The sequence below is a fragment of the Squalius cephalus genome (genome assembly GCF_949319135.1).
Source record: "Squalius cephalus genome assembly, chromosome: 19".
Lineage (NCBI taxonomy): Eukaryota > Metazoa > Chordata > Actinopteri > Cypriniformes > Leuciscidae > Squalius > Squalius cephalus.
Window position 1 is genome coordinate 30,065,264 of NC_137140.1, and position 144,179 is coordinate 30,209,442.

Below are 144,179 nucleotides of genomic sequence, written 5' to 3' on the forward strand. Positions count from 1 at the left end.
CAGAAGAGAGCACCACACACATGACCAGCATTGATTCAAGCCTGCCCTCAGGTATTTTTGAAACTTTTTTTTTTTTTTTGGGAAAAGGCCACTAAAAAAGTTGGACAATCACTTTTGCGCTTTGTAGAAATATCAGAGTTGGCATGTAAAATGAAAAAAATTAAAATTAAATACATTTATTTTCCCTTTACAGAAGAGAGCACCACACACATGACCAGCATTGATTCAAGCCTGCCCCCAGGTATTTTTTAAACTATTTTTTTTTTGGGAAAAGGCCACTAAAAAAGTTGGACAATCACTTTTGCGCTTTGTAGACATATCAGAGTTGGCATGTAAATTGAAAAAAATGAATAATTAAATACATTTATTTTCCCTTTATAGAAGAGAGCACCACACACATGACCACCACCAGTTCAAGTTCTCCCTCAGGTATTTTTGAAACAATTTTGGGCGGGAAAAAGGGCACTGAAAAGGTGGACAATCACTGTTGTCCTCTGTAGGCAAATCAGAGTTGGCATGTGAAATAAAATAAAAAAAATAAAAAAAAAATATATATATTTATTTTCCCTTTACAGAAGAGAGCACCACACACATGACCAGCATTGATTCAAGCCTTCCCTCAGGTATTTTTGAAATCTTTTTTTTCTTTTTTTTTGGGGGGGGAAAAGGCCACTAGAAAAGTTGGACAATCACTTTTGCGCTTTGTAGACATATCAGAGTTGGCATGTAAAATGAAAAAAAAAAATATTAAATACATTTATTTTCCCTTTACAGAAGAGAGCACCACACACATGACCACCACCAGTTCAAGTTCTCCCTCAGGTATTTTTGAAACAATTTTGGGTGGGAAAAGGCCATTGAAAGGGTGGACGATCACTTCTGTGCTCTGTAGACATATCAGAGTTGGCATGTAAAATGAAAAAATAAATAAATAAATACATTGATTTTCCCTTTACAGAAGAGAGCACCACACACATGACCAGCATTGATTCAAGCCTGCCCTCAGGTATTTTTGAAACTATTTTTTTTTTTGGGAAAAGGCCACTAAAAAAGTTGGACAATGACTTTTGCGCTTTGTAGACATATCAGAGTTGGCATGTAAAATGAAAAAAAAAAAAAAAAATTAAATACATTTATTTTCCCTTTACAGAAGAGAGCACCACACACATGACCACCAGCAGTTCAAGTTCTCCCTCAGGTATTTTTGAAACAATTTTGGGTGGGAAAAGGCCATTGAAAGGGTGGACAATCACTTCTGTGCTCTGTAGGCAAATCAGATTTGGCATGTGAATTAAAAAAAAAAAAATATATATATATATATATTTATTTTCCCTTTACAGAAGAGAGCACCACACACATGACCAGCATTGATTCAAGCCTGCCCTCAGGTATTTTTGAAATCTTTTTATTTTTTTTGGGAAAAGGCCACTAGAAAAGTTGGACAATCACTTTTGCGCTTTGTAGACATATCAGAGTTGGCATGTAAACTGAAAAAAATTCAAATTAAATACATTTATTTTCCCTTTATAGAAGAGAGCACCACACACATGATCACCACCAGTTCAAGTTCTCCCTCAGGTATTTTTTAAACAATTTTGGGCGGGAAAAGGCCATTGAAAGGGTGCACGATCACTTCTGTGCTCTGTAGACATATCAGAGTTGGCTTGTAAAATGAAAAAATAAATAAATAAATACATTTATTTTCCCTTTACAGAAGAGAGCACCACACACATGACCAGCATTGATTCAAGCCTTCCCTCAGGTATTTTTGAAACTTTTTTTTTTTTTTGGGAAAAGGCCACTAAAAAAGTTGGACAATCACTTTTGCGCTTTGTAGAAATATCAGAGTTGGCATGTAAAATGAAAAAAATTTAAATTAAATACATTTATTTTCCCTTTACAGAAGAGAGCACCACACACATGACCAGCATTGATTCAAGCCTGCCCCCAGGTATTTTTTAAACTATTTTTTTGGGGGGAAAAGGCCACTAAAAAAGTTGGACAATCACTTTTGCGCTTTGTAGACATATCAGAGTTGGCATGTAAATTGAAAAAAATGAATAATTAAATACATTTATTTTCCCTTTATAGAAGAGAGCACCACACACATGACCACCACCAGTTCAAGTTCTCCCTCAGGTATTTTTGAAACAATTTTGGGCGGGAAAAAGGGCACTGAAAAGGTGGACAATCACTGTTGTCCTCTGTAGGCAAATCAGAGTTGGCATGTGAAAAAAAAAAAAAATTATATATATATTTATTTTCCCTTTACAGAAGAGAGCACCACACACATGACCAGCATTGATTCAAGCCTTCCCTCAGGTATTTTTGAAATCTTTTTTTTCTTTTTTTTTTTGGGGGGAAAAGGCCACTAGAAAAGTTGGACAATCACTTTTGCGCTTTGTAGACATATCAGAGTTGGCAATGTAAAATGAAAAAAAAAAAAAATTAAATACATTTATTTTCCCTTTACAGAAGAGAGCACCACACACATGACCACCACCAGTTCAAGTTCTCCCTCAGGTATTTTTTAAACAATTTTGGGCGGGAAAAGGCCATTGAAAGGGTGGACGATCACTTCTGTGCTCTGTAGACATATCAGAGTTGGCATGTAAAATGAAAAAAAAAAAAAATAAATACATTGATTTTCCCTTTACAGAAGAGAGCACCACACACATGACCAGCATTGATTCAAGCCTGCCCTCAGGTATTTTTGAAACTATTTTTTTTTTTGGGAAAAGGCCACTAAAAAAGTTGGACAATGACTTTTGCGCTTTGTAGACATATCAGAGTTGGCATGTAAAAAAAAAAAAAAAAAAAAATTAAATACATTTATTTTCCCTTTACAGAAGAGAGCACCACACACATGACCACCACCAGTTCAAGTTCTCCCTCAGGTATTTTTGAAACAATTTTGGGCGGGGAAAAGGCCATTGAAAGGGTGGACGATCACTTCTGTGCTCTGTAGACATATCAGAGTTGGCATGTAAAATGAAAAAAAAAAAAAATAAATACATTGATTTTCCCTTTACAGAGGAGAGCACCACACACATGACCAGCATTGATTCAAGCCTTCCCTCAGGTATTTTTGAAACTATTATTTTTTTTGGGAAAAGGCCACTAAAAAAGTTGGACAATCACTTTTGCGCTTTGTAGACATATCAGAGTTGGCATGTAAATTGAAAAAAATAAATAATTAAGTACATTCATTTTCCCTTTACAGAAGAGAGCACCACACACATGACCAGCATTGATTCAAGCCTGCCCTCAGGTATTTTTGAAACTATTTTTTTTTTTGGGAAAAGGCCACTAAAAAAGTTGGACAATGACTTTTGCGCTTTGTAGACATCAGAGTTGGCATGTAAAATGAAAAAAAAAAAAAAAAATTAAATACATTTATTTTCCCTTTACAGAAGAGAGCACCACACACATGACCACCACCAGTTCAAGTTCTCCCTCAGGTATTTTTGAAACAATTTTGGGTGGGAAAAGGCCATTGAAAGGGTGGACAATCACTTCTGTGCTCTGTAGGCAAATCAGATTTGGCATGTGAATTAAAAAAAAAAATATATATATATATATATATTTATTTTCCCTTTACAGAAGAGAGCACCACACACATGACCAGCATTGATTCAAGCCTGCCCTCAGGTATTTTTGAAATCTTTTTATTTTTTTTGGGAAAAGGCCACTAGAAAAGTTGGACAATCACTTTTGCGCTTTGTAGACATATCAGAGTTGGCATGTAAACTGAAAAAAATTAAAATTAAATACATTTATTTTCCCTTTATAGAAGAGAGCACCACACACATGATCACCACCAGTTCAAGTTCTCCCTCAGGTATTTTTTAAACAATTTTGGGCGGGAAAAGGCCATTGAAAGGGTGCACGATCACTTCTGTGCTCTGTAGACATATCAGAGTTGGCTTGTAAAATGAAAAAATAAATAAATAAATACATTTATTTTCCCTTTACAGAAGAGAGCACCACACACATGACCAGCATTGATTCAAGCCTTCCCTCAGGTATTTTTGAAATCTTTTTTTTTTTTTTGGGAAAAGGCCACTAGAAAAGTTGGACAATCACTTTTGCGCTTTGTAGACATATCAGAGTTGGCTTGTAAAATGAAAAAATAAATAAATAAATACATTTATTTTCCCTTTACAGAAGAGAGCACCACACACATGACCAGCATTGATTCAAGCCTTCCCTCAGGTATTTTTGAAACTATTATTTTTTTTGGGAAAAGGCCACTAAAAAATTTGGACTATCACTTTTGCGCTTTGTAGACATATCAGAGTTGGCATGTAAATTGAAAAAAATAAATAATTAAGTACATTCATTTTCCCTTTACAGAAGAGAGCACCACACACATGACCACCACCAGTTCAAGTTCTCCCTCAGGTATTTTTTAAACAATTTTGGGCGGGAAAAAGGGCACTGAAAAGGTGGACAATCACTGTTGTCCTCTGTAGGCAAATCAGAGTTGGCATGTGAAATAAAAAAAAAAAAAAAAATAAAAATTTATATATATTTATTTTCCCTTTACAGAAGAGAGCACCACACACATGACCAGCATTGATTCAAGCCTTCCCTCAGGTATTTTTGAAACTTTTTTTTTTTTTTGGGAAAAGGCCACTAAAAAAGTTGGACAATCACTTTTGCGCTTTGTAGAAATATCAGAGTTGGCATGTAAAATGAAAAAAATTAAAATTAAATACATTTATTTTCCCTTTACAGAAGAGAGCACCACACACATGACCAGCATTGATTCAAGCCTGCCCCCAGGTATTTTTGAAACTATTTTTTTTTTGGGAAAAGGCCACTAAAAAAGTTGGACAATCACTTTTGCGCTTTGTAGACATATCAGAGTTGGCATGTAAATTGAAAAAAATAAATAATTAAGTACATTCATTTTCCCTTTACAGAAGAGAGCACCACACACATGACCACCACCAGTTCAAGTTCTCCCTCAGGTATTTTTTAAACAATTTTGGGTGGGAAAAGGCCATTGAAAGGGTGGACGATCACTTCTGTGCTCTGTAGACATATCAGAGTTGGCATGTAAAATGAAAAAAAAAACAAAAAAAAAACATTGATTTTCCCTTTACAGAAGAGAGCACCACACACATGACCAGCATTGATTCAAGCCTGCCCTCAGGTATTTTTGAAACTTTTTTTTTTTTTGGGGAAAAGGCCACTAAAAAAGTTGGACAATCACTTTTGCGCTTTGTAGAAATATCAGAGTTGGCATGTAAAATGAAAAAAATTAAAATTAAATACATTTATTTTCCCTTTACAGAAGAGAGCACCACACACATGACCAGCATTGATTCAAGCCTGCCCCCAGGTATTTTTGAAACTATTTTTTTTTGGGGAAAAGGCCACTAAAAAAGTTGGACAATCACTTTTGCGCTTTGTAGACATATCAGAGTTGGCATGTAAATTGAAAAAAATGAATAATTAAATACATTTATTTTCCCTTTATAGAAGAGAGCACCACACACATGACCACCACCAGTTCAAGTTCTCCCTCAGGTATTTTTGAAACAATTTTGGGCGGGAAAAAGGGCACTGAAAAGGTGGACAATCACTGTTGTCCTCTGTAGGCAAATCAGAGTTGGCATGTGAAATAAAAAAAAAAAAAAAAAAAAAATTTATATATATTTATTTTCCCTTTACAGAAGAGAGCACCACACACATGACCAGCATTGATTCAAGCCTTCCCTCAGGTATTTTTGAAATCTTTTTTTTCTTTTTTTTTTTTTGGGAAAAGGCCACTAGAAAAGTTGGACAATCACTTTTGCGCTTTGTAGACATATCAGAGTTGGCATGTAAAATGAAAAAAAAAAAAAAAAATTAAATACATTTATTTTCCCTTTACAGAAGAGAGCACCACACACATGACCACCACCAGTTCAAGTTCTCCCTCAGGTATTTTTGAAACAATTTTGGGCGGGGAAAAGGCCATTGAAAGGGTGGACGATCACTTCTGTGCTCTGTAGACATATCAGAGTTGGCATGTAAAATGAAAAAAAAATAAAATAAATACATTGATTTTCCCTTTACAGAAGAGAGCACCACACACATGACCAGCATTGATTCAAGCCTTCCCTCAGGTATTTTTGAAACTATAATTTTTTTTGGGAAAAGGCCACTAAAAAAGTTGGACAATCACTTTTGCGCTTTGTAGACATATCAGAGTTGGCATGTAAATTGAAAAAAATAAATAATTAAGTACATTCATTTTCCCTTTACAGAAGAGAGCACCACACACATGACCACCACCAGTTCAAGTTCTCCCTCAGGTATTTTTTAAACAATTTTGGGTGGGAAAAGGCCATTGAAAGGGTGGACGATCACTTCTGTGCTCTGTAGACATATCAGAGTTGGCATGTAAAATGAACAAAAAAAAAAAAAAAACATTGATTTTCCCTTTACAGAAGAGAGCACCACACACATGACCAGCATTGATTCAAGCCTGCCCTCAGGTATTTTTGAAACTTTTTTTTTTTTTTGGGAAAAGGCCACTAAAAAAGTTGGACAATCACTTTTGCGCTTTGTAGAAATATCAGAGTTGGCATGTAAAATGAAAAAAATTAAAGTTAAATACATTTATTTTCCCTTTACAGAAGAGAGCACCACACACATGACCAGCATTGATTCAAGCCTGCCCCCAGGTATTTTTGAAACTATTTTTTTTTTTGGGAAAAGGCCACTAAAAAAGTTGGACAATCACTTTTGCGCTTTGTAGACATATCAGAGTTGGCATGTAAATTGAAAAAAATGAATAATTAAATACATTTATTTTCCCTTTATAGAAGAGAGCACCACACACATGACCACCACCAGTTCAAGTTCTCCCTCAGGTATTTTTGAAACAATTTTGGGCGGGAAAAAGGGCACTGAAAAGGTGGACAATCACTGTTGTCCTCTGTAGGCAAATCAGAGTTGGCATGTGAAATAAAAAAATAAAAAATAAAAAAATATATATATATATTTATTTTCCCTTTACAGAAGAGAGCACCACACACATGACCAGCATTGATTCAAGCCTTCCCTCAGGTATTTTTGAAATCTTTTTTTTCTATTTTTTTTTTTGGGAAAAGGCCACTAGAAAAGTTGGACAATCACTTTTGCGCTTTGTAGACATATCAGAGTTGGCATGTAAAATGAAAAAAAAAAAATATATATTAAATACATTTATTTTCCCTTTACAGAAGAGAGCACCACACACATGACCACCACCAGTTCAAGTTCTCCCTCAGGTATTTTTTAAACAATTTTGGGCGGGAAAAGGCCATTGAAAGGGTGGACGATCACTTCTGTGCTCTGTAGACATATCAGAGTTGGCATGTAAAATGAAAAAATAAATAAATAAATACATTGATTTTCCCTTTACAGAAGAGAGCACCACACACATGACCAGCATTGATTCAAGCCTGCCCTCAGGTATTTTTGAAACTATTTTTTTTTTTGGGAAAAGGCCACTAAAAAAGTTGGACAATGACTTTTGCGCTTTGTAGACATATCAGAGTTGGCATGTAAAATGAAAAAAAAAAAAAAAAAATTTAAATACATTTATTTTCCCTTTACAGAAGAGAGCACCACACACATGACCACCACCAGTTCAAGTTCTCCCTCAGGTATTTTTGAAACAATTTTGGGCGGGAAAAGGCCATTGAAAGGGTGGACAATCACTTCTGTGCTCTGTAGGCAAATCAGATTTGGCATGTGAATTAAAAAAAAATATATATACAGTATATATATATATTTATTTTCCCTTTACAGAAGAGAGCACCACACACATGACCAGCATTGATTCAAGCCTGCCCTCAGGTATTTTTGAAATATTGTTATTTTTTTTGGGAAAAGGCCACTAGAAAAGTTGGACAATCACTTTTGCGCTTTGTAGACATATCAGAGTTGGCATGTAAACTGAAAAAAATTCAAATTAAATACATTTATTTTCCCTTTACAGAAGAGAGCACCACACACATGACCACCACCAGTTCAAGTTCTCCCTCAGGTATTTTTGAAACAATTTTGGGCGGGGAAAAGGCCATTGAAAGGGTGGACGATCACTTCTGTGCTCTGTAGACATATCAGAGTTGGCATGTAAAATTAAAAAAAATAAAAATAAATACATTGATTTTCCCTTTACAGAAGAGAGCACCACACACATGACCAGCATTGATTCAAGCCTTCCCTCAGGTATTTTTGAAACTATTATTTTTTTTGGGAAAAGGCCACTAAAAAAGTTGGACAATCACTTTTGCGCTTTGTAGACATATCAGAGTTGGCATGTAAATTGAAAAAAATAAATAATTAAGTACATTCATTTTCCCTTTACAGAAGAGAGCACCACACACATGACCACCACCAGTTCAAGTTCTCCCTCAGGTATTTTTTAAACAATTTTGGGCGGGAAAAGGCCATTGAAAGGGTGGACGATCACTTCTGTGCTCTGTAGACATATCAGAGTTGGCATGTAAAATGAAAAAAAAAAAAAAAAAAAACATTGATTTTCCCTTTACAGAAGAGAGCACCACACACATGACCAGCATTGATTCAAGCCTGCCCTCAGGTATTTTTGAAACTTTTTTTTTTTTTTGGGAAAAGGCCACTAAAAAAGTTGGACAATCACTTTTGCGCTTTGTAGAAATATCAGAGTTGGCATGTAAAATGAAAAAAATTAAAATTAAATACATTTATTTTCCCTTTACAGAAGAGAGCACCACACACATGACCAGCATTGATTCAAGCCTGCCCCCAGGTATTTTTGAAACTATTTTTTTTTTTGGGAAAAGGCCACTAAAAAAGTTGGACAATCACTTTTGCGCTTTGTAGACATATCAGAGTTGGCATGTAAATTGAAAAAAATTAATAATTAAATACATTTATTTTCCCTTTATAGAAGAGAGCACCACACACATGACCACCACCAGTTCAAGTTCTCCCTCAGGTATTTTTGAAACAATTTTGGGCGGGAAAAAGGGCACTGAAAAGGTGGACAATCACTGTTGTCCTCTGTAGGCAAATCAGAGTTGGCATGTGAAATAAAAAAAAAATAAAAAAAAAAATATATATATATATATTTATTTTCCCTTTACAGAAGAGAGCACCACACACATGACCAGCATTGATTCAAGCCTTCCCTTAGGTATTTTTGAAATTTTTTTTTTCTTTTTTTTTTTTTTGGGAAAAGGCCACTAAAAAAGTTGGACAATCACTTTTGCGCTTTGTAGAAATATCAGAGTTGGCATGTAAAATGAAACAAATTAAAATTGAATACATTTATTTTCCCTTTACAGAAGAGAGCACCACACACATGACCAGCATTGATTCAAGCCTGCCCCCAGGTATTTTTGAAACTATTTTTTTTTTTGGGAAAAGGCCACTAGAAAAGTTGGACAATCACTTTTGCGCTTTGTAGACATATCAGAGTTGGCATGTAAACTGAAAAAAAAATTAAATTAAATACATTTATTTTCCCTTTATAGAAGAGAGCACCACACACATGACCACCTCCAGTTCAAGTTCTCCCTCAGGTATTTTTGAAACAATTTTGGGCGGGGAAAAGGCCATTGAAAGGGTGGACGATCACTTCTGTGCTCTGTAGACATATCAGAGTTGGCATGTAAAATGAAAATAAATAAATACATTGATTTTCCCTTTACAGAAGAGAGCACCACACACATGACCAGCATTGATTCAAGCTTGCCCCCAGGTATTTTTTAAACTATTATTTTTTTTGGGAAAAGGCCACTAAAAAAGTTGGACAATCACTTTTGCGCTTTGTAGACATACAATATCAGAGTTGGCATGTAAATTGAAAAAAATAAATAATTAAATACATTTATTTTCCCTTTATAGAAGAGAGCACCACACACATGACCACCACCAGTTCAAGTTCTCCCTCAGGTATTTTTGAAACAATTTTGGGCGGGAAAAAGGGCACTCAAAAGGTGGACAATCACTGTTGTCCTCTGTAGGCAAATCAGAGTTGGCATGTGAAATAAAAAAAATAAAAAATAAAATATATATATATTTATTTTCCCTTTACAGAAGAGAGCACCACACACATGACCAGCATTGATTCAAGCCTTCCCTCAGGTATTTTTGAAATATTTTTTTTTTTTTTGGGAAAAGGCCACTAGAAAAGTTGGACAATCACTTTTGCGCTTTGTAGACATATCAGAGTTGGCATGTAAACTGAAAAAAATTCAAATTAAATACATTTATTTTCCCTTTACAGAAGAGAGCACCACACACATGACCACCACCAGTTCAAGTTCTCCCTCAGGTATTTTTGAAACAATTTTGGGCGGGGAAAAGGCCATTGAAAGGGTGGACGATCACTTCTGTGCTCTGTAGACATATCAGAGTTGGCATGTAAAATGAAAAAAAAAAAAAATAAATACATTGATTTTCCCTTTACAGAAGAGAGCACCACACACATGACCAGCATTGATTCAAGCCTTCCCTCAGGTATTTTTGAAACTATTATTTTTTTTGGGAAAAGGCCACTAAAAAAGTTGGACAATCACTTTTGCGCTTTGTAGACATATCAGAGTTGGCATGTAAATTGAAAAAAATAAATAATTAAGTACATTCATTTTCCCTTTACAGAAGAGAGCACCACACACATGACCACCACCAGTTCAAGTTCTCCCTCAGGTATTTTTTAAACAATTTTGGGCGGGAAAAGGCCATTGAAAGGGTGGACGATCACTTCTGTGCTCTGTAGACATATCAGAGTTGGCATGTAAAATGAAAAAAAAAAAAAAAAAAAACATTGATTTTCCCTTTACAGAAGAGAGCACCACACACATGACCAGCATTGATTCAAGCCTGCCCTCAGGTATTTTTGAGACTTTTTTTTTTTTTTTGGGAAAAGGCCACTAAAAAAGTTGGACAATCACTTTTGCGCTTTGTAGAAATATCAGAGTTGGCATGTAAAATGAAAAAAATTAAAATTAAATACATTTATTTTCCCTTTACAGAAGAGAGCACCACACACATGACCAGCATTGATTCAAGCCTGCCCCCAGGTATTTTTTAAACTTTTTTTTTTTTGGGAAAAGGCCACTAAAAAAGTTGGACAATCACTTTTGCGCTTTGTAGACATATCAGAGTTGGCATGTAAATTGAAAAAAATGAATAATTAAATACATTTATTTTCCCTTTATAGAAGAGAGCACCACACACATGACCACCACCAGTTCAAGTTCTCCCTCAGGTATTTTTGAAACAATTTTGGGCGGGAAAAAGGGCACTGAAAAGGTGGACAATCACTGTTGTCCTCTGTAGGCAAATCAGAGTTGGCATGTGAAAAAAAAAAAAAATATATATATATATATATATATATATATATATATTTATTTTCCCTTTACAGAAGAGAGCACCACACACATGACCACCACCAGTTCAAGTTCTCCCTCAGGTATTTTTTAAACAATTTTGGGCGGGAAAAGGCCATTGAAAGGGTGGACGATCACTTCTGTGCTCTGTAGACATATCAGAGTTGGCATGTAAAATGAAAAAATAAATAAATAAATACATTGATTTTCCCTTTACAGAAGAGAGCACCACACACATGACCAGCATTGATTCAAGCCTGCCCTCAGGTATTTTTGAAACTATTTTTTTTTTTGGGAAAAGGCCACTAAAAAAGTTGGACAATGACTTTTGCGCTTTGTAGACATATCAGAGTTGGCATGTAAAATGAAAAAAAAAAAAAAAATTAAATACATTTATTTTCCCTTTACAGAAGAGAGCACCACACACATGACCACCACCAGTTCAAGTTCTCCCTCAGGTATTTTTGAAACAATTTTGGGCGGGGAAAAGGCCATTGAAAGGGTGGACGATCACTTCTGTGCTCTGTAGACATATCAGAGTTGGCATGTAAAATGAAAAAAAAAAATAAATAAATACATTGATTTTCCCTTTACAGAAGAGAGCACCACACACTTGACCAGCATTGATTCAAGCCTTCCCTCAGGTATTTTTGAAACTATTATTTTTTTTGGGAAAAGGCCACTAAAAAAGTTGGACAATCACTTTTGCGCTTTGTAGACATATCAGAGTTGGCATGTAAATTGAAAAAAATAAATAATTAAGTACATTCATTTTCCCTTTACAGAAGAGAGCACCACACACATGACCACCACCAGTTCAAGTTCTCCCTCAGGTATTTTTTAAACAATTTTGGGCGGGAAAAGGCCATTGAAAGGGTGGACGATCACTTCTGTGCTCTGTAGACATATCAGAGTTGGCATGTAAAATGAAAAAAAAAAAAAAAAAAAACATTGATTTTCCCTTTACAGAAGAGAGCACCACACACATGACCAGCATTGATTCAAGCCTGCCCTCAGGTATTTTTGAAACTTTTTTTTTTTTTTTGGGAAAAGGCCACTAAAAAAGTTGGACAATCACTTTTGCGCTTTGTAGAAATATCAGAGTTGGCATGTAAAATGAAAAAAATTAAAATTAAATACATTTATTTTCCCTTTACAGAAGAGAGCACCACACACATGACCAGCATTGATTCAAGCCTGCCCCCAGGTATTTTTGAAACTATTTTTTTTTTGGGAAAAGGCCACTAAAAAAGTTGGACAATCACTTTTGCGCTTTGTAGACATATCAGAGTTGGCATGTAAATTGAAAAAAATGAATAATTAAATACATTTATTTTCCCTTTATAGAAGAGAGCACCACACACATGACCACCACCAGTTCAAGTTCTCCCTCAGGTATTTTTGAAACAATTTTGGGCGGGAAAAAGGGCACTGAAAAGGTGGACAATCACTGTTGTCCTCTGTAGGCAAATCAGAGTTGGCATGTGAAATAAAAAAAAAAAAAAAAAAAATATATATATATATTTATTTTCCCTTTACAGAAGAGAGCACCACACACATGACCAGCATTGATTCAAGCCTTCCCTCAGGTATTTTTGAAATCTTTTTTTTCTTTTTTTTGGGGGGGGGAAAAGGCCACTAGAAAAGTTGGACAATCACTTTTGCGCTTTGTAGACATATCAGAGTTGGCATGTAAAATGAAAAAAAAAAAAATATTAAATACATTTATTTTCCCTTTACAGAAGAGAGCACCACACACATGACCACCACCAGTTCAAGTTCTCCCTCAGGTATTTTTGAAACAATTTTGGGTGGGAAAAGGCCATTGAAAGGGTGGACGATCACTTCTGTGCTCTGTAGACATATCAGAGTTGGCATGTAAAATGAAAAAATGAATAAATAAATACATTGATTTTCCCTTTACAGAAGAGAGCACCACACACATGACCAGCATTGATTCAAGCCTGCCCTCAGGTATTTTTGAAACTATTTTTTTTTTTGGGAAAAGGCCACTAAAAAAGTTGGACAATGACTTTTGCGCTTTGTAGACATATCAGAGTTGGCATGTAAAATGAAAAAAAAAAAAAAAAATTAAATACATTTATTTTCCCTTTACAGAAGAGAGCACCACACACATGACCACCACCAGTTCAAGTTCTCCCTCAGGTATTTTTGAAACAATTTTGGGTGGGAAAAGGCCATTGAAAGGGTGGACAATCACTTCTGTGCTCTGTAGGCAAATCAGATTTGGCATGTGAATTAAAAAAAAATATATATATATATATTTATTTTCCCTTTACAGAAGAGAGCACCACACACATGACCAGCATTGATTCAAGCCTGCCCTCAGGTATTTTTGAAATCTTTTTATTTTTTTTGGGAAAAGGCCACTAGAAAAGTTGGACAATCACTTTTGCGCTTTGTAGACATATCAGAGTTGGCATGTAAACTGAAAAAAATTTAAATTAAATACATTTATTTTCCCTTTATAGAAGAGAGCACCACACACATGATCACCACCAGTTCAAGTTCTCCCTCAGGTATTTTTTAAACAATTTTGGGCGGGAAAAGGCCATTGAAAGGGTGCACGATCACTTCTGTGCTCTGTAGACATATCAGAGTTGGCTTGTAAAATGAAAAAATAAACAAATAAATACATTTATTTTCCCTTTACAGAAGAGAGCACCACACACATGACCAGCATTGATTCAAGCCTGCCCCCAGGTATTTTTGAAACTATTTTTTTTTTGGGAAAAGGCCACTAAAAAAGTTGGACAATCACTTTTGCGCTTTGTAGACATATCAGAGTTGGCATGTAAATTGAAAAAAATGAATAATTAAATACATTTATTTTCCCTTTATAGAAGAGAGCACCACACACATGACCACCACCAGTTCAAGTTCTCCCTCAGGTATTTTTGAAACAATTTTGGGCGGGAAAAAGGGCACTGAAAAGGTGGACAATCACTGTTGTCCTCTGTAGGCAAATCAGAGTTGGCATGTGAAATAAAATAAAAATAAAAAAATATATATATATATATATATATATTAGGGCTGCACGATTTGGGGAAAATGTCATATTGCGATAATTGAGGTCAATATTGCGATTACGATTGCGATATGCGATATAATAAACAAATGGTTTCATGAGTCAACTTGCTTGGTTCTCAAGGAAAATAAATGCACACACAGATTAGTGATAATCAGCCTAAAGAAAAAAGTTCTTTAGTCAAGAGCAGTGAGTGTTTTTCTCTGTTCCCTTTGTTCTTTGATTAACTTTAGCGACTGATTTTTTTTATTGAATTTTAACAAGAACAAAACATAATTTACATACAAGAGTACATATAACCATGCATGTCAGGGGTAAAGAAAAATAATAATAAAAAATAAAAAAATAAAAAAGAATAACTTTAGCGACATTAGTGGCTACTGTACTGTCCCTTTAAGACCAGCCGCTGTCAGAGACGCGGATCTCACACGCGCCTCATTCTTTCACGAGTCATCACAACTCTTCATGTTCATCATAAGACTACTCTTATGTTATGAAGACACTCGACAAAAATACATTTTTGCATAATTGTGTGTGTTATTGTTCGTTCAAGCTCGAAAGAGAACTGTATTCTGTCATGCTGTTTTGTGCGCACGCACGATATTAGCGCGAGTCTTTCTGTCTGTCACAGTCAGGACATTCACAGGCAGCGCGTTCATTTTGGCATACATGTGTGTTGAACGTTCTACCGCGAAAGAGAACTTGATACTGGCGCGCGTCTATCTGTGTGTGTGTGTCAGGAGGACATTCACAGGCAGCTCGTTCTTTTATGTCTTATCGCGCATGAATGGTTTAAAAGCATTTGCATTAATAAGTGCGTTAACAGCGCTAATTTGTTTATTTAATATAAAATCGCAGCATTTTGCGTCATATAATCGCGTAGGCTTGACATCGCGATTGCGATTGCGATACGATTAATCGTGCAGCACTAATATATATATTTATTTTCCCTTTACAGAAGAGAGCACCACACACATGACCAGCATTGTTTCAAGCCTTCCCTCAGGTATTTTTGAAATCTTTTTTTTCTTTTTTTTTGGGGGGGGGAAAAGGCCACTAGAAAAGTTGGACAATCACTTTTGCGCTTTGTAGACATATCAGAGTTGGCATGTAAAATGAAAAAAAAAAAAAAATTAAATACATTTATTTTCCCTTTACAGAAGAGAGCACCACACACATGACCACCACCAGTTCAAGTTCTCCCTCAGGTATTTTTTAAACAATTTTGGGCGGGAAAAGGCCATTGAAAGGGTGGACGATCACTTCTGTGCTCTGTAGACATATCAGAGTTGGCATGTAAAATGAAAAAAAAAAAAAATAAATACATTGATTTTCCCTTTACAGAAGAGAGCACCACACACATGACCAGCATTGATTCAAGCCTGCCCTCAGGTATTTTTGAAACTATTTTTTTTTTGGGGAAAAGGCCACTAAAAAAGTTGGACAATGACTTTTGCGCTTTGTAGACATATCAGAGTTGGCATGTAAAATGAAAAAAAAAAAAAAAATTAAATACATTTATTTTCCCTTTACAGAAGAGAGCACCACACACATGACCACCACCAGTTCAAGTTCTCCCTCAGGTATTTTTGAAACAATTTTGGGTGGGAAAAGGCCATTGAAAGGGTGGACAATCACTTCTGTGCTCTGTAGACAAATCAGATTTGGCATGTGAGTTAAAAAAAAAAATATATATATATATATATTTATTTTCCCTTTACAGAAGAGAGCACCACACACATGACCAGCATTGATTCAAGCCTGCCCTCAGGTATTTTTGAAATCTTTTTATTTTTTTTGGGAAAAGGCCACTAGAAAAGTTGGACAATCACTTTTGCGCTTTGTAGACATATCAGAGTTGGCATGTAAACTGAAAAAAATTAAAATTAAATACATTTATTTTCCCTTTATAGAAGAGAGCACCACACACATGACCACCACCAGTTCAAGTTCTCCCTCAGGTATTTTTTAAACAATTTTGGGCGGGAAAAGGCCATTGAAAGGGTGCACGATCACTTCTGTGCTCTGTAGACATATCAGAGTTGGCTTGTAAAATGAAAAAATAAATAAAAAAATACATTTATTTTCCCTTTACAGAAGAGAGCACCACACACATGACCAGCATTGATTCAAGCCTTCCCTCAGGTATTTTTGAAATCTTTTTTTTTTTTTTTGGGAAAAGGCCACTAGAAAAGTTGGACAATCACTTTTGCGCTTTGTAGACATATCAGAGTTGGCATGTAAATTGAAATAAATAAATAATTAAATACATTTATTTTCCCTTTATAGAACAGAGCACCACACACATGACCACCACCAGTTCAAGTTCTCCCTCAGGTATTTTTGAAACAATTTTGGGTGGGAAAAGGCCATTGAAAGGGTGGACGATCACTTCTGTGCTCTGTAGTTAAATCAGAGTTGGCATGTGAATTAAAAAAAAAAAAAAAATATATATATATATTTATTTATTTTCCCTTTACAGAAGAGAGCACCACACACATGACCAGCATTGATTCAAGCCTTCCCTCAGGTATTTTTCATATCTTTTTTTTTTTTTTGGGAAAAGGCCACTAAAAAAGTTGGACAATGACTTTTGCGCTTTGTAGACATATCAGAGTTGGCATGTAAAATGAAAAAAAAAAAAAAAATTAAATACATTTATTTTCCCTTTACAGAAGAGAGCACCACACACATGACCACCACCAGTTCAAGTTCTCCCTCAGGTATTTTTGAAACAATTTTGGGTGGGAAAAGGCCATTGAAAGGGTGGACAATCACTTCTGTGCTCTGTAGACAAATCAGATTTGGCATGTGAGTTAAAAAAAAAAATATATATATATATATATATTTATTTTCCCTTTACAGAAGAGAGCACCACACACATGACCAGCATTGATTCAAGCCTGCCCTCAGGTATTTTTGAAATCTTTTTATTTTTTTTGGGAAAAGGCCACTAGAAAAGTTGGACAATCACTTTTGCGCTTTGTAGACATATCAGAGTTGGCATGTAAACTGAAAAAAATTAAAATTAAATACATTTATTTTCCCTTTATAGAAGAGAGCACCACACACATGACCACCACCAGTTCAAGTTCTCCCTCAGGTATTTTTTAAACAATTTTGGGCGGGAAAAGGCCATTGAAAGGGTGCACGATCACTTCTGTGCTCTGTAGACATATCAGAGTTGGCTTGTAAAATGAAAAAATAAATAAAAAAATACATTTATTTTCCCTTTACAGAAGAGAGCACCACACACATGACCAGCATTGATTCAAGCCTTCCCTCAGGTATTTTTGAAATCTTTTTTTTTTTTTTTGGGAAAAGGCCACTAGAAAAGTTGGACAATCACTTTTGCGCTTTGTAGACATATCAGAGTTGGCATGTAAATTGAAATAAATAAATAATTAAATACATTTATTTTCCCTTTATAGAACAGAGCACCACACACATGACCACCACCAGTTCAAGTTCTCCCTCAGGTATTTTTGAAACAATTTTGGGTGGGAAAAGGCCATTGAAAGGGTGGACGATCACTTCTGTGCTCTGTAGTTAAATCAGAGTTGGCATGTGAATTAAAAAAAAAAAATATATATATATATATATTTATTTATTTTCCCTTTACAGAAGAGAGCACCACACACATGACCAGCATTGATTCAAGCCTTCCCTCAGGTATTTTTCATATCTTTTTTTTTTTTTTGGGAAAAGGCCACTAAAAAAGTTGGACAATCACTTTTGAGCTTTGTAGACATATCAGAGTTGGCATGTAAAATAAATAAATAATTAAATACATTTATTTTCCCTTTACAGAAGAGAGCACCACACACATGACCACCACCAGTTCAAGTTCTCCCTCAGGTATTTTTGAAACAATTTTGGGCGGGAAAAAGGCCATTGAAAGGGTGGACGATCACTTCTGTGCTCTGTAGACATATCAGAGTTGGCATGTAAAATGAAAAAAAAATAAAAATAAATACATTTATTTTCTCTTTACAGAAGAGAGCACCACACACATGACCAGCATTGATTCAAGCCTGCCCTCAGGTATTTTTGAAATCTTTTTTTTTTTTTTTGGGGAAAAGGCCACTAGAAAAGTTGGACAATCACTTTTGTGCTTTGTAGACATATCAGAGTTGGCATGCAAACTGAAAAAAATTTAAATTAAATACATTTATTTTCCCTTTACAGAAGAGAGCACCACACACATGATCACCACCAGTTCAAGTTCTCCCTCAGGTATTTTTTAAACAATTTTGGGCGGGAAAAGGCCATTGAAAGGGTGGACGATCACTTCTGTGCTCTGTAGACATATCAGAGTTGGCTTGTAAAATGAAAAAAAAAAAATAAATACATTGATTTTCCCTTTACAGAAGAGAGCACCGCACACATGACCAGCATTGATTCAAGCCTTCCCTCAGGTATTTTTGAAATCCTTTTTTTTTTTTTGGGAAAAGGCCACTAAAAAGTTGGACAATCACTTTTGAGCTTTGTAGACATATCAGAGTTGGCATGTAAAATAAATAAATAATTAAATACATTTATTTTCCCTTTACAGAAGAGAGCACCACACACATGACCACCACCAGTTCAAGTTCTCCCTCAGGTATTTTTGAAACAATTTTGGGCGGGAAAAGGCCAGACGATCACTTCTGTGCTCTGTAGACATATCAGAGTTGGCATGTAAAATGAAAAATTTTTTTTAAAAAATACATTGATTTTCCCTTTACAGAAGAGAGCACCACACACATGACCAGCATTGATTCAAGCCTGCCCCCAGGTATTTTTGAAACTATTATTTTTTGGGGGAAAAGGCCACTAAAAAAGTTGGACAATCACTTTTGCGCTTTGTAGACATATCAGAGTTGGCATGTAAATTGAAAAAAATAAATAATTAAATACATTTATTTTCCCTTTATAGAAGAGAGCACCACACACATGACCACCACCAGTTCAAGTTCTCCCTCAGGTATTTTTGAAACAATTTTGGGTGGGAAAAGGCCATTGAAAGGGTGGACAATCACTGTTGTCCTCTGTAGGCAAATCAGATTTGGCATGTGAATAAAAAAAAAAATATATATATATATATATATATATATATTTATTTTCCCTTTACAGAAGAGAGCACCACACACATGACCAGCATTGATTCAAGCCTTCCCTCAGGTATTTTTGAAATCTTTTTTTTTTTTTGGGTAAAGGCCACTAAAAAAGTTGGAAAATCACTTTTGAGCTTTGTAGACATATCAGAGTTGCCATGTAAAATAAATAAATAATTAAATACATTTATTTTCCCTTTATAGAAGAGAGCACCACACACATGACCACCAGCAGTTCAAGTTCTCCCTCAGGTACTTTTTAAACAATTTTGGGCGGGAAAAGGCCATTGAAAGGGTGGACGATCACTTCTGTGCTCTGTAGACATATCAGAGTTGGCATGTAAAATGAAAAAAAAAAAAATAATAAATACATTGATTTTCCCTTTACAGAAGAGAGCACCACACACATGACCAGCATTGATTCAAGCCTGCCCCCAGGTATTTTTGAAACTATTATTTTTTTTGGGAAAAGACCACTAAAAAAGTTGGACAATCACTTTTGCGCTTTGTAGACATATCAGAGTTGGCATGTAAATTGAAAAAAATAAATAATTAAATACATTTATTTTCCCTTTATAGAAGAGAGCACCACACACATGATCACCACCAGTTCAAGTTCTCCCTCAGGTATTTTTGAAACAATTTTGGGCTGGAAAAGGCCATTGAAAGGGTGGGCGATCACTTCTGTGCTCTGTAGGCAAATCAGAGTTGGCATGTGAATAAAATAAAAAAAAAAAAATATATATATTTATTTTCCCTTTACAGAAGAGAGCACCACACACATGACCAGCATTGATTCAAGCCTGCCCTCAGGTATTTTTGAAATTTTTTTTTTTTTTTTTTGGGAAAAGGCCAGTAAAAAAGTTGGACAATCACTTTTGAGCTTTGTAGACATATCAGAGTTGGCATGTAAAATAAATAAATAATTAAATACATTTATTTTCCCTTTACAGAAGAGAGCACCACACACATGACCACCACCAGTTCAAGTTCTCCCTCAGGTATTTTTGAAACAATTTTGGGTGGGAAAAGGCCATTGAAAGGGTGGACAATCACTTCTGTGCTCTGTAGGCAAATCAGAGTTGGCATGTGAATTAAAAAAAAAAAATATATATATATATATATTTATTTATTTTCCCTTTACAGAAGAGAGCACCACACACATGACCAGCATTGATTCAAGCCTTCCCTCAGGTATTTTTGAAATCTTTTTTTTTTTTTGGGAAAAGGCCACTAAAAAAGTTGGACAATCACTGTTGAGCTTTGTAGACATATCAGAGTTGGCATGTAAAATAAATAAATAATTAAATGCATTTATTTTCCCTTTACAGAAGAGAGCACCACACACATGACCACCATCAGTTCAAGTTCTCCCTCAGGTATTTTTGAAACAATTTTGGGTGGGAAAAGGCCATTGAAAGGGTGGACGATCACTTCTGTGCTCTGTAGACATATCAGAGTTGGCATGTAAAATGAAAAAAATAAATAAATAAATTTTATGATTTTCCCTTTACAGAAGAGAGCACCACACACATGACCAGCATTGATTCAAGCCTGCCCCCAGGTATTTTTTAAACTATTATTTTTTTTGGGAAAAGGCCACTAAAAAAGTTGGACAATCACTTTTGCGCTTTGTAGACATATCAGAGTTGGCATGTAAATTGAAAAAAATAAATAATTAAATACATTTATTTTCCCTTTATAGAAGAGAGCACCACACACATGACCACCACCAGTTCAAGTTCTCCCTCAGGTATTTTTGAAACAATTTTGGGCGGGGAAAAGGCCATTGAAAGGGTGGACGATCACTTCTGTGCTCTGTAGACATATCAGAGTTGGCATGCAAAATGAAAATAAATAAATAAATAAATACATTGATTTTCCCTTTACAGAAGAGAGCACCACACACATGACCAGCATTGATTCAAGCCTGCCCTCAGGTATTTTTGAAATCTTTTTTTTTTTTTTTTGGGAAAAGGCCACTAAAAAAGTTGGACAATCACTTTTGAGCTTTGTAGACATATCAGAGTTGGCATGTAAAAAAAATAAATAATTAAATACATTTATTTTCCCTTTATAGAAGAGAGCACCACACACATGACCACCACCAGTTCAAGTTCTCCCTCAGGTATTTTTGAAACAATTTTGGGCGGGAAATAGGGCACTGAAAAGGTGGACAATCACTGTTGTCCTCTTTAGGCAAATCAGAGTTGGCATGTGAAATAAAAAAATATATATTTATTTTCCCTTTACAGAAGAGAGCACCACACACATGACCAGCATTGATTCAAGCCTGCCCTCAGGTATTTTTTTATCTTTTTTTTTTTTTTGGGAAAAGGCCACTAAAAAAGTTGGACAATAGTTTTTGCGCTTTGTAGACATATCAGAGTTGACATGTAAATTAAAAAAAATAAATAAATAATTAAATACATTTATTTTCCCTTTATAGAAGAGAGCACCACACACATGACCACCACCAGTTCAAGTTCTCCCTCAGGTATTTTTGAAACAATTTTGGGCGGGGAAAAGGCCATTGAAAGGGTGGACGATCACTTCTGTGCTCTGTAGACATATCAGAGTTGGCATGTAAAATGAAAAAAAAAAATAAATAAATACATTGATTTTCCCTTTACAGAAGAGAGCACCACACACATGACCAGCATTGATTCAAGTCTGCCCCCAGGTATTTTTTAAACTATTATTTTTTTTGGGAAAAGGCCACTAAAAAAGTTGGACAATAACTTTTGCACTTTGTAGCCATATCAGAGTTGGCATGTAAAATAGCTAAATATAATTTTCCTTTTTTTTTTTTTTTTTTTTTTTTTACAGAAGAGAGCACCACACACATGATCACCACCAGTTCAAGTTCTCCCTCAGGTATTTTTTAAACAATTTTGGGCGGGAAAAGGCCATTGAAAGGGTGGACGATCACTTCTGTGCTCTGTAGACATATCAGAGTTGGCTTGTAAAATGAAAAAATAAATAAATAAATACATTGATTTTCCCTTTACAGAAGAGAGCACCACACACATGACCAGCATTGATTCAAGCCTGCCCCCAGGTATTTTTGAAACTATTATTGTTTTTGGGAAATGGCCACTAAAAAAGTTGGACAATCACTTTTGCGCTTTGTAGACATATCAGAGTTGGCATGTAAATTGAAAAAAATAAATAATTAAATACATTTATTTTCCCTTTATAGAAGAGAGCACCACACACATGACCACCACCACCAGTTCAAGTTCTCTCTCAGGTATTTTTGAAACAATTTTGGGCGGGAAAAAGGGCACTGAAAAGGTGGACAATCACTGTTGTCCTCTGTAGGCAAATCAGAGTTGGCATGTGAAATAAAAAAAAATAAAAAAAATATATATATATATACAGTATATATATATTTATTTTCCCTTTACAGAAGAGAGCACCACACACATGACCAGCATTGATTCAAGCCTTCCCTCAGGTATTTTTGAAATCTTTTTTTTTTTTTTGGGAAAAGGCCACTAGAAAAGTTGGACAATCACTTTTGCGCTTTGTAGACATATCAGAGTTGGCATGTAAAATGAAAAAATAAATAAATAAATACATTGATTTTCCCTTTACAGAAGAGAGCACCACACACATGACCAGCATTGATTCAAGCCTGCCCCCAGGTATTTTTGAAACTATTATTGTTTTTGGGAAAAGGCCACTAAAAAAGTTGGACGATCACTTTTGCGCTTTGTAGACATATCAGAGTTGGCATGTAAATTGAAAAAAATAAATAATTAAATACATTTATTTTCCCTTTATAGAAGAGAGCACCACACACATGACCACCACCAGTTCAAGTTCTCCCTCAGGTATTTTTGAAACAATTTTGGGCGGGAAAAAGGGCACTGAAAAGGTGGACAATCACTGTTGTCCTCTGTAGGCAAATCAGAGTTGGCATGTGAAATAAAAAAATATACATTTATTTTCCCTTTACAGAAGAGAGCACCACACACATGACCAGCATTGATTCAAGCCTGCCCTCAGGTATTTTTGAAATCTTTTTTTTTTTTTGGGAAAAGGCCACTAGAAAAGTTGGACAATCACTTTTGCGCTTTGTAGACATATCAGAGTTGGCATGTAAACTGAAATTTTTTTTAAATTAAATACATTTATTTTCCCTTTATAGAAGAGAGCACCACACACATGACCACCACCAGTTCAAGTTCTCCTTCAGGTATTTTTGAAACAATTTTGGGCGGGGAAAAGGCCATTGAAAGGGTGGACGATCACTTCTGTGCTCTGTAGACATATCAGAGTTGGCATGTAAAATGAAAAAAAAAAAAAAAAAAACATTGATTTTCCCTTTACAGAAGAGAGCACCACACACATGACCAGCATTGATTCAAGCCTGCCCTCAGGTATTTTTGAAACTATTTTTTTTTTTTGGGAAAAGGCCACTAAAAAAGTTGGACAATCACTTTTGCGCTTTGTAGAAATATCAGAGTTGGCATGTAAAATGAAAAAAATTAAAATTAAATACATTTATTTTCCCTTTACAGAAGAGAGCACCACACACATGACCAGCATTGATTCAAGCCTGCCCCCAGGTATTTTTGAAACTATTTTTTTTTTGGGAAAAGGCCACTAAAAAAGTTGGACAATCACTTTTGCGCTTTGTAGACATATCAGAGTTGGCATGTAAATTGAAAAAAATGAATAATTAAATACATTTATTTTCCCTTTATAGAAGAGAGCACCACACACATGACCACCACCAGTTCAAGTTCTCCCTCAGGTATTTTTGAAACAATTTTAGGCGGGAAAAAGGGCACTCAAAAGGTGGACAATCACTGTTGTCCTCTGTAGGCAAATCAGAGTTGGCATGTGAAATAAAAATAAATAAATTATATATATATATATATATATATATATATATATATATATTCCCTTTACAGAAGAGAGCACCACACACATGACCAGCATTGATTCAAGCCTTCCCTCAGGTATTTTTGAAATCTTTTTTTTTTTTTTTTTGGGAAAAGGCCACTAGAAAAGTTGGAAAATCACTTTTGCGCTTTGTAGACATATCAGAGTTGGCATGTAAACTGAAAAAAATTAAAATTAAATACATTTATTTTCCCTTTACAGAAGAGAGCACCACACACATGACCACCACCAGTTCAAGTTCTCCCTCAGGTATTTTTGAAACAATTTTGGGCGGGAAAAAGGGCATTGAAAGGGTGGACGATCACTTCTGTGCTCTGCAGACATATCAGAGTTGGCTTGTAAAATGAAAAAAAAAAAAATAAATACATTGATTTTCCCTTTACAGAAGAGAGCACCACACACATGACCAGCATTGATTCAAGCCTGCCCTCAGGTATTTTTGAAAAAATTTTTTTTTTTTTTTGGGAAAAGGCCACTAAAAAAGTTGGACAATCACTTTTGAGCTTTGTAGACATATCAGAGTTGGCATGTAAAAAAAATAAATAATTAAATACATTTATTTTCCCTTTATAGAAGAGATCACCACACACATGACCACCACCAGTTCACGTTCTCCCTCAGGTATTTTTGAAACAATTTTGGGCGGGAAAAGGCCATTGAAAGGGTGGACGATCACTTCTGTGCTCTGTAGACATATCAGAGTTGGCATGTGAAATAAAAAAATATATATGTATTTTCCCTTTACAGAAGAGAGCACCACACACATGACCAGCATTGATTCAAGCCTTCCCTCAGGTATTTTTGAAATCTTTTTTTTTTTTTGGGAAAAGGCCACTAGAAAAGTTGGACAATCACTTTTGCGCTTTGTAGACATATCAGAGTTGGCATGTAAATTGAAAAAAAAATAAACAATTAAATACATTTATTTTCCCTTTATAGAAGAGAGCACCACACACATGACCACCACCAGTTCAAGTTCTCCCTCAGGTATTTTTGAAACAATTTTGGGCGGGAAAAAGGGCACTGAAAAGGTGGACAATCACTGTTGTCCTCTGTAGGCAAATCAGAGTTGGCATGTGAAATAAAAAAATATATATTTATTTTCCCTTTACAGAAGAGAGCACCACACACATGACCAGCATTGATTCAAGCCTTCCCTCAGGTATTTTTTAAACCATTTTTTTTTTTTTTTTTGGGAAAAGGCCACTAAAAAAGTTGGACAATCACTGTTGAGCTTTGTAGACATATCAGAGTTGGCATGTAAAATGAAAAAATAAATAATTAAATACATTTATTTTCCCTTTATAGAAGAGAGCACCACACACATGACCACCACCAGTTCAAGTTCTCCCTCAGGTATTTTTGAAACAATTTTGGGCGGGAAAAAGGGCACTGAAAAGGTGGACAATCACTGTTGTCCTCTGTAGGCAAATCAGAGTTGGCATGTGAAATAAAAAAATATATATTTATTTTCCCTTTACAGAAGAGAGCACCACACACATGACCAGCATTGATTCAAGCCTGCCCTCAGGTATTTTTGAAACTATTTTTTTTTTTTGGGAAAAGGCCACTAAAAAAGTTGGACAATCACTTTTGCGCTTTGTAGAAATATCAGAGTTGGCATGTAAAATGAAAAAAATTAAAATTAAATACATTTATTTTCCCTTTACAGAAAAGAGCACCACACACATGACCAGCATTGATTCAAGCCTGCCCCCAGGTATTTTTGAAACTATTTTTTTTTTGGGAAAAGGCCACTAAAAAAGTTGGACAATCACTTTTGCGCTTTGTAGACATATCAGAGTTGGCATGTAAATTGAAAAAAATGAATAATTAAATACATTTATTTTCCCTTTATAGAAGAGAGCACCACACACATGACCACCACCAGTTCAAGTTCTCCCTCAGGTATTTTTGAAACAATTTTAGGCGGGAAAAAGGGCACTCAAAAGGTGGACAATCACTGTTGTCCTCTGTAGGCAAATCAGAGTTGGCATGTGAAATAAAAATAAATAAATTATATATATATATATATATATATATTCCCTTTACAGAAGAGAGCACCACACACATGACCAGCATTGATTCAAGCCTTCCCTCAGGTATTTTTGAAATCTTTTTTTTTTTTTTTTTTTTTGGGAAAAGGCCACTAGAAAAGTTGGAAAATCACTTTTGCGCTTTGTAGACATATCAGAGTTGGCATGTAAACTGAAAAAAATTAAAATTAAATACATTTATTTTCCCTTTACAGAAGAGAGCACCACACACATGATCACCACCAGTTCAAGTTCTCCCTCAGGTATTTTTGAAACAATTTTGGGCGGGAAAAAGGGCATTGAAAGGGTGGACGATCACTTCTGTGCTCTGCAGACATATCAGAGTTGGCTTGTAAAATGAAAAAAAAAAAAATAAATACATTGATTTTCCCTTTACAGAAGAGAGCACCACACACATGACCAGCATTGATTCAAGCCTGCCCTCAGGTATTTTTGAAAAAAAATTTTTTTTTTTTTGGGAAAAGGCCACTAAAAAAGTTGGACAATCACTTTTGAGCTTTGTAGACATATCAGAGTTGGCATGTAAAAAAAATAAATAATTAAATACATTTATTTTCCCTTTATAGAAGAGATCACCACACACATGACCACCACCAGTTCACGTTCTCCCTCAGGTATTTTTGAAACAATTTTGGGCGGGAAAAGGCCATTGAAAGGGTGGACGATCACTTCTGTGCTCTGTAGACATATCAGAGTTGGCATGTGAAATAAAAAAATATATATGTATTTTCCCTTTACAGAAGAGAGCACCACACACATGACCAGCATTGATTCAAGCCTTCCCTCAGGTATTTTTGAAATCTTTTTTTTTTTTTGGGAAAAGGCCACTAGAAAAGTTGGACAATCACTTTTGCGCTTTGTAGACATATCAGAGTTGGCATGTAAATTGAAAAAAAAAATAAACAATTAAATACATTTATTTTCCCTTTATAGAAGAGAGCACCACACACATGACCACCACCAGTTCAAGTTCTCCCTCAGGTATTTTTGAAACAATTTTGGGCGGGAAAAAGGGCACTGAAAAGGTGGACAATCACTGTTGTCCTCTGTAGGCAAATCAGAGTTGGCATGTGAAATAAAAAAATATATATTTATTTTCCCTTTACAGAAGAGAGCACCACACACATGACCAGCATTGATTCAAGCCTTCCCTCAGGTATTTTTTAAACCATTTTTTTTTTTTTTTTTGGGAAAAGGCCACTAAAAAAGTTGGACAATCACTGTTGAGCTTTGTAGACATATCAGAGTTGGCATGTAAAATGAAAAAATAAATAATTAAATACATTTATTTTCCCTTTATAGAAGAGAGCACCACACACATGACCACCACCAGTTCAAGTTCTCCCTCAGGTATTTTTGAAACAATTTTGGGCGGGAAAAAGGGCACTGAAAAGGTGGACAATCACTGTTGTCCTCTGTAGGCAAATCAGAGTTGGCATGTGAAATAAAAAAATATATATTTATTTTCCCTTTACAGAAGAGAGCACCACACACATGACCAGCATTGATTCAAGCCTGCCCTCAGGTATTGTTGAAATCTTTTTTTTTTTTTGGGAAAAGGCCACTAGAAAAGTTGGACAATCACTTTTGCGCTTTGTAGACATATCAGAGTTGGCATGTAAACTGAATTTTTTTTTAAATTAAATACATTTATTTTCCCTTTATAGAAGAGAGCACCACACACATGACCACCACCAGTTCAAGTTCTCCCTCAGGTATTTTTGAAACAATTTTGGGCGGGAAAAGGCCATTGAAAGGGTGGACGGTCACTTCTGTGCTCTGTAGACATATCAGAGTTGGCATGTAAAATGAAAAAAAATAAAAATAAATACATTTATTTTCCCTTTACAGAAGAGAGCACCACACACATGACCACCACCAGTTCAAGTTCTCCCTCAGGTATTTTTGAAACAATTTTGGGCGGGAAAAAGGGCACTGAAAAGGTGGACAATCACTGTTGTCCTCTGTAGGCAAATCAGAGTTGGCATGTGAAATAAAAAAAAATATATTTATTTTCCCTTTACAGAAGAGAGCACCACACACATGACCAGCATTGATTCAAGCCTTCCCTCAGGTATTTTTTAAACCATTTTTTTTTTTTTTTTTTTTGGGAAAAGGCCACTAAAAAAGTTGGACAATCACTGTTGAGCTTTGTAGACATATCAGAGTTGGCATGTAAAATGAAAAAATAAATAATTAAATACATTTATTTTCCCTTTACAGAAGAGAGCACCACACACATGACCACCACCAGTTCAAGTTCTCCCTCAGGTATTTTTGAAACAATTTTGGGCGGGGAAAAAGGGCACTGAAAAGGTGGACAATCACTGTTGTCCTCTGTAGGCAAATCAGAGTTGGCATGTTAAATTAAAAAAAATATATATATATATATGAGCACCACACACATGACCACCACCAGTTCAAGTTCTCCCTCAGGTATTTTTGAAACAATTTTGGGTGGGAAAAGGCCATTGAAAGGGTGGACGATCACTTCTGTGCTCTGTAGACATATCAGAGTTGGCATGTAAAATGAAAAAAATAAATAATTAAATACATTTATTTTCCCTTTATAGAAGAGAGCACCACACACATGACCACCACCAGTTCAAGTTCTCCCTCAGGTATTTTTGAAACAATTTTGGGTGGGAAAAGGCCATTGAAAGGGTGGACGATCACTTCTGTGCTCTGTAGACATATCAGAGTTGGCATGTAAAATGAAAAAATAAATAAATAAATACATTGATTTTCCCTTTACAGAGGAGAGCACCACACACATGACCAGCATTGATTCAAGCCAGCCCTCAGGTATTTTTGAAACTTTTTTTTTTTTTTTTGGGAAAAGGCCACTAAAAAAGTTGGACAATCACTTTTGCGCTTTGTAGACATATCAGAGTTGGCATGTAAATTGAAAAAAATAAATAATTAAATACATTTATTTCCCTTTATAGAAGAGAGCACCACACACATGACCACCACCAGTTCAAGTTCTCCCTCAGGTATTTTTTAAACAAATTTGGGCGGGAAAAAGGCCACTGAAAAGGTGGACAATCACTGTTGTCCTCTTTAGGAAAATCAGAGTTGGCATGTGAAATAAAAAAAATATATATTTATTTTCCCTTTACAGAAGAGAGCACCACACACATGACCAGCATTGATTCAAGCCTTCCCTCAGGTATTTTTGAAACCATTTTTTTGGGGGAAAAGGCCACTAAAAAAGTTGGACAATAACTTTTGCGCTTTGTAGCCATATCAGAGTTGGCATTTAAAATGTCAAAAAATCTTTTTTTCTTTCTTTTTTCCTATTTAAAGAACCACTGAAAAGGTGGACGATCACTGTTGCACTTTGTAGCCATATCAGAGTTGGCATGTAAAATAGCAAAATATAATTTTCCTTTTTTTTTTTCCTTTTTTTTTTTTTTTTTTTTTTTCACAGAAGCGAGCACCACACACATGACCACCACCAGTTCAAGTCTTCCCTCAGGTATTTTTGAAACAATTTTGGGTGGGAGAAAGGCCACTGAAAAGGTGGACAATCACTGTTGTCCTCTGTAGGCAAATCAGATTTGGCATGTGAAATAAAATAAAAAATAAAAAATATATATATATATGTATTTATTTTCCCTTTACAGAAGAGAGCACCACACACATGACCAGCATTGATTCAAGCCTTCCCTCAGGTATTTTTTAAACCATTTTTTTTTGGGGGGGAAATGCCACTAAAAAAGTTGGACAATCACTTTTGCGCTTTGTTGACATATCAGAGATGTCATGTAAAATGAAAAAAATTAAAATTAAATACATGCATTTTCCCTTCATAGAAGAGAGCACCACACACATGACCACCACCAGTTCAAGTTCTCCCTCAGGTATTTTTGAAAACATTTTTTGGGGAAAAGGCCATTGAAAGGGTGGATGATCACTTCTGTCGTTCTGTGCTCTGTAGACATATCAGAGTTGGCATGTAAAATGAAAAAAATTAAATGCATTTATTTTCCCTTTATAGAAGAGAGCACCACACACATGACCACCACCAGTTCAAGTCTTCCCTCAGGTATTTTTTAAACAAATTTGGGCGGGAAAAAGGGCACTGAAAAGGTGGACAATCACTTTTGCGCTTTGTAGACATATCAGAGTTGGCATGTAAAATGAAAAAAATTAAATACATTTATTTTCCCTTTATAGAAGAGAGCACCACACACATGACCACCACCAGTTCAAGTTCTCCCTCAGGTATTTTTGAAAACATTTTTTGGGGGAAAAGGCCATTGAAAGGGTGGACGATCACTTCTGTGCTCTGTAGACATATCAGAGTTGGCATGTAAAATGAAAAAAAATAAAAATAAATACATTGATTTTCCCTTTACAGAAGAGAGCACCACACACATGACCAGCATTGATTCAAGCCTTCCCTCAGGTATTTTTGAAACCATTTTTTTGGGGGAAAAGGCCACTAAAAAAGTTGGACAATAATTTTTGCACTTTGTAGCCATATCAGAGTTGGCATGTAAAATAGCAAAATATAATTTTCCTTTTTTTTTTTTTTTTACAGAAGAGAGCACCACACACATGACCACCACCAGTTCAAGTTCTCCCTCAGGTATTTTTGAAACAATTTTGGGTGGGAAAAATGCCACTGAAAATGTGGACAATCACTGTTGCCTTCTGTAGGCATATCAGATTTGGCATGTGAAATAAAAAAAATTAAAAATATATATATATTTATTTTCCCTTTACAGAAGAGAGCACCACACACATGACCAGCATTGATTCAAGCCTTCCCTCAGGTATTTTTGAAACCATTTTTTGGGGAAAAGGCCAATAAAAAAGTTGGACAATCACTTTTGCGCTTTTTAGACATATCAGAGTTGGCATGTAAAATGAAAAAATAAATAAATAAATACATTGATTTTCCCTTTGCAGAAGAGATTACCACACACATGACCACCACTGGATCAAGCCTTCTCTCAGGTATTTTTGAAACGATTTTATGAGGAAAAAAAGCCTCTGAAAACTTGGACGATCACTTTTGCGCTCTGTAGGCATATCAGAGTTGGCATGTAAAATGAAAAAATGAAAAAAAAAATTAAATAAATAAATACATTGGTTTTCCCTTTACAGAAGAGAGCACCACACACTTGACCAGCACTGGATCAAGTCTTCCCTCAGGTATTTTTGAAACAATTTTTAGAGGGGTGAGAAGGCCACTGAAAAGGTGGATCAGTGTTGCGCTTTGTAGGCATATCAGAGTTGGCATGTAAAATAGCAAAATTTAATTCTCCTTTTTTTTTTTTTTTCACAGAAGAGAGCACCACACACATGACCACCACCAGTTCAAGTCTTCCCTCAGGTATTTTTGAAATACTTTTGGGTGGGAAAAAGGGCACTGAAAAGGTGGACAATCACTGTTGTCCTCTGTAGGCAAACCAGAGTTGGCATGTGAAATGAAAAAAATAAATAAAATTTCCCTTTACAGAAGAGAGCACCACACACATGACCAGCAGTGGATTAAGCCTTCCCTCAGGTATTTTTTAAACCATTTTTTGGGAAAAAAGGACACTGACAAGGTGGACGATCACTGTTGCTCTCTGTAGGCATATCAGATTTGGCATGTAAAATGGAAAGAAAAAAAAAAATATCCCTTTTATTTTCCCTTTACAGAATTGAGCACCACACACATGGCCACCACCAGACCAATTCTTCCCTCAGGTATGTTCATATACTTTTTGTTATGTTTAAATCCCCCTGTAGTCAATCATTTTATCCCTTAAAACTCACCTATGCAGTTCTATGAATATGCAAATTAGCCCCACCTCCACTCACTCACACCAGCACAGAGATCCACTCGTTAATAATCACACGCTAACGTGATTGGTTACAAGGTAGTTTCTGTCATCAGAAACACCAGTGATTTCAAACCGCCTTTTTGAGACTGTCTTTGGTTCACTGCAGTTTTAAGGAGAAAATACTCAGCAATGGTGTTGACTTATGAATTTGCACATGGTTTGTCTTAAAGCATATTAAAAACACCACATAGACATATAAACAACATTAAAAGCTTGATTTTCACCACAGAGGGACTTTAAGATTTTTCATTAGAGGTGGTTGGCTTCACTTAGAACTCTAATGAAGGAACTTTTTCAAATCTTCAGGCCATGAATAGGAAAGGTGGACAATCACTTTTGTGCTCTATAGGCATTGTTTTATCTTTCCCTTTACAGAAGAGAGCACCACACACACGACCACCACCAGATCAGTTCTTCCCTCAGGTATTTTCATATAGGCCTCTTTGAAATGTTATGATTTTTCATTAGAGGTGGTTGGCTTCACTTAGAACTCTACTGAAGAACTTTTTCACATCCTCATGGAGAAAATGAATAGGAAAAATGGACAATCACTGTTGTGCTCTATAGGCATTGTTTTTTCTTTCTCTTTACAGAAGCGAGCACCACACACATGACCAGCACCACATCAAGCCTTCTATCAGGTATAAAAATAATAAAAATAAAAAATAAAAACATTGAATGCAAAGATGAAGTCATATGAGCTTGATATCTGTAGTGGTTTTTAACTGGCATCGCCAGTGGCCCATGCATATCGACTGTCACTAAAAATCAGTGGTAAAACATGAGGAAATGCTAGATTTTTTATAGCTGGCAAAGTGTGACACCTTATTTTTGTCCTTTCAGAAGTAACTGAATGCCCTGCTACATACATTAGCCTACAGTAATAGTAACTGTATTTAAAACATATTAATGTTCATGTATAATTATAATGTAATTATAAAATATATATTTGTTTATATACACACTATAAATACATATATTTGAAAATACATTTTCCGCTTAAAAAAAATACGCACCCCCTGAACCCTCATAATAAAGATGGACAGTGACATAGAAATTTGCAGAAATTAAGCATGCAACCTGTACAATTGAGGTATTATCGAAATATCTACATTTTAATAACGAGTGCTTATTTAACAAAAGGCAAGTAAAATGGTCAGGGTAACATTTTAGACACACACACACACACCTCTGAAGGGATAGAAAAGTCCTCGGGTCCTGGTATCGCATCACTCACAAGATGCAACCTGCATTGGTAAACAAGGCCGAAGTCCACCATTCTCCAGTTATCGAAGCTCTCTCGAGAAAAATGCTTGCAACACACACATAGTTTAGATGTTTCCGTGGTTGATGGCCAACCAACCGCCTGCAGCCAGAGTCTAGCCCTGGCAGCATCGTGGGGAAAGATGCACTGGAACTTTTGCACCACGATAACAAACACTTATGTCCCATCATGATTTCCTCTCTCTTTTTTTATTTATTTATTTATTTATTTATTTATTTATTTATTTTTATTATGCAATAACAAATACAAAACAACCATGAATGAGCAATAAATGAACATATAAACAATACACAATAAAGAGGGTTACATTATATAAACATAAAGAATATTAAGCTAGCTTAAATGATTGACACCAACGTAGAGTCTTACAAGCAGCAGAGTTTTTACAATTCCTCAGGGAGTTCAAATATATATCAAAATCTTTCTTAAAAATGAAAAAAGGAGTTTTCTTTGAAAACTTACACTTGTGAATATAATATTTGGCAAGAAAAAGTAATAAGTTGAGAATAAATTTAAAATGATAAGGGTCTACTTTCAGAGAGTCACCAAAAAACAAAATCTTTTGATTTATACAAAAGTTTAAAGACAGATATCTTTTAACAAAATTTGAAAAGTCAACCCAAAATATTTTGCAATACATACATTCCCAAAATAAATGAGTAATTGTCTCATCAACCTGATGACAAAATGTGCACAAGGGGGAGATACTATTATTAAATTTAGCAAACTTATAATTAACTGGATAGCAATTATGAATAATTTTAAAAGATACTTCAACAACTTTATTAGATAAAAATAACTTTTTCTGAAGGAGCCAGAGATCTTCCCATACTATATTATTATCAAATTTGTTGTTCCAAAAGTGTACACAAGCAGGTAAAGAAATCTGATCCTTGTTAAGAATTGAGCGAATTTTCTTGTTTGACAATCTGCTGAAAAGAGTTCGATCAACAAATAAATTAGTGTTGTCAAATATAGGTAAAGAGCCTAAAGGTCCTTTAGGGCCAGGATTGACTAAAGGTTTTACACAATCAGGAATTGCCCCAAAAACAATGGCATATTCTTTTGGGGGGACTGGAAAAGAGAATTCTTGCATAAAGTGTTCATAAGAGAGCAAGACACCCCTTTCATCTAAAAGTTGACTCACTAAAAGTATATTTTTATCAAACCAATTGTTTAAAAAAAGAGATTTATTTTTATATTTAATATTTTGGTTGTTCCAAATAAAATAATTATGCGGAGAAAATGTATAATTATTATATATCAGGGACCAGCATATTAAAGTCTGTTTATGAAAACTAGAAAGAGTTCAATTTGTTTTAGAAACGTCATAGTTGCAGCGTAACAAAAAATGTAAACCTCCAACTGAACTGAAAATATAATTTGGGATAATATTCCAAAAAGATGTAGGATTGTTCAAGAAAGATTTTATCCACTTAACCTTGAAAGAATTATTAAGAGTGGAAAAGTCCACTAAGTCAAAACCACCCATTGTCCGATCAGCTATCATAACACTCTTTGATTGCTTCTCTCATCTACAACCCCAAATCAGAAAAAGTTGGGACACTGTACAAATTGTGAGTAAAAAAGGAATGGAATAATTTACAAATCTCATAAACTTATATTTTATTCACAATAGAATATAGATAACATATCAAATGTTGAAAGTGAGACATTTTGAAATGTCATGCCAAATATTGGCTCATTTTGGATTTCATGAGAGCTACACATTCCAAAAAAGTTGGGACAGGTAGCAATAAGAGGCCGGAAAAGTTAAATGTACATATAAGGAACAGCTGGAGGACCAATTTGAAACTTATTAGGTCAACTGGCAACATGATTGGGTATAAAAAGAGCCTCTCAGAGTGGCAGTGTCTCTCAGAAGTCAAGATGGGCAGAGGATCACCAATTCCCCCAATGCTGCGGCGAAAAATAGTGGAGCAATATCAGAAAGGAGTTTCTCAGAGAAAAATTGCAAAGAGTTTGAAGTTATCATCATCTACAGTGCATAATATCATTCAAAGATTCAGAGAATCTGGAACAATCTCTGTGCGTAAGGGTCAAGGCCGGAAAACCATACTGGATGCCCGTGATCTTCGGGCCCTTAGACAGCACTGCATCACATACAGGAATGCTACTGTAATGGAAATCACAACATGGGCTCAGGAATACTTCCAGAAAACATTGTCGTTGAACACAATCCACTGTGCCATTCGCCATTGCCAGCTAAAACTCTATAGGTCAAAAAAGAAGCCATATCTAAACAGGATCTAGAAGCGCAGGCGTTTTCTCTGGGCCAAGGCTCATTAAAAATGGACTGTGGCAAAGTGGAAAACTGTTCTGTGGTCAGACGAATCAAAATTTGAAGATCTTTTTGGAAAACTGGGACGCCATGTCATCCAGACTAAAGAGGACAAGGACAACCCAAGTTGTTATCAGCGCTCAGTTCAGAAGCCTGCATCTCTGATGGTTCATCATTGCATTCTGTTTTTATTCACAATTTGTACAGTGTCCCAACTTTTTCTGATTTGGGGTTGTACTACGTGATATCACATTTTGACGTGACTGTCATTGGAAAGATCCACGTGGTGTCATGAATAATTAAGAGAAAGTGTCTTCTCATTGGATAAGAAAACTCAGTCTCATGAATAATTATGAGACACTGATGAGTCATCAAAGTACTAGAGTGCTCTGCCACCTCACAGCCTGTGACGTGGACACAATGAAGATTTAAAACCCAGAAGATGAAATTTAAACCATTTCCCCCCTACTATTACATCTAACAGATGCTAACATTGTTACATAACATTATAATTCTATTGAAGATATTTTTCACATCCTCATGGATACAATGAATAGGGGAAATTATTTTCAGAAACAAGGCTGCAGAAAAAGCACATGATCACTATTGTGCTCAATAGGCATTTTTTTCTTTCTCTTTACAGAAGAGAGCACCACACACATGACCACCATCAGATCAAGCCATCCCTCAGGTATTTTCTTATACTTTCTGTAATGTTATGTTTTTCATTAGATGTGGTTGGCTTTTTCACATCCTCATGGAGACAATGAATAGGAAAAATGGACAATCACTGTTGCTCTCAGAGTTACGTGATCAGAGGATATGGTGCGCTGTTGTTGTTTTTACTTTCACTTTCTCCGCTATCACCTCTCAGGGCGGTGTGATTGGCTGATAATGCTGTCTGCCATCATTATGGCGTTGACACCTGAATGGACGTCCCTCTGATAAAAGGCAGACGTCAACAGGAAATGGGGGGGAGAGGAAAGGGAGTTGAGTCTTTCGGTCCTGTCACACTTTGTTGTTGGCGTGTCTTTTTTTTTTTAATAGTTGGTTTGCTCCTTGTGTGTATGAATTGTCCTTTGATCTAATTAGCTAAAAAAATTGTTATTTAAGAATTCAATTATTTATATTATTTATTTAATTATTTAATTATTTAACCTGACATGCATGTTTACTTCTGTTCCAAATATTCTATATGTTGCTTAAAAATAAAATATATTTTGTGTAATGGAAACATTTAAAAATAACACGCTTTAGAGCTGTAATCGCAATACAGTGATACCATGAAACCGTGATATTTTTGGGGAAGGTTAGCATACCGTCAGGATCTCATACCAGCCCATGTAGATTATGTAGGGCGTGTTGAATGCCGAATACTTTTTTGTTGTGTTTGATAGTTTATTGGGAATGGGATGTGGGCTTTGTTTTATTACTGTTTTTAATGTAGCCCCACTCAGGTTCCTACTCAGGTTGTTTCCCTCTTGATTGAGTGTAACTATGTTGTAACTATGTGCTTTATTGTGAATAAATGGATCTCTCCCTTTTCTCTATTGAAACTACCTTTGCTCTTGTTCTTTTTGATTCAAACAGGTAACTTTACTTATAATAATCCAACAGGTAGTGATCCATACAAAGAATACACACACACCATAGTGTTAACAAGACCGGATAAAGAGTGCAGGATAAGGTGACCTATAGATATACACAAACTCAAACAAGATGGTTAAACTAACACAGCTGACACGGATGAACAAATAATGACCTCGCGCCATAACACAACTAAGACAGAGGGATGTATTGGAGGGGTTCTGGAGGATAAAGAGGATATGGCGAAAGGCTGGTAATGGTAGGACGACTGGATAAATGTATGGTGATGGTGATGGTGGGACGACGAGACCCAAGTGGCAAAGATGGAAATAGTCCACTGGTACAGACCCAGAGCTTCCCAGTGCCGACAGGCCATGGCGGAGTCGAGGGAGGAGCCAAGGTGGTGTAGTGGCTGACAAAAGCTGAGGGACTACTGCAGGAGATGAGGCCGATGGATCCACAGGCGCAGACGGAGAACCGCAGGAGCCGAGGGACATCGCTGATGAAGGAGACCCAGGGGACGTCTCTGCAATGAGTATCGCAGGTGGAGCCAGAGAATCCTAGGACAGGGGCGACGCTGGTGACTGAGGAGAGAGCCGACCCAGAATGGAGGAAGGAGCCCGCTGCAGGCATAGGGGAGAAGGGACAGAGCGCAGCGGAAGGCCCAGATGTCCGTGGTGTAGGCAGAGCGAAGACAGACCAAGGGGGAGCCAGTGGGACGATGGAATCCGGTGGAGTCACTTGGACGAGGGTTCCTGGAGGAGCCGATGGTGGGAGGAGCCAGGGAGATGGTTTGGTTTACAACTCTATTGAAGAACTTTTTCAACATCCTCATGGAGACAATTAATAGGAAAAGTGGACAATCGCTGTTGTGCTTAAATGGTAACTCTCGCCAAAATGCAACCTAGGGTCTTTTTGTTAATCTGCCCAAGGCAAACTTTCGTTTAAAAGCATAATTAGAATGTAAACCGTATTTTCGTTTTCGGTCAAATTGCCTTTTGAATGGGAGTGCTTGGGGCACTTCTATGATAGCATCAAAAATCGCTATTTTTAAAACATTAAGAAGGCTCGACACAACATGAAACTTTTCTCGAAGTATCACCAGGGGCTCTACACATGAACTCGAGCATTGAGAACATTGTTTGTGTACACAGAGTTTACTAAAAAGAAAGATTTTGAACAACTCACTGTAGCTGTGTCCGCCTGCATTTTGTAAGTCAAAAACATTCGATCTCCGAATGCAATGTAACAGGGAGCAGAGTAAAGATGGAAAGCTCCTAAAGCTTAGTTCTAAGGATGCACCGATATGACAATTTTGGCAGATACCGATAACAATAATTCTTTACATTTGAAAGCCGATAACCGATGTATTGACCGATAAATCTAAATTCAAATTTTTATATACTTTGATAGCCTGTATAGTATACATAAACAAAAGGCTCACCATTAAAAGCCATGTCCTCAACACTTCAACATATAGCATACAATACAGTAGCCTAGTTTGAACCAGTGTAAGATTCCTTAACTTTTAAAACACGATGACGTCGGGCGCTTTTTCCGCTCGGAGTTGCTTTTTTTTCAACTGCAAAAACGCGAGGCGCAGCAGGCGCATAAACAGCGCGCGGAACGCTCACTGCCATAGGAAACCAATTGAAAAAAGGTGCCTCTCACAGCAAAAAACGCGTCAGGTGTGATCGGGGCCCCTTTAATAGGTATTGTTTTTTCTTTCCCTTTACAGAGGAGAGCACCACACACGTGACCACCACCAGATCAAGCCTTCCCTCAGGTATTTGATACAATTAATAAAATAAAAAAAGTCACACTTTAGGTGGGGTCCGATTCTCACTGATATCCAACTATTAACAATTAAATATGACTTTTGCCTACGTATTGCATTGGAATGGGGTAGGGTTAAGGGATGTAGAGTCATGCAGAATAAGGCATTAATATGCACTTATAAACAGCCAATATCCTAGTAATATGCATGCTAATAAGCAACTAGTTAATAGTAAGAATTGGACCCTAAAGTTTTGTAACACTTCCAGTAGTATAGGCTACTGAGAATTTTACATCAAGAGAAAAAAAATTGATCTTTTTAAGGAAGTAAATAAAGGAGACTAAATAGTTACACACATCAAGCACCAAAGCATAATAACAGATTTGTAAAGCTTACAAAGACAAAATAAACCCAGCGTGTGTGTGTTTTCATATGATTGCGGACGTGAGGGCAAATTGTTTTTCAGTCCAGCATGTTGATGCAAAGTTTGAATCAGTCTCACCGATAAGGCCTAAAGTCCATGAGCAGCTTCGTGAAGACCATGTCTGTTTTAAATCTTCAAAGGTGAGACATCCAATCCAAAAAACACCAAGCTCCACAATGAGACAGATACAAACTCCACCAACATATTTCGGTCCCAAAATCTAGTCCACTCAAAAATCCCAGGGTTTGATACGAACGTGCAAACAATCGCCGCCCCTTGACGGTCTGTTCGCTCCCCATTTTTTTATTTTTTTTTATTGCGGACAGAACAAGTAACAAACATAGCATAGCATACAATATTACAAAACAAAGAGTGACATTAATTGGCAGCAGGGGATCCAAAAATAATATCAACATATTTTAAACACGTTAATGACTTTTTGTTTATTAACAATTTCAGTGAAGACATGAAACAATCAAATTCTAATTTAAACATCTTAAATATTGGGGATGAATTAAAATATTTGTGTTTATGAATATAACATTTTGCCAACAGTATAAATAAATGAACAATGTATTCAAGACCTTTGTTGACTTTGTTTTCATAATAAACAATAATACACTCACCTAAAGGATTATTAGGAACACCATACTAATACTGTGTTTGACCCCCTTTCGCCTTCAGAACTGCCTTAATTCTACGTGGCATTGATTCAACAAGGTGCTGAAAGCATTCTTTAGAAATGTTGGCCCATATTGATAGGATAGCATCTTGCAGTTGATGGAGATTTGTGGTGAAAATCCCAGTAACTGAGCAGATTGTGAAATACTCAGACCGGCCCTTCTGGCACCAACAACCATGCCACACTCAAAATTGCTTAAATCACCTTTCTTTCCCATTCTGACATTTAGTTTGGAGTTCAGGAGATTGTCTTGACCAGGACCACACCCCTAAATGCATTGAAGCAACTGCCATGTGATTGGTTGATTAGATAATTGCATTAATGAGAAATTGAACAGGTGTTCCTAATAATCCTTTAGGTGAGTGTATATTTTAATGTAAAATAGTATTTAATCTTTGCTAAATGAAAGATAAATTCTGCCAATTCCTTCCAGAAATTTTGGATAATTTTGCATTCGAAAAACAAATGCATCAACACCTCTTTCCCACTTTTACAAAAAGAACATGGTCAATATCAGAGTATCTTGCAATTAATGATTTAACAGGGTACATCGTATGCAACATTTTAAAATGTATTTCTTTGGTTTTATTATTAATGCAATATTTAAAGGGGATTAACCAAGCATTCTTCCAATTAATATTATCAATATGTTCGCTACGCATATACTACAATCTATAGGATGACGTGTCTTTGCGCTATGCGAGGTCACCTTCTGAATCTCGCGAGAGTTCGTTACAGAGTTAAAGACCTATAGTGCTGGTAAGTCCCGCCCATCCGTAAAACCCCACTGGACCTCTAGATTGAAAAATCGTCAATGCAAGTGAATGTGAGAAAATAATTATTTTCTGGTCCCGTTTGAATTGTGCCATGAATGTGAACATATGTTGTCTGTGAATTTTTTATATAATTTTTCGTGAGAAGAATGCTACAATTTAGCGGGTAGAAGTTTGATACGGTTAGACTTTGTGTGAGAGCACTTTGTGGACTACAACTCTTCGCTGCTTTCGACGCGTTTCTGAAAAAAGAATAGCCCATTTGGTTTGAATGGTGACATTTGGGTACAAAACACACAGGCATCTCGATCTGTCTCCATAGATTATCGCAGCATTAGTGTCACCGGGTGACGAATAGGAACTACGATGAACGGAGCGAGTTCCCTTGGGGAAACAGTTCCGGTGTAACACTAGGCCGGTTCCGGCGGCCTGTCATGGTCGCCCATATTGATGAGCAACAGCTGCGGTGGATAATCAAGTGGCTATTTGAGCGCGTGTTGGGAACAAGTGAGTGTGCGTGGCGGTTTGGAGAGAGAGAGAAGCGGCAGGTTGAAGGGAGGAGTGCGCAGGCAAGCAGAGCGGTTGTGATCAAAGTCGAGGTTACGAGAAGACGAGAGGCAAAGGCGGCAGGACGGCAGCGGAAGTAAAGACGGTTGGCGCGGCGAGGGAAATGAGAGGGGTCTGAATTGCAGATTGTTGATCGAACTCGGTGTCTCCCTTTTGAAAGTATCCTCATAGTGGATCGGCCGGCCCCGACGAGCTGAAGTGAAGGTACACTTTTCACTGTTAAGTGGTGTGTCATTGCAGTGTCTGACGATTGAAGTGAGCACGTTGAATATTTAAAGTGGTTTGATACATGCACGAGTGTTTGAGCGTTTGATGTTACCAGCACTTTGAAAACTTAGTCGGAGACCATCTAGTCTGGTGGAGTACCAAGCATTAATGTGAACATAGAGGACCTGAGATCCGCCACCGCATGCTGCTATCGCTGTCCTGTGGTAAGAAGACTCAGTTGTTAACTGCTGGATTCTGTACTCACCACTGCTGTTCTGTGAACATAGAGAAACTGCTATCCGCCATTGCATGCTGCCATCGCTGTCCTGTGGTAAGAAGACTCGGTTGTTAACTGCTGGATTCTGTACTCACCACTGCTGTTCTGTGAACATAGAGAAACTGCTATCCGCCGCTGCATGCTGCCATCGCTGTCCTGTGGTAAGAAGACTCAGTTGTTAACTGCTGGATTCTGTACTCACCACTGCTGTTCTGTGAACATAGAGAAACTGCTATCCGCCGCTGTGTGCTACCATCACCGTCCTGTGGTAAGAAGACTCAGTTGTTAACTGCCGGATTCTGTACTCACCACTGCTGTTCTGTGAACATAGAGAAACTGCTATCTGCCATCGCATGCTGCTATCGCTGTCCTGTGATAAGAAGACTCAGTTGTTAACTGCTGGATTCTGTACTCACCACTGCTGTTCTGTGAACATAGAGAAACTGTTATCCGCCATCGCATGCTGCTATCGCTGTCCTGTGGTAAGAAGACTCAGTTGTTAACTGCCGGATTCTGTACTCACCACTGCTGTTCTGTGAACATAGAGAAACTGCTATCCGCCATTGCATGCTGCCATCGCTGTCCTGTGGTAAGAAGACTCAGTTGTTGACTGCTGGATTCTGTACTCACCACTGTTGTTCTGTGAACATAGAGAACCTGTTATCTGTCATCGCATGCTGCCATCGCTGTCCTGTGAAAAGAGAAAGCCCGCTGTCTGTTGCCACCCACCTGTAGTCCTTTGTATCCTGCTTGTCACCTACTGCTGACTACTGCATTTGATGCATCGCCTTCTGCCTATCATATACTGCTCGTTGCTCCCCACCAAAAAGGTCCTGGTCCTCCGTCCAATCCCCGTCGTCCTGTGAAAGAGAGGTGACACTAGGTAATCTGATGCTGTCCTGTGAGAAGAGAAAACCCACGGTCTGTCGATCCTTACCTGTAGCCTCCTGTGTCCTACTCATTACTTACATTGGGCTGCTGTCTGCCATCTGAAGGTCCTGGCCTTTGGACCAATCTGTCCCTCGTCCCTTTTTCCCCTCCCCCCCTTCTATTGTGGTCCTGTGGGCAGAGTTTCTCAGTCCCTGCTGTTGCTTAACCGAAGGCATCCGTCCCTTGTCCTTTCCCCTTCCCCCTGTACCAATCCGTGCAAGGAGGTGATCAACTGGCGGCTGACCTGAGCCTTCCTCCATTGAAGCCCCGTTCCGATGAGTGGCCCTTATGAAGAGTTCTGGGGCCGTGACATACCTTTAAAGTGTTTTTATATTCAATAAAAATAATCAAATTTTTACATCACGTCGTTGTCTGGCTTTTGGTGTGTCTTGGTGTAGCTCCTCCGGAGTGGTGGTTGTTCTCGGCCCTAGTGGTGACATAATTTTGGCGTAGTCGGCAGGGTTCCACTCGGAGTTGAGCAGCCAAGGACCCATTTATGGCAGACGAAGAATTGCCGGCCATCCGGCTTCCGATTACACCCGTGTTTATGGGTGCCCCGTGGGCCCAAAAGTATGGCGGGCCCGGATCAGAGTTAAATCTTGCTGAATGGAGAACACAAGTGGAGTATCTGGCGGGACTACAGGGGTTGAGTGAAACCCAGAAGGCCCAGTTCGTTCTGAATTCCTTGGAAGGTGAGGCGAAACGAGAAGTTCAAGCTGCCTCTGAGGAAGTTCGATCAACTGCACGAACCATCTTTGAATTCTTGACTGGGCAATACGGCGACTCCACCCCAGTGGCGGTGCTACGAGCACAATTCTTCAACTGCAAGCAGGGGCCTAGACAAACTCTACGGGCATTTGCCCTGTGTTTACGAGAACAGTACACCAGGTTAAAGGGGCGAAGAGATCATGGTCTGGGAGAGGGAGAGACTCTATTGCGAGACCATTTCCTGTTGGGGTTATGAGAGGGCCCTATCCGGCAGAGCTTGCGACGACAGCTTCGTCAAGATTTGGCTTTGACTTTCGAAGATCTCCGCCGAGAGGCCTTGGGTCTGGAGCGGGACCACGCTGAGGTAGTGGATTCCCCTGTGTGTATGGCCGCTAGTGGAGCCAGTGTCCCTGTACCCCCTGGGTCGTCAGACTGGAAACAAGTCTTGCGGGCTGAGTTCATGAAGGACGTCCGTGAAGAGATGGCAGAGTTGTCTAAAACCCTTTTGGAGGAATTTCGCCGTAGACGGCCAGAGCATCCGGTCTTGCCTCGAGAACGGTCATATTCGGATGGAGAAAGGGACTTAAGACGACGGCCAGATCGGTCCACCGGCCAGGGGCGCCCCATCTGTAATAACTGTGGAGAGCCTGGACATTATAGTCGTCAGTGCGGCCCTTGCCGTAACTCGCAAGGGGGTTTTTAGGACGACCGGCCACTGTGGGTCAAGTGGTCGGGACCCCCTGGATTGACCCTTCTTTAAATTCAATCCCCAGAGGTAGTTTGGTGGGACACTGCCCTCTTGTGGAGATCAAGGTGAATGGTGTGAAAGTTCGGTGCCTGGTGGATACTGGATCGCAGGTCACTTTGCTCGCTGAGAGCTTGTCCAAAGAACTGTTCAGTGATCCTTGTGTGCCGGAAGCTGAAGCCCCCTGGCTCACCTTGCGGGGAGCAAATGGCCTGGATATCCCGTACATCGGATATAGAGTGACCGATTTTGAGATCCACGGAACTGTGGTGCCTCAGAAGGGGATGGTAGTCGTTCGAGACTCTTGCTTGGGGGCACATCGAGCCCTTCTGGGGATGAACGTGATCATGGAGTGTTGGGAAGAACTGTTCCGTGTGGGGCCACCCCGTACCATTCCTTTGGCCGAGAAGCGGGAGTGGGAGCGCATTGTCACTGATTGCCGGCAAGTACAGGCGGCGAATTTTCAAGGGGATCGGGAAGATACCGGCCGGGTAGCCTGTCGATACGCCCTCTCTGTTCCGGCCCGAAGCGAGGCAGTTGTCTGGGTCCATCTCCCTGCTCGGACGTATGGTCCAGAAGATTGGGTTTTGGTGGAGCCCCACTGGGAGTGTCAGAGCTTGGAGGTGCCATGGGGATTGGCCATGGCCTGTCGGGGCCGAGTTTCAGTACGGGTGAGGAATGTGAGTTCGTACCCCGTTTACCTGTACCGTCATCAACGGTTGGCACGAATTACTTTGGTGGGTCCCCATCAAGTGAGGGAGGAGCAAGAGGTTCACTTCTGTCAAGTGAGTGCAACAGTGGTCGAAGTGGCCCTGACATCGGGTGAGCTATGCTGCCCTACTAAGGCAAAAGACCTTAACTCACCAGAGTGTGAAACTGAGAAAAATGACTTTAAAGTTATCTTAATGTCCTGGCAATTGAGTTATAGGTATAATATTGTAATTTTCACATGTTGTAGTGTATACCTTTATTAACCCATCTACAAAAAAATGTTGAACTCAAATTTGACCTTTGACCCTTTTTCGGAAGTTACTGTATTCTTCCTTAGCATTGCCCACAAAATGACAATCGGTCATACCAAGGCAAAAGACCTTAACTTCTATTTTATAGCCAATGTTATGCTTAAAATGTAAGCAATATTAAAATTGGACTCACTATGATAAAAATGGCTTTACATGTATCAACAAGAAGTTAAAGTAGTGAGAATAGTTGGAAAAGTATGAATGGTTTTAATTAACATGAATTTCATAAATCAAAGTTGATTAACATCACTAAAGTATAAAAGATGTGGAACATTTAAAGTTTTTTTTTTGAAAAACTGACTCTAAAACTGAAGTGTGTGTGTGTGTGTGTGTGTGTGTGTGTGTGTGCGTGCGTGCGTGCGTGCGTGCGTGCGTGCGTGCGTGCGTGCGTGCGTGCGTGCGTGTGTGTGTGTGTGTCGAACAGTGGGATCGCGTCCGCGCCTCTCTCTCTCTCTCTTTCTCACGCACGCACGCACGCACGCACGCACGCGCGCGCACACACACACACACACACACACACACACACACACACACACACACACACACACACACACACACACACACACACACACACACTTCAGTTTTAAAGCCGGTAGCAAGTTTTAAAAACTCGTGGTGGATGTAATGGATTTGCCTTCTCGTCGGTTGTTTGACATGGATTTTAACCAAGGTTCAACAAAAGGTAGGCTCTAAATTATTCCTGTTGCTGGTGTATAATGGGTGTGTCGTTGCGGCTCCAACCAACCAACTCGCGTAGTTTTCAGTCAGTGGACTGTCATTGGCAGGCGAGAGCTAGCTATGAAGCATATTTTATTTCAGTTGTACATGTAGCTTTGTATTACGGGCTGTGAATTAAGATATCATACAAGCCTGCTCTATTCAGCGCTTGTTACTGGATAAATTGTTGATTATGGCTCGAAAAGTGTTTGTGTCTAGTTTGTGAAGTAGTATCGCTAGCTTAAGGCTACCGCTAGCTATTATTGGATGTTAAAGATTCAAAGCCATCTCCACCATCATTTTCCCCCGAGAGTATGCCATTCTTCAAACCTAACAAAAGCAATCACTGTGAAAAATGTACGTGTGTGTCTGAGGTGATTTAATTGCTACATCATAACCCCGTAACTCCAGCGCGGCAATACTTTGATGGTCGGTTAGAACAAGGCAGAGTGCCGTAACGTCACGGCAGTGCACCCGTAACTTCATTCGAGTGTTCAGGAGCAGCGAGAAACGAAGGCATAAAGCCGTAACTGACGTTACGGGCTTCTACCATAGTTTCCCCTTGGCTTTTTGAAGTTACGGCAAAAACATAATCTTATTCCACCCAAAAAACAATCGAATTGAAACTTGATGTTTGTCTACATGATAAAACTTATGTTTATTGTCCTAAAAATTACAATAACTCATTTTCGCCAAAAATTGAAGTTACGACCTTTTGCCTTAGTGCGGCAGTATGGTCTGAATCCTCCAAAAATGGAATGCCGGCACACCTTCGGGGGGAGTCGTTGCAAGGGGAAGGGTTGGAAAAAGAGCAGACGTACCAACTTCAGAAGTTCTTGGCTAAATGGCAGAACATCTTTTCAACGCATGAGGAGGACTATGGATGTACAGATGCGGTGAAGCATGTGATACCCACCGGAGATGCAGCACCTAGTCGAGAGCGGTACCGTCCAGTTCCACCTACCTTATATTCTGAGATCCGTACCTTGTTGAGGGGGATGTTGGAACAGGGGGTAATCCGGGAGAGTAGCAGTCCATGGGCAGTGTTTCAGCCCTTTGGGTGCCCCGGAATTCTCCATTTTGACCAAGGACCGAACTTTGAGTCCCGGGTGATCCGAGAGCTGTGTCAACTTTATGGGTGCAAGAAGACCCATACTACTTCATACCATCCCCAGGGGAACGGGGGGTGTGAACGCTTTAATCAGACTGAGTTTGCTGGGGATCTTGGATTCAGACCGACAGGCCCAGTGGATGGATAGCCTACCAGCCTTAGTACAGGCTTACAACAACAGCGTCCATAGCACAATGGGCTATGCTCCTACCTACCTGATGTTCGGCCGACATGTGCGCTTGCCTGCAGATCTGCTTCTAGGGACGGCTGTGCCCGGGGATTCGACTACCACTACCGAGTGGGTGCACAGACACCATCGACAGTTACATGCTGCCTATCAGACAGTCTCGGATCATCTCGACACGGCTGCTAAGAAGAACAAACGGTTGTATGACCGGACAGCCAGAGAGGCTCCCTTGTTGCCGGGGGAGCGGTTGCTGGTACGAGACAAGCGACGCCAAGGGAAGGGCAAGCTCAGTGACAGGTGGGAGGCTGTACCGTATGTGGTAGAACGACGACAGGGTTCTGATCAGCCGGTGTATGCTATTCGGCCCGAGGGAAGATCAGGGCCTGAGAGGGTGTTACATCGAAATTTACTTCGCCCATGTCCTAACTATCCTAGGCAGCAGACTGAGGTTTCATCAGCCCCAATGGTTCAAGGATTGCCTTGGGTGGGCTGGGCTGTGCTACCCAGGGTTCCAGAAGTCGAGCCAAGGGAACTAGATCCCGCCGCGCCACCTAGACGCTCGCAGCGAGAGACCCAAGGATTGCCTCCGACAAGGTATGGAGAATGGGTGTCTGGCTCCCGTTCAAGGGACTAGAACGGAATGGTGAGGGGGGATGTCACCGGGTGACGAATAGGAACTACGATGAACGGAGCGAGTTCCCTTGGGGAAACAGTTCCGGTGTAACACCAGGCCGGTTCCGGCGGCCTGTCATGGCCGCCCATATTGATGAGCAACAGCTGCGGTGGATAATCAAGTGGCTATTTGAGCATGTGTTGGGAACAAGTGAGTGTGCGTGGCGGTTTGGAGAGAGAGAGAAGCGGCAGGTTGAAGGTAGGAGTGCGCAGGCAAGCAGAGCGGTTGTGATCAAAGTCGAGGTTACGAGAAGACGAGAGGCAGAGGCGGCAGGACGGCAGCGGAAGTAAAGACGGTTGGCGCGGCGAGGGAAATGAGAGGGGTCTGAATTGCAGATTGTTGATCGAACTCGTTGTCTCCCTTTTGAAAGTATCCTCATAGTGGATCTGCCGGCCCCGACGAGCTGAAGTGAAGGTACACTTTTCACTGTTAAGTGGTGTGTCATTGCAGTGTCTGACGATTGAAGTGAGCACGTTGAATATTTAAAGTGGTTTGATACATGCACGAGTGTTTGAGCGTTTGATGTTACCAGCACTTTGAAAACTTAGTCGGAGACCATCTAGTCTGGTGGAATACCAAGCATTAATGTGAACATAGAGGACCTGAGATCCGCCACCGCATGCTGCTATCGCTGTCCTGTGGTAAGAAGACTCAGTTGTTAACTGCTGGATTCTGTACTCACCACTGCTGTTCTGTGAACATAGATAAACTGCTATCCGCCACTGCATGCTGCCATCGCCGTCCTGTGGTAAGAAGACTCAGTTGTTAACTGCTGGATTCTGTACTCACCACTGCTGTCCTGTGAACATAGAGAAACTGCTATCCGCCACTGCATGCTGCCATCGCTGTCCTGTGGTAAGAAGACTCAGTTGTTAACTGCTGGATTCTGTACTCACCACTGCTGTTCTGTGAACATAGAGAAACTGCTATCCGCCATCGCATGCTGCTATCGCTGTCCTGTGGTAAGAAGACTCAGTTGTTAACTGCTGGATTCTGTACTCACCACTGCTGTTCTGTGAACATAGAGAAACTGCTATCCGCCATCGCATGCTGCTATCGCTGTCCTGTGGTAAGTAGACTCAGTTGTTAACTGCCGGATTCTGTATTCACCACTGCTGTTCTGTGAACATAGAGAAACTGCTATCCGCCATCGCATGCTGCTATCGCTGTCCTGTGGTAAGAAGACTCAGTTGTTAACTGCCGGATTCTGTACTCACCACTGCTGTTCTGTGAACATAGAGAAACTGCTATCTGCCATCGCATGCTGCTATCGCTGTCCTGTGGTAAGAAGACTCAGTTGTTAACTGCTGGATTCTGTACTCTCCACTGCTGTTCTGTGAACATAGAGAAACTGTTATCCGCCATCGCATGCTGCTATCGCTGTCCTGTGGTAAGAAGACTCAGTTGTTAACTGCCGGATTCTGTACTCACCACTGCTGTTCTGTGAACATAGAGAAACTGCTATCCGCCATTGCATGCTGCCATCGCTGTCCTGTGAAAAGAGAAAGCTCACTGTCTGTTGCCACCCACCTGTAGTCCTTTGTATCCTGCTCGTCACCTACTGCTGACTACTGCATTTGATCGGACGGTTATCGCCTTCTGCCTATCATATACTGCTCGTTGCTCCCCACCAAAAAGGTCCTGGTCCTCCGTCCAATCCCCATCGTCCTGTGAAAGAGAGGTGACACTCAGTAATCTGATGCTGTCCTGTGAGATGAGAAAACCCACCGTCTGTCGATCCTTACCTGTAGCCTCCTGTGTCCTACTCATTACTTACGTTGGCCTGCTGTCTGCCATCTGAAGGTCCTGGCCTTTGGACCAATCTGTCCCTCGTCCCTTTTTCCCCTCCCCCCCCTTCTATTATGGTCCTGTGGGCAGAGTTTCTCAGTCCCTGCTGTTGCTTAACCGAAGGCATCCGTCCCTTGTCCTTTCCCCTTCCCCCTGTACCAATCCGTGCAAGGAGGTGATCAACTGGCGGCTGACCTGAGCCTTCCTCCATTGAAGCCCCGTTCCGATGAGTGGCCCTTATGAAGAGTTCTGGGGCCGTGACATTCCTTTAAAGTGTTTTTATATTCAATAAAAAGAATCAAGTTTTTACATTACGTCGTTGTCTGGCTTTTGGTGTGTCTTGGTGTAGCTCCTCCGGAGTGGTGGTTGTTCTCGGCCCTAGTGGTGACATTAGCACCGTGATTTGACAAGTGGAGGGAAAATGTGTTATGGGGTGACGTCACAAAGGCGACATGTAGTCTTTCTCGTTATGTCTTTTCCACAACTGCTAACCAAAGAATCGTACAATATACTGTCAAACTCGTAACATGAAAAATGATATAAAAAATTCACAGACAACATATGTTCACATTCATGGCACAATTCAAACGGGACCAGAAAATAATTATTTTCTCACATTCACTTGCATTGACGATTTTTCAATCTAGAGGTCCACTTGGGGTTTTACGGATGGGCGGGACTTACCAGCTCTATACATGTAAAACAACATCCCATGAAGACATTATGACTACCAATACATAGGTCAATCACAATATAAATAATCTACCCCTTATGAGGCTTTGCTACAATGTTACCAAAAAAAAAAATCAAAAAAAAAAAAAAATATTGCAAAGATGATGCAAAGTGAACTGACATCAGTGATGGTATTTGATAACTCATAAATTGTCACAGGTCTGTTTTATCCATTTGGAGGTTGAGCTTTTTTATAGCATTGATTACTATATTTAATAAAGGAATATGTTATCATCAAATATGTTTTTTATATATGCCCCCGTTATTGTCATAAATCCTGTGGTTCTCCTCTGTATGTCAGGCCGCTGTTCTGAGCTCAACTGCACTGAGGATGAACGCTGTGAAAAGAAACATGGTGTTTATGGCTGTTTCTGCAAGGAGAACCATCACAGATCTCAGCGTGGATCCTTTGGTTGGACTCATTCAGCATTTCAAATATATGTTCATCATTGATTGCATTTTTGTTTTTTATCACTGTTGATATTCTCTTGAATATTTTTCTCTCTCAGATTTCTCTGAAACCTGTGAAAGCAGCTCTGGCTCCATTTCTCTGTCTCGCTGTCAGCTTTTTGAGGCTGGTTTTCCTTCTGACATCTTACACCTCAATGACCCCAACTGCAGAGGAACAGTCCGGAATGGCAGAGTGGAGTTCTATTTTGACAACAATGACCACATCTGTGGTACAAGTCTTGTGGTAGGAATCATTACATACATGCTCAAATGATTAAAAGAACAACAAATCATTTTTACAAGTCTTTTTATAAGTCTTTAAAAAGACCCTTAATGTACAAATGTTCCTACATGTGCCTACAGGCCAATGGCACCCACTTCATCTATGAGAACTTTATTGTGGGAGAGCCAGACACAGTTGGACATCACATCAGCAGGAAGAGAATTCTGAAGCTTAATTTCAGCTGTGTGTACTTACAAAACCAAACACTCTCCGTGGACATCAACCCTCTGGAGAGGTGGGATGCACTAAATTCAGCCAACTTACTGACTAACTATTTAAACTATTCTTATCTGTAGGTGACATCTTGTGTAAAATTATTTCAACAGCATTGTGCACAGGATCCTTCCTGCTGGTCAAGGGACATATCGGGTCAGGATGATTCCCTATCAGGATGCTGAATTCACACGTCCCTTCACTGGTAGTGTGAACGTGGAGCTGGACAGCCGTATTTTCATGGAAGTTCATGTTGATGGAGTTGACAGCCGTCAGTTTGCCTCAGTGATTGACACATGTTGGGGTACACCTGTGAATGATCCTCATTACTCTCTCCGCTGGGACCTCATCGTTGACAAGCAAGTTCTTTTTTTAATTTTTAATTTTTTTTTTTTTTTGTCTTCCTTAGCACTTATGATTTGTATTTAAAAAAACAACAACAGTCAAGCGTAGCGTTAGTTCTGGCAGGTCACGTTAGTCAAGCTCGCATCAGCTGACGCTCAGCTGATCCACATCTACCTCTATAGGAATACGATGCCTATCACCGTATTCATATATAAGCTCCTTCAGTATTATCAGCAGCTATCGCGTTTCTCAGGAGCTAATTGCCCTCCTCCATCCCCAGCTCCTCCTCTCGCCCAGTCAGGATTTGCCATTCTGATTCCCCTTGAATCAGAATAAATTATCGAATTATGTTGTACTTTAAAATCTTGAATTAAATATATTTGCAAACTTTCATTTTGGTTCTGTTCTGTTTACCCCAAGGGGGGTTATTGCTGCTCTCCCTGCTCTTATCCATGCTAGGCTGCATGGATGCTCAGGGAGTTCTCGCCCAGAACGGAACCATACCGCCAATCCAAACTGTATGCTAATTGCCAATCATATTTGATGGTAGTGGTCCTGACAGAAATGCTGTTCATTACTTTTAAGGACGTTTTCAGACCTGTAGATCGTTGCTTTGTCCAAAAACAGAGACTTGTGAAAGCAAGCCGAACCAAGAAGAAACTGCAACATTGTAACAAGGCAACATTTCAAAACATACCAAAAAGTCACATGCAAGTGAAACTGTCCTCTAATTGTTCAAATTACACAAATGTATCCCAGTGGGAATCAAGGGATTTTTTTGCATTGCACCTGTTTCAGTAAGGAGCAATTTGACAGCATTTTAAGATGAAGAGGCACTCTTTGCTTTTTAGCTGTAATGTGCTGAATCACAAAATCAGACACTTCTGCTTTTTACATAATGCATTTCCCATGATGAATTATGATACAACTTAGTTTGTTGGTTGCTTAGGTCGGATTGGTTTCTCACCACAAGTGAACCACTCCAGAGTTCAGTTACAAGCGGGCTGTGTTTCAGGCAATCTCAGACTGTGTTTTTTTTTTTTTTTTTTTTTTTACGGATCCGAGCAAAGTTGCTGTGTTCTTATATGCCTAAATGAACCAAACTAAGGGATAAAACTCACCCAGTTCTGAACAAACGCTCTAAACGACCCTCATGTCATCGCAAATCTACATATATTTAAACTGTACAACACTTGAACCTAACAAACTTACAGTAGTAAATCATTTTTGCTTGTTTACTATTTTTGCACAGTCAGTAATATCTATTATACTGTCCCAAAATGCTCAGGTGTCCCAATCCAGAGGACAATACAGTGGACTTGCTGCAGAATGGTGTTTCCACATCCAGTCGTTTCTCCTTTGAGATGTTTATGTTCACTGCAAACACCACAAAAGTTTACCTGCACTGCGCTATTCACCTTTGCCTTCTGAAAGACAATCACTGCTCAGTGGTGAGTTTATGAATTCATGAGTATTTTCAGATTTTACTTATGGACATGGATATAGTTGTTGGTATGAGTAAATTTATCAAGTTTCATTAAAGTGTTAGTTCACCCAAAAATGAAAATTCTGTCAGTAATCACTCACCCTCATGTTGTTCCAACCGCGTAAGACCTTCGTTCATCTTCGGAGCACAAATTAAGATATTTTTGATGAAATCTGAGTGCTGGATCACTTCTCCGTAGGCTGCTAGGTGACCGAAACTTGCTGGCCCAGAAAAGTTATTAAAGAGATCGTTAATATAGTCCAAGTGACTACAGTGGCTTAATCTTAAGTATATCAAGCGACGAGAATACTTTTTGTGCGCAAAAACAAACAAAAATAACGACTTTATTCCACTATTCATTTCCTTCTCTCTGGGCCTCTAGTTGGTTCACGTAGTGTTTTTGCGTAGCGCGTCTGTGTTACACGTCACCACGTAGGCTCACAATTGGCCAAAGCTGGTCATGTGTGTGATGCGTGTTGACATGCAACACAGACGTGCAGCGCAAAAACACTACGAGGCCCAGAGAGAAGGAAATGAATAGTGGAATAAAGTCGTTATTTTTGTTTGTTTTTGCGCACAAAAAGTATTCTCGTCGCTTGATATACTTAAAGCCACTGTAGTCACTTGGACTATATTAACAATCTCTTTAATAACTTTTCTGGGCCAGCAAGTTTCGGTCACCTAGCAGCCTATGGAGGAGTGATCCAGCACTCAGATTTCATCAAAAATATCTTAATTTGTGTTCTGAAGATGAACGAAGGTCTTACGCGGTTGGAACAACATGAGGGTGAGTAATTACTGACAGAATTTTCATTTTTGGGTGAACTAACCCTTTAAGTAAAAAGGAAAATACACTGAAACACAGATATATTCGAGCTGCTGTCAATGGAGAAAAATGCTGTTTGCTTCCAATTGTATACAGCAGTAACAACATCTACCAGTAGAGGGCCTTACAGGGCCATGCTAACCAGCAAAACCTTGACCCCTTGGTTGACACAACTTGGTTTTCTTTTCATCTGTATTTTAGAACTGTGACTCTGAACACCACCATAGAGGGGGCAGATCTGTGGACTTCCATGACAGTGCTTCCATATCTATGGGTCCATTGATGTGGTCTGACAGTAACAAAGGTAACTTATAAAACAAGAAAAAAAAAATATTGTTCATATTTGAATATCAAATGAGCAAGAGTGTTGTAGTTCTGCACTGGTCTGGAACACAGTGGATGCAGAGGAATGATACAAACAGTAAAACATATTTCAGTGCTGTTAACTGAAACATCAGCACTCTTGAACCACTGTTTGCTCAATCAACTGACTGCTGTGCATTCCCTGTTCACAGATACACAGGTGCCACGTCAAGTGCAAGTATCCAAGGCTCCATGGCTGTGTGGTTCTCTGACTATACCCCTTATTTCTCTGATGAGTATCCTGATATTCTTCTAGAATATTTCCACTAAGAATCACCATTTTGAACATATCTAGTCTAAATCTCTTTCTTCAACCAAAATCAACATTAAAATAGTTTATATTTATATAGTACACTGATTGACTCATAGAATGGTAATTTTATAAATTGAACAGGCTAATTAATATTGTGAAGATAAAGCATTTTGTTACGTTATGAGTCATTTAGTTATTTTCTTCTATTTATTATGTCTTCCCTAGCAGATGTAATATAATAATGAGATAATAAACTGATTATTCATGCACTTTGCTTTTTGGTTTCGGTTACATATTTGTCATTTGCTTTGTGTGTGTGATTTTTTGTACAATTCACCCTTCCCCGGGACTTTGAATGACAGGTGATAATGCCAAATCCGCCATTTTGTCCAACAAACAGGAGAGTTAGTAGATTAACATTGGTGGACTTGAATTAAAAAAATGGTGTATTGACATATTTCTGCAGTTGAAACAAAATACCTTCTGATGTTCATTCATGTTTATTTTGTGTTTTAACTAGTAGGAAGAGATTATCGGTTCATGTACCGTTTGAATTTAGGCACTACAGCTATCTGTCAAAATTTTAAAGCTGTTTCATACCAAAAGTAATCTGCTCTGTCTTGTCCGTCGGCACGCTATCTGTGACAACAGAGCAACTGTAACTTAGGGGGGCGGGTCTTTGTGTACGGTAAATTGTTTATTATACTGTGGTAATTTTATCTGTAAGAATCACCCATTAGCCCAATGACGCAATCCAATGACACAGGCAAAGGGGGTCTGCGTGGGTTGCCGTGATTTTTCTAAGACATGTTCCTGTATCAACATATTTTGTTGAACTCGGAACCACATTTCTGTCTGAAGATTTTGTCCTAACCACATCCCTACCCTAAAACCTAACCCTACCCATAAGTTATCCCAAAAATCAGAGGGAAATGATAGGTGAATAACACTGATGTAGAAGCACCTAGCCCTGGTTGTAAGCCTAAACATGACATAAACTGTAAACGTGTCCCTCAAATCTGATGGAATGTTGTTCCAGGAAAGAATTTGATCCAGGAACATGATGTACTTAGTGAAATCACGTTCACCAGACCATACCATTGTAGGTCTTTTGCTTCTTTAAAGTTCACTAAATCTATTAGAATTTAGCTTCAATTTGATTCATGCTTAATCTGACTCTAATGTAAAACTTTAAAGAACTTTTTAAATTTAGCCTTAGATCATTATTAACTTGGTTCTGTTTTACTTTGGACATTTGATTATTCTAGTATTCTCTTACTCTTCAATAATTCATTCATTAGGGACCACAGAGTCTCACGCCGCTCGGTCGGGATCTCGCGGTCACAAACTCGCCAGTTCTGATCTTAGTCAGAAGATGCAGGATTAACAGAAACTGTAGTTTTCTAAGTCACGTACAAATAACTTGCTAAGACAGTGATAGACCAAAATCAAGAGGTCTCGGATGATATACCACATGCTCCATTAATTTGTGAGCCTCCAGTTTGACCTCACCATGACACAGATTTACGGTAACACCAGATCCTCTTGATCTACTGTCATAACAATTTCAGAAGAATACAGGAACAGTCAGATATTAAAAAAAAAATAAAAAAAAATGTTGAGGTAAAAATATATACTGCAAATTACGTAATTAAACAAGAAGCCAATTCACAATTGATCAAAGATGAATCTAAGAGTGAGAGCAGAGACGTACCTGACAGCAGAGAGACACACAGCAGTGTGCAACTGTTCTGGGTGCAGGACTCAGGAGACTCGCACAACACTGTGAAGAGTTTTTCTGGTTACACAATCTAAAATTACTCTTTTGCCAGTTTCTCTTAAATACCCAGACCAGAAAAAAGAAGCTGTAAATATTTAGTATCCACATATTTTTGGAATCTTGTTGGCTCTATTCATGTGTCCCAAAGGCTTGCACCTTGTTTCGGGGGTAAGAATTCGGAACAATGGTTTTTAGAGATGTTGGGGATATTTTATGTATAAATATTAGGCACCTAATTTAAGTGTGACCAAACTGCTTGCAATGCAGCAAAATACACGTTTAGTGTTTAGGTCATCTTTGGTTTTGTATTCAGTTCTGTGCAAATCAGGGCAGCTTTGTCATAATTCATGCCACTGAGTGCAAGAATGTAAAATATCCAACAAGACCAAGAACTATACAGAATACAAACATTACAGTGCCAACATCACTGTTGGTTACATTTTGGAACATTCTATCATTACACGTCATTGTCAGATTTTTAAACTTCAAACAGACATCACAACAAAGAGCCTGTTTCACATTTTATGTCAAACAGTGCAGTTATCAGAGAACTATTAGCATGTACAGAATGAATATCAAATTTCTTACAGTATGTGTTGCAAATATAACTTTATTTTTCCATTCAAAACTTCCTGGTCACCTGGGTCCTTTGAGGTGTAAGATGTCAGTAGGAAACACCAGCCTCAACTGTCTGACAATGAGACAGCAAGATGCTTTCTCAGGTTTCACGAAATATGAGCTAGAAAGGATCACCATCAGAAATCCTAAAGATTAAAATCAAAGCAGAGTAAAAATTGTAGTAGCTACTGAAAAAGTGGCACCATTCTCACCAGTTCAACTCGTTGCAAAAGTCCATTATGGTAACACTAAACTAATGTTTCATTTGGATTAGTTAAAATGAACAATCAACAAGTGCATTTTTATTAACATTAATAAAGTTTTTAAATGCTGCAAAAATGTCAGTATATTCAGTATCAAATCAGTTTATTAGAATGTTATTTCTGTTCAGTTATTTCTGAAGGATCATGTGACACTGAAGACTAATATTTATCTAAAAATTCAGCTTTACTATTGCAGGAATAAATTACATTTTAAAATGCATTAAAACAGAAAATGGCTATATTCACAATATTGCTGTTTTAAGGTATTTTTGATCAAAAGAATGAAAATCACAAATCTTAGCTACTGATCTTATGTGTCCGTGTCTGCGTTTATGAAACTATGTGTATGTAACTGTAACTGGTTTCTTGTCAAAGAAAAATCTCATTGTCTTATCTCAAAATCTTATTAGTGATAAATGGAGCAGAACAGTGACTGGAACTGTAAGCCCGCACTCGATCGGCCCAAAGTAGGCATCCGACCAGCGGGTAAGGTCTCTGCGTGTTACTGAGTGTTACAAAAGGCCCCGAGCCTCCAGTTGCATTTCATTATATAGCTTTTCACATGGAAATATTTGCTAACAATGGTCATTAGCATTCAGTGTTTGCACCCTTTGTAACCCTCCCACCGTCCTGTGTGTGCATGTTATCTCTAAACTCTCAAAAACCTTATTACCTTTTGTTTTACTTATTTGGAAATGAGACATTTGTACCTGTCATTTCAAATAATACTAAACATGTATAATACTCGATGATAATTATTCACATTAAAACATATAGATTCTTGTGTGAGTTTTGGTGATCTCAGCATTAGGGAGAAGGAGTGGAGGATGAGGAGAAGAAATGTAGATTAGGATGATTCGGAGGTGAGACTTTCATCTTGATAGTGCACAAGGGTCAGTTCAAATGTTAATTTTCTTTCAGAAAGTAGCTCTCTCTTCCAGTTCTTCCAGTTTTTCCAGTCTTACAGAACCAAACGTAAACCCTTACCTTACCAGTTTTTTATTTTATTTCCTACACAGCCATGGCCAAATGTATTGGCAGTGACATTCTGTAAATTTAGTGTTTCACAAGTTTGCTTCAGTTGTTGTGGTGTTGATTCACAATGTTTATATTTTATTGTGCAGAGTGATCAGATATCTTTTAAATAATTGAAAAAATTAAATGCATCACAAAAAACAAATTTCACAGTTATTTGGCCCTGACACAAAATAAACAGCCACTATAATTTCACTAATCATATCATCAGGATGTGGGAAAGTGTGAACAAGTACTAGTCAGGTCAAATCACTCTATCATTCTGACTGGATTATAGGAGCAGACTGATTGCAAAATAGGGCTTCTAATCATTGTGTTAGCAATGGTTACCTCCAAAGAAAGACATGCAGCCATCTTTCCTTTGCATCAAAATGGCCTCACATTCAAGGAAATTGCTGCAAAGAATACTGCATCTGAAAGAACCATTTAGTGGATTATCAAGACCTTAAAGGAGAGAGGTTCAACTGCAGTGAAGAAGGCTTCAGGATGTCCCAGAGTTCCCAGCAAGCACCAGGACCATCTCCTTCTGTGCAGACCAGTGCAGAGCTCGCTTGAAGACTTGTAGAAATCGACCTGGTGTCAATAATGGCAGCAAAGAAGCCACCTCTCTCCAAGAAAAAACATCAAGGACAGAGTGAAACTCTTCAGTCTTCCGACTGTTTTGGACATCCGGAAAATGCATTGAAAAAGTGAACGTTACCATGAGTCCTGTGTTGTGCCAACTGTGCAGAATCCTGAGATTATCCATGTGTGGTGTTCATCCAAGGCAGTGGGCTTTCTCACAATTCTACTCCAAAAGAAGAGCAATTTCTATCAAAGACCCAGGTGCAATTTGGTGAAGATCCATGCATTTTCCAGAATGATGGAACCATATCACAAGACAAGAGTGATGATAAAGTGGCTCTGAGATCATTGTATTGAAAGTTTGCATCTGTGGCCAGGCTAGAGAACCTGTGGTCAATCTTCAAAAGCAAGAATGGATAGGCATCAGTCAGGATTGGGCCAAGAAGCTGATATCCAGCATGACAGAGTGAATTGAAAACGTTATGAAGAAGGGTCAACACTAAAATATTGACTCTTTTCATGTTTGAGCCAATAAATCCCTTTAAAACATAATAAATGCTTATCATCGTTTTCCAGTATACCTTGGAAACGTGAAAAGAATAATGTGGCGAGCACGACGAGGTCGAGGGCCGTGGGAGGACGGCGCGAGGCTGGTGGCGTGATTGATAATGAGCGACACGTGCGCGACGCACTGGTCTCGCATCTCTCGGAGGAGCGACGATAGTGAAGAGCGAGAGAGGAACAGGCCTGTGTTTTAGTTGATGTTTTGTTTCTGTTTTGTATGGCCAGCAGTCGTCCGTGAGGGGCTGCTGGCTTTTACTTTCATTTTGTATTTGGTTTATTTTTATCATTAAAATATGTTGAATGTTCGCCGGTTCCCGCCTCCTTCTTCCCATCACATCTGAACCTCGTTACAAATAATCTACAAATACTGAGGGGGGTGGGGAACCCACTGTAAAAGTAGACCATGTGAACATCAGATGACATTGCTATACTGAAAGTAGAAGTTCAGTAGGGATTAAACCAGCATAACGAGATGATCTCTATCTCTCTCTCTTTATTTTATTTTTTTTTATCTCTCTTCTATCCAGGGCCGGCACAGAGAGATTACCTTCTTTTTTTTTTTCTTTTTTTTTTTTTTTTTAATTTGGAATTATTGCACTTATATCCACAAGTTATGACCTCATTAGTTATTCTAAATCTAAATGAACTTTCCTTCATTCTAGTATAACCACTCCACCAGGCTTTCCGTGTCCCGTGTGAAACTGCCTTTATGTCAAAGTGGTACTACCGGACCAATTTAGAAGTGGTCCACCAGAAATTCTCCTGGTTCTCCCGATGGCCACTCCTGGCCTGTGTGTGTGTATGTATCAGTCAAGTGAAATTCAAACCTCCTAATTTGAGCTAAATCGTGGTTTAATATTCTATATTATATACGTGGTATGCTTGTGCATGTTTTTAATTTTAATAAAATTTTAACAATAAACAATATCTCCAGTCTTTCTCAAGATCGTCTTAAGTGTGAAGTGTGAGTGGCACGACCTTGTTTTGCAGAGAGTGACAGTTGAGCCTGTGCCAGTACTGCTTCATCCAGATCCAGATCCAGAACTTGCTCGACCAGTCACAATCAATTATGACAGCCAGCTACACTTCCCATCATTATGTGGAAAGTTGCTTTGCAACATTTTTGACCAGGTGTTCGTTTGCAATCAGAGACATACTACATACTATTGGGTTCCTTTCTCCATTTTGCAAATACAGTACTAGCCCTTGTGCAACACTTTTCAGTTTTTTTGTTTTTTTGTTTTGCACTAGGTACACAAAATATTTCCACTCAGGACCTTAAGGACAAAAATGTCCCCATTGAAACCCATTAAAACTAAAATTTTTAATCCCGAGGCCATTTAAGGCTTCAAAATTTAGATTACTATTTTTAGTCACTCTATTGTGAGTATGTTGGTAATGTCAGATTGTGGGTTGTATGTGTGTATTAAAAAAAAGTGTGTACATGTTAGTGTGTGCTTGTAATATTTGAGAGAGAAAAACTCTATTGCAAATCCCAAATCCAACCACTGTTTGCACCAGTGGAGCTTTGCTGGCATTTAATAGGGGAAATTTGGTACTGCGCCCAAACAAAATCACATTGAAAGGTTTTTTTTTTTTTTTTTTTTTGAGATAACCTCAAATTTGGAACACAATTTGTTTAACATGTTTCATAAAATACATATTTTATATAATGTTCATAAATCATTTTCATGAACTTAACTATAACTCTTTTTTTTTTCCCCTTTTTAAACTTTTTTTTTTTACTTCAGCAATAATATGCCAAGGGTCTTCTTTAAAATGAGACCAAAAGTCTGTGCTCCCAAGCTTCAAATTTTATGACAGTTTTTTGACACAGACATTTTTGTCCACTATTACAGACCTATGTGTATTTTTTTTTTTTTAATTGACGCACAAGTGTCAAAATTAAGCTTTCTATTTTTCTATTTAACATTCTTAATGCAAAGATGGTAGCACATCAATAGTAAGTTTTTTTGTTTATGCTTATATTCAATTCTTAATTAGGATTCATTTGAACATTCAAGATATACTGTAATATACAGTCTTTCTAAAGTAAAGGTATATTACATAAATACAAGGAAGTAAACACATTAAATGTCAGACACACCACACACTACATACCATGCATTAAACAAATGGAAAAGCTGGTTTAAGGTCATTGTTGAGAAAATACTTGTGGTTCCCGTCACAGTCCTCCCACATTTATCAATATATATATATGACTGAGGCGTGCAGTTTTCAGCATCATTGTCTTCTGGTTGAACTGGCGAAGAGAGAATCACCCTGATTTACTCTGAAGCAGCATTTCATCATCAGGTGAAATTACTTCTTCATTCATCACATCTACTCACTCTTTCAAATGCTTTTGTTATACATATCAATTGTTTTGTGATATTAGCTCATTATGTCTACCCATGAACATTTTAATAACTTGTTCTGTAATTGTGAAATACAGTAGTTGCAGTTTTTATAAATGTACACAAAGCATTTCAAAAGCATCTTCTAAACGGCAAACTACCAGCTTAGAATGTAATTTAGGTTATAGTGTAAAATATTTATGTTAGTTATTTTAGGAGTGCAAATATAGCACAGCAAAACAAAACAACTAATGCTGTAGTGGAAATAGTTTAATGAAAATACGATGCATTTATGGAAAAATGATATGTGAAAAGTTAACCAATTTTTTTTTAAAATACTGCTGCTGCTAAAGTCAAAATTTTCCTCAGAACTAATTTCACCTTTCTGAGATTCTTAATCTGTTGTTATTAACTAATTGGTCTAGCAAACTTTTTGTGGATGTATCAAGTCAGTTCTCCTTGTGTTAATGCTTTCTTTTAAAAAAGGCACTTTTTAAATATGTTGTTATAAAACGCAAAGACATTAATTGGCTTAAGTGTCAAAATTTGAGATCACTATAGTGTATAAATGTGTGTGCGTGTGTATAAACTTTGTTCATTTTACAGATCACTTTGACATCTGGAGCAGTCTGCCACAATGAGATTTCTAATCTCATTGTGTGTGTCACTTCTCCTGTTGATTAATGGTAAGAGTCTTATAACAATGCACTTCATCATGAATTAGCCTTCATTTTTCCTCTTTTAATCCTTTAATTTGTAAACAATTTAAAATGTGTTTTGAACATTTTAACACAATTTACTGCATTTTTCGCTTTTTTTCACATTTGCAAACAAAATTTTGCAACAAAAATGTTTATGTCTGCACACTTCAACAAAATTATAAAATATCATTAGTCTTGTGGCTCCCACAATGTCTCTTCATCCAGAAAGGATTAATGCTGACATGTCACTCATCATCTAAAAATTTTTTTTTAAAAAACATCAAAAATTTTATTTGTGGATCGCTTCTTGAAAAGTGGAATGAAAAACGAATTATGCTGGCAGTCATTTCCTGCAAGTATAATGTGAACTGATAAGATTGATTCTTTCAGTAATACAATACAATTGTAATACAATCTAGATTGAAAAAAATGTTGATTGTTCAATTTACTTAATTAAATGAGCTACAGCAACACAATTGCTGAACATTTTGTAATAACTTAATTTTATTTTGTTCATTATGCAAAACTGAGTTTACTTGATTCATGTATTCAGAACACAAATTGATTATTTAACTGAATTATAGGGGGTCAGAATTGTTGCATTATTCCAAATAATTTGATTGAGGTTCACAAATAAATGTTAAAATAAAAATAAAATTCACAAATAGCCTATATAAAATGAGATTTGCAAATAAAAATAAATTTTACAAATGTGTTATGTCACAATGTGTTATGCCTGGCGTTCATTTGTGAATTCACTTCCTGTGTATTTGTGGATGGCTTCAAACATTTGTGGATCGCTTCTAGTGCAATTGTAGATCACAGCATACATTTGTGGATTGTGAACTTCTGGCATCTATATGTACAGACAAATCCACAAATAAGTGGACTCCACCCAGACAATCAGATAACGGCCACATTACGCACCAATCATAGCATGTTCTCGCTACAGACAATCATGTTTTGCATTAGACTCTGGGATTCATTTTGCACCACTTTCCACCCGTTTTCGTGTTTTCCCTACACTTGGGTGCACACTAGGGTCAGGTTTACACTCCAGCTGCATACATAATGCACACATATCCACTCCATCACCACATCCTTCCCCCATATCCCACAATAAACACACGCAGACACCAGATAAGTTCACCAATAAATGTTTATTGTTCTTATCTGTAAGTTATGTCTCGTCTTCAGTTGTTTTGTTTGTGTTTCAGTTCATTTCGCAGTTTAGTCCAGGGGGGTATTGCAGAAAGCAGGTTAGGTGACATACCTCATCACCTCACAACTTTCATTTCCAAAAAAACGAACGTAACTATGAGGTTATTTACGTAGCATAGCAACCTACTCTCTGAACATAACCTGCTCTGGAGCAGGTTCTGTTCCAGGGTTAGTTTACTTCAGAGGTGTTCAGCACCATGCTGAGGCCCCAGTGGGCGTGACAGATTGCGCACAATATTATATATATAGTTATATCATTAAAGCACTATTAAAATAAAGTAATGTTTATTTTATTGTAATATATAGTAGATGTAATTCTCATCACACAATGAGGTTTGCCATTAGCTTCTAACCTGAGATGTATTCCAGAAAGCAAGGTTAACTTACCCTCACAACTCTCGGTTTATTAACCCAAACCTGGCTTATTCGAGGTTTGCTGGTTCCAAAAACTCATCCGGGAGTAAATTCATCCAATTTTCATCCCATAGAAAATCGTTATAAGAAAACACTTAATGTGACATCTGATATTTTTGTACATAGTATACTTTTTAGTATGATGTTTACTGAGTTTGGTCTTTTAATATCACTGTCTTAGTATATTAAGCCCGATTAAGCGTTTGCTTAGAAAGGTTTTCTAAGGGAGAAAAATGTTTAACGTGTAATTAAACGCATTGCGTTCATATTCTGGGCTCTTCGATTTTTCTGTACATACTTTATTAATATGATGTTTACTGAGTTTGGCCTTTTAATAACACTGCCTTATTACATTAAGCCACATTAAGCGTTTTTCACGTTAAGCGTTTTAGAATGTCCCAACTCAGAGTATGTTCATGGTTAAAGGGATAGTTCACTTTGAAATTAAATTTTGGTATGTTTTAGCTTACCTCAAGGGCATCCAAGATGTAGGTGTCTTTGTTTCCGCAGTAGTTTCAATTTTGATATTTTTAGGTCAAACCGTTCTTGTCTGTCAGTCATTTAATGCAGGTCTATGGTCACTATCTGAAAGAGCATGCACAGGGAAGTCCAAATTAAACAATTCCCCATCGTAAGTACACATTGATGGCCTAAGACACGAAACGAGCGGTTTGTGTGAGAAAACGAACAGTATTTATATTGTTTTTACCCCTTGTACACAACCACATCCAAGTGATCTGAGGGCGCGCACGCTTCCGGCGCTTTCTTCTTCTTGTTTATTTTTACGGCGGATCGCAAACAAATATGTGCATTACCATCACCTATCTCAGAAATGGACCATTGACACTTTCCTATACTTCTTTAACCTATCAACCAACATAAATTCCCCTTATTTACCCGCAGAGAGGCTTAATAGAATTTCATCCGGCGCTGCAGAAAAATTACCATTTCCCCCCCATGACAGGAAAACAAAAAAAACAAATTTTATTCCGGCGCTTTCCGGCGCTTGCGCAGCGCACCTGTCACACACCAGGAAGCGCGCGCGCCCTCAGATCACTTGGACGTGTTTTTTTTTTTTCCTGTCATGGGGGCTGAGAGTGGACGGAGGAGCTGAACACGCAGCGCCGGATGAAATTCTATTAAGCCTCTCTGCGGGTAAATAAGGGGAATTTATGTCGGTTGATAGGTTAAAGAAGTATAGGAAAATGGTCCATTTCTGAGATAGGTGGCGGTAATGCACATATTTGTTTGCAATCCACTGTAAAAAAAAAACAAGAAGAAGAAAGCGCCGGAAGCGTGCGCGCCCTCAGATCACTTGGATGTGGTTGTGTACAAGAGGTAAAAACGATATAAATACTGTTCGTTTTCTCACACAAACCGCTCGTTTCGTATCTTAGGCCATCAATGTGTACTTACGGTGGGGAATTGTTTAATTTGGACTTCTCTGTGCATGCTCTTTCAGATAGTGACCATAGACCTGCATTATACGACTGACAGACAAGAACGGTTTGACCTAAAAATATCAAAATTGAAACTACTGCGGAAACAAAGACACCTACATCTTGGATGCCCTTGAGGTAAGCTAAAACATACCAAAATTTAATTTCAAAGTGAACTATCCCTTTAACACTTCAGACATTCTCAACAGAGCGACGAATCGACGAGTCACCATGGACACGGACACAGTGTGCCATACTACTTCTTTCTTCCTCTTTTGTTAAATGCTGATTTACATACTCAGTGCATATCGCCACTTATTTGGTGGTTGTGCAATCATTTTTCAATCTTTTCGTTTAATAATCTTTAATCACTGTGAATAAGAACTATATCGTAAATGCAAATTATATATTAAAAAGAAAGACTGATTACAGCTTGCAAAGATAACATGGCTGTATAAGTTTATTTTTGTTTTGTCATTTTGCTTCCACATTGCTTGAACGGTAATATAATATATCATGTCAAATCATATGTCTTTTATTATAGAAATACATTAGCATAGAAAAAGTAATGTTGAAAAAAAATAACGTCTCAATGCAATGATGTGTGAGATCATAACTAAACTTAATACAATTCTGTTTAGTTTACTAAATGTTTTGACAATCACTATACAATTATTGTGATGCAAGTTTGTTTTTTTACATCCACCCAATACCCCCTATTCATTAGTCAGCTATTTATTGATGCTTTTCTGTATACCTATCTTGAATAACGTGATGCTTCCATAAGCCGTGGTTCCCATAACAGAGATGTAAGGCTTCTAATGTAATGGTCTAATGAAATCCAAATTTTACTGTACCAATTTTATAGGCCTTTTACTTCCTTTTTGAGCCAATGCAGATGAATGAGTAAAGTTATTTCAGGGCAAGACCGCCCTGATTGTAAAGCAAATTGTGATTGGTTGGATCAAAAGCATGCTATTGGTCAGCGCAATATAGCTGTTAGCTGATTGGCTTAAGTAGATGTTGGGTGGAGAGCATTCCACTTATTTGTGGATTTGACTGCATGTCTTGATGCTAGAAGTGTTTCAAAATCAACAAATGCATGCTGTGATCTACAGATGCACAAGAAGCGATCCACAAATGCAGGAAGCAATTCACAAATGAATGCCAGACAGAGTTATTTGTGACATATCACATTTATAAATAATAATAATAATAATAATAATAATTTATTTGCTAATCTCATTTTCTTTGTGAATTTCATTCTTTTTTTTTTAACTCTTTACATTTATTTGTGGATCTTAATCTATTTGTGAATTTCATTCATTTTTGTGAATCTCTTTACAGTTATTTGTATATCTCAGTCTATTTATTTGGAATAATGCAACAATTCAGACACCATAGAATTAATTAATTTTCTTTAGTTTCCACCATTCTTTGCATAGGAATGAGGAGAGTAAATTATGAAATTAAGTATTAAAAACAATATTAGGTATATTAAGTATACAATACAAAACGTCTAAATGAACGTTCAACACAGATAAAACTCTAACTCAGTGTAGAATGGACACTGCTCTCACACATGTTGCTCTTACATTAACCCTTTCCTTCATGACAGTTGCTTTCAGCATCAGTGAAGATCCTTGTTCCAACTATGAATCTCTGGATCGTCCCTGGAGAGCCACAAATGAAAGTGGATTGTGGATTTGTGACGACTCTTTCTCCTGGAACGGCTGGTACCGTTTTTTCTACAATGGAATGGACATCCGAATGCCAGAGAGCTGTGTTAGTGGAGGCAGCTGTAACACGGACATCAGTCTGTGGCTCAACGGTTCCCATCCTCAGATAGAGGACGGAGTGGTGACCAGGGAGATCTGTGGGGCGAGTTTTTTGAATGGCTGCTGTGATGATCGATTCTCCCCCATCAGAATCAAAGCTTGCCCAGACGATTTCTACGTCTATGAACTTGTGAAGCCACAATATGGGTGTTCAGGATACTGCACTGGTACTGTGTTTTTTTTTCCAGCTTTTTATAATGTATGTGTTATGTGAACATTCATTTTCACTAATGTCTTAATTTATACCCTCTTTTTAGATATCAGCACAATATCCCAGACAGCTTCCACTGCAAGTCCAGCTATTACTGAATCCAGCCTTACCATGTGTAGGTTGCTAAATACTATCAAATAATGAATCGTGCACATTTTTACTAACGTTCTGCCTTAAAATGATAGTTCACCAAAAAGAAAAAAAAATTTATTTTTTTATGTTGTTCCAAAATGGTATTCATTTCTTTCTTCTGTGGAACACAGAAGAAGACATTTTGAAGAATGTTGGTAACCAAACAGTTTTGATGACCATCAACTTGCACTGCATGGACAAAACACTTAGATGTTTCTGAAAATATCTTCTTTTCCACAAAAAAAAAAAAAAAAAAAAGTCAACTAATTCTAAGAGATTAGAGGAGAACACCACAACTATAATAATATTATAACAATAATGACAGAGGAATTTAGGTCGGGTTCACTTTCTTACTGTAACAATTTTTTCTCCATCCAGCTGATGAACACTGACAGCTGATCAAAATCCATTCAAGTGTGCACTGTGGTTATGTTTGCAGCAGTCTTTTAGTTTATAGTTGCTTTAAAGTACAAAAGAACATTATAGTCCATCAGTATATATATATATATATTAATATAGTTCTTTCATGAATATGTTCATGTCTCTCGAAGTGTTTGGCATGGTAATGGATATGACAATGTTGATATGTTTGGTCTTGGCGGATTAGATATGCTACTGTACACTGCTGCTGGTTTTATTGCTGCTGCAGAGTAAGTACGGGACTTGCTATTGCCAATACATACATGACACGCTGCTGTGAGCAAGTAAGATATGATGCTGCTGTACAATATAGCCTACATGAATTATCCGTAGCAGATCTATAGGTGGAGCTGGGGAAGGTGGAGGGTTTCTGAAAACGCGCTGCACTGCTTAGGCAAATGCTACCCATGCATTTGAAGGTTGAGCATGCAAACTCATTGGCTATGGATACAGCAGGAACCAATTAGCTTTGCCCTATAGATAATGATGTGATTACGAGCAGGTTGAGTTAGGACTTATTAGTCTACTCCATCTAGAGTTTCATGACAGAACTTTGTATTTATCATTATTATAGTGATTGTTCTTGGTTTCAATGGGTGTTAGAGTCATTCAAATTCCCAAAACTTGTAACCATAGGATAGTGCAGTGGTTTTCAAAGAGTTACTCTGGTTTCACACAGTACCATAGCTGCTTGTTACTATGTGAAAACTATATGCTCGAGTGCTTAAAATCAAATGTTGACAAAATGTATTAATATTTCTGTATTTAGTGCATGTTGGTCCAAAAATCTACTAAATCAGTAACATGACATACAATGAATAGAACATTTTGTAAATACATTCACCAGGTTGTTAGTCTGTGATTTTTTTTTCCTACCTATCATAACTTGTCAATGTTGGCATCTGCTAATTTGACTAGCTTCAAAGTGACATGAATTTGCACCAAATTTGATTTGATTTGTATTTAGCATTGCTTTTCCTTGCTGTTTGTGGCTAGGATATATCCTACAACTTGACTAGGATATACCCTACAACGGGAGTAGTTTAGCCATAAGATCTTCCCACTGGTTACCAAACTGTCAGGATTTGAAATGACGTAACTTATTTCTTTTGGTCTCATCAGCCGCCATCAACACTGATCCATGCTACAACTACAACATTCTCGACAACTACTGGAGAAGCACACTCAATTACTGGCATATGTATGGATATATATCTGGATATGATGATGCCCGTGTTGAATGGCATGGCTGGTATCGTCTCTTCATTAATGGATCAAGTGCTCAGATGCCTGAGTGGTGTTTCAGTTATATGTCATGTGGAGGTTTTAGTTCTCTGTGGCTTGATGGCTCTCATCCTCAGCTGGAAGATGGAGTTGTTACTCGTGACGTCTACGGCTCTGTTAATGACCAGTGCAATTTCTACAGATCTGACCCAATCCAAGTTAAAGCTTGTCCTGGAAATTACTATGTCTACAAACTTACAAGGCCAAAGCCATCGATCCCAGTGCCTGTATATTGTGCAGGTACAGTTATTCTACTTCATGCCTTACATACCATTAATTATAATATCACCTTTCATATGACAACTGTATTTACAGACTTGTTAATGCTAAATGGTATTAATCGTGTAGTCTTGGAATTATTTAATCCACAATACATATAATGCACATTTTATAATTTCACTATAGTTACGTTCAACACTCCAAATACTGATCCCTGCTACAACTACACCAGTCTGGATGAGCCTTGGCGAGCCACTGACAATTCTGTCTTCAGTAGTATGTGTGATTATAATGTCAACTGGAATGGCTGGTACAGGCTGTTCTACAATGGTCAGAGTGCCCAGATGCCAGAGTCATGTGTTGGTTCTGGCATGTGTGGCTCAGAGAACCCACTGCGGCTCAACGGCCCTCACCCACAGCTAGAAGATGGAGTGGTCACCAGGGAAGTCTGCAGTTCCACACGGAATGACTGCTGTGGTTACAGCTCTCATCCCATACAAGTCAAAGCTTGTCCAGGGAATTATTATGTGTATGAGTTTGTCAGGCCACTATTGTGTGCATCTTACTGTGCAGGTAAATATATTTCCTCCATTTACACAATTGTTTTTATGTTGTGTTAGAAAATTTTGGTCTTTAATGTAAAAAATGTCCCTGGTACCAGATGTCACAAGCCTTAACATCCCATCTGCATCTACAACATCATCTACTACAACAACAGTGGCAAGCCTACCTCTACAATCCATTACTGACTCAGGTATTATACTTTTTCTTAATGTAAAAAAAAAAAAAGAATAATAATGTTTTTAGATTTTGTTTTTTATAACTTTAAACAATTTTTTCTAGAACATCACAGGCAGGATTTTGTGTGATAGACTACAACAGAACGTTATGTACGGCCTAATTCATCTTTAATTCATCTAATTCATTTTCGTTGCTTTTATTTTGTGATTATTTTAATTCCTTTCTGTGTAAAGCACTTTAAATTACCATAGTGTATGAAATGTGCTATATAAATAAGACTTGCCATGCCTTGCCTTATTAGTTTTATTTATATAATTTTAGGTTTAATTTTCAAAACCATAATCTAATCTTCTTTCCCAAACTTTGCAGGGAGTATTGCTATACTTATTTTCTTTGTATTTTTACATTTTATTTTTGATAATCACAAACTATTCCCCAAACATACAACAATAACTTGCATTATTGTAAAACAGAAATTTAATTACGTAAAATGAAGATCAATACTATACTGTACCTACCACTATTTGCAGCAAAAATGCATTAAAAATATCAGATGAATGTACTGAGTCCGACTTTTTGATCACACAATAATCATATAACTTCTGTCACTTTTGTTGTGAAATAGTTTACTTTAAAATATACGTTAAATATACAGTACGGTGCTGAGGTACAGTGAAACGTAAACTCTAGTTGGCTTATTTGAATGATTTATTAAACAATGGATCAAAACAAGACATGTCTTGACTGACGCATAATGTTGCAGCATTTTTGCATTTTAACATTTTAAATGTTAAAGGAGCATTGGAGTTACATCATTGCCACCATTACGCAAAACTTGTTTGTAGACTCATTGGCTGCTCGACTGTTTTGTCATTTCTAATTTCTAAATAAAGAGATGCTCTACAATTCTCTGTGTATAACTTAAAATTAATGTAAGTGAGTCTGAAACAAAAGCCTTAAAAAAAATAAAAATCCACTCCAAGGTAGATTCCAAGCCACAAGTGTAAAATATGTAGGCTATAGTCATTGTAATTATTTATTTTAAACTTTTTTTTCCACAGCCCTCACCTTTGACCCTTGCTATAGCTACACTGTGTTGGACGATCCTTGGAGAGCAACTGACCATCGATATACTTTCAATTTGATGTGTGACGCTTATGTCAACTGGGTCGGCTGGTATCGTCTCTTCATTGGTGGCCAGAGTGTTCAGATGCCAGACACATGTGTTGATCGGCTAAGCTGTGGCACTCATGCCCCACTGTGGATGAATGGTCCACATCCACAAGTCGAGGATGGAGTGGTCTCTCGAGATGTCTGCGGTCACTGGAGCAATGACTGCTGCTTTTTCCATTCCTATCCTATTAATGTTAAAGCCTGCCCTGGCAATTACTACGTCTATGAGTTTGTTAGACCATCTTTCTGCTATGGGACCTACTGTGCAGGTAAGCATAATTTGCATTCACTAATGTATGTGTTTGTGTAATGTATTACATTTATGAGTTTGTTAGACAATCTGTCTGTTTTTGACATACTGTGGAGGTAAATACATCAACAAGTGTTTTTTTGTACATATTTAATTGATATTTGTATCTAATTTATTAATTAAATGTTAATATTCATAAATTTTTTTTGCAGAAGTTAGGAACATTAGCATCAACAATCCTACTGTCACTCCAGAGACAAGCTTGGCTGGTAATGTAATATTATATGCCCTCTACTGTTAATGTTTTGACGTGGGTGTGTTTGTGTCAGTATAAAGACTGTAGATAAAATAGTGTTTGAAATTTGCAGATGTTTTCATGTAAAATTTCTAATACAGTAAAGTGAAATATGAATACGTAAACATTAAGAGTAGTTGCACGAAAATCTGCATAGGAACAAGCTGCTTGTGTGTGTATATGTATGATTTTAAAAGTGTTCATAAGTATAAAGATTTTGTACAGCTACAATTTTTACAATTTGTCAAAATTTCAAGTGGAGTTAATAGAGTAAAATGAAATAAGTACATTATAATGAATAATAAATTAATTCTAAATTCATATAAATATAAATTAATTCTTATTCTTTGTTGTTTTCGTAACAGAGGCTGTACGCATTGATCCTTGCTACAACTACACAGCCCTAGATGAGCCTTGGAGAGCAACCAACTATCACTTTTCATACAATTGTGATGCTTATGTTAATTTTGCTGGCTGGTATCGTCTCTTCATTGAGGGTCAAAATGCTCAGATGCCAGAAACATGTGTTGATCAGTTCAGCTGTGGCACTGTTGCTCCATTGTGGCTTAATGGTCAACACCCAAGAGTCGAGGATGGGGTTGTCACTCGACATGTCTGCGGCCACTGGAACAATGACTGCTGCAATTATGAATTTAATCCAATGAAAGTGAAAGCCTGCCCTGGCAATTATTATGTATATGAGTTCATCAACCCAGTGTTCTGCAATGTGGCATACTGTGCAGGTAAATATATTTACATTCATCCTTGCATATGTAATATGTAAGTGTAACTAATATTCATTTAAATCTTTTCAGATGTTATGATGAATAATAGCATCAACAATACAACTGTAATGCCACAGACCACCCCAACTGGTAATTTAATCTTTTGTGTCCTTTTTGACAAATTTATTTTAGTCTAACTGTATAGGCTGATCTGTATCATGGAAAACAAGGAACAAGTCTAGTTGTGTCTGTAAAGTTGATAAAACAGAGTGGAATGTACAATCTTCAATTTAACATAATTGCCAAAGGAAACTTGAGTAAAGAAATCACAAAAATGACTTAAACTAAATTATTAGTAAAGAAATATTAACAATATTAATAATTAAAGCTACTCTGTTTTTTTTTTGTTTTTTTTTATTAATACAACTGTATGCATCTTGCGGAAGAACCTTGTTTTGGTTGTGTTTCGACTGGCAAATAAAATTGGCAGTCCAGAAGCAGTTCTTTTACATTTCTATTCAATATGATATACAGTATCTATAAGCTTAAACCCCTTACTACAATGTCATTCTTTTCATCTTTTGACTCTCTTAGGAGTCACAACTCCCAGCTCTGACCCATGCTCTGATTATAAAATTCTTGATGATCATTGGAGAGACGTGCTCAATTTCCACGGCCAATACTATGGCTATGATGACACTCTTGTTGAATGGAATGGCTGGTATCGACTGTATTTGAATGGAGAAACTGCTCAGATGTCTGAGTGGTGTGTGAGTTTCTCAGGATGTGGTGGTGATACTGGACTGTATCTCAATGGTTCTCATCCACGGCTTGAGGATGGGGTGGTGACCCGTGAAGTCTTGGGCACTTCTTGGAGGTGGAACTCCCAATGTGGCTACTATACATCTACCTCCATACAAGTCAAAGCATGTGGAGGAAATTATTATGTCTATAAACTTGTCAAACCAGAGGTGTCAATTCCTAGGCCTACTTACTGTGCAGGTGCTTGTGTGTTTTGTATATATTACATGATTCTTCTCTGTATGAAAGATTGATGTTTTGGTATAGCTCGATTTTGAAATCACATTCCAATAATAATATGTAGTGATAGCATCAAAATTTTACTTTAATAACATGAAAATTGTTTTAACCAGACTATAGACACAAAGCCATGAGACATCATCATTATGCATTTAAGTTTTATAACAGTGATTTCACTAAAACCCTTTTTCTCCTTAACAGTTAATTTCAACAACATCAGTGTTGATCCTTGTTACAACTATAAATCTCTGGATCGTCCCTGGAGAGCCACTAATGAAAGTGGATTGTGGATTTGTGATGGCTCTTTCTCTTGGAACGGCTGGTACCGACTTTTCTACAATGGAATGAACATCCGAATGGCAGAGAGTTGTGTTAGCACAGGCAGCTGTAACACAGATAACAGTCTGTGGCTCAATGGTCCTCACCCTCAGATAGAGGATGGGGTGGTGACGAGGGAGGTCTGTGGAAGCACATGGAATGGCTGCTGCGATTTCAAATTAACACCCATCAGAGTCAAAGCTTGCCCAGGAGATTACTATGTTTATGAATTTGTTAAACCACAATACGGGTGTTCAGGATATTGTACAGGTAATATATATTTCAGCTTTTTTTAAATTTTTTTTTTTTTTTTTTACTATTTAATAATTATTTCAGTAATGTGTTCAATTTAACTTTTTAGATGCCAGGACATTATCCTTGCTTCCCACTACTAGTCCAGCTACCGTTTCTGAATTCAGCATTACCTTGAGTAAGTTTCTACTGTGAAAACTCATAAAATCTTTAGTCCTGCTTAAATTGTCATGAAACAAAATAAACCACATTCTTCAATACATTCAGTAGAATGTACTACAATGACTGCATTGGCAATTTAAATTCTAAGGGGTAGTGATATGTTTATAGTGAATGATTAATTACTTAGTCTCAATCTCCAGACTTTTAGCTGTGGGCATGAAAGTCCACAGGAAAGGCTATTCTGGCCAAGAACCACCCACTCAAAAGTGGGGGCATTTGACTGACATGTAGAACAAATAAGCGCAGATTCTGTTATACTTTGCACAGTTTTTTTTTTTCTGTTCTTGTTGAAATAAACTTTTCTTTCTTTTGTTCTCGTCACCTGCCATCTACACAGATTACGACCCCTGCTATAACTACAACATTCTTGACAATTACTGGAGAAGCACACTCAGTTACTGGCATATGTATGGATATATATCTGGAAATGATGACACTCTAGTTGAATGGGATGGCTGGTATCGTCTCTTTATTAATGGATCGAGTGCTCAGATGCCTGAGTGGTGTTTCAGTTTTATGTCATGTGGAGGTTTTAGTTCTCTGTGGCTTGATGGCTCTCATCCTCAGCTGGAAGATGGAGTTGTTACTCGTGACGTCTACGGCTCTGTTAATGATCAGTGCAATTCCTACAGATCTGACCCAATCCAAGTCAAAGCCTGTCCTGAAAATTACTATGTCTACAAACTTACAAGGCCAAAGCCATCGATCCCAGTGCCTGTATATTGTGCAGGTACAGTTATTCTCCTTCATGAATTATATTATCACCTTTCATATGACAACTGTATTTACAGACTTGTTAATGCTAAATGGTATTAATCATGTATTCTTGGACTTATTTAATTCACAATACATATAATTCACTCTTTATAATTTCACTATAGTTACATTCAACACTCCAAATACTGATCCCTGCTACAACTACACCAGTCTGGATGAGCCTTGGCGAGCCACTGACAATTCTGTCTTCAGTAGTATGTGTGATTATAATGTCAACTGGAATGGCTGGTACAGGCTGTTCTACAATGGTCAGAGTGCCCAGATGCCAGAGTCATGTGTTGGTTATGGCATGTGTGGCTCAGAGAACCCACTGCGGCTCAGCGGCCCTCACCCACAGCTAGAAGATGGAGTGGTCACCAGGGAAGTCTGCAGTTCCACAGAGAATGACTGCTGTGGTTACAGCTCTCATCCCATACAAGTCAAAGCTTGTCCAGGAAATTATTATGTGTATGAGTTTGTCAGGCCACTATTGTGTGCATCTTACTGTGCAGGTAGATTTCCTAATATGCTTTAGTCATTTATATTTTAGGTTGTGTTTGGAAATGATTTAAATTTAATTATTATTTCTTACTTTATAACAGAAGTTATAAGCACGCCATCTGCATCTACAACAACATCTGAAACAACAGTGTCAATTACACCCACAGAATCCATTACAAGCCCAGGTAAAGATTTGTACTGTTTCTAAAATGTTTTAGAATTATTTTATGTGCATCTTTTTCATTACATTTACTTCCATATATATATATATATATATATATATATATATATATATAAAACGGCCCTCACCCACAGGGAATCTGAATAAGATTCTATCTTCTTCTTTGAAGAACACCTGACAAGAGATCAGAGACCATTCCTCCACAGAATCTCTCCAGATCCTTCAGATGGAGCTTCTCTTCAGTTCAGCCCACTCCTTTTCTATAGGGTTCAGGTCAGGGACTTGGTTTTGTGCTCAGTGACCCATTTTTGTTTTGATTTTGATGTTTGTTTTTTGGATCACTGTCCTGTTGGAAGATCCAAACATGACCCGTTATAAGATTTCTAGCTCAGACTGTCAGATTTAGATTTTTTTATTTGTTGGTATTTGATCGAATCCATGATGCCATGTATCTGACCAAGATGTCCAGGACCTCTGGCAGAAAATTAGGCCCACAGCATTAAAGATACAGCAGAGTATTTCATTTTACACATGGGGTACTTTTTTATCCCTGTATGAACCAAACCCATATGAAGTGTTTGCTGCCAAAAAGCTCTTTTTTTTTGTTTTTGTTTCATCTGTCCATTGAAGGTTTGAAAAGTAACTGACACTACTGGAACTTCAAACAGGATGGGTTATATGGTCAGATTGAACAAAAAAAATCTTCAATGCTGTGGGCCTAATTTTCTGCCAGAGGTCCTGGACATCTTGTTCAAACACATGGCATCATGGATTCGATCAAATACCAACAGATGTGTGCTAGAAATCTTATAACGGGTCATGTTTGGATCTTCCAAACAGGACAGTGATCCAAAAAGCAAACATCAATATCAAAACAAAAATGGGTCACTGAGCACAAAACCAAGTCCCTGACCTGAACCCTATAGAAAAGGAGTGGGCTGAACTGAAGAGAAGAAGCGCCGACATGGATCTGGGAATCTGATGGATCTGGAGAGATTCTGTATGGAGGAATGGTCTCTGATCTCTTGTCAGGTGTTCTCCAAACTCCTCAGGCATTATAGGAGAAGACTCAGAGCTGTTATCTTGGAAAAGGAGGTTGCAAAAAGTATTTAATAAAAGGGGGCAAATAATTGTTATATATATATATATATATATATATATATATATATATATATATATATATATATATATATATATATATATATATATATATATATATATATATATATATATATATATATGAAAACTAGTTTTATTTATGCTCACTTGTGGGTTAATGAAAACTACACAAATATTCAGTCATAAAGAAATGTTTAATAACTCAATTTATTTAGTAACTCAATTATTTATATTGTTAAAGTTTCCACAACAGAGGCTATTCATTTCGACCCTTGCTACAACTACACTGTGCTGGATGATTATTGGCGATCAACTAGCAATCAACATTCCTCCTCCATAATGTGTGACGCTTATGTCAACTGGGTCGGCTGGTATCGTCTCTTCATTGGTGGCCAGAGTGTTCAGATGCCAGACACATGTGTTGATCAGCTAAGCTGTGGCACTCATGCCCCACTGTGGATGAATGGTTCACATCCACAAGTCGAGGATGGAGTGGTCTCTCGAGATGTCTGCGGTCACTGGAGCAATGACTGCTGCTATTTCCAATCTAATCCCATTAAAGTAAAAGCCTGCCCAGGAAATTACTACGTCTATGAGTTTGTTAGACCAAATTTCTGCCATGGGACCTACTGTGCAGGTAAACTTATCTACATTCACCAATGTATATGTGTATCTGTGTACAGTGTTTCTTTGTTAATTAACCAGTGTTCATCATGCCACAGAGCATCACAAATGACTGTAATGCATTGTGTGTCCTGTTTGACCTATTTTTTGGTTGAATGTATAGGCAGATCTGTATAATGCAACAGTGGTTGTCTGTTGGTAAAACTGATTTAAAAACAAATTGAAATGTGCAAACCACCATCTACGCATTCAAAGACCATTAAAACGTTATTAAGGAAATCATAACAACAAAAGGAAAACATTTTTTTAAAACATTAATAAAGTGACATTTAGCTTTCGGATTTTTTTCGTATTTTCAGAAAATTTCAGTTTCACCACTTTTATGAAAGTGATCAAAAGAATGACAGCTAGTGGTCGAAATGGGTACTGCAGTCCAAATTCAAAATATCAGAGAAACTTGTTTTCCGCGCCACCTCCTTCTCAGACTCGACGCTTACGCGGATTGCCAGTTTGAGGACATGCAACAGGAACGAGCGAAATTGACAATGAAAGCCGATGAGACTTAGCCGATGAGAGATTTTTAGATGGATACCAAGGCTTTTTAGGTTGGGTAGAGTCAATTGCAATTGCTGCGTTCCAGTCCACTTTTAGACAAGCACTTGCGAACTTCTATAAGCACTTCCCCTCGGGGGAATCCCCGCCGCCATTTTGAAGTTCGTTCCACTTCGTGAAGTGGACGAGAGAAGTTTATATGGACAGACCCTCGTTCCCTCGATTTTGACCGAGGGAGCGAGTCTACTTCATATGTACACTTCAGGCACCTATATGTCCCACAATGCAGTACGATTGTGACGTCACCACAAATCTCGTCTAATACCGCAACAACAAACAACTCTATGATATAATAATTATATATTTTTATTTAAAACAACCCACACACACCTACATTTGGATGCTGCATTAAACAAACTCCTAAAGGGAAAAAAATGTAAATATTAAATCAACTCTAGTATAGCTGATTCCAAGTGATCAAGGGCTTAGGACGTTTCAATTCAGCCCATTGCAGTTTCCGCCAGTAGTGGGCACTCGTGCATCGTAAGCAATGACATACATCTGAGTGAACGAGACGGAGGGAAGTTAGCGAGTGAAGGGCATGACAATTTTGGACTGGAATGCAGCCAATCTCTGACCCAGTTTGTTTGCTGGCTGCAATACGTTGTTTCCTGTCAACTGGCATTCTGGGGTGTCGAAATACTATTGGGTGAATTGGCAGTGGGTGGGATCACACAGACCAAAAAAAAAAACAACAACACACATTCCAACACAGAACGCACATTTCAAAGTTAAACAACTGGCTGTAGAAGTGTTTTTCTGAGAAACGAGTATGTGAACTCAGCATGTTTTCGAAATATCTGCAAAACAAGTACATTTAATGCCAATGTAATATTTTTTTTGTGCACATTCTTGTCCAAAAAACTTATTTTATTTATACATTAATCAAATAATGAGTATTCTTTGTAGTAATTTTTATTTAATAAATGCGAAAAACTTTGCAGTATAGAAAAGCAATTACAAGTAATAAGATTTAACAGCTTGTTGTATTTGTGATTATTTGTAAAGTAAAAATCTCTCCCTTTGCTGTCTCTTTTTTCTCTTGACACTCTTCTCTTAAAAGCCACACCTCCCAGCTCTGACCCATGCTCTGGTTACAATATTCTTGATGATAACTGGAGAGATTTGCACCAGAACAACTATTATTATTACTATGGCTATGATGACACTCATGTTGAATGGAATGGCTGGTATCGACTGTATTTGAATGGAGAAACTGCTCAGATGTCTGAGTGGTGTGTGAGCACCACAGGATGTGGTGGTTATACTGGACTGTATATCAATGGTTCTCATCCCCGTCTTGAGGATGGGGTGGTGACCCGTGAAGTCTTGGGAACTTCTTCGTGGTGGTGGTGGTGGTGGAACTCCAATCAATGTGGCTACTATACATCCACCTCCATCCAAGTCAAAGCCTGTCCAGGAGATTATTACGTCTATAAACTCATCAAACCCGATGTGTCAATCCCTATGCCTACGTACTGTGCAGGTGCGTTTTTAACTTGTGTGTTTTGTATAGATTACATTTATGTATATATGAAATGATTATATGGAAGATTAAAACTTTGGTACTGCTTAACTTTACTACCTGCACATATACAAATGTATTGGAAGTTGAATGTTGAACCTTTTTATTGATCATGGATGTTTTAACCAGTTAGACTAAAGACATGCAGCCATGAGATAATACCATCATTAATTTTTTTAAATAATATTTTATAATGTAAATATACGGTACTATATAGGCTACTATGATTTCACTAACAGCCTTTTTTCTCTTTAACAGTTAATTTCAACAACATCCGTGCTGATCCTTGTTACAACTATAAATCTCTGGATCGTCCCTGGAGAGCCACTAATGAAAGTGGATTGTGGATTTGTGACGATCACTTCTCTTGGAACGGCTGGTACCGACTTTTCTACAATGGAATGGACATCCGAATGGCAGAGAGTTGTGTTAGCACAGGCAGCTGTAACACAGATAACAGTCTGTGGCTTAATGGTCCTCACCCTCAGATAGAGGATGGGGTGGTGACCAGGGAGGTCTGTGGAAGCACATGGAATGGCTGCTGCAATTTCAAATTAACACCCATCAGAGTCAAAGCTTGCCCAGGAGATTACTATGTGTATGAATTTGTAAAGCCACCTTCATACATTTGTTCAGGGTACTGTACAGGTAAGTTTTTTCTGTATTGCTTTTTTTATATTTATTCAAAACATATTATACTATTATACATTTATATTATTTCACTAATCTCTTAAAATTCCCTGTTTTCAGATCATAGCACTATATCAAGTTCTATTTCCTCTACAAGTCCAGCTACAATTATTGGATCCAGCATGAGTAGGTTTTTTTTAAGTCAAAAAGTTTTTTGTCTTTTGTTTAAAGGTCACTAAACATTACATCTTTTTTGTATTTAAGACATTAAACGAAATGTACGGTGACCGGGAGGGGACATGTTCAGTTCATTTAGTTTTGTCGTGGCCACAACATTTTAACTTGTTAGAACGTGATAATATGTCCTGGCCACGAGATAATTTTGTCGAGTTAACATCATCCTGTGTCTCTCTGACTCTTCCATTCAGACAGTGGAGCCCTGAATTTAGTGATTCAGGTTGTAAGATTTTATTTATTTTTGGTTAGGCTGTCTGGTTTGAGGAGTTGAGAGAATTGGGAAGTGAGACGGTGAGTTTACGCACACACTCAGACGTGAGTATGGGACACTAGGTCCTTGGTTGCAGGCTGGTGTCTTACCGAAAGCCATCAGAGGCAGATGGTTGGTGATAACTCAACTCCATTGAGGAGTCGGAGGGACACTGGAAGCCATTAGTGGCAGAAGGTGTTGGAATAACTCCTCCCGATTGAAGGGTAGGCGGTCACTAGTAAGCTGGGAACTTGCTACTAGTGTGTCTCATGAACCAAAGCGGTTTTATTCTTTTTTTTTGAAAGATTTATTTTTTTTGTTGTTTATTGGATAGGACAGTAGCTAGACAGGAAGTGAAGTGGGAGAGAATGAGGGGGGATGGGATTGGGAAAGGTCCACGAGCCGTGACTCGAACTCGGGTAGCCCGAATCACAACGGTGCTACATGTCGGCGCACTTGTTTCGCCACCGACAATGTTTTATTTTTTAAGTCTATTTGTAACTTTTTAAATAATTAATTAAAATAAATAATTTAACAATTTTTATTCTCTCCTATTATTGTTTTATAATAATTTAAATTCCTTTTCTATGCAAAGCACTTGTATGAAATACGCTATATAAATAAACTTGCTTTGCCTTGCCTTGTAGCTTTAATATTCTTTTTACTTATAGCATAGTAATAACAACAAACTATCCAAACTTCATTCGAATGTTGTCACAGGCACTTTATTTATCGTCACATACTGGCGTAGCCTACAGAAATACAGGCATAAAATAAAAACTTTACAAAAGTTACAAAATATATACTTTAATTAACATAAAATAGGAGCTTTAATTAGGTAAAGGCATACATGAAATGAAGGGGAAAATAAAGCAAATAAATAACAATTAATAAAAAATATAACCAATAATAATAATAATAGTAATAACTAATATATATATATATATATATATATATATATATATATATATATATATATATATATATATATAAAAGGTCAGTGAATGGATTTAAAAGACTGGGATGGGATAGATATATTTTTTTCTTTTAGACCTGTATTATTTTATGTTCTTACATATTCTTTTAACATTTATTGATAATGACAAACTGTTATTCGAATGCTGTCTATGGCAAGTCTATGACTGTCTATGACATAGGATCTTAAGGTCATGCCATCACATAAGGATGTCGTTATCTGGACAAAATTATATTGTGGCCACGACATATTATCACTTTCCTATGAATTAATAGGTCGTGGCCACAACAACAAAACTAAGTGAACCGAACATGTCCTCTACCAGTCACCTTAGACATTAATACAAATGATAGTATTCCCTAAATCAAATGTTAGGAGGAATTAATAATGAGCTTATCGCGAACAGTATAAGGTAGTCTCAGACATAATTTTGACTGTTGTTTATGTTGCTTGACTGGCATGTTAAACGGCAGATCACAGCTTGCTTTTTCCAAATGGCTATTCAAATAAGCAGTCACTGTCAATGCTCGTTCTTTCCTGCTTCCCCTCTCCTAATGCAGTGTCTGTACTAAACAGGACAAACAAGAGTATTAGCTAAATGGCCAGTGTCACTAACTGACACATTAAATGTAGCTTAGATGAAACCTAATGTCTAATCAGGAAAGCCTAGTGACAATCTCAGATTTGACTGTTCCTTTCTTAAATACTGCATGACGCTTTTTAAGAATTTTAGCAACGCTAGTTACATAGTGTATCCATGGCTTGAACATCTCCCATTATTGTGAAGTGAAAGGATTAAGGTAAATTCTACACATTTCATTTTGTTCATTTCTGTCTCATCAGATGCTATCAACACAGATTATGACCCATGTCTCTCCTACAACATTCTTGACAACAGCTGGAGAAGCACATTTAATTATTGGTTTCAATATGGATATGATGACACTCTAGTTGAATGGGATGGCTGGTATCGTCTCTTCATTAATGGATCGAGTGCTCAGATGCCTGAGTGGTGTTTCAGTCTTATGTCATGTGGAGGTTTTAGTTCTCTGTGGCTTGATGGCTCTCATCCTCAGCTGGAAGATGGAGTTGTTACTCGTGACGTCTACGGCTCTGTTAATGACCAGTGCAATTCCTACAGATCTGACCCAATCCAAGTTAAAGCTTGTCCTGGAAATTATTATATCTACAAAATGAAAAGGCCAAAGCCATCGATCCCAGTCCCCACATATTGTGCAGGTACAGTTATTCTCCTATGTCTTTTACTTACTTACTTATTATGAGTTAAGTTGTGGATTAAAGGATTTTTGTTTGTTTTTGAAGAAAATCTTAGCAACATTTTTACTGTTTGTTAAACAGTTGTTTTCACCACTCCGAGTGCTGACCCTTGCTACAACTATAACAGTCTGGATGAGCCCTGGAGAGCCACCATCATCCCATACTATGATAAATATTATTACTATGGAATATGTGATTATAATGCTAACTGGAATGGCTGGTACAGGATGTTCTACAATGGTCAAAGTGTCCAGATGCCAGAGTCATGTGTTGGTTATGGCATGTGTGGCACTTATCACCCACTGTGGCTCAACGGCCCTCACCCACAGCTAGAAGATGGAGTGGTCACCCGCCAAGTCTGTGGTTCCACATGGAATGACTGCTGTGGTTACAAGTCTCATCCCATACAAGTCAAAGCTTGTCCAGGAAACTATTATGTCTATGAGTTTGTCAGGCCACCATTCTGCTCTGCTTATTGTACAGGTATTTTGGTGTTTAAAAAGTGTCTAATGTTAAATGTTAAATAAATGTCATTCACACACACACACACACACACACACACACACACACACACACACACACACACACACACACACACGTATATATATATACACATAATAATTATCATAATTATCAGTAAATGAAAGGGCATATATATATATATATATATATATATATATATATATATATATATATATATATATGTATATGCCCTTTCATTTACTGATAATTATGATAATTATTGATTAAAATGTCAAAGCTGAAAAGTTACTTTCCAGTTTTCAGCCACATACATTTTTAATAAAAGTCATTATTATTAGTAGCAGCAGCAGTAATAGTAGAAGTGTGCCAGTGGTAAATATCCTCATTATTATTTTTTTGTATGCTTTTAAATGATGATAGTCATTGCACCAATAAATATTACAGTTTGCATTTTTGTTTTTTATCTTTACAGAAATTAGCACCACAAATACAACAAGATCAAATAATTCCTCAGGTATTTTATTACAGTAGCTAAATTGTATACTAATTATCTCAGTAATAAATATGATCTGTTGTGTGAGCTTTATTGCCCCAAATACAGTATACCACATGTTTCTGACTTTACCACAGTTGCTGGACCATTTTATCCATTTGGACCTGAAGACACAGAGAATGATCGTTCTGATGATGGAATTTCACCAGTGATCTTCCTTCAGCAACAGTTCATATTTTTTGGAGAGGCATACAACCAAGTATATGTAAGCAAATCTGATTTTATTTAACAATACCAGTCACAGTGAGTTATAAATGATTTTAACTTTTGAATGATCAAAATAGTTCAATTTCAAGGGAACTCAATTTTGCGTCATGGCCTCAACGCCTACTTGTGCACCGTAATTTGAAGCACGTGTTAAATCATGCCAATCCTATTGGTGATAAAGGTTACCGCGTCAACAAGACTATAAAAGGGCACCTTACTCAGGGAATCCCAGCTTCTTTGTCTTCTGAAGCTGCCTGTCTGTTTCGGTGTCATTTTAGTGTCTAAATTGTACATCCCTTCCTTCCAGTGGAGTATGAACATAGGTAATCATTTTTTTTACATTTTGAACAAGAGCAAAAAATTACGAAAGCTTGTTTGAGTGTGCACAGCGCGTTATAAAATAATGAGTTCTGATTGGTCAAGCGATGTTATTTATAATCCGTTAATTTTAAATTTTATTCGCATGATAAGTTTTACATAATACACAACACTGTTAATCTATTGGGGATAGTAAGGCTGGATGCTTTTTGAAAATGTTTCAACAAGAGAGATACTATTTGCCTGCACCGGCAACTTCAGACAATTATAATCTGGGGGTTATATCACGTAGGTGCCCTTTTATGGTCTTGATGATGGTCTTAGTCACCTGACCTCTGTCGGCCAATAGGATTGGCGTGATTTCACACATGCTTCAGACACCAGCACACGCTGAAGCTGTTCCCAGAGCATCAATGCCATGATGTAGCATTTCTTTCCCTTCTCTTCCGCTTCCTCATTATTATTGCTAACTTTATAACTCTCATTTTAATCTATTTCTAACTCTTAACATGTATGAGGTAAACATTAATAAAATAAAAATTATGGTTTGTTGTAGATGATGGCTATGTTTCTGCTTGTCTGGATTAACATGGCAAAAGTATTGTGTCCATGACAACATTATCCTAATTTCAGATCAGCAACAATGGATTCTTGACATTTGATTGGCCGTGGTACAGCTACATTCCATACCAATTCCCAGGTTATAGTGGAAGAGATATCATCGCTCCATTCTGGACAGATATTGACAATCGTGGCAATGGTGTCATTTCATATCGTCAGTACACCTCTGGCAGTGTCCTTATAGAGGCCACACAAGACATTACCCAATACTTCCCTGACCTGAGCTTCTCTGCTACGTGGGTCTTTGTTGCAACATGGGACAGAGTTGCATATTACCCATATTCTGGAACCGTAAGAAACCCAATCTGGTTTTGTAAAATCTTCTTGTTCTTATTCATATTTGAGAAATCCAAATGAATGTAATCCACAAATATAGAGTTGCTATAATGTGCATTGTATGATTACTGTTTTTGTTACATTTAGAAAACGTATGTTGGCCAAAATATGATTTTTTTCATTTGGTCATTTTCAGGAAACATCTTTCCAAGTGGTTCTGATTTCAGATGGTCATTTATCATTTGTTTTGATGAATTATGGAACAATTGTGCCAACTCAACGATATGTACAGGTGTGCAAAAAAGAATAAGTTTAAAATATTCCAGTTGACTAACTTAAAAGATATTTGTTTGATAATGTTTTCTTTTGATTGCTTATTATAGGCTGGTTTTGACACCATCAACTCTAGATACCACTTCTCAATTACTGGATCGCTACTGAGTAACATCACAAGCTTAACATACAGCAGTAATGTCAATGTGTCAGGCAGATGGGCCTTCAGAACAGATAATGGATTACGGGGTTGTCAATTTAATGGTAATGTTATTATTTCTCTTTAATATAATAACTTTCTATTTGCAGTGATCATTGGAGTGGCCACTTTCCATTTTAGTGTAGCTTATTGGTAAAAAAAAACTTATTGTGTGAAAAATAAGTATTGTGTGAAACTATTGTAGGTATTCCAGTGCAACTTGAGGACTCTTTCTGGAGTGATGCCACCTGTCAGCAGAGATGCACATGTACAGGAAGCGGCCTCCAGTGTAGCCAGGAGCCCTGCAGTTATTCCCAAGCCTGCCGTCCAGCTGCCTTCCAATACTCTTGCCAGAACATTCAACGGCAAACCTGTACCATCTCCGGTGACCCTCACTACTATACCTTTGATAATCAGGTTTTTCACTTTCAAGGGACCTGCACTTATGTTCTATCTGAGGTTAGTCTTTCTCTATCTCTATACATTCTACGGCTTTCTGTCTGTTGTATAATAGGTATGAATCAATCTGTAAACCTTGAATATTTTAGGCTTGTGGCAACGGTTTGCCGTACTATCGCATTGAGGGCAAAAATGAGCATCGGGGCAGCACACATGTGTCATGGACACGGATGGTCAGAGTGTTTGTCTATGATGAAGTAATTGAACTGGTCAAAGATCACTATTATGAAGCGAGGGTTAGTATGACTATATTGCTTGAATTTTCACTTGAATGTGACCTTCTATCCATATTGCTAATATCCTCTATTTCCTCTATTGTCTAGGTTAATGGAAGCTTTGCAGCAACGCCCTTTGCCCTCCACAATGGCTCCATCCAGGTCTATCAGTCAGGTTTTTCTTTGGCCATCAGCACAGACTTTGGTCTAGTTGTTTCATATGATGCATACAGCTACGTCAGCATCTCTGTACCTTATGACTACTTGAACGCCACCTGCGGTCTGTGCGGGAACTTTAACCTGCGCCCTGAAGATGACTTCCGTTCACCCAGTGGGGAGATCTTGAGCTCAGATGTGGACTTTGCCAACAGTTGGAAAGTGCAAAGTGACATAGATCCTGAATGTCATAATGTCAGGTGCACAGGTCTGGCTTGTGCTGTTTGTACTACTGATGAAATGAGTGTTTACAGTGACACCAACCACTGTGGAATCTTAGGCGATGTTGTCGGCCCATTCGTCTCTTGCCACCCTGTGCATGTGCCACAGACCTATATAGAGAACTGTGTCTATGATGTTTGCTTGGGAGGAGGGTACCAGCCCATTCTGTGCCAGGCTCTCAATGTGTATGCTACTCAGTGTCAACAGCAGGGTGTACACCTTGGGCAGTGGAGACAGCAGGGCTTTTGTGGTAGGCATCTTGTTGAGATGAATGATTTGTCTAAATCAAAGATTACAGGAACTGATTTGTATTCTTTATTTTCTCCCATCATTTCCAGAGATTCAATGCCCTCAACACAGTCATTTTGAGCCTCAAGGAACAGGCTGCCCTGCAACGTGCAGTAATCCATCTGCCCCAATGAACTGTCCCTTGCCCAATCAGGAGAGCTGCATATGTGATCCTGGATACATCCTCAGTGCTGGAGAGTGTGTGCCTGAAGCAAACTGTGGCTGCACCTTCGAGGGCTTCTATTACACTGAAGGACAGTCAGTGGTGTTGGACGGTGACTGTGGGAGACGGTGTGTATGCAGCGGCATGGCAATGATCTGTCATCAGCACCATTGTGGTCCAGCAGAGGTTTGTGGAGTCCATGACGGTGTGAGAGGCTGCAGACCCATTGGTTATGCTACCTGTTCCGTTGAAAACATAGGGTCATATCATACCTTCGATGGACAAAGTTTCAGATACAATGGAGCTTGTGGATTGACCCTTGTTAGAGTGATGGGGCCATCCCCCCTACCGCACTTTGTGTTGACAGTGGAGAAAGTACCCAGAGGTCTTCATGACTTTGCCAGGTTCCTGAAGTTTGAGGCAGAAGGAATACAGGTCACCATTGAAATGGGAGAGGGCAGCAATGTAAAGGTTAGGCAAAAATATCAAGTCACTAAAGTTTTTTTTAGTAAAAGAGCATAATTGCATTATTTTTCAAATTCATATGCAAAACGGAAAAGTTTATCTGTTTATCATTCTCTCCAGGTGGATGGACAGATGGTTGGTCTGCCTGTCACTGTTAGCTCTGGTCAAATCCGTATCTATCACAGTAGTGTGAGGGGTTTTGTTTTGGAAACAAACTTTGGGGTGACCGTGAGAGCTGACTGGCCACACATTGTCCGAGTCACAGCGCCGAGCACATACAACGGTACACTTGGGGGTCTGTGTGGGAACTTGAACGGAGACATTTCTGATGAGTTTTACACTCCAGATGCTGTCCTTTTGAATGACACCCAGCTGTTTGCGGACAGTTGGCGTGATGGATCCCTATCAGCCCACTGTGAGGACCCACCTGATATCTGGGAACCAGGACATTATCAGAACAGCAGCCATTTCAATGAACAATGTGGTATCATGGCAATGGATGATGGACCATTTGCTGAGTGCAGCAGAACACTAGATCCTCAGCAACGGATAGCAGATTGCGTTAAGTTTCTGGAGCAGACACAAGGTGCCAGAGAGGCCTTATGTGAGGCTCTTCGAGGTTACACGCTGCTTTGCCAACAGAATGGCATTGCAGTTGAAGAGTGGAGAAGTTTCACCCACTGCGGTAAGCATCTAGTGTTGCTCCTGCTCACCTAAAACTTGAATTCATGAAGCACCAATGTGCTTAACATTTCTGTCATTGTTTTTCTGTCATTGTTTACAACCAGAATCCACCTGTCCAGCAAATACCCATTATGAAGTTTGCGGCACGTCCTGTCCTGCATCCTGCCCCAGCCTCTCGTTTCCATTTCAGTGCACCTTGCAGTGCCAGGAGGGATGCCAATGTAATGATGGAAATGTGTTAAATGGAGATCGCTGTGTGCCCCCCACGAGTTGTGGTTGCCACTACTCTGGGCGTTATCGGCAGGCTGGAGAGAGGTTCTGGCATGGTGAAGAGTGCCAGTTCTTGTGTGTTTGTGATGGAACCACTGGAAATGTCCATTGCACGCCATCTTCTTGCAGCGAAGAAGAGGTCTGCCATGTGTTAGGTGGCGAGTACGGCTGCCATCCTCGTCCACATGCTCGTTGCTCTGCTTCGGGTGACCCCCACTACATGTCATTTGATGGATCCTTCTTTGACTTCCAGGGCACATGCCGCTATGTGCTAGCCACAGTCTGTAATGACACTATTGGGCTTCCGCATTTCCAGGTGGATGCAAGGAACGAGGCGTGGCATGGACTCCTGGTGGCGATTACTGTTGAAGTTTTTGTCAATGTCTCTGGGCATCTTGTGCACATGTCACGGGACATGAATGGTCATTCTACCGTTGAGGTAATCAAGCATTGCTCTTTGTAATTTCCCTTGATAGACAACAACAATGATTAATGACAGGCTTGTGTATGAGGCCATGATATACAGCAGACATTCTTAGAACACCCTGCTGATATTTTCCTTTCAATCAGGTTGATGGAGAGACCAGAAACCTCCCCATCATGCTCGATTCTGGTCAGATCTCTGTCTACTCCAGTGGACAGTACGTATTTGTATCGACCGACTTTGGTTTCAGCGTGAGTTATGGTGGCTCCTGGGCAGTGAATATCAATGTACCAGCAGAGTACAGTGGGGTTACATGTGGCCTCTGTGGCAACTTCAACGGCCAGAGGAACGATGACTTCATGATGCCTTCAGGTGCTCTCGATCGTTCAGCAGACCAGTTTGGGGCAAGTTGGAAGGTTGAGGACGAGCTGCCATGCAATGATGGGTGTGGAAACAATTGTCCTTTGTGTCAGGATCAGATAACTTCCCGTTCCCTGTGCGACATCATCAGGTCCAGTGAGGGTCCATTTAGCTTCTGTCATGTTTATGTGGATCCTGAAGCCTACTTTAATGACTGTGCTTTCGATGTGTGCCTTTCTGGAAACCGTAATGATGTCCTATGCCGCTCGATCCAAACCTATGCGAGTGCCTGTCAATCTAACAATGCCGTCATCTACCCCTGGAGAGAAAGCACATCCTGTGGTGAGTGAGATAATTTTAGGTTATTTCCATTAGTGTGTGTCATTAGCTTGTATTGTGAACAAATGGTATGCATGAGACGTGCTTGACGCCTATACATTTTGTTTGTTACGTTTCCAGTCATGACCTGCCCTGAGAACAGCCACTATGAGTTGTGTGGCACAGACTGTGGTCACACTTGCGCCAGCAGCATTGATTCTAGTTGTGAGCACACATGCTCAGAGGGATGCTTCTGTGATGATGGATTGGTGAGGAGTGGAGGACACTGTGTACCAGTGGAGCAATGTGGCTGCCTTTATGACGGATTCTACTTTAATGTGAGGATTTAAAAACTCTTTTAACAAAGCTTTATTAGATCTCTCCAGATATTGAAAAGCAGAGCCTTGTACAGTATGTAGTGTTCCTGCAAAAACAACTCTTCAAACATACATGTCCTTCCTCCCTTCTTGAAATGTAAAGTTCATTTTTTTGTGGTATGTTTTCATAGGTTGGCGAACAGTTCTGGGATCTAGAATGTTCTGATCTGTGTGAGTGTTTTGCTCCAAATGATATGCGCTGCTCTGCTTCATCTTGCCGACCGACTATGGAGTGTATGGTCAGAGGTGGACGTCGGGGCTGCTATGGTCAGTGCACATCTGTTATATCGCTCATATTAAGTTGTGTTAATTACATCAGCATTTGCCTTTGGGTAGATGATCACAATCTTTTTCTTGGAAACTCTTCTTTACAGAAGAGAGCACCACATATATGACCACCACCAGATCAAGTCTTCCTTCAGGTATGTTTGGAGTAAATTTAGAAAAAAACAAAACAAAAATTCAAAGACGTCATGTAATATGTGATATCAGTGATTATATTTTAGGTTTTTTACTCATAAATTCTGACAGGTCTATTTGATCCATTTGGTGCTTGATTTGTTATTTATTATAAAACAATCTGTATAATTCTTTCAAGACAGGTATACCATGAGCTTTTGAGGTTTTTTTTTTAAACAGTGGTAGAGTATATGGTACTTATAAAGCCATTAGTTGCTGTAATGTCAACTCCTATTTAGTGTTAATTCCGGATAAAGAACTACACTACCCATAATCCTTAAAAGAAAACTCTACAAATCAAAAGGTCAAAGCAAACAAATCAGGGTGAAAGAGCTGTGCAATGACCGCTCACCCCATGCAGCATTGTGAAATCAAGTGCTTCCATTTTCCAACTTTTTATATATTTGTGTATAGATTATTAGTTCCAATCTATTTAAAATTCATATGTTTTATACTTATAACCACTGACGTTATTTAAATAGTTATATAATTGTCATTTGCAATGCCTTCTGGTGTGCACATTCTTGTACTCTTGTCTTTCCCAGATTTTCACATACCCTTTTTCACATACCCTTTTTAAGTTTATAATGTTGTGATTTGTCTCAGGGAGGTTTGACTTTGTTCAGAAGTCTTTATTGAAGAACTCTTTCCAAACCTTATGGAGAAATTAAATAGAAACAATAATTTGGGGAGCAAGGGTGCAAGGGATCATCATTGTTGTGCTCTATAGAGATGTCAGAGTTGGCATGTAATGTGGAAGAAATCTTTTTTTCTCTACAGAACAGAGCACCACATACCCAACCACCACCAGATCAAGCATCCCCCCAGGTATTTTTGAAAGAATTTGTAGAAGAAGAAAAAAGACAGTAAATGCAAAGGAGAAGTAATTTAATGTGATATCAGTTTTTTTTTTTTTTTTTTCATTTTTCATTTTTGTTTTTCTCATAAATTCCAACAGCTGTGTTTTATCCATTTGGAGCTGGTGACACAGAGAATGATCGCTCTGATGATGGGAGTTCATCTGTGATCTACCTTCTGCAACAGTTCATATATTTTGGACAAGCATATAGCCGAATATATGTAAGTCAGTGTAAGATTTATTTTCACTTTTTTCCATTTGTGATTATGGAGGAAATTACCATACCACCTGTGAGGAAATTACCATTCATTGCATTCCTTCTTTCTGTTACTAATGACTTCTGAATGCTCAATTTTATTTATTTATTTATTAAATATATATATATATATATATATATATATTTTATTTTTTATTTTTTTATTTTTTTATTAATATTTTTTTATTACATTTTTACTATTTAATTATTATTTCTAATCTTAGTCTATTTTCTAATCTTTATTGACCTGCCAGCAGCCATATCACCCTGTAGCCCAACACTGTTGCCCACTGAAGCTAAGCAGAGTTGAGCCTGGTTAGTACCTGGATGGGAGACCTCTTGAGAAAACCAGGTTGCTGTTGGAAGAGGTGTTAGTGAGGCCAGCAGGGGGTGCACACCCTGTGGTCTGTGTGGGTCCTAATGCCCCAGTATAGTGACACTATACTGTCTAAAAAGTATTGTCCTTCGGATGAGACGTTAAACCGAGGTCCTGACTCTCTGTGGTCATTAAACATTCCTGATGTCCTTCGAAAAAGAGTAGGGGTGTAACCCCGGCATCCTGGCCGAATTTGCCCATTGGCCTCTATCCATCATGGCCCCCTAATCATCCCCATATACTGATTGGCTTCATCACTGTCTCCTCTCCACCAATAAGCTAGTGTGTGGTGGGCGTTCTGGCGCAGTATGGCTGCTGTCGCATCATCCAGGTGTATGCTGCACATTGGTGGTGGTTGAGGAGATTCCCCCTTCCACCTTTCAAGCGCTTTGAGTGCTGAGAAACGTGCTATATAAATATAACAAATTATTATTATTATTATTAACTCTTAATTGACCTGTTTCTTTGGTAGTTTGGATTAAATGTTCAAACATGACTGGATTTTTTAAAATATTTTAAAAGAAAGTGTGTATGAAAAGAAATCTTTATCTCTTTCAGGTCAATAACAATGGACACCTGACTTTTGATGGATCATTTCACAGCTGGACTCCATACCAGTTTCCAAGTTATGGTGGAATAGACATTATCGCTCCATTCTGGACAGATATTGATAATCGTGGCAATGGTGTCATTTTGCATCGTCAGTACACCTCTGGCAGTGTCCTTATAGAGGCCACACAAGACATTAACCAATACTTCCCTGACCTGAGCTTCTCTGCTACTTGGGTCTTTGTTGCAACATGGGACAGAGTTGCATATTACCCATATTCTGGAACCGTAAGAAACCAATTTTATAAATTCTTTCTGTTTTCGTTCAATGACAAATTTAAGAAATCAAAATGAACATCATGAAGCAAAGTTGCTACACATTACTGGGTATATTTTGTGTGACATTCAGAAAACTCTTTTTTTGGTCAGAACTTTATTTTTATCGTTGTCTCTTTTTAGGAAACATCTTTCCAAGTGGTTTTGATTTCAGATGGCCATTTCTCATTTGTTTTAATTAATTATGGAACAATTGCGCCTCAACGAAATGTACAGGTGTGCAAACATGGTAAATAAAAAATAGATATCTAGGAGACTATTTAAATAAGATGCTGAAAGCTTTGTCCTAATTTTTCTTAGGCTGGTTATGACACCATCAACTCAAGATACCATTTCTCAATTCCTGGATCATTCTCTAATAACATCACATACTTAACATACAGCAGTAATGTGAATATGTCAGGCAGATGGGCCTTCAGAACAGATCATGGATCACGGGGGTGTCAATTTAATGGTAATGTTTTTTTGTTTTGTTTTTCTCCCATTGATGTGATCCTAGACTAAATAAATTATTTGATATTTGCAGGAGTCATTCAGTTACCAATTTAAACAGTATTGTACATTACTGGTGAATCAAGAAGTCTTAGAAAAGTTTTTAGATATTTATTCCCTGAGCGTCCAGTAATTTTGAGTTAAAAGCCATGTGAAACTGTTATGCTGTAGGTGTTCCAGTGCAGCTTGGGGACTCTTTCTGGAGTGATGCCACCTGTCAGCAGAGATGCTCCTGTACAGGAAGCGGCCTCCAGTGTAGCCAGGAGCCCTGCAGTTATTCCCAAGCCTGCCGTCCAGCTGCCTTCCAATACTCTTGCCAGAACATTCAACGGCAAACCTGTACCATCTCCGGTGACCCTCACTACTATACCTTTGATAATCAGGTTTTTCACTTTCAAGGGACCTGCACTTATGTTCTATCTGAGGTTAGTCTTTCTCTATCTCTATACATTCTACGGCTTTCTGTCTGTTGTATAATAGGTATGAATCAATCTGTAAACCTTGAATATTTTAGGCTTGTGGCAACGGTTTGCCGTACTATCGCATTGAGGGCAAAAATGAGCATCGGGGCAGCACACATGTGTCATGGACACGGATGGTCAGAGTGTTTGTCTATGATGAAGTCATTGAACTGGTCAAAGATCACTATTATGAAGCGAGGGTTAGTATGACTATATTGCTTGAATTTTCACTTGAATGTGACCTTCTATCCATATTGCTAATATCCTCTATTTCCAAAATTGTCTAGGTTAATGGAAGCTTTGCAGCAACGCCCTTTGCCCTCCACAATGGCTCCATCCAGGTCTATCAGTCAGGTTTTTCTTTAACCATCAGCACAGACTTTGGTCTAGTTGTTTCATATGATGCATACAGCTACGTCAGCATCTCTGTACCTTATGACTACTTGAACGCCACCTGCGGTCTGTGCGGGAACTTTAACCTGCGCCCTGAAGATGACTTCCGTTCACCCAGTGGGGAGATCTTGAGCTCAGATGTGGACTTTGCCAACAGTTGGAAAGTGCAAAGTGACATAGATCCTGAATGTCATAATGTCAGGTGCACAGGTCTGGCTTGTGCTGTTTGTACTACTGATGAAATGAGTGTTTACAGTGACACCAACCACTGTGGAATCTTAGGCGATGTTGTCGGCCCATTCGCCTCTTGCCACCCTGTGCATGTGCCACAGACCTATATAGAGAACTGTGTCTATGATGTTTGCTTGGGAGGAGGGTACCAGCCCATTCTGTGCCAGGCTCTCAATGTGTATGCTACTCAGTGTCAACAGCAGGGTGTACACCTTGGGCAGTGGAGACAGCAGGGCTTTTGTGGTAGGCATCTTGTTGAGATGAATGATTTGTCTAAATCAAAGATTACAGGAACTGATTTGTATTCTTTATTTTCTCCCATCATTTCCAGAGATTCAATGCCCTCAACACAGTCATTTTGAGCCTCAAGGAACAGGCTGCCCTGCAACGTGCAGTAATCCATCTGCCCCAATGAACTGTCCCTTGCCCAATCAGGAGAGCTGCATATGTGATCCTGGATACATCCTCAGTGCTGGAGAGTGTGTGCCTGAAGCAAACTGTGGCTGCACCTTTGAGGGCTTCTATTACACTGAAGGACAGTCAGTGGTGTTGGACGGTGACTGTGGGAGACGGTGTGTATGCAGCGGCATGGCAATGATCTGTCATCAGCACCATTGTGGTCCAGCAGAGGTTTGTGGAGTCCATGACGGTGTGAGAGGCTGCAGACCCATTGGTTATGCTACCTGTTCAGTTGAAAACTTAGGGTCATATCATACCTTCGATGGACAAAGTTTCAGATACAATGGAGCTTGTGGATTGACCCTTGTTAGAGTAATGGGGCCATCCCCCCTACCGCACTTTGTGTTGACAGTGGAGAAAGTACCCAGAGGTCTTCATGACTTTGCCAGGTTCCTGAAGTTTGAGGCAGAAGGAATACAGGTCACCATTGAAATGGGAGAGGGCAGCAATGTAAAGGTTAGGCAAAAATATCAAGTCACTAAACTTTTTTTTTAGTAAAATAACATAATTGCATTATTTTCCAAATTCATATGCTAAACTGAAAAGTTTATCTGTTTATCATTCTCTCCAGGTGGATGGACAGATGGTTGGTCTGCCTGTCACTGTTAGCTCTGGTCAAATCCGTATCTATCACAGTAGTGTGAGGGGTTTTGTTTTGGAAACAAACTTTGGGGTGACCGTGAGAGCTGACTGGCCACACATTGTCCGAGTCACAGCGCCGAGCACATACAACGGTACACTTGGGGGTCTGTGTGGGAACTTGAATGGAGACATTTCTGATGAGTTTTACACTCCAGATGCTGTCCTTTTGAATGACACCCAGCTGTTTGCGGAAAGTTGGCGTGATGGATCCCTATCAGCCCACTGTGAGGACCCATCTGACATCTGGGAACCAGGACATTATCAGAACAGCAGCCATTTCAATGAACAATGTGGTATCATGGCAATGGATGATGGACCATTTGCTGAGTGCAGCAGAACACTAGATCCTCAACAACGGATAGCAGATTGTGTTAAGTTTCTGGAGCAGACACAAGGTGCCAGAGAGGCCTTATGTGAGGCTCTTCGAGGTTACACGCTGCTTTGCCAACAGAATGGCATTGCAGTTGAAGAGTGGAGAAGTTTCACCCACTGCGGTAAGCATCTAGTGTTGCTCCTGCTCACCTAAAACTTGAATTCATGAAGCACCAATGTGCTTAACATTTCTGTCATTGTTTTTCTGTCATTGTTTTCAACCAGAATCCACATGTCCAGCAAATACCCATTATGAAGTTTGTGGCACGTCCTGTCCTGCATCCTGCCCCAGCCTCTCGTTTCCATTTCAGTGCACCTTGCAGTGCCAGGAGGGATGCCAATGTAATGATGGAAATGTGTTAAATGGAGATCGCTGTGTGCCCCCCACGGGTTGTGGTTGCCACTACTCTGGGCGTTATCGGCAGGCTGGAGAGAGGTTCTGGCATGGTGAAGAGTGCCAGTTCTTGTGTGTTTGTGATGGAATCACTGGAAATGTCCATTGCACGCCATCTTCTTGCAGCGAAGAAGAGGTCTGCCATGTGTTGGGTGGCGAGTACGGCTGCCATCCTCGTCCACATGCTCGTTGCTCTGCTTCGGGTGACCCCCACTACATGTCATTTGATGGATCCTTCTTTGACTTCCAGGGCACATGCCGCTATGTGCTAGCCACAGTCTGTAATGACACTATTGGGCTTCCGCATTTCCAGGTGGATGCAAGGAACGAGGCGTGGCATGGACTCCTGGTGGCGATTACTGTTGAAGTTTTTGTCAATGTCTCTGGGCATCTTGTGCACATGTCACGGGACATGAATGGTCATTCTACCGTTGAGGTAATCAAGCATTGCTCTTTGTAATTTCCCTTGATAGACAAAAACAATGATTAATGACAGGCTTGTGTATGAGGCCATGATACTGTATACAGCAGACATTCTTAGAACACCCTGCTGATATTTTTCTTTCAATCAGGTTGATGGAGAGACCAGAAACCTCCCCATCATGCTCGATTCTGGTCAGATCTCTGTCTACTCCAGTGGACAGTACGTATTTGTATCAACCGACTTTGGTTTCAGCGTGAGTTATGGTGGCTCCTGGGCAGTGAATATCAATGTACCAGCAGAGTACAGTGGGGTTACATGTGGCCTCTGTGGGAACTTCAACGGCCAGAGGAACGATGACTTCATGATGCCTTCAGGTGCTCTCGATCGTTCAGCAGACCAGTTTGGGGCAAGTTGGAAGGTTGAGGACGAGCTGCCATGCAATGATGGGTGTGGAAACAATTGTCCTTTGTGTCAGGATCAGATAACTTCCCGTTCCCTGTGTGACATCATCAGGTCCAGTGAGGGTCCATTTAGCTTCTGTCATGTTTATGTGGATCCTGAAGCCTACTTTAATGACTGTGCTTTCGATGTGTGCCTTTCTGGAAACCGTAATGATGTCCTATGCCGCTCGATCCAAACCTATGCGAGTGCCTGTCAATCTAACAATGCCGTCATCTACCCCTGGAGAGAAAGCACATCCTGTGGTGAGTGAGATCATTTTAGGTTATTTCCATTAGTGTCATTAGCTTGTATTGTGAACAAATGGTATGCATGAGACGTGCTTGACACCTATACATTTTGTTTGTTATGTTTCCAGTCATGACCTGCCCTGAGAACAGCCACTATGAGTTGTGTGGCACAGACTGTGGTCACACTTGCGCCAGCAGCATTGATTCTAGTTGTGAGCACACATGCTCAGAGGGATGCTTCTGTGATGATGGATTGGTGAGGAGTGGAGGACACTGTGTACCAGTGGAGCAATGTGGCTGCCTTTATGACGGATTCTACTTTAATGTGAGGATTGAAACTCTCTTTTGACAAAGCATTATTAGATCTCACAGGATACTGAAAAGCGAACCCTGTATTTAATGTTCTGTATTACTGCTAAAACAACTCCTCAAACATACTCATGTCCTCTCTTCTGAAAATGTAAAGTTCAACCTTTTGTGGTATGTTTTCATAGGTTGGTGAACAGTTCTGGGATCTAGAATGTTCTGATCTGTGTGAGTGTTTTGCTCCAAATGATATGCGCTGCTCTGCTTCATCTTGCCGGCCGACTATGGAGTGTACAGTCAGAGGTGGACGTCGTGGCTGCTATGGTCAGTACACATCTGTGATATCGCTCATATTAACTTTCTTGAGTTGCATTATCTTTGCATTTATTTAACAAGAATTTGTCTGCTAGTGTTGTTTTTGTCATTATGAATATATATATATATATATATAATCACTTTCAGGACCATGGTCAATGAAAAGGTGGATGATCACTCTTTATAAGTTGGTAAAAAAATATTATTATTATTATTATTTGTCTGCACAGAAGAGAGCACCACACACATGACCACATTCAGATCAAACCTTCCCTCAGGTATTTTCATATACTTTTTGTATTTTCTACGTCTCAGAGGTGGTTGCCTTGGTTTAGAGCTCGATTGAAGATCTTTTTCAAAACCCAATGGAGATAATGAATAGGAAAAGTACCTTGAGAACTAAGGCTGCTGAAAAAGTGGATGATCATTGTTGTGCACTAAAGGCATTGTTTTGTCTTTCCCTTTACAGACGAGAGCACCACACACATGACCACCACTGGATCAAGCCTTCCCTCAGGTATATTTGGAACATTGTGAAAAAAACACAATGGGGGGGGGGGGGGGGTGTTTTATATTTACAGTTAGACCAGTAAAAAAAGTCTTAATGTTGAATGTTTTATTGCAATTATTTCTATTTTTAGGAAGATGGAAGAAGGAAGATGTTATGTCATCAATATGTGTTTTATATATACCCCAGTTATTGTCATAAATCCTGTGGTTCTCCTCTGTTTGTCAGACCGCTGTTCTGAGCTCAACTGCACTGAGGATGAACGCTGTGAAAAGAAACATGGTGTTTATGGCTGTTTCTGCAAGGAGAACCATCACAGATCTCAGCGTGGATCCTTTGGTTGGACTCATTCAGCATTTCAAATATACGTTCATCATTGATTACATTTTTTTTTTTTTTTATCACTGTTGACATTCTCTTGAATATTTTTCTCTCTCAGATTTCTCTGAAACCTGTGAAAGCAGCTCTGGCTCCATTTCTCTGTCTCGCTGTCAGCTTTTTGAGGCTGGTTTTCCTTCTGACATCTTACACCTCAATGACCCCAACTGCAGAGGAACAGTCCGGAATGGCAGAGTGGAGTTCTATTTTGACAACAATGACCACATCTGTGGTACAAGTCTTGTGGTAGGAATCATTGCATACATGCTCAAATGATCAAAAGAACAACAAATCCTTTTTACAATTATTTTATAATTCTAAAGTTCTAAAGTTATAATTATATAAAGTCCCTTAATATACAAATGTTCAAATAATATGTGCCTACAGGCCAATGGCACCCACTTCATCTATGAGAACTTTATTGTGGGAGAGCCAGACACAGTTGGACATCTCATCAGCAGGGAGAGAATTCTGAAGCTTAATTTCAGCTGTGTGTACTTACAAACCCAAACACTCTCCATGGACATCAACCCTCTGGAGAGGTGGGATGCACTAAATTCAGCCAACTTACGGACTAACTATTTAAACTATTCTTTTTTGTAGTTGACACATCTTGTGTAAAATTATTTCAACAGCATTGTGCACAGGATCCTTCCTGCTGGTCAAGGGACATATCGGGTCAGGATGATTCCCTATCAGGATGCTGAATTCACACGTCCCTTCACTGGTAGTGTGAACGTTGAGCTGGACAAGAATATTTTTGTAGAAGTTCGTGTTGATGGAGTTGACAGCCATCAGTTTGCCTCAGTGATTGACACATGTTGGGCTACACCTGTGAATGATCCTCATTACTCTGTCCGCTGGGACCTCATCGTTGGCATGTAAGTCAATTTGTTTGTTTGATAGTTTATCTTCCTTAGCACTTATTATTTGTATTTTGCCAGAAAAAAAATGCCATTCATTACTCTTAAAAATACTTGGGATCTAAAAACGAACAAACAAACAAAAAAAAAAAACCAACAACACAATGACGTTTTTACTTACCCTCTTGCCATTCCAAACCTTATAAAACCTAGCCATTTTTTTATTATCTTTTTAATATCGTTATTATACTGTCCCAAAATGCTCAGGTGTCCCAATCCAGAGGACAATACAGTGGACTTGCTGCAGAATGGTGTTTCCACATCCAGTCGTTTCTCCTTTGAGATGTTTATCTTCACTGCAAACTCCACAAAAGTTTACCTGCACTGCGCTATTCACCTTTGCCTTCTGAAAGACAATCACTGCTCAGTGGTGAGTTTATGAATTCATGAGTATTTTCAGATTTTACTTATGGACATGGATGTAGTTGTTGGTATTTGTAAATCTATCAAGTTTCTTTAAGTAAAAGGTATATACACAGAAAAGCATGCATTTGAGCTCCAGTCAATGGAGAAAAATGCCAATTGTATACAGCAGTTATAACATCTACCAGTAGAGGGCCTTACAGGGCCATGCTAACCAGCAAAACCTTGACCCCTTGGTTGACACAACTTGGTTGTCTTTACATCTGTATTATAGAACTGTGACTCTGAACACCACCATAGAGGGGGCAGATCTGTGGACTTCCATGACAGTGCTTCCATATCTATGGGTCCACTGATGTGGTCTGACAGTAACAAAGGTGACTTATAAAACAAGAAAAAAAAATATATTGTTCATATTTGAATATCAAATGAGCAAGAGTGTTGTAGTTCTGCACTGGTCTGGAACACAGTGGATGCAGAGGAATGATACAAACAGTAAAACATATTTCAGTGCTGTTAACTGAAACATCAGCACTCATGAACCACTGCTTGCTCAGTCAACTGACTGCTGTGCATTCTCTGTTCACAGATACACAGGTGCCACGTCAAGTGCAAGTATCCAAGGCTCCATGGCTGTGTGGTTCTCTGACTATACCACTTATTTCTCTGTGTGTTCTGATATGCTTTTAGAACATGTTCACTAAGAATAACCATAATTTTATCTAGTCTATACTAGTCTAGTCTTATCTCTTTTTCAATTAATGAGATACTGCTGATAGACAAATAATCTGACAGAATAATCATTTAAAATCAATAAATTCAATAATCATTAAAAATCTAATCATTTTATAAATTGAGTCTAATTACTATTGTTTGAATAAAGTATATAATAATGAGATCAACTGATTGTCCATGTATTTTGCTCTTTGGTTTTAGTTACATATTTGTCATTTACTGTGTGTGTGTGTGTGTGGTGGGGGTGCAGTCCTGGTAAACCCATACGTTATGACATTTGTTGGTCCCCATGAGGAAAACAGCTAATAAATCATACAGAATTATGTTTTTTTTGAAAATGTAAAAATACAGAAAGTTTTCTGTGGTAGATGGGTTTAGGGGTAGATATTGGGTTAGGGGATATAATATACAGTTTGTACAGTATAAAAATCATTGTCAAGTCACAGTTATTTATATAGCGCTTTTACAATACAGATTGTTTCAAAGCAGCTTTATAGAGATTATGTCTTTGAAAAGTCCTCATAAATCATGGAAACCCATACTGTGTGTGCATGCGTGCGTGCGTGTGTGTGTGTGTGTGTGTGTGTGTGTGTGTGCATGTGTACACATTTGACATTCAGTCTTTAAGCGTATGGAATCCTCATGTTTGCATCTTGTTTTGAAGTTTAGGTTGATGTCAATCAACAGAATATTTACACAGACATTTTAAACGTCACAAGCTGTTTTGCAGCATTTTTTTTTTCTGCAGCAGTCATACTTAATGACTTAATTGTTCTTTTCTTGCATATATGTTACTTCTGTAAATAACTTGGAGTTTGACTAGTTTCTCTTCATTCTTCACTGATACAAACATGATTTCACCACAGATTTCTTGTACTTTTACCAAAAAATATTACCTAAGAAACCATCAAATTGATACATTTTTAATTCATCATGCAGCATAAATAATTCATCATTTTGCACACTTATTTGTTAAAGGTACACTGTAACTTTTGTCCCTCTAGTCTAGCGGTTAAAAACAAAAAAACAAGCACTTTGCTGAAGAAAATCAATTTGGTTGTGCTTCGCTCTGCCTGACTGTGCGGATGAATATGGTTATCCTACTGCTGCAACCATAATCAATTGACCCTTCACAATACATGATGCCTTACAGTGAACTCAGATAGCTCCATATGGCAATTGATCTGTTCAGACTGGGTTGCTACTCACATGTTGAGTAATGAAGACACAATCTCTGTGTCGCTTTTACAGCATTTCAAATCCCTCAGTTCTTGCCATCTCTGAAAAGACAAGCTAATGTTGATTCTTGTTTTATTACCAGATCTGTCACATTCTCTTTTTGCCAGCAGACTCTCCTCTGAGTTGTGATCAACCTATGCCACTCCCACACCGTACATGTAAAAGTAGCTGGAGCAACTTTTCTCTATTTATGGATATGATGAGACACGTACAGGCGAGTGGTACACTGCGAAACACATATAACTGGCTCAATGAATAAATAAGTGAATATGAATAATGAATAAGTTCAATGAATAAATGTAAATGTAAGGCAGCAAAAGTGTGTTTGCATGCAAAATGTCAAAGGCAAAAAATAAATAAAAAACTTGTTTCTATGAGGGAAAACAGGACTGAACAAACAAAACATGGTATTTTGACTTTAAAAAGTCAATTAAAGGCACATCATAACAGACATACCATAGATCTCCTCACACAACAGTATGTAATGAAAAACTGGTTTAACAATGAAATAACTCCTAGGTCCGCCTACCATTTTAGAAATATAAGAATCGGAAACTTGCAGTTCAGCATCATTGTATTCTGTTTGAACTGTCGAAGAGACAACTTCGGCTGCCACATTTCAGCTCAGGTAAAGTTCATCTCATCTGACTTTGCTCTTATACTCTTTCAGTCAGTTGCTTTTGATTTAAATTATTATACAACATTATTTTGCACTACTTTTTCCCCTTTTTGTCTATGGGTCCTTGAATACTGCATTTTATTGATTTGTTCAGCGAATTCTGTTACTTTAAATAATTAAAGTGAAGTAGCAGTTATAAATGTACACTGCCAATAATGCTTATACTAAAGGATGGTATTCTTTCTGTGTTAAATGTGCGATAAAGTAATTGAGAGATTGTGATTAAATGGAACAAAACTAAACAATTTGGCAGAATAACAAAATTATAAAAAGATTTGACATATTCATTGGCATATTTTGTATGATAGTCTAGTTGTATTTGTTCAGCAAAATAATCAGTAGCTCAATACTAGTAGTTTTATCTCCACTGAAACGTTTGCTCATTCATGAGATGAAATGTTTATGTGTGCTGTATGCAATAGTAATAACTCTTACAATATAATAACTTATCTTATAATAACTTAGTCTGTTAAGTAATGTTAATTTATGATAAAGACATTACAAATAAGGTCTTGACAATATGCATGTTATGATTGACAGGATTAGATGGACATTCTCCTTCCAAACTTTCATTCAGAACTAAGAATATCGTATGTTTAACCTTAAAGATTGTTATATTATCAAGAATATGTTTTTACAGACAAGTTTGACGTCTACATGAGCAGTCTGCAACAATGAGGTTTCTAATCTCACTGTGCATGACACTACAGCTGCTGAATAATGGTGAGTTTTACAACATGTGGCCAATAATCTGTGATTTAAGAATGACACACTGGCTAGATGTGTGATGGAAAGTCAATAGAACTGACTGGAATCTTTTTGTATTTAACAGTTGAAAGGATTGATGGACAAACATCAGGTAAGCTAATCATTCTTCTACTTGGGGTCTGCTTCATCATGAACTAAAACCCTTCAATTCTTTCCCTTTCAATCCTTTAAAATATATTCTTTCCAAAACTTTTTTACTAGAACTATTCAAGATGTTCTGGACTGACAAAATGCTTCAAAAGTAATCTACTGTATAATCATTTTTGTAGTCTTTTTTTAAACATTCATTTATACTTTTGTGGATGTTTTTAATCTGCAATATTTTTAATGCACTCAACACTCAAATCAACAAAATCCGTCAGTGGTTGTATTGAGGTTCCAAACGTTCTTGTCGAGGTCAAGATACTCAGTAATTTTGGAAATATCGAAAATAAATAGTTCAGAAGTCATTCATTCATTGGTTAAAAAAAAAAAAAAGTGCAAACAAATTGCCAGTTCAGAAAAGCAATTGTAATACAGTTTGTTATATTTGTGCCTCTCTATTAAATAATCTTTGAATTATTTCTTTATTCTTTAAATCATGTCTTCAAATTTCTTCCTTTCAGATGTCAGCACTATATCACCGACAGCTTCCATTACAACTCCAGCTCCAGTTTCCGCATTCGACGTGACTTTGTGTAGGTTGACAGACAGTCAAATTAACTTTCAATGGGCTATCTGTAAAAAAAGATCCACGTATGAATCGCTTTTGTATTGCCAATGTGTGAACAGCTTGCAACAAAACTTTTAAAAACGATACCCCACCTGACTAGGTTGTATATGAAAACCTGTAGACTGATTTTTATGTAAAGGAACTCCAAAGGATGTGACGGTTACACACGCTCCAGAGAACATCTCTTCCGCTCAATGACATGAAATGACTGCTCATACAATATTTCATGCCAAAAGAGCTATTCTACTGTAAACGTGTCATGCAAAGAAAAGGGACTAATTCAAACTATAGTCTCACATAGCCAGATCTTTAGTCCGTTGTCTCAAATATACTTTATAATCAAATTATCATAACAGTGTAATTTTAATTACCTCATGTTGACATGATGCCGGTGAATTGCAGAGCTGATGCAAACATATCCACTAGATGCTTTCTTAACTGCCACTTTCTCCACGCTGTGATTTTTGTTGAGTTTATTTTGTTATTAAGTTGAAACCACGCAGCACATGTTTGCACCGTCACTCTCAGCAGCATGGACGGTGTCTGGATGTTCGCTGCAAAATTTTTCCATTTCCTATTTCCATTTTTTACTTATAAGGGGAGAACGAAAAAGATCTTCGACGTGAGTAAATCCGGTCCTTGAATCAATTTCAGTCTCGTGTACGTTACTTGTGCAGGAGCGCGAGCACGATGAATAAGTTGCTGGCAGCAGTTCGATTAATGGCCACTGGTGTCGCTAATAACAAGGTTTCTTAATTCTACATATAGCCCCTTTAAGTCCCAGTTGAGTAGATTTAAAGTAATTGGGTATCATTACACTTTTAGGATCATTAGAATGTTCAAAGAGTAACAAGTGTTTTATGCATGTAACAGTCATGTGGAATTTGCATGGACTTGGTATCTGGAATCTGGAATATTTGGAATATGTATGGATTTAGTATCTGGCTTTGACTACTCCAGAATGTCAAACCCCTCATTGATTTTGTCATTGTTGCTTTTGTTTGATCTCAGCAACTGTAACCAACACAGATGATGACCCATGCTATGACTACACCATTCTTGATGAACAAAATATAAGCCCAGATGATTTCTTTGCTGTTTACAATCATATATATGGATATGATGTCACTCATATTGAATGGGATGGCTGGTATCGTCTCTTCATTAATGGATCAAGTGCTCAGATGCCTGAGTGGTGTTTCAGTCTTATGTCATGTGGAGGTTTTAGTTCTCTGTGGCTTGATGGCTCTCATCCTCAGCTGGAAGATGGAGTTGTTACTCGTGACGTCTACGGCTCTTATTACGAATTGTGCAGTTTCTACAGATCTAACCCAATCAAAGTCAAAGCCTGTCCTGGAAATTATTATGTCTACAAACTTGTAAGATTAAATGGAATGATCCCAGCCCCCGCATATTGTGCAGGTACAGTCATTCTCTTATGTCTTTTTCTTCATTACAAATTAAATTGTGAGCTTTGCTAAAGACTGCATTTCCCAGACCTGCTTAAGATTAATGAATTTACCATGGAAATGATTTGTGTTTGTGTTTCAGTAAAATTTTAGCAACCCCTATATTGTTCCTAAAACAGTTGTTTTCACCACTCCCACAATATAGGACTTCAGGATCTTGCCAATTTAAAAAAGGCTATTATAGGTTATTATAAAAATGATAAATTATAAAAAAAAAATAGTACAAGTACAGACCCTTTCCAAAAAAATTGAATATCATGGAAAAGTTGATTTATTTCCATAATTCCATTCAAAACGTTAAACTTCCATATATTATAGATTCAGGGCCCACAACTTAAACGATTTCAAGTATTTAGTTGTTTATTTGTACATGATTTGGGCTTCCAGCTCATAAAACACACGAAAACAGGATTTCAAAAAATTAGAATATTACATGAAATCACACAGTAATTACACAGTGATACCATGGTCATTTAACCAGGTTTTGGTTCTTTTGGCAGTGTGGGCCGGTGCAAATCCTGCTGGAAAATGAAGGAAGCATGAAGTGCTCTGAAAATGTCCTGGTAGACGGCTGCGTTGACTCTGGATTTAATAAAGCACAGTGGACCAAAGTCCTCTTTTCTGATGAGAGCAAATTTTGCATCTCATTTGGAAACCAAGGTCCCAGAGTCTGGAGGAAGAATGGAGAGGCACACAATCCAAGATGCTTGAAGTCCAGTGTGAAGTTTCCACAGTCTGTGTTGGTTTGGGGAGCCATGTCATCGGCTGGTGTTGGTCCACTGTGCTGTCCACTCAACGCAGCCGTCTACCAGGACATTTCCAGAGCACTTCATGCTTCCTTCAGCAGACAAGCTTTATGGAGATGCTGACTTCATTTTCCAGCAGGATTTGCACCGGCCCACACTGCCAAAAGAACCAAAACCTGGTTCAATGACCATGGGATTACTGTGTAATTACTGTGTGATTTCATGTAATATTCTAATTTTTTGAAATCCTGTTTTCGTGTGTTTTATGAGCTGGAAGCCCAAATTATGTACAAATAAACAACTAAATACTTGAAATCGTTTAAGTTGTGGGCCCTGAATCTATAATCTATGGAAGTTTAACATTTTGAATGGAATTATGGAAATAAATCAACTTTTCCATGATATTCTAATTTTTTGGAAAGGGTCTGTATTAAGTATAAAATATCCTTAAAATGTGACCAATAATTATTGTTGTTTATGAAGCATATAACATTACATTTAAAATTATGGAGCCACTAAAGTGACATAAAGCGCACAAGTAAAATTCCGCTTACGCACAGTAAACATTAGTGCACTAATTAAGCATAATCATTAAAACTTAAAGAAATTAAAAACAAACAAATACTGTGCTCGCATATTATTGTGTTCAGTTTATGTATATGATCTAGTTTTCTTATGCACATGCAGTTGTTTTTCATAGGCATGTAACATTTTGTGTGTACAAAGTGGTGTTTAAAAAACAATATAAAACATCACTGCTATAGAAAATACTGCAATTAGCAACTTGCTAGAAGAAATCAAATAACTATGTTCTCTCTTTAATTTCCCTTATCAGTTGTTGTCGCCAGTCCACCAAGTGTTGACCCTTGCTACAGTTATAACAGTCTGGATGAGCCTTGGAGAGCAGATAAAACTTCAACTGGTGATTACTTCAATTTCAGATGTGATAGTGATGTCAACTGGAATGGCTGGTACAGGATGTTCTACAATGGTCAGAGTGCCCAGATGCCAGAGTCATGTGTTGATTATGGCATGTGTGGCTCAGAGAACCCACTGTGGCTCAACGGCCCTCACCCACAGCTAGAAGATGGAGTGGTCACCAGGAAAGTCTGTGGTTCCACAGGGAATGACTGCTGTGGTTACACCTTTCATCCCATACAAGTCAAAGCTTGTCCAGGAAATTATTATGTCTATGAGTTTCTCAGGCCAATATACTGCGCAGCTTACTGTGCAGGTAAACGCATTGTGTTCTTCTTAAAGTATATATAATTTATTTATAATTCTGAAAATTATTGTATACATACTTCCCATTTCAGAAGTCACAAACCCGACAACAATGCACACTACAACATTGGCAATACCAGTCACAGAAACCAGTGGTAAAGTATTTTCATTAGAGATTAAAGTTTGTCATGAAACTTTTGCAGGTTGACTCAAAGTTGAAATTCTTTAAATGTGTTCTTTTATGTTTTTAAAAATTATATTTTTTTGACTTTTTTTGTTGTCATTTATTGTACATTAAATGTACATTTTCCAAGTCACAAACACAAGTATATCAGGGTTATTATCGAAAACTCAAACTCAAACCATCAAAAACATTTGCATTACTTGAAATAAAATGAAGTGAAAAAAAAAAAAAAACTTTACAAAAGTTAATTCATTTCATTCCTAGCTAATCTCATCAATAACCAAAAACTTAAATTAATGATCAAATTAATATAATTAAAATACCCAGTTTACATTGATTCAAGCTGTAAGTGATTGTGAAACTAATGGCTAAATATGGGGTCATGTCATTACTAAAACAAGCTTAAACCCAGCTATTGTCATTAATCCCTTTGGTTCTCCTCTAAGGTGAAGGAGACCACTGTTCTAAACTCAACTGCACTGAGGATGAAAGCTGCGAAGAGAAACATGGTGTTTATGGCTGTTTCTGCAAGGAGAACCATCACAGATCTCAGCGTGGATCCATTGGTTGGACTCATTTCAAATATACACTGCCCAGCCAAAAAAAAAAAAAAAAAAAAAAAAAAAAAAATTATATATATATATATATATATATATATATATATATATATATATATATATATATATATATATATATATATATATATATATATATATATATATATATATATTTTGCTGTTTGGATTTAAATAGGCAAATGCTCAGGAGTCAATGATTGGATCATAATTGCAATGAGTATTATGTTTCTAGCATGTTATATGTTTGGCAACAGTTCTTTTAACCCTAATTGATGGAGTGTGTTGCTTTTCATTTCTTAAACAACCATGTAGGAAGACACATCATGGTCATTTTCCAGGATGACAATGTCAAGATGCATCAGGCTCAAATTGTTTTCAAAATGATTGGGAGGGAGCATGAATAATCATTTTCACACATGAGTTGTCACCTCTGAGGTCATTGGAAGTCTTTGGAATGTGCTGGAGGAGACTTTACAGAGTGTTTGATTTTTGCATTGTCAATACAAGATCTTTACCAAAAATTTATGAACGTCTTGATGGAAATGTTGTTTCCTACATATATACAAATGTGTCTTCCTACATACAAGATCTTGACCAAAAATGTGCACCCCTTGATGGAAATGTTATTTCCATCAGAGGGTGCATTAATATTTGGTAAATATCTTGTATTGAAAATCTACTCCAGCACATCCCAAAGACTTTCAGTTAATTTAAGGTCTGGACTCAGAGGTGCCAATTCATGTGTGAAAATTATTATTTATGCCATTCCCAACCATTATTTTCAATCTTAAGCATTTGCCTATTTAAATCCAAACAGTTTTTTTTTTTTTTTTTTTCATAGACAGCCTGCATCATTGATTTTATTTTTGTTTTTGATCACAGCTGACATTTCTCTCCCTCAGATTTCATTGAAACCTGTGAAAACAGCTCTGGCTCCATGTCTCTGTCTCGCTGTCAGCTTTTTGAGGCTGGTTTTCCTTCTGACATCTTACACCTCAATGACCCCAACTGCAGAGGAACAGTCCGGAATGGCAGAGTGGAGTTCTATTTTGACAACAATGACCACATCTGTGGTACAAGTCTTGTGGTAGGAATCATTGCATACATGCTCAAATGATCAAAAGTACAACAAATCTTTTTTTTTTTTTTTTTTGTTATATATAAATACAATTCTTAGCTATTATTTTAAGTACAAATATTCAAACAATATGTCCCAACAGGCCAATGGCACCCACTTCATCTATGATAACTTTATTTTGGGGGATTCTGGATCTGGGCATATCATCAGGAGGGGAAAAAATCTGAGGATCCACTTCAGCTGTGTGTACTCACAAACCCAATCACTCTCCATGGACATCAACCCTCTGGAGAGGTGGGACTCACATATTAAGAATACATAAATTCTAAATACATACATTAAACCAAGAGTCTCTAAATTGCTTTAAAATTATTTGTTTATTTAATTTTCAACAGCATTGTGCACAGGATCCTTCCTGCTGGTCAAGGGACATATCAGGTCAGGATGATTCCCTATCAGGATGCTGAATTCACACGTCCCTTCACTGGTAGTGTGAACGTGGAGCTGGACAGCCGTATTTTTGTGGAAGTTCGTGTTGATGGAGTTGACAGCAGTCAGTTTGCCTCAGTGATTGACACATGTTGGGCTACACCTGTGAATGATCCTCATTACTCTCTCCGCTGGGACCTCATCGTTGACATGTAAGCCATGTGTTATTTTAATATTATTTTTTTAAATAAATACATTAAACTTGGAGCATTTGGGAAATCTTTTATTTGTTGGACATTAATTATTTTGACAAAAAGGGATAGATATCTGCACACAAAAATTACAGCTCCACAAAGTTTATTAATAAAACCTTGCACGTTTCGACCAGTCAGGTCTTCATCAGGCACAAGCCTGATGAATGAGATGCAACTCTTTATGAACAAATACATTAATTGATTTTCATTTAGAACTTATATTTTGTTCATATAAATTAATAAAAAATGATAATTTTGGATTGATACTTTAGAATTTGTTTTAGATTATTTATTTATTTTATAGCACAACAGAAGGAAATGTACCAAGTAGAGACAGAGCACTGATACAACATTTTTCCACAAATACCGATTGTTCAGAATGATATCTGTCCATATCTATTCCAATATTTGGATTTTCTTTAGGATAAATTTCTCCCAATTAATGGTGTGAACAATACAGGGAATTCTCTCACTTGGTACATTAATATTAGAAGTTAAAACCTAATTATTAAATTGAACTGCTATTTATTTTCAGATATTATAATTACACTCAAATAAATACAACTGAAATGTTTTTAAGAGGTCTATATACAGCAGACTTGCCTCCGTTTGTTGACAGTTTAACAGCATCCCTCCACCACCCCTTCTCCTCACTTCTAGTCCTAACCACTCTTACAACAACCAGGGGGAGTACTCTAGCCTGGTCCTACCAAACTCTCATACATTTAATTTGTACAGAGAGTCTGGCCACTCCCCATTGACAAGCGTTAACTTCCTTGAAGGAGGGTACTCTGTTGAAGTTTAAAACTATTGGATCTGCCATGACCAATCGCTAGCGTTCGCCTTAGCCAACTCATTCACCACTAATGGAGCGAGCTGGAAAATCTAACTTTTCCTGAACCCTGTGGGGAGGAGGGCCACAACATCATGGCTACCAGCAAAACTCAGCAAAGATTTTTCTTGCTCTAACTTCTGGATATTCAGCAGCCTTGCCACAATGGACCGAATGGCTTCGCTCGCATCTTTCTCCGCTGCCATTACTGAACTACAACTCAAACTAGCGCACAACCTCAACGTCATCGTTCTCAGCCACTCCCTCTGTTCAATGATTGGACAGGTAAAAATTGGCCGGAGAAAACCCACTAATATATATATATATAATTGAATTCGACCTTCCTACTAGTCCAGTCTAGACCTCCTCAGCAATGAGTTGCAGTCTGACACGTTTTTCCGCCCCTTTTGGTTGAAATGTATCATCTCTGAGCATCTACTGTTTTTAAAGGGGTGGTTTAATGGCCCTTTTTTACAATATGTAAAATAAGTCTCTGTTGTCCCCAGAGTGTGTATGTGAAGTTTTAGCTCAAAATACCCCACAGATAATTTTTTACAGCATGTTCATTTTGTTGTGTGTCACTTTAAATGCAAATGAGCTGCTGCTCACGGCACAGAGGGCGAAGTTTCAAGAGCTTGTTGTGTATGTGTGTAGGAACTGTTGTAAGATGCCTACAGAGTGACGTGCTGTTGCATTTGTGTTACGTACTGTATTGCATGTGAAAAGACGGATGCGACAGCTTGAGCAGACTCACAGATGTGCTCTAACAACTCTTCCTCTTCTCAACATGGACTGTGTGTTCCCGGGGGCGGGGTTTATGTAAATTTTAGGGTTAGTGATTTCACCAAGCCGAGAGGAATGTTGTGTAGTCCCTACCAGCCGTTTGTTGTAGTCCTTAAAAAACGATTTATTTAAAAGCAAATATCTTCCTTTGCTTTGAACTTTGAGCGTTGTAACTTTGCAGATGTTGTTTATGCTCAAACTGCAACATTACACACTAACTAAAGTTAGGAAATCATAATAAACCACCCCTTTAAAATAGGCCTATAGAGAAAATAATTGACCCAATTTGATCAACCCATATACCTATTATTAGCCGATACATCGGTGCATCCCTAGTACCAAGGCACCCATCAATTCCATTTTCTTTCTTTCTTTTTTTTTCATTTGTTGATCATTATCATTCTCAATATGCCCAGGTGTCCCAGTCCAAATGACTCAGTGGAGCTTCTGGAGAATGGTGTTTCCACATCCAGCCGTTTCTCCTTCAGCATGTTTATGTTCACAACAAACTCCACAAAGGTTTACCTGCACTGCACTATTCACCTTTGCCTTCTGTCAGACAGTCGCTGCTCAGTGGTGAGTTGACAAATCCTGTAGCAACATAATGTTTCACAAATGGAGTTGAAAAGGCACAGTATTTTCCATAGTAGGGTACAACAGGGTTAAAGGCGCACCAAGGTCTTAAAAGGCACATTTGATTAAATTAGTTTCTATATATTTAAAATATATTTTTATATTAACATTTTAATTACAGTATATTTATTGAACAAAAATTAATTTTATTTATTTATAAAAAAATAAATAAACAGAAAATACTAGGCTACAAATTTTGCTAAAGTAATTGTTTTGAACAAGTATTAACTGAGACATTATTAAAAACATATTACATTAGCTAAAGTATTTGCCCCATGTTGGTGAGCCCTTTACCCTGTGTGGTATTAAAGGCCCCACCTTGCCACCTCATACATTTATAAGATTTTTAAACAAAATAAACCACTTTTATGATTTATTTTCACATTAAATCTGCTGCTCCATCAATGTTCAATACAAACTTTTTTTTTTTTCTGCAATCAAAAAGCAATAGTTTTTATTTTACTTTGGGAGTAGTGAAAAGTTTTCCCCCCTGTGGTGAAAATCAAGTTTTGAATGTTGTTTATACGTCTATGTGGTGTTTTTAATATGCTTTATGACAAACCATGTGCAAAATCATGTCAACACCATTGCTGAGTATTTTCTCCTTAAAACTGCAGTGAGAGTGAGTGGAGGCGGGACTAATTTGCATATTCATAGAACCATGTATACTTATAAATGAGGCAAGGGTGTATAAAGGAGGCAAGGGTGTAGGCAACATTCAAGCTATTTTAAGGCATGACGAATTTTCATGGAACTTTTTTTTTTTTTTTTTTTTTCAAGAAATAAAAACTTTTAAATATGTCATTTTGGTGATCAAACATGAGTTTTAAGATATACAATTATTGACTACAGGGGGACTTTGAGGTGTGCCTGATTTGATATTGATATGTGATTGATAGTTTAGTTTTGGCCCGCCCAGAAGAAGGATGACATTTTAGTTACAGCTTGTGTGTGCATTCAAGAGAAACATCACACACATGAGAGTGAGAGCGTGCATAATAAATGCTGTGGAGCCCTCTGGTGATCACAAATCAGAACAACACAGTCAGCACAGTCCCTTAAAACTAATTAACAGTTCATGGTATTCACACACATAATGGATACTTGTGGTTGTCTTCTGTTGTTGATGTTTGTGACTAAGAAGATAATTATTTGATGACATAATTTGGCATACCGCCTTAATTTACGGTCTTTGTTACTTTTAGCACTGTGACTCTGAACAAGGCGTGAGAGAGGGCAGATCTGTGGACTTCCATGACAGCACTTCAGTATCCATGGGTCCATTTATGTGGTCTGACAGTAACAAAGGTGATTTATGGAATTAAAAAAGAGACTAATTTATATTGTTCATGCATATCTGACATAGTTCATATTTACAAATGATCACAAATCACACGCTATACTTTACATTGACTCTTCATAGGTGAGCAGCTCCCAGTTTTCCAAGTGCATGTGTCCAGGAATCCAAGTCTGCGTGCTTCTCTGATGGTTTTACTAATTTCTATGATGTGTGTCTTGATATCCTTTTAGACTATTTCCACTAAGAAACGTTTTAGGGATTCTTCCTGCAATCTCTGTTTGATTAAGGTTTTATAATCTCTCTCGTCTTTACCATATGACTTTACCATGTCTCCTTATGCTAAAAATACAAATTTGCAGACATTGTTGAACTGATTTTATTTTGATAAATGTCTTTTTACTCATGGGATGGAATATTCAAAATAATATGTTAAAAATAAATAACAATAAGCAAACTGATTTCTGAATTGTTTTGGTGATTTACGTGTCAGTTCAAAATCTTTGTGTTTTCATTCATGAGCCAATAATAAGTATACCTATTGATTTAGGCTATATCTCATGTTTCAAACATTAAACATGCATGTGTCTTTTAATGTGAATAACTAAAATGCGTGACCAGCAATGGCTGTGTTTCACAAAAAGCATTGTAAGCCTTATTAAATAATAGAAACCATTATTATGTACAATCTACTTATCATGGAAATAAATAAAAACGTAAAAAACATATGGAACTCTTTGAGCAAAATATGGGTTAGTTTTGCTCAGTTATGCTTAGCTCTAACATATTTTTCAGCATATTGTTGTATAGTTAACACAGTCTCACCCCAAAACGTCATGTACTGACGGGTCTTGACCATACGGCAACATACGACGAAAAGGGTACCCCTAAAACGTCCATATGAGACGAAGACATAAGCGCACCAGCAGCGCCTCCTAGCGGTACCCTAACGCATACCTAAACCTACCCATAACCCGAATCGTCACATATGGACGTTTTAGGGGTACCCTTTTCGTCGTATGTTGCCGTATGGTCAAGACCCGTCAGAGTTTAAGTCATAAATGACATACACCTTGCAAAATCTGTTATAATTTAGTTAAATCTGTTAAAAATATGAATCATTTAGAAAATAAATAAAAGAGATGATAAATTGCATGTTGATTTTTTATTTAGTACATAACAGATGTTTACATGTAGTCCACGACACATTATACTATTTGCATTTACACAAATGAAGCAGTTCAAAGGTTTACATGCACTTAATTGATTATCAATATTGAGTGTCATTACCTGGATGATCCACGGCTGTTTTTATGACAAGTCCCATGTTTGTCCTGAGCAGTCCTGTTCTGTTTCATGTAGTGTGTAACATAGCTCTAAGTGAATGAAAACATCCTGCAACATTTTAAATCTGAAAGTGCACAGTATATAAAGTTATTGTCTTTCAAAAGTAAGAGTCGACTCTGAGTCAATGAAATGAATCGTTTTTCAAACGAGTCATAAGCTGTTTCGTTGTGGCGTCAAGACGAAACATTAGCATATTGCTCACCCACTTATTGCGCACGCAGACACCAGGGAAAAATGTAAGCCCCTCAAACCGGCAGCTGGTTCATGTGGATACTGGATAGCATCATGTCGAGAAGACACTGTGCTCTATAATGTGAAGGCAAAGCCATTTTTTTTTCACTGCCAAATAATAATAATAATAATAATACATTTTATTTATAAAGCACTTTACATTTGACACCAAATCTCAAAGTGCTACAGTACAACATAATTAAAAACAATACAGTATACAATAAAAACACAACATGTTAAAAGATGGGACTAAAAACAAGCATTAGCTGTTAAAATAAGCCTGTGTAAAAAGGTGGGTTTTTAGTCCTTTTTTGAATGTGTCCACTGTCTGCGGGGACCTGAGGTGGTCTGGGAGGGCGTTCCACAGGCAGGGAGCAGCGACTTGAAAGGCCCTGTCGCCCATTGTTTTGAGCCGTGTCCTGGGCATGACCAGACGGTGCTGTTGGCCTGACCGGGTTCTGGTTGATGAATTTGGTGTGAGCAACTCAGTGAGGTAAGTGGGGGCCGCACCGTGTAGACAGTGATGGGTGTGAAGGAGAACCTTATATTCTATGCGGGACTGAATGGGGAGCCAGTGCAGTGAACGGAGGATGGGGGTGATGTGCTCATGTTTTCGCACCCTCATCAGGACCCTGGCAGCGCTGTTCTGAACATACTGGAGCTTTTGAAGGCTCCTGCCAGGAATCCCGATGAGGAGTGCATTACAGTAGTCCAGCCTGGAGGAGACAAAAGCATGGACGAGCTTCTCTGCAGCAGAAAGGGAGAGGGAGGGGCGCAGTTTGGAAATATTGCGGAGGTGAAAGAATGCAGTTTTGCAAATGGAGGTGACATGACTGTCGAAGGAAAGGTGGGGGTCAAATTTTACCCCTAGGTTAGTAACAGAGGGAGAGAGGGGAGTGGTGTGTCCAAAGAGTGAAACGGTGGTGATTTGAGAGGAGCGGAGTTGATGAACGGTTCCAGTTTGAATGGCCTCTGTTTTGGAGCCATTTAGCTGCAGGAAGTTTTGACTCATCCACGCCTTTATCTCCTCCAGGCAGGAGCTAAGGCGGGCAGCCGTGGCAGAGGGAGAGCTAAAGGGAGTGACTTGAAGGTAGAGTTGTGTGTCGTCAGCATAGCAATGGAAATTAACTCCATGCCTGCTGATGACACGACCCACGGGGAGCATGTAAATGGTGAAGAGGGTTGGACCGAGTACGGAGCCCTGGGGGACCCCACAGGTGACAGTGTGGGGTCTGGATTTTACATCCCCCAGAGCTACATACTCGGTTCTATCAGTGAGGTAGGAGTGAAACCATTTCAGGGCAGTACCAGAGAGACCTGTGTAGTGCTGAAGTCGGTGCAGGAGAATGTGATGGTCTACAGTGTCAAACGCAGCAGAGAGGTCGAGAAAAATGACGAGGGATGTGGAACCGGAATCAGAAGCCATCAGCAAATCGCTGGTGACTCTGATAAGAGCTGTTTCTGTGCTGTGGGAGGGACGAAAACCAGATTGAAATTTCTCATATAGCCTGTTGGATTTGAGATGATTATGGAGCTGGGTGGAAACAACTTTTTCCAGGAGTTTGGAGATGAATGGGAGATTAGAAATTGGTCTATAATTCGACAGTGGTGTAGGGTCCAGGGTGGGTTTTTTGAGGAGGGGTTTGATGAGAGCAGTTTTGAGGGAGGTGGGAACATAGCCTGTCTCTACGGACATGTTTATTATTTTGGTTATGAGGAAACTGATAGAGTTAGTGTTAGTTTTAAGCAGAAGAGATGGGAGGGGATCAAGGCGGCAAGTGGATGTTTTGGATTTACAGATGATGTTCTCGACCTCCTGCTGCGTTGTGGGGGACAGTTGTGATAGGGTTTGAGCGATGGGTGTTGCGGGCAGGTCTAGTGAAGTGCTATTTAGAAGTGGAAATGAAGAGCGAATAATGTCAGTTTTTGATGTAAAAAAATCAAGAAACCGGTTGCAATTTATATCAGTTGGACTGTAGAATGAGGAGATCTGTGGTTTGATAATGTGATTTATTGTGGAGAACAGTTTTTTGGAGTTACCTGGGTTGTTGTTTATAAGTGTTGAGTAGTGTTCTGACCTAGCCTTGGAGAGTGCTTTGGCATAAGCCCTACGATGTTCCCGGTAGGCCAACTTATGCACCGTCAGATCAGATGTTTTGCAGGCACGCTCCAGGACACGGCCAGACCTCTTCATCCCTCTCATCTCGTTTGTAAACCAGGGGGCAGAGCGGGTAAACGTGACTGTCCGGGTTTTTAATGGAGCAAGACAATCCAGAATAGAGGTGAGGCTGGTGTTGTAGTAGTCCATTAAGTCATCAGCTGATGAGTGAGGAGAGGGGGAGAGATGCTGGAGATGTTGACTGAGGGAGGTGGCGTCCAAGTTCTTGATGTTTCTGAAGGTAATATGGCGTTTTGGTTTGGTGGGAGGAACTAATATTGGGACTTCAAATGTAACCGCCAGGTGATCGGAGACACCCACGTCATACACCTGAAGGCCTGAAACTGAGAGGGAGTCTGTAATGACAAGGTCCAGTGTATGCCCCCTATTGTGTGTGGGGGCATCCACAAGCTGTTGGAGGTTAAGACAATCCAAGGTTTGTTTGAAATTTGAGGCCAGTTTACAGTTATGGGAGTCCACGTGTATGTTGAAATCACCAATAACCAAAATATTTGAGTGAGCTGTGCAGAGGGAGATTAGAAAATCATGAATGTCAGAGATGAAAGTTGGTTGTGGTTTGGGAGGGCGATAGACGAGGGCTATTGTTGCTGAAAAAGCTTTTTTGCAACTGAAAACCAAAGAACGAGCATGTGAAGAATCAGTGGTTAAAATTCATCTTTACCCAGATACCACAGAAGTATAATCATACACTTTTCCTGTGTTCCCTTTATTTCACTGACGACTGCTTCTCAAATCTCGGAGTTCAATGCAGGATTCACAAAACATGCTCTTGAAAGACGGTGTTCAAAACACTTAGTTTTGTGTTTTATATTGTGTAGGTCTTACTGAAATACTTATGCTAATCAGTTGTGGGTCACTATTACCTAAAACTGTATCTATTAATATGGATTGTCTGTCGCTCTCACTACTCTGAGGAAAGATTAAGCATATGGAGCAAGATTTGTTTTACAGCGTTTATGTTACATCTGTCATTCACACTAGAGATCGGCTAATGTATGCAGTTATTGATAGTTTCCACATGTTCACCACAATAAATTAGAAAAATACACGGTAAATAAATAAGTAACGTTATAAGTAAAATAATCGGTTTGTTGATGGACATGCACTTGTTCATGCTGATGGTGAGGAATTACAGTTGCAACATCTCATAATGTACCTCAAACTGAGTAGTGTAGCCTATTGCTGAGAAACGTCCTGCTCGAGTCGTCCTTGTGATGGAGGTTCGGGTTAAATAACTAGTTCTTCCAATGTTTCATCATCAGACTCGCGCTTGGATTGATTTGGTTAAATCAACGCCATTGTTCATTACTGTGTTTTACGGTGTAGGAAGCCTCAGGACCAAGCGGCAACCTCCCTGTCTCTCTATTGAAACCAACACGGCAGTGAATTAAATGGCAATTCATCGACTGGCCACTTGAGGCTGGCTGCAAAAGTGAGTCAAATCTGCATCTCCCCCATGTTAAAATGCCCAACTTTACAGCAGAAAAAAAACATGTTTACAGCCTGGAGCAAAAAGTGGCTTTGGTCTATACAGCTAATTTTGCCCTTCATGACAACTGTGAGGGGGGTGAATTTTTTTTTATAACTCATCCGTTTAAATTATATTAAGCCTTAAAGTTCTGCATAATTACGGGTGTCCACTTTTGAGTGACAGGTGGATTCCCGCCGCTGTGGTCATTAGTCATCATTAGCCGTTTGTCTGCTGTCTGTTAGCCGTCACGTTACCTCAGCTCATTGTCTGACTGTAAAAATGAATAAATTCGGGAATGACGTGCTGCCAAGATGGCGACGGTCGGCCACGCCCACTTTAGGCTTTAAAAACGGTCTTCAGAAACCTACGGGTGACGTCACGGACACTACGTCCATATTTTTTTACAGTCTATGCTCAGGACACACAGAGCTGACGTTGTCATGGCAATGGGTGTTTTTGTTTTCAACACTCACGCTGTACGTGGTAGACCAATCACAACAGACTGAGCAGCCCGGTCTCACCCCAAAACGTCACATACTGACGCGTCTTGACCATACGGCAACATACGACGAAAAGGGTACCCCTAAAACGTCCATATGAGACGAAGACATAAGCGCACCAGCAGCGCCTCTTAGCGGTACCCTAACGCATACCTAAACCTACCCATAACCCGAATCGTCACATATGGACGTTTTAGGGGTACCCTTTCCGTCGTATGTTGCCGTATTGTCAAGACGCGTCAGTATGTGACGTTTGGGGGTGAGACTGTGTTAGACTGAGCTGTCTGACCAATCAGAGCAGAGTAGCTTGCGGAAAGGAGGAATTTAGAGAGATTGATTAATCTGACGAGTCGTTTAGGAATCACTGAAAAATGTGGTGATGTGCAAAAAACTGTTTCATTTTATCATAATATACATTTGCACATGTAAACCTGTTGTAGGAGACTCCAAAACAACATTAGGAAACTTTAAAATAGCATAATAGGGGCACTTTAATATTTAATAATATTTCATTAGAAATCAAAAGGAATAATTCTGAATTTGAATAATAATAATGATAATAATAATAATAATAATAATAATAATAATAATAATAATAATAATATATTACTAAGTTCAGTATGAGCTTTAAGATGGTCTTTCATAATTAAGCAAAGTCAGTTCAGTTCATTATCTGGTTTTACAGGAAGACTTACATTTATGATTTATGACAGACATGGGTGGTGCAAGAATTACGTTTTTCCAATGCCAGAAGGGAATTTCTTGCTCTCAGTAAAGCACCAACAGAATGTGCTCAGTCCACCAACTGCTATTGAACACATTTCTGTTACGAGGCTTTTGTTCATTCTTTGAACAAAAGAGAAAGCTGGGGTTAAGTGTCTTTCTTAAGGCCTTAGTGGACTTCAGGTTATCATTCAGATCATGCCTGTGGATCTGGTAAACAAACAAACAAACAAACAAATAAATAAACAGCAAGACAACTGCACATACAAGAACTAAAATGAAATTATAATGACCAGGAACAATTTTTTTTTATTATTTTGTGATACACAGAATATTATAAAATTGGAAAAGTTTGCAGTCCATCAGTAACCATTATACAGTATTTCTTTCTAAATAGCAGATGTATGGGATATCATGGGAATTCTGTCATGTTGCATGAAATAAAAACCAAAAAATTGGTTTGATCATTTCAAGTTATGTTAAAACTCAAAATAATGACGTTTATGTCAAAATTTAATCTCAGATAGTTGATTCTATTCATTTAATATGACTCGACATTTTTATGACAAACTTTGTGACATTAATTTATTTTGTATAAACTTGGTTATTTCTCTGCCATCCATCTCAAAGAATTCCAATATCATTGTCAAAATCACAAATCAGTTTTGGAATGTGATTTTAAAACATTTTCCGTATATGTTTGCAGAAACACTGAACTTAATGCTGTTTACACCCCTCCAGTAATGGGAAAAAAAAAGTTTAAAGAGATTGTCAAAATGTGTTTAGAATTTGTGGCATGCATAAACCTCATGCATCTTGAAAATCCCAGAAACATGTTAGTCCTGTTTCTTCCAAATATTATTGAAGTTAACTGCAATTACAGATTTGTTTACTGTTTGACACATTTATCTGGAGGCTAAATCTCTTATTATTTCTTCAATAGTTTTTTTTTGTTGTAATTCTCAATTCAGTTTTAGAGCTAAAACTGTTCAAGTACTAAAACTAGAATATAAATTTACCTAACCTCATTAAAATGACTAATAAATGATGATCTAAATGCAACCGATAAAACAAGCATGACAAGCAAACTTTAACTTTTCAACAGTAGTATAGGAAAGTGAGTAACACTTTAGAATAACTGCACTCTATTAATCATTAGTTAAGCATTAGTAAACAGTTAATTCGACATTTATAAAGCATTAATAGACATTAATAAGCAGTTTATAAATACAGTTATAAATGCTTTGTTCTTGATTTATAAACATAATTTGTTTAATAATTGTATTTTCATACTTTATTAATGATAAATGTATCATTTCTATTTCTATTTACAAACCGGTTATTTAGGAGTTGTTGTCAGTGGTTCATAAGATCACTTAGAAAGTGTGAGTAAATAATTAATAAACTTTAAATACATATTATTATTCAGACATATAGTTACTTAGTGTGTTAATGAATGCTTTATTAACATGTATTTCTACTGTAGTTCAGGGTTAATTCAGGTAGTTATAATGCATTTAGTAGTGGTCAGTTAACTATTTTTGTGAGCTCTTCTGAAGTGAGGACTAGTTATGCCTTGTGCGTTTATAAAGGAGATTTAAAGGCTGTTAAATATGTGTATGTTCTGTATCACTGTGTGTGTTTGTTTCCTTTTTCTGTTTAGAAGTCTTTAAATCTCCTTTGTAAATGCTTTACAAGGCATAACTAGTCCTCACTTTAGACAAGCTCACAAACATAGTTAACTGACCACTACTAAATGCTTTATAACTACCTGAATCTACTACATTTATTTACACTTTCTAAGTGATCTTATTAATCAATGACTACACCTAGTTTGTAAATAATGTAACTGGTTTGTAATTACTGCTATACTTCATTTAGAAATGATAAATTGATAATTAATAAAGTATGAAAATACAATTATTAAACACATTATAGATATGCTTATAAATCAAGAATAAACTGCTTATTAATGTCTATTAATGCTTTATAAATGATGAATTAACTATTTAGTAATGCTTAACTAATGATTAATAGCATGCAGTTATTATAAAGTGTTACCGGAAAGTGTTCTACCTTGTGTTTCCTTGGATAAATGCAATCAGTTCATGCTTGAGATGCTGTTTGTGTATCACAGTTGCTAGACAGAAAGGCATGATGCATGAATGTTTATGCGTGTGTGTAATTGCTTAATAATTATAATTATTGAATTATAAATTATATTATAATTGCTTTATTTAATCTTATAGGCCTCTATTTAGTGTGAAAGTGTGGGCCTATGTGTATCAGCTTCTAATTGAAGAACTAGTTCTACAAATAGTGTAGGACATATACAAATAGTGTAGCTGAATTCAACAAAACAAGTGCTTTTGGTAAAGTATAGTTAATCTTCAAACATAATTCTAAGAACACTACATAATTTGTTTTAGGCTCATAGGTTTATGGGTTCACGTGAGATCCCCACCCCCCACCCCCCACACCTTCGAAGCACTGATTCGAAAACAAAAGATTGGAAGCTTTGTGAAGCAGAGTTTAAACGCCACTATCAAATAACAGCCTAAGTGTCTGACACGTGTTGGACTGTACCGCATTGTTCTCTCCCCGGGACCCTTGATATTAAGAGTAAACTTTAGGCTGCTGGGCCTGTATGAAGACTTCAGATGCAAAAACGTCTGACATTTTTGTTTTAAAATCAGCATTTATATGTTTTTCATTTCATTTCAGTGACATTTTTGGAAATAAGGCATTTCAATAACTGACTAATAACCTTTCCATTAACATTAAAGTCAAATTACTGTCTGATTTGCAGTGAATGCTTCGATAAAAGAAGCCGCTAAGCTTGTTTACATGTCTCATTAGAGGTACAAGGTGTTTATTTTTCTCATTAGGTGGTATTTTTAAATCATTCATTAACAAAGCTATTTTATTGATTAAGTAGCGTTGTGAAACTCTACGTTACATCTGTCTTGACGGTTTTCAGTAATAAAGGTCGTGTAGAATCAAAACGATGTCCGATTCTAAAATGATTCTGTGGGATAGATTATTTTCGAATTATCAAATTATTTCGAATTTGAGATAAAGGGACAGTTCACCCAAAAATGAAAATGTTGTCATAATTTACTCGCCCTCATGTTGTTCCAAACCTCTATGAGTTTCTCTCTTCTGTTGAACACAAAAGATGATATTTTAAAGAGTGTTGGTAACCAGACAGTTGAAGGTAGCTGTTGAATTTCATAGTTGTCACGTAACACACTAGGGAAACAGAGAGATCCATGAACAGTATTTTTAATGTCAGGGCAATCCAACTCATAGTCGTCCATGCAAGGGTCAAAACCCATCATAGCAGTCCAAATACAAAAGAAACAAACAAGAACAGACTAGAAACGCAGATCAGAAGTGTTGTGACATATAATAACGACTCCGTGACAAACACTAAAACAGACAGGCTTATATACACAGGGAAATGACAATGCTAATGGGGAATAGGCTGAGTGCAATGATTAGTGACAAGGGACAGCTGAGTGCAATGAAGAAACAAGGATCGTGGGGAATGTAGTTCAGAATGTGACAGACACCGTGGGGAAGGAGGCCATCTAGTGGTGACCCAGGGAACACAAACCAGACACTGTGACAATAGTAATTTTTTCCTACTATGGAATTCAATGGCTACCTTCAACTGTGTGATTTACAAACATTGCATACTGGTTTAGAATAACTTGAGGGTAAGTCAGTGATAACAACATTTAAATTTTTGAGTGAACTATTTCTTTAAAATTGATCTGGGGCCAGTTGCACAAACATTGCCGCTAAGTTAAGACGGTGTCTTAAGAACTAGTGTGACCAGCTAGCAGTTAATTAGGGCTAATCAATCTTACTTTTCAGACTCAAATTAGACGAATCTACCTTTTCATTTAACTGACTTTAAAAAACGTTATGACCAGTCTTGAAGAAAAAAATTAGATGTCTAAAACAAGACTATAGTCTAAGCATTTTATGCAATCAGCTCCTGGGCCGCTCTTCCCACCATAAACCTAAATAGACTGTTGAGACCATTGGTATAAAGTAGTTGATAGATTTACCAAATACCTTGACAACTTTTGGCCATTTCTAACTCTTGAGCTTTAGTTGCATTATCCTGGCTGAGCTTTCACCGAGATCCTTAGTGCAGAGTTTCAAGGTAAGGTACAATCATTTCAGTGTTTCCAATAGTGATTAATACACTCTTTTTTTAGGCTCGGTTTTCTTGTTTTCACAGATGATGGAACATTGTCATGCATACTCATTTTTGTTTATCTCCTTAATGCTCACTAGGCCATGTCCTACCTCACAGATATTTGGGTTCCAGAACAAGTCAAGGTGTCTAGTGCCCTAGATCTGTGTGATTCTTTACTGATTTCAGTTTACCATTAGACTAATTGTTTGTTTCTGTAACGACAGACTGACAGTCCCCAATATATCTTCATCTTTAAACCGCATTCTGAGCAATGAACATTAGATGGCACTGCATGCAAACACTTGTGTGCTGAGCCTGGACTCACTTAAAGGCAGGGAGTTTCATTTGTATCAGCATAATTTTCTCAGTTCTCTGCAGAGCAGACATTTGTATCTTAATGGTGCAGTGTGTAACTGTGTGTGTGTGTGTGTGTGTGTGTCTCTGGCGCTGAAAGAATCATGTTTGTCTAACATGATCGATATGCTTCTCACCTCGTCAAGCTGGGGATGAAATTGAAATTGATTTGTGAACAGTGTTATTCAAAAGATCCACCCTGTGATGCATCTCCTTTGTCTACAATGACACAAGTCTGATGGATATAAAAGGGTCATGATGGTTTCTTTGAGACTTCAGTTCCTTAATGTTTCAAGTTTTTTTTTGTACTCCAACATGAATTATAATCAAACCACACCTACTCTTACATACATTTTTCAACAGCAGATATTGTTCCATCTGTGGTTCCATTACTTTGAGTAATGCGTAATTAGCTAACTATAAAGATGAAACACTTTCATTTATAATGCATTATGATTTTTGCATTTTTAAAATGTGAGGTGCACCTCACTCTATCAGGAAAATGTTATTAGGAGCATGCTGTTCTTTTGACACAGAATCACATGTAATATGATGCCAATGATCCCAGCATTTGCTCTTTGGTACAGTGTCTGGCACACTGATGCCCAAACGCTCACCAAGGCTTTCAGGTAGAATATAATTACATTCATGCATCCCGTATCCTCATATGAATGTGTAAACATTGTCAGTGCTTTAATGGAATACTGAATACAGACCACAAAAGGAGATGTTAGGCAGGATGTTCAAGCTGCTCTTTTCCATACAATGAAAGTGAATGATGGCCATAAAATAACACAAAAGTCCATTATGACTCATCGGATGTATTTTCTCTTAAGCCATACTGTGTGTTCGATTTTTTTTTTAAAGAGACTGTTAACTGTTGTTTACTGTTAAATTTCTCTTGCACTTTCAAATCTAATTCATGCAAATTGAATGTGAATGTGAAAATCCGATTGGCCGTCATTTATTGTTATTGTGCCATCAATGCGTTACATGTCTTGATGTATCATGTTTGTATACGCAAGAACTGCGAATATAGTTTGTAGATCATTATCTAACACTAAAGAGATAGCAATAGATTATAGCAAAGATTTAAGGGCACAACTTTGTGAAGAGTGCTTTATCTTTAAGAGTTGCTTTAGTTTTTAGTGTGCTTTATTTAGCAGTTTTCAGCCATAACATGAAAATAATTATTGACTTAATTGAATTGGTCAGTGGATGCTTCCCTTCTATAAAGCACAAGAGATGTATGAACTACTTTTATGGTGCTATTTGTCATTTTTTGAGCCTGACAGTGATAGATGCTTGTTATCCATTCACTTTCATTGCATGGGGAAAAAAGCGGCTCCGACATTCTGCCTAACATCTACTTTTGAGCTCCAGAAAATAATAATAGTAAAAGTAAAAATCATACAGGATAGGGGAGATTTGGTGAGTATATGATAACAGAATTTTCTTTTCTCAGTGAACTATTCCATTCACATTCCATACTTTACATGCATATATGTGGCTTGACTATCCTGCCAAAGCCTGAACTGGGTGAATTATTATTTAAAGGCCAAAGAGATGAACTAATCAAACAGAGGACAAGGGCCATTAACCAGCCATGAGAGAGAAAAAGAGAGGGGGAGAGAAAGATTAATAACAAGCGCCTGTGATTCTACAAAATCCTGATAGTCTGCAACTCACTAAAGCTTTGGAGATTTTAACATATGATGTTACCGAGTTGTTAACACGGATAATGAACACACAAAAAAGTTCAGCTATGACTTTACTTTTTCTTTTTGTTGTTTACTTCAACTATTCAGCCAGAAATCAGAGATGCTGGAACATTGAAACAGTCTCATCACAGATGATGTCCTCTCCAAATATAAGAAGAAACTGATTTATGAATGATAATGAAATGTTCTGTGGAAGAATGAGCGGGAGAAGTCATCGTGTCACAGATGTACACACACACGCTCACAGACACGCACAGACATTTGCTGATTACTTTTGGCCCGGCCATTCATTCATGTGTCTATGTGGATTTTCTATCTGCGTTTTCTCCATAATGAAATGCTGACTTTGTGGCATGTTTGATTTAAATGATTGTGACATACATTGATATTACTGGCTCAGAAATGTTATCTGCGCAGAACTCATTAAAATAGCAAAAACTAATATCAGAGACCAGTAGGACATTACCTGTACTTGTCTCCGGAGAGCAGAAATATCTAGGAAACAGTGTCATAAACAGGAATCCAAGTTAATGATGCTTTAATGAAATAATGGCATGTGCTGCTGTATTTAACCATCCTAGTGCAGATACAACCTCTTTTTGAATGAACTGTCTCTGAATCTCTGTTGTTTGGCAGTGATTCATAGACACGAAATCAGGGACGTTTTCTCTGAGGAGGCAAGACAAAACTTACTCTAGTCAAAGTCGATTTTATATGATGACTCTGATCATGTGGGGACAATACATTTCTGAGATTGTATGCATGTATAAACAACTTTTTTTTGTTTGTCTATGGCCGCAATGGCATAGAGCACTCATTCATGTTTATGATGTAATTTATATACAACATTTCCCCCCCCAGAACTGTTACTGGCATTAAAACTTATTTGATGTAAACATGGAATGACGTGGATTAACATCTTGGCAGTAAGCTACAACATGACTTTTTTAAAACGTACAAACTTGATGAAATTTTACGACTTGCTTTTAATAAAATGTTGTTTTCTATTGTAATATAGTTTAAAATGTATTTTTTTTTTTTATGTGAATTATATGCTGGTGCTCAATAAATGTATTATCAATGTTGAAAATAGTTTCATTTTTGTGGAAAATGATATATTTTTTCAGGATTATTTGATAAATAGAGTAAAAAAACAAATTGTACTGACCCCAAACCTTTAAACAATATTATATTAGTGATCATATATATTACATTGCCTAAATATGCAGAAATGCCCATTAAACGGTTGCATTTTTAGTTGTCATATGCACTACCTTATTGTAAAGTGTTACAACAGTATAGTATAAACATACAAATATAAAAAAAAAGTATTGGTTGCTTGTTTAAAGTGTCAGTTAAACTGTATTTCAAATGCCTAGAAATATCAGTCCTAATGCTACAACCTGCTTTTCTCAGTGTCTTCTTTGATGCATGACCTCTCAGTTTGCAGAACTGGACGTCCTGATATGGACACTCACAGTTGGATGCGTGCTCGTCAACTCTCACTTGTCTTTGTGCGACAGAAAAGTTGTCATTCAAAATCAGCTGTCTCTTTTCCAGCTTACAGAACTTATAGGTGAAGTTCTCTTCTGGTTCTCCATCTCTCTCTGATGTGACATGGCTGACTAGCCTGACTCTCCCATTAAGGCTGCACATATACCCTGCTTCACTGGCAGTCGCACTTCTTTCCTGCTCCCTCTCATCCTCCTCCTCTTTCGTGTTTTCTTTGCATTGTGTCATAAACTGACGGCTACTGGTTTTTGTTCTGTCTGTTCTGACAATTGAAGCAAGCAAGAAGACATGCAAGGCAAGAGTGGGCAGGCATATGTCAGACTATGCTACACTTTTCGTTGAGAGGCAATGGTTTATGAAAATACAGAGAGCATAGCATATAGAATATGACTGTTGACTTCCACTATAGGCACTGATTAACATAAAAATCCATAAAGATGTACTTGTTTTATATAAATTACAAACATTTATCATAAATTACCATGATAAATTATTTTCTGGAGTGATTCATCACCCCATTCTTATAATAGCTGTGCTTTATTTAGCCTAGTCTAATTACACCGTTCCTTAGTGAATGAGGTTTTGTTCTTCGATACTTCTGGTATAGTTTAACAGAGGGAATTGTTGGCTTCAGCGCAATATAAGCTTAAGACTGATCACAGACCAGTCCAGATGCTAAGCTTATCCTTGGAAAGCCCTGGTTGGCATGGCAATAGGCCCTAAAGCACACCCTCCATCTTTTTTGGCGGCTGGGAGAGTTTTCTTGGGCTAACTCAACAGATGCTTCTCGGACTGTGAACTGCTCCAAGGGGGTTGTGGAAATGGGAATGAGCTCTGGATTACTCTGATGTAAAATCAAGTGTTTTGAGGTTTATGACACAGTGTGTGTGGACCATATGGAGGGACGCTAGTTTGAGAGATCTCTGGAACCAAGATCTTTGGTGTTTGTTGCTGTTTAATAATGTCTGAATAAGCTCAGAGAACTGCTTTCTTCTCACAGTCTTGATCTATCCACTTCAGACTGAAACATCGTAAACAGCAGTTCACCCCAAAATGATTTTTGGTCTATTGACTCGCCCTCATTTGTTCATTAATTTCATATTGGCAAGCTTCAAAAATGACAAATGAACCATACAAATATTTGGTAACACTTTATAATAACTGCACACTACTAACTATTAGTTAAGCATTAGTAAACAGTTAATTCATCATTTATAAAGCATTAATATACATTAATAAGCAGTTTATAAATACAGTTATAAATGCTGTATTCTTGATTTAAAAGCATGTCTATAAATGTGTTTAATAATTGTATTTTCATACTTTATTAATGATCAATTTATCATTTCTAAATGAAGTATTGCATCATTTACAAACCAGTTATTTAGGTTTTGTCAGTGGTTCATAAGATCAATTGGAAAGTGTAAGTAAATGATTAATTAACAATTTAAATGTACATTTATACATCTTATTATTCAGACATATAGTAATAGTTACTTAGTGTGTTAATAAATGCTTTATTAGCATGTATTTCTACTGTAATTCATGGTTAATTCAGGTAGTTATAAAGCATAGTAGTGGCCAGTTAACTTTTTTTTGTGAGCTCATCTAAAGTGAAGACTAGTTATGATTTGTAAAGCAATCATAAGCATTTAACTAATGCTTAACTAATGATTAATAGTGTGCAGTTATTATAAAGTGTTACCAAATATTTTTCCACAAATCACATTCTCCATCCGTCTTATTCATATTTATTAACATTTTGAATTAGCTTTTATTTTTATATTTTAGGTTTTTAAATTATTTTATGTTGTAGTGATTTTGTCATGTGCTTTTGTAATTTTATTAATTTTTGTACTTCAACGTAAACTTATTTTATTTCAGTTTGTTGCCAATATTTCTATTTTCTAGTTCTTCATATATTATATTATATTATATTATATTATATTATATTATATTATATTATATTATATTATATTATATTATATTATATTAGCTTTATTTTAATCTAATGAAAATATAGTGTAGTTTTAGATAAAAATAACAAAACTGGTTTAATAACAACATACATGGGAACCAATGACTTTCACAAATACAAACACAAAAGGTTATCATTGAATAAAAACGTAAGTTTCTCTGTTCTCTCACAAAGCTATCATATGGCTTCAGGGTTTGAAACGACATGATCATTTTCACTTTTCTGACATTCTCATTGTTGGATGTAATGTGTCCAAATATTCAGTAGAATAATCACTCTGGCTGTCAGTTACAGGGAGAGAATCAGGTCTTCTAATGGAGATTATTCCTGACTAATGTCTGCTCTCCTCAAGTTTTGGAGAAGAAACATTAGGACAAGCGCTGCTGAAATAATGAATGGCGCTCTGGTGTCTCTGCATGTTTCTCTGAGCTCCTCACCTCTCATCTCCAGCACCGTCAGTGGCGGTGAGGTGTGTTTCATTTCAACATTCCTTCAGCTGTCAATTCATATTCACATGATGACAATGACTGAAAGGGGCCGACACACACCTACCTCAACTGGAAATTAGTCTTGACTCTCTAATTAACTAGACCAGCATAGGAATATTTGTATCGTATGCTTGGAAGATGGAACCAAAAATCCATGTTCCCACATAGAAACTCTGCTGATTTAAAAAAGTCCCATAACTGAGCTTGTAATCACTATTATGGGGAATGTATATCCCCCAATATCCAGATAAGTTATCAATAGTCAATGTTTCAGTCAGTCATTCATTCATTCATTTGTTTTCTGTTTGGGGTTAACCTAAACAGTGTTGTACCCTAAATATGGTGATTAATCCAAGAAGACACAGCATTTCAGCCGTTTTCTGCAGATTGCAGTGGATTTCAGTTTTTTCTTTTTTTTTTTTAAACCATGAGGGACAGTGAGTACATCCGACTCTCACTTGACACAGAAGCAGAGAGAAGGGACTAAAGTAGGACATCCCTGGAGCAGACAGATGGGCACATGAGCAGTGGTTAAAGGCAATTTTCCAAGCAAGATTAGAACCTGAAGTTTTCTGTTCATGGGAAGGAACCTTTTGCCCATAACCATTCACCACACCATTGAGGCTGCTCCCATTCCATTGACACCTGCAGTAAATACATTTGAATTTCTAACATTCTAGTTAACAACTTTCTGTAGGGATTGATAAATATTTAACATGTTTGATTAATTTTTTATGATGTTATTTGATGAATATTTTCCAGATGCTGTTAATCACCACAAAGGTTCACTTCGGAGGAGGTTTACTTTTGAAGTCTGCCACATACAGTACGAACAGTGCTTAAGAAAAGGTGAGGATGATAACAACAGTTCACGAGTTCACATTTACATACAATTAGAGAGAGTAAAATTTAATGCATATTTGGCGTGCTGTCCGGGGGGAGGGCTCCAAGCTCGGAGTTCGGCCCGAACCCAGAGTACTCCCCCCGTATGTAAATGGTTAGGACTAGAAGTGTGGAGAAGGGGTGGTGGAGGGATGCTGCTAAACTGTCAATGAATTGAGGTGAGACTGCTGAATATATATATATATATATATACACACCTCTTATCATTGATTGCTGAGTGCTCTCCACTCGTGTTAATTATCTGAATGTGCTTCTCCCAAACTTTGTTAATAAAACATCATTTTGTGATACAATACCCCAATGTTTTGACATTGTGGGGCCATCTGGTTGGGGAAACAGCTTATAAATCATACCAAGTGATGTTTTTTGAAATGTAAAATTGCAGAAAGTTTTCTGTGATGGTTTAGGAGTAGGGTTAGTGTAAGGGGATAGCATATGTTTGTACAGTATAAAAACCATCATGGCTATAGAAAGTCTACTTAAAGATATACAAAAGTGTGTGTGTTAAAATTCAAAAGAGTTGTCCTGAACCAGCTGAGCATCAGCCATTGAGATGAATGGGATTGATAGATAGATTTGGCTTGGGAAAGTCATGGTTATCTGAAAAGTTCACAACAAAGTCATGAAATGTCTAATTCTATTGTCTAATTCATTCCTGGTTATTTTTCTGTCTCAGCTCTAAAGAAAAAATAAATAAATAAAAGAAAAGAAGCATATTATATTTTCATACATTGTCACTAAATTGCTCAAGTGAAAACTGCTGTAATTTACTATGCGGGGTAATCCAGGCTTCATTTCACGCCATCCATGGCTTCTAAAGTTCAGAGTCAGTCTGAAGTCTGATGATAGTCAGGGATTGCTCTGACAGACATCCGTCATTGTAAAGCAAAGCCAGACAAAACAAAATCCATCCTCGTTGAGTCTGTCAACCACCATTAGTTTGCTGTGACAGAGCGGATCACTGACAGTTTAACCAGCCTCGGGAAAGTGACGCCGCCAACTGGTGACACATCCATCATGGAAGTTGTCGGATCTAACATGGCAATGTGGAAAACCACACGTTCTGCAAGTGCATGAGAGAAAGAAAGAGTGAAGGATTGATAGACTACAAAGAACAAAGTGACATTTCTTTTGAGAGGTGACTGAGGGCTTTTCGTATAATTACTACACTGATCATTGTATTGATTGGCTGAACTTTTGATTGACAGAAATTATTATCTTTCAGGACATATTTGGGACCTTGTAATTTTGTTTATCTGAATTATTATTTTTTTTTCATACCTGTCATTTAAGAGACATTCATCATGGTCACAGTGCAATTTGCATACCGATGTGGAATCATCTGAAGCACTGGTATTAATGAGGCTTAATTAGATTAGGTTCAGCCTTTCGCTCTGCATCAATTAACTATCAATTAACTTTGGCTGAGATCAAGGAATATTCCATTTATAATCCCTGTATCAATACATTTCTAAATTAATTATATTTAATCTGTTATCTCAATCATTAGCATTTCAATCAAAAAGTAGCAAGAGAATAAATAAATTATAATGAAATGGTAAATTGGGGTGGTGGAAAAATAGAGTTTTGTCCTTTCATAAATCCTAGTCTAGTTATATAGAGGACAATGGGGTAAACAGGTCTAAATTTTTAACCCGAGTTGTCTTCTAGTCTAATGCCAAATTCACACTGGTGTAAGTGTTTCTGAGCTAGCATTTACGTGTCTTTACACACTTTTTAATGCTGTTCAGAGGTGGCATACACTGCAATTTCAACTGTATACTTTGTATACTAGGGTCTGAAGTGGGCCAGAGCAGGCAAAATTTGGTCTGGCTTTTATGCAGCATTATGTCTTTACAAAGAATTTTGAATAGGCACAAAGCAGCCCTAACTCTGCTGAGTAAAGACGCCTTTAGAAGAATTAAAACAAATGCACTTATATGGGAATCATAACCACCATCTTGAATGCCTGAAAACTTAGAATGGTTTTAGAACAGAGCACCGGTTTTGAGAGGAACTTTTGTTATCATTCCTACAACTTTAAAGACTGCAGGACATCATCATGTTAAGTGCAAGTATTAATGGCCTCTGACAGCTAGTGAAGTTTAAGTCCCATCAGTATTCCAGTCGAGCATGATGGGAAGGTCATTACTGAATGCAGATAAATGTTACAAGAGATAAAGCACTGACCTCAGATCAGCATAGAAAAATGAAGAAAGGTCAGATTTACATTTCTTCTCTCTCACATTCTTCCTGCACCACTTCACCTCAGCTTCTCTCGTGAGTCTCTCTTTCTTTTGCATATGTCTCTTCTTTAATCATATGAAAACAAGAGGTCTTGGTGGATAATCAGTGTTGTTTATTACACACTCCTCAGAAACTCTTACAGTTCAAGTAATACATGTATGACTGTTTCCTTTCTGCTAATGCCAACCACCCCCACAGGTGGTCTGTAATATGATATATCATATTACATACAGTGGGCTCCAAAAGCTGGAGACCACACTGAATATCCTCAATTCAAAAAAAAATATATGAAAATAAAAATCTAAGAACATAAGATGACAATTTAGCAGCCATTACTCCAGTCTTCAGTGTCACATGATCTTTTAGAAATCATTCTAATTTGCTGATTTGGTGCTCAAGTAACATTTTGTATTATTATCAATGTTGAAAACAGTCATACTGATTAATATTTTTGTGGAAACAGGATTATTTGATGAATATAAACAATTTAAGTTTCACTGTTTTAAACCGTTGAGTCAGTTACAAAACAACAGCTTTACATAAGGGATTTAATTACACAACAGCTATTATATAAGCTAGGCCAATCATATTACAGATCTTACTTTCATGTCTTTACTGATATAAAGATGACTGCATTATGCATTATGTATTATGCATAAGTGCTCAGACCATCAATATAAGACTGACAGAAATGTTAGCTGATTATGCTGTGGAAAATGATGATTTATCTCATAAAAGCTTTTGACTAATTATCAAAGTTGCCATCATCAAATATAATCATGACAGTTTTAGATACCATCATCTGAAAACGTGTTTTTTTTTTTTTCATTTTTTTTTTTCAATTTGCAAAACAGCCGAAAACACAGTAAAGGGAAGCCTGCTGGATGAGATATTTGTACATTGGCGGTCTGCTCAGTCTTAACATCTTTAGTGCAGTGGGAATAAACTGTGGCCTGCTGGTGATCAAACTAAATGTCTTGGGATTTACTAGGTCACATGGTCAAATAGCGGATAAAAGAAGGAAATAACCTTGTGCTCTTTTCTCGCTCTATTTTTCTGCCTTCTTCCTTTGGTTTGTCCTTCCATGGTTCTCTTTCTTAAGGTGGACAGTTCACAACAACCTTAAAATAGGTTCCTTTTTCCATTTCTAATGGTATTCCCTAGCCAATTTAATTGTAATAGCTCTGGGTTATCTTTAGGGCTTTTCACACTGCACATTCCTAAACCCCGGGTTAAAGTCCAGTGGTTGATAAAGTACTTGAAAGCCACTTGTGTAAAAGTATTTGATTTTTATTACTAAAGTATTGTACTTAGGTATAAAAAGTAGCCTGGCAAGCCAGACCTACATCAAGATGTTAGGTCTGGCAACTCACCATAGACACGGCTCAATCCGAGGGGCGGGATGAACGGCTGTCTTTCAAATTCACTCTGCACGCAATAGGACAGCGCTTCAACCAACCAGAGCATTTTCCAAACAGCGGAGCTTACGTTAGTTAGTTGATAGATTCAACTTTTGAATCTGGCCGGCAAAACTACGAACACATCTTCTTTTTTTAAGAATGACTTAAGTGCCGTTCTTTGCTCTTTTCTCAAAGAAGAACTTAACTCCAAGTCCTCCAGAGTCGCGGCCAAAGCAGCAGCTCTTCTTTGTTTTCAAGTAACAGTTAGCAGGGAACCTCTGTCGTCATTATGTTAAGCCCGCCCCGCCTACTCTATACACAATGTGATTGGCCTGACCCAATTTAGGTTTTTACAGCTCCGAAAGTCAACGGAGAGTTGCTAGACTACCCTGGCTGCAAAATACATTTTGCTGCCGCTAGGGTGCGTCTAGATTTCTAGGCTATATAAAAAGTTTTTTTTTCTTAATATTAAACATATTCAAGTATTGAAAGTAAAAGTGCAAGTAAACGCAAAATACAAAAGGAGCTAAAACATATTCTATACAGTTTGAGCAGCAAGAAACTCTGTTTCCTCCATTTTATTTTCCTTGAGTTAAAAAAAATGGCAAAAATGTTTATTGTAAGTTTTAAATATATAAAAAAATATATATTAATATATGAATTATACCTTGATCATTTATGTTAATTCATAGTGCATTAACTAATGTAAGAGACAACTTCAAAATGTTAAAATGTATTAGTAAATGTTGAAATTAACAATGAACAATATTATTCACCTTAGTTAATGTTACAAATTGGCTCTTATTGTAAAGTGTTACCATTTCAAATAAATGCAAACAGTCATGCTTAAAGATGACCATCTTACACACAAAGGCATAGCATTGAAATTAGAAACATATGGAGGCATATTAGGCTATTGTATGTATACTTTCACATGTTATTTGCTTCTATTTTAGAACATTTGAATATTTAATCAAAGTATGTTTTACAGTGATGATAAAAAACTGAAATCGAATGTATTTCTGATTTGTTATGTTTTTGTAGGCTGCATGAGGATTCAGAGATGCAGTGTGACACAAACAAAACTTCGCAGTGAGTGAAGGGGTGAACCAGGCTTATATGGGGTGAGCTAAACAAGATAATGAGATACAGTGATAATGAGTGCTGATGAGTCCAGGCAGAGAATGATGGGAGATGTAGTCTGTGAGTGAACATGAGAGTCTGGTGTGGAGTGCCCTCTGGTGGCTCTCAAGGGCACTCCAGCTGGTGACCGTTACAATAACGAGTGTATAAAAGCGAACACATGCATATACTAATACAAATAGATGGTAACAATCCTGACATTAAACATGTCATTGCATGTGTTTTTGTCACATTGTTTTAACCGCTTGAGGTACTAATGTTTGCGTCCTCTCAGCCTAGAACGGCTTGAAGGCAAACATACTGCTGTTCTGCACTAATGCAACATCTAGATAACAAACTAATTACTTAATAGTGATATGAAAACATGTACTGTATAACATAATACTGTTTTGTTGTCTATGTTTTAAATCCGTTTTTGAAGTGTCCCACTCTTTGCAGCAAACAGCCTCATGTCATGTGTCAAAACAAACTCCACGAGGTGTCTGTGATAGTTTTATTTCACCTCTAGAGGCCGCTCTCATACTGTATAATGCCAGCGCACCGCTCCAGCAACAGACGCAACTGCGGTTGTGCCAGCACTTGTTTGAACATGCTCGCAAAAACATTATTAAACATTATTACTTCATTACATCACAGCACTGTTAAATTCCTTATTTGCATATTTGCAGTGTCAGTGTTACTGACTGGACAAACGCAATTTAATTTAATAAAAAAAAAAAAAAATTCTGAGTTAAATTTTCGAACTATAAAGGTAAGAATGAAACGGTCTTTCGCGTTTTCCATCACTGTTTGACATTTATCCTATCGTACTCAGAAACGACTGTTTATAAACACAGTGTGGTGTTTCGTCACTGCCCAAAGGGCACGAGTATATGGCACGCGATTGGTTATCGGTTGCTAAGCAACGAGTTGTAACATTGTAACGCCGCATTGTTTCACACTGTACAATTTTGGCACAGCAATGTAGAGTTAACACCACAAAAGCGGTGCTAACCCCGCATCTAAATTGCAAGTGTGAAACGCTCCTTTACCCGGAGTTAAAAGCGGTGTTTAGAACGATTATAATGCAGGGTTAAGCGCTGTGTGAAAAGTCCTTCTGTCTGTCTGTAATCCCAGTTTATTCTACTTTTCATTCATAACATTCATGCTTTGATAATTTACCCTAAGCGAGTTCAAACAAACCTGTTTGGTTCACATTTTACTTGGCCTTTAAAAAAAATATCCTGATGGATTGAAATGCTTTAAATTTTAATTCCATGTTTTTTTTATCCTTTGATATAATTTCCTGATAATTTATATTGTATTTAGAACATCAAAAATTACAACTAGTTGTTTATTTATTTTTTCTTTGAAAGTGAACTTGCACCTCTTTTCATTCAAGTCCTCTTTTCATTCTGTCACATATTGTTTTGGTCATGTCTCATGTCTTGGTCATGTTTCCTGTTGTCATGTGATTCCCTGTTATAGTCATGTGATCCTGCCACATGTTCCCTTGTCTGATGTGTCATGTTGTCATTGGTTTATTGTTTCATTGTACATGTACTCTCAATTCCAGAGTGAGGAAGAGAGCAGGTAAAATCATCACAGACTCCACTCACCCTGGTCACCTCCTGTTTGAACTGTTACCGTCAGGACGGCGACACAGATCACTGGCCACAAGAACATCCAGGCACAGGAACAGTTTCTTTCCACAGGCCATTTCCCTCCTGAACACTTAACATGCCCCCCAAAGCATATGCCTGTAAGTGCAATACTCCCACTGTCTAGTGCAATAAACTCAGGTGATATTTATATCTATATTATTCATACTACAAAAAATACTGTAAATATGTTCATAATCTGTAACATGCACTAGACTCCCACTGTCTAGTGTAATATTCTCTAATTCAGGTGATATTTATATTTATATTATTCATACTACTCAAATACTGTAAATATGTTCATAATATGTAAATGTTTATTCGGACTAAACCCAACTGTGACCCTACTTTTTACTATTTATACTATTTTTATTTTTATTCTTTTAAATATATTTTATTCTTAGAATTGTATTACTATGTTTCTTGTTGTATTTGTATTTGTATATGTGCACTGGAAGCTTCAGTACCAAGAAAAATTCCTTGTGGGTGCAAGCACACTTGGCAATAAAGCTCTTTCTGATTCTGATTCTGATTCTGATTCTGATTCTGATTCTGATTGTTCACAAATAAACTGCACTTGGGTTCTCTAAAAAGAGAACTTTTTAGTTCTCTTCATACTTCATACTTCATACTTTTTAGTTCTACATACATACATACTTACTCATAATGTTTTTAGAACTGAGTACCCATACAATATTCTAATATATATATACACTGTGTATTACAAACAATTGATATCACAAACAAAATGCACATATGTGGAGAATGAGTTGACACAAGTTCATTTGGAGCTTTCACATATATGCCATTCTGAACCTTGCATGTGTGTCTGCGCTCAGCATTCAAGATCCAAACAAACAGCCAATAAGAGTCACACCTCATCAGCTGTTATTTTTCACATGTTCTTCAAGCACTAATCAAATGTGTGACTTCCACTAGAGTGCGCATTGCTTCTAAACAAGAACATCTCTTGTCAAATACCAATCTGTGAAGGGCCAGCTGCCACGGTGTGCAGATAGAATAAGCACAATTACACACATTAGGCTGGTGGTGGGTTTTAATTGTGCACATTGGTGGTGACAAATAAGAAAGGCACATTATAGGGCTCTGGGGTTTGTGCTCACTGGAGTCTCACTGAATTGAGCTGGATGTTCCTTCAGTCATTCTAGCCTCACAGAACAAGAAGAAATGTTGTGCTTCAAACTCAAACAACTGATTAATAATGATTTCATGAAATAACAGAAAATGGTGAACTGTTTTTGTAAATATTTGGTCAACTTTTTCAGTATATCACAGTATCATATTTGATACATCAGGCTTAATGGCTCAACTAGTATGATATAGTGAGAATGTGGAACTCATACTCAAAGAGAAAATAAACACCTCAATTAGGCCCAAACTGAGCGGAAATATGAAATTTGTTGTGTGCAGATGTTATTTATTTTGTCCAAAAGATTAAATTCTGATAGCTTGCACTGTAAATCAATGAGATGTTTATAATAGTATAGCAGACTACATACTTAAAATGCATATATATCAGTTGTCAATTGTAACTCTATATCTCCTAATAATATGTCTTAAGTAAGTAATACTAATTAATTAGTAAGTAATAATATGTCTTTGAAGATCAAAGCTCTGTAGTTTTAATTCTGTGGGGCAAAACACATAATGCAAAGCAATTTGCAATATGATGGTGATTGAGCTTGCACACCAACCATTGTGAGTTAAAAAGAAATATACAGTTTGTTATGATGGACTATGATGGATTACCCAAAATTTCACAAGTTCATATTTGACCTTGCAAATCTCAGCAGAGAAACCTTGATGTGTGAGTTCCTGAATAAAAAAAATCCCACTGAAAACAATTACGAGCCTTTTTAATCTTGCATTGATTTTTATCCTGTTAAAAGGAACTGAAAAGTAATTCAATGCAACCACTGTATTGAGTGTGCCGTGTGGGCGTCTTACTTGAAAAGTTATTTTCAGTGGTTTCCGCTACTCTCCGCAAGCTCTTTCTGATGTTCCTGTCACTAAGAGTAAAGCACCTTTAAATTACTGTCAGTATAACGCAATTACCTTACAGAGAAGGATAGAGAGAGAGAGAAATAGAGTTACAGTGCCCATCTGCTGTTTCTCTGCTGTACATGCAATACCTAAAATGGCTCTTACAAACAATTTAAGACACAACAGATGTGATACAGCCATTTTTTTTTTCTTCTTTTTAAAGCAGAAATTCTGTTGATAAGAGCTTATACTCCTAAATGAGTTAGCATTGATCTGACTTCGCTTGCTCGAATACTCCTCTGCGACAACTTGAGAATACTCAACACAACATATGCACACAACCTGTCTCGTAATTAACCGTATCCCCACATGGTCAGACTGACATATACCTGTTTGTATTTGCAGTGCACTTAAAGCTGTGTTGTCAAGGTGTCAGACAACTTGATGTGGGAGTTTATTACTGGAGTTTATTCTGTAATTCTGTGCAATTTAATCCAAATCGAGAGGGGAGAGCTGAAATAAACCTTGCATAAAACGTCTCAGGTTACGACTGTAACCTATGTTCCCTGAGAACAGGGAACGAGACACTACGTCATTGACGCTTTGGGGAACGCCTCAGGCGTGACAGGTGTCTGAAATCAATATCAACTCACGGCAATCATGTTGACCGGCGACAGCCCGTGAATCATTAGCGTGAATGATTAACGCGCGACCTGGATGTATATAAGGGCGCCTTGCAAACATGACAATATCCTTTCTTCTGAAGGGACTGTTTGGTAGGCAGGCCCCGATGCATGGCAGGGAGACTTAGTGTCTCGTTCCCTGTTCTCAGGGAACATAGGTTACAGTCGTAACCTGAAACTCGACACTACGTCATTGATGCTTTGGGGAACGATATACCCACGCCGCCATGCGGAGAGCATGGAGTGCATGCCCAAAGGCAGTGACAACTGTCAGAACCGGCAATTCAAATGAACGCTAGAACCACTCACCCTCAGGTCACACTAGGCTGTTAGTGTCTATTAGCCCAAGCTATATGATACCACAGAAAACATCCATAAACATAGTTTAGTGAAAGGTCTACCTGGGCCTGCTCAAGGGCCTAGGACCACAACTTCAACTTAGAAGGGATCCCTTCTAGGGAATTTTTCTAGGGAACCCGAGGGAACCCCAGCCAGTCACTATTCAGGGGAACGTGCCACCTGAAATGCCACCAGGCAGGCATGACCTGGTGTCAATATAATAAGACACTACAGTCTGGCCACTTCCTGTCTGTCTGAAGACAGAGCCTCTGGACACTTGCCTTTAGGAAGGCATCCAACCCGAGGAACTGCGAAGCAGGCAGTGAACCACTCGGCCCGGATCTCAGAGATGGGAGATCCTGGAGAGTATGACTCAGCATAGTGCTTAACAACCCTTGCCAGCGAGGGGAGTTTCTCTACTCGATCCGTGGATCTACTCAGTGTTTGTGTTTCAAAACACTGAGGAGGCCTGTGAGGGCCTAAGGACTGATCTAACTGGGAGGCCTCATGAGAGGCCTACGACCGACTGACCAGACTCAGGAGACCACATACTCATATTGACCCTCAGTGAGGGGAGCATAAGATCTGCCTGGTAGGCAACCAGGCTGTAGCAGGATAAAGAGGTTCCAGGAGGGAACCCGTAGCAGAGAATAAAAATTGAGTCGAGCCAGGGAGCAAACTCACCTTCGGTAGCTGCCTGATAAGGACTGCTAAACTGAAAGTAAGCGGCCACTAGCTTACAAAACCCAGCACCACTGTGAAACTACTCTCAGGGAGACCTGGAGTGGCCTACTACCTGACAACCACAGTATGTGGGAGCTCACCTTCAGGGAGGCCTGGTGAAGCCTACTACCTGATAACCACAATAAGTGGGAGTTCACCTACAGAGAGGCCTAGAGAGGCCTACTACCTGTTACCAGATAACCACCTTAAGTGGAAACTCAAAGTAAGTTGGAACTCAACTCCAGGGAGGCCTGGTGAGGCCTACTACCTGACAACCACAGTACATGGGAGTTCACTTACAGAGAGGCCTGCAGAGGCCTACTACCTGTTACCAGAAAACCACCTTAAGTATCAAACTATCACATCGCAGAGCGAAAGATAGCCTAACCCTGCCCGAAGGATCATACCTCAACTACCACCCTGCATTACTCTATCACCCCTGAATGCAGTGAAAGGGGCGGGCCTTGGCCAACAACTCCATTTATGGGAGGAGGCTGAAATCAAGGGGAGGAAGCCTAACACATGATGAGTGCGGCAGCTAGTGATGGGGACGAGACCGCCTATGCCGAGTCCGAGTCAAGACCGAGTCTTTGAAGGGTCGAGTCCGAGTCGAGACCGAGTCCGTTGGTTTTCAAATTCAGTCGAGTCCGAGTCAAGACCGAGTCTTTGAAGGGTCGAGTCCGAGTCGAGACCGAGTCCGTTGGTTAACATGGGAGGATTTGAACTTGAAACACGGAGTGTACTGACGCCTTTCCGTGGTTAAAACAACATTGCTTCTTATGTTTGTTCATGTTTATGATTTTGAGGCTATAAATTAACTAGAAGGAAGAGATGATCGGTTCACGAGCAGCTTTAACGGATGCTCTACAGCGATCTGTCACTACACATTTAAGAGCCACAAAACGGTATTTATTGTTTAAATTTCTTTTAAAAAATGACCAAGTTTGAAAGGCGAGACTTTGTTTAATATGTTTAATATCAAAAGTAACCGAAAAGTAACCTGGTCTGTCCTGTCTGTCAGCGTGTTGTCAGTCTCCTCTCTGCTCCGCGATGTATTTTTCACTGCGTGAGAACATGGTGTGGCGTGAGAACGGTGCTGTCGGACATAGCGACAGTAACTAAGGGGGGGCGGGTCTTTGCGAACAGTCAATTAAAATTTTCTAGTGGTATGTATTCTAGTGGACTAGTGATGGGACGAGACCGCCTATGCCGAGTCCGAGTCAAGACCGAGTCTTTGAAGGGTCGAGTCCGAGTCAAGACCGAGTCTTTGAAGGGTCGAGTCCGAGTCAAGACCGAGTCTTTGTAAGAACAAGTCCGAGTCGAGTCCGAGAAAGCAGAAATCGGTCTCGAGACCGGACTTG

General features: G+C 38.1%; 3 protein-coding genes and 2 long non-coding RNA genes across 5 annotated transcripts; all 5 read left to right on the forward strand.

Annotated features, from left to right (window-relative positions):
- Positions 1 to 19,720: 19,720 nt before the first annotated feature.
- Positions 19,721 to 52,325, forward strand: LOC307146687 (uromodulin-like; the record flags this gene model as incomplete). The annotated part of the gene is made up of 12 exons (XM_079850897.1): positions 19,721 to 19,760; positions 31,956 to 32,003; positions 32,141 to 32,188; positions 32,701 to 32,748; positions 32,919 to 32,966; positions 36,556 to 36,603; positions 39,238 to 39,285; positions 51,121 to 51,231; positions 51,329 to 51,513; positions 51,633 to 51,787; positions 51,879 to 52,128; positions 52,293 to 52,325. The coding sequence occupies exons 1-12, from the start codon at positions 19,730 to 19,732 to the stop codon at positions 52,323 to 52,325; spliced, it is 1,053 nt and encodes a 350-aa protein (XP_079707023.1). The 5' UTR covers positions 19,721 to 19,729.
- A 1,079-nt stretch (positions 52,326 to 53,404) lies between these two features.
- LOC307147223 lies at positions 53,405 to 55,095 on the forward strand. The gene is made up of 3 exons (XR_013819239.1): positions 53,405 to 53,561; positions 54,624 to 54,726; positions 54,938 to 55,095. It is a non-coding gene; the product is annotated as an uncharacterized lncRNA (long non-coding RNA).
- A 15,281-nt stretch (positions 55,096 to 70,376) lies between these two features.
- LOC307146688 (uncharacterized protein) lies at positions 70,377 to 103,734 on the forward strand (the record flags this gene model as incomplete). The annotated part of the gene is made up of 53 exons (XM_079850898.1): positions 70,377 to 70,671; positions 70,760 to 70,852; positions 71,901 to 72,281; positions 72,923 to 73,300; positions 73,877 to 74,284; positions 74,525 to 74,911; positions 75,003 to 75,071; positions 75,453 to 75,845; positions 75,997 to 76,383; positions 76,474 to 76,557; positions 77,914 to 78,309; positions 79,972 to 80,394; positions 80,692 to 81,081; positions 81,184 to 81,249; positions 83,370 to 83,765; positions 83,886 to 84,287; positions 84,918 to 85,045; positions 85,999 to 86,277; positions 86,459 to 86,554; positions 86,646 to 86,799; positions 86,940 to 87,193; positions 87,283 to 87,429; positions 87,517 to 88,096; positions 88,185 to 88,768; positions 88,883 to 89,447; positions 89,551 to 90,155; positions 90,287 to 90,842; positions 90,960 to 91,156; positions 91,327 to 91,462; positions 91,570 to 91,617; positions 92,435 to 92,482; positions 92,613 to 92,734; positions 93,704 to 93,982; positions 94,154 to 94,246; positions 94,331 to 94,484; positions 94,694 to 94,947; positions 95,037 to 95,183; positions 95,271 to 95,850; positions 95,939 to 96,522; positions 96,638 to 97,202; positions 97,306 to 97,910; positions 98,047 to 98,602; positions 98,716 to 98,912; positions 99,082 to 99,217; positions 99,439 to 99,486; positions 99,678 to 99,725; positions 99,945 to 100,055; positions 100,156 to 100,340; positions 100,482 to 100,636; positions 100,730 to 100,975; positions 101,225 to 101,387; positions 101,655 to 101,757; positions 101,970 to 103,734. 53 exons carry the CDS (start codon positions 70,377 to 70,379, stop codon positions 102,068 to 102,070), a joined length of 14,757 nt encoding a protein of 4,918 aa, XP_079707024.1. The 3' UTR covers positions 102,071 to 103,734.
- A 5,776-nt stretch (positions 103,735 to 109,510) lies between these two features.
- On the forward strand, positions 109,511 to 113,523 carry LOC307146689 (uromodulin-like; the record flags this gene model as incomplete). Its single annotated transcript, XM_079850899.1, has 7 exons — positions 109,511 to 109,520; positions 109,583 to 109,702; positions 110,616 to 110,800; positions 110,934 to 111,085; positions 111,187 to 111,432; positions 112,459 to 112,591; positions 113,506 to 113,523. The coding sequence occupies 7 exons, from the start codon at positions 109,511 to 109,513 to the stop codon at positions 113,521 to 113,523; spliced, it is 864 nt and encodes a 287-aa protein (XP_079707025.1).
- Positions 113,524 to 113,529: 6 nt separating this feature from the next.
- On the forward strand, positions 113,530 to 115,328 carry LOC307147224. Its single transcript, XR_013819240.1, has 3 exons — positions 113,530 to 113,665; positions 114,928 to 115,030; positions 115,146 to 115,328. It is a non-coding gene; the product is annotated as an uncharacterized lncRNA (long non-coding RNA).
- Positions 115,329 to 144,179: the final 28,851 nt, after the last annotated feature.